The sequence below is a fragment of the Rhinolophus hipposideros genome, assembly GCF_964194185.1.
Source record: "Rhinolophus hipposideros genome assembly, chromosome: 1".
In the NCBI taxonomy this organism is placed as follows: domain Eukaryota; kingdom Metazoa; phylum Chordata; class Mammalia; order Chiroptera; family Rhinolophidae; genus Rhinolophus; species Rhinolophus hipposideros.
In genome coordinates, this window is record NC_138047.1 from 9,461,221 (window position 1) to 9,605,399 (window position 144,179).

General features: G+C 42.2%; 1 protein-coding gene and 1 pseudogene across 7 annotated transcripts in view; one reads left to right on the forward strand and one right to left on the reverse strand.

Annotated features, from left to right (window-relative positions):
- Positions 1–2,638: 2,638 nt before the first annotated feature.
- On the forward strand, positions 2,639–116,307 carry PRKCQ (protein kinase C theta; the record flags this gene model as incomplete). Of its 6 annotated transcripts, XM_081053970.1 has the most annotated exons (19): positions 2,639–2,885; positions 46,641–46,728; positions 48,390–48,516; positions 52,006–52,205; positions 55,403–55,463; positions 62,709–62,871; positions 63,954–63,985; positions 64,080–64,165; positions 68,404–68,533; positions 71,860–71,969; positions 72,713–72,830; positions 74,186–74,346; positions 77,520–77,693; positions 94,770–94,861; positions 96,428–96,490; positions 97,590–97,728; positions 102,744–102,932; positions 111,761–111,889; positions 112,878–116,307. In XM_081053970.1, 17 exons carry the CDS (start codon positions 48,399–48,401, stop codon positions 113,034–113,036), a joined length of 2,124 nt encoding a protein of 707 aa, XP_080910096.1. In that variant the 3' UTR covers positions 113,037–116,307. The 6 variants fall into 6 exon arrangements, with proteins under 6 accessions (XP_080910096.1, XP_080910095.1, XP_080910098.1 ...); XM_081053969.1 differs by lacking the exon at positions 46,641–46,728 and having other exon boundaries at positions 2,668–2,885; XM_081053972.1 differs by lacking the exon at positions 46,641–46,728 and having other exon boundaries at positions 2,762–2,885; positions 72,713–72,788.
- Positions 116,308–140,860: 24,553 nt separating this feature from the next.
- LOC308496047 (inhibitor of growth protein 3-like) overlaps positions 140,861–144,179 on the reverse strand; it is a 20,131-nt pseudogene continuing 16,812 nt past the window's right edge. Inside the window, exons 4-5 of the transcript in view lie at positions 142,112–142,298; positions 140,861–141,898 (exon numbers count right to left, since the gene is read on the reverse strand). The product of the transcript in view is annotated as an inhibitor of growth protein 3-like (transcript). The remainder of the gene's footprint in view (positions 141,899–142,111; positions 142,299–144,179) is intronic.

Below are 144,179 nucleotides of genomic sequence, written 5' to 3' on the forward strand. Positions count from 1 at the left end.
GCACGAGATGGTCTCTTTGGGAGATGGCATAATTTTCAACGAGGTCCAAAACAAAGGCCAAGTGATGTCCTAGGCTCCCTTTTGCAAATTCCAAGTTGAATGAAGATGGACCGTGGTACCTCTGGGGGTCAGATTCCTGGGAACTACTCTTTCGCTCTGGATCCAAAGCAGGAATCGTGTCTTCCCAGCCACAGTGAACTGATGCAGCTGCCCCATGGTCTGTGCTCAGCACAATTCCAGGAAACTTCGGGCCAGAAACCGAAGGAGGAAAAGAAATGAGTGACTGAAGGTGTGGGTGTGTTTCACGTAATGAGTGGAACCTCACCACCCACGCGCAGTCCTCTCCAGGAAATGCCATTTCCTCTTCCAGGAAACAAAGGTGTGGAGAACTTCTGAGCATCAGCCGTGTTTATAAAACAATGAGACAATACCTGACAGCAAACAGAATGCTTGTAGCCAGGCGAAGGAGAAGGCTGGTGAGACAAGATGCCGGGTACAAGGGTCCAGAGGTATCCCTAACACCTAGCACATATCAAGAACAAATGTGGACTTTTTCTTTTAAATGAGATCCAAGACCAAAAAAAAAAAAAAAATCCTGTTTAGACATAGGATGAATATTGTTTTAAAAGATCCAGTCTTCAGATGAATGCGTTTTTCAATTACAGGACTATGTGGTTATAAAATAGAGTAGCGTGGGTCTCTGAGACCAGTTGTCCAAAGAGAGAGCAGCATGAAATAGAAGGTACGGCTGTAGGCACGGGGGGGGGGGGGGGGGGGCAATATTCAACAATGCTTGATGGGGCTGCTTCACACTGGCCTGAGTTTGAATCCTGGTTGCAGTACTTTAACTGTGTGATCTTGGGCAAGCTGTATAATTCTTCTAGGCCTCCCTCTTCTCACCTCTAAAATAGAGATGGAGATGAAGACGGTGATGGTGATGGTGATGATGATGATATAACATCTACCTCATTAGACTGCAAGGATTAAATGACAGTGCATCAAAACTGGTCATCATGGTGACAAGTATATAAGTACTCAGTACATAATCACCACTACTTGAAACTTTTAAAAAAGCCACTGATTAGTATTGACCAAATGAAAAGGACATGTGAACTTCCCTTGAGCCCTATATGTACTTAGCCCTCTTCTCAGATAGTCAATGAACCCCCCAGCAATGAGGGATGAGTGGGTCTCCTATCTCCTAGGCACTGCAGCCATTGGCTGGCTGCCCCCTCTTCTTCATGTGACAGGCTCCGTGTAAGGATGGCTGGAGAAGAGCCAGGAGGGTGGCATCTTGAAGTAGGAGGTTTCTCTTTTACAATCTGCAGAGAAGCTGGGCCTCTCAAGAGACCAGGGGGGTTGGTCGTTGTTCTAGCTCTGCCAGTGTGTTAGCCATCATATGTTTTTCTGCCAAATCTCAATAGCAAATATAAAGTGAGTGCCTACTATGTGCCGGGCTCTGGCGACGCCTGGTGAGCTGGCACTTCTAAGGTTCTGTGCCCCCTCACACCTCCTGGCTGGAATCTTCCAAGAGGTGGCAGCATCTCTGTTGGACCATCCTGGCCTGAGGGTCAGTTCAGCGCTGTTAGATATTAACGATAGGGCAGACAGGCTCATTTTAATGGAATATCTTTTTATCCTTAAAAGGTGCGTGTGTTCCCTTTGCCGAGTTCATATAAGATGAAGGGAAAGAGTCACCCTCACATCTGGCTTCCCAGCACAGGCAGCAATGTGAATTAATCAAGTCACCAAACCCTGCTGGACCTCCGTTTTTCATCTTTAAATTAAACTAGCTGTACTCTGAGGTCCTTTTCAGCTGACACTCTATCCTTCAATGATCAGAAGCCTACTGGTCCAAAGCTTGGCTCTTTTCTACCTTTTTCATCCCTCTCTCCGTCTTCCTTTCTCTCTCTCTCAAAAAATAATTTTTTAAAAAAGGATTACTGTTTTGTTTCAGGCTAATCTGGTCTTAATTTGTATAGCAACAAAAGCCTTAACCAAATACATTTTAATAATTTAATGTCATAATTGAGAGGGAATGGCTCTGTAACAGTATTGGTAGCCAGACATATAATTTCTAACCTGAGTGGGAAAAAAATGAATTCTATGGAGCGCAGGAAAAACGCCCCAATTATCCCCATCATGGCCATCATTAGTATCACCAACAGGACATAAAAGTCTTCAAATGACAAGTGCACTCTAAAGACATTACATTGCAACTTCAAGGACCGTCAGGTTTAGAGCAGCGCACCTTTGGACATAGAAATAAAACGACAGTGTGTAGGTAGAAAAAATAAAAATCCTAGGTCAGATACAATCTAGGAAAGATTATCCATCGCACAGAATTGCACCCAAACCTCCTCCAGCAGGTAACTGTAAATGAACGATGTTTACATGTCCTTTCTAGTGTAAAAACCCAAAAAGCATGAAGTTCTTTTCACGGAGAGAGCTTCCCCACTGAACAATCGTTTTCGCTTTTCAGTTTGGCTAGCTGCAGAGTCATGTGGTCTCATGCCCCGTTTTCTCGCACTCAGCCTGTGGCCCCTGCTGAGCGCCCCTCCTGGGCCCGCCCTCAGCATCCCACCCCAGGGGTGTCCCCCTCGAGGCTTCTGGTCTCTGCAGCGGGGTGAGAAGGGCCAGTAAGGGGTGAGGCTGGAGGGAGGGGCGGGCGCCGCGGAGGAGGAGCCGCCGAGCGGCAGTGATCGCTGCTGGCTGGCTCCTGGGCGGGCGTCCGGGCGTCCGGGGACCTGCTCCAGCTGTCTGGGCGCGGGGTGACGAGCGCCCCCTGGCCGGCGCCGTCCGCGGGCGCCCCATCGCGCGGCCCCGCCAGTGCCTGTGCAACCACCCAGCAGCCGCGCGCTCGGACCAGGCAGCCCACCCAGCAGGTAGGTGCTCGCGTGCCGGCTCGCCGCAGGCCGGGGAAGGGAAGGCGGTGTGTCTGCGCGGGTCCACGACCGCGGGTCCAGCGGGTAAGGCCCCCGGCTCCGGCGGTGGTGAGATGTTCCAGGAAGAGGGTAGCAGGATGACAGCGAACTCTAAGATACCCCAGAGAAGCAAACTTTTGGTCTCTTCTTTCCCGTGGTTTCTTGCGTGCGGACTGCACAGGATGCTGTGGACCCTGGCCCGTGAGGAGGCCACCGAGCCTGGGGCGGGGGTCCTCCTTTTTTTTCTTCACCTCTCACGTGAACTAATTAGAGGTGGGAGGGAGGCAGGGAAGAAGGTGGAAAGTTTTATATTCTTGGCAAACATTAGTAAAGAGAGATGTTTGACACAGATGTCAATCTGTCCACAGAGAGTAACTTGTGTTCTTGGAATCTACTGCTAGCAGCTGAAGGAGCTGCCAACACTCTCACTTCCAAACAAACCGAGTTTCTTTTCAAGGGCCTGGGGTAGAGTGAAGTGGGTCTGAGATAGATAGCAAAAAAATAAAAGGAAAAGTAAAAAGTAAAAGTCTGGTGCTCAATCCTGTAACCTTAAGGGACAACTGTTTGTTTTTCAGCTTTGAGGGTCACGTATGTAGTAAGTGGAGTTAAATGTCTTTATTTCATTGAATTTTTAAGATGATCAGTGTGAAATGGACTATGCGTGCTAAAGGCTTGGGCATCCCCATGGGCATGAATAAAGAGAGACACAAAGGCTGGCTCAACTAGGAGGTTCTGGTTGTTTGTGCAGGGAGCTGCTCTGTCCTTGGGGTTGTCCTGCTCAAAGTTGCTAATAAAAGATGGTTCGGAAATGGCACAAGCTGACAAGGAGGGGTGGTGACATGGAGAGAAGAAGGAACACTCGCTGCGGCTCGCTGTCAGTGGTGAGAACCACCACCCCTGGCAGGGGGCAGGTCCCGCGTGTACCAGTGCCCTTTCTGAACTCATGTCCGGCAGCTCCAGTCGGCTGCTGGTCCCCCTTGCATTGTTCTCCAAAAGCTGTGATCACCACCGGCCCTTTCCTGGAGGGGATGTCTCATAGGCCAGCCTTATGTGCAAGGTCCTGGGTGCCTCCTCTCCCACCCCACACCGCAACCCTGTGATTCACCATTTTTCCCCTAACTAACTTATCTTTGGTAACTCTTATAAAATGGCAGGCTTACCGCGGACGCTTGATCTCTTTTAAAAATGCTGTGTCTAGTGGGAAGGAGGGTGACGTTTACTAATTTGGTTGCAAATTACTTTTGAAGTGTATGCACAGCTGTTTAAAATCCCTCCGCCATCAGTGCCATTGTTTGATGCAGGTGTCTGTCACAGAATGATCTTGTCATCTCTTTCTTCTGCTGATTGAATGTACATATATTTAAAGACACAGCATAGGAAGAGCTTCTAAAACCTTCAAAGCCTCAGCTGTGAAACTCCTCCAACTCCGCGATTAAGTCTACATTAAGTTTTGTTTGGGTTTTTGGGGTGGTTTTTTTTTTCTCATAAACTTTTATCTCTGATTTCAAGAGTAACCTGTTCCACATCACCAGTCTTTGTTTCAGCCTCCCGTGATTTTCCTGTAAACTTGTAAAACGTAAACGTCCAGGGAGGACTCTCTCGTCTTTGTCATGTGCATTTCCACCACTGTCTTGTGCTGTGGTAGATGGCTCAGGATGGCAAGGAGCTCTTGGGCCAATTTCTTGTCTTCTCTCCTACCAGCGCCGCGTCCCTACAACCCCTTATTGAGTCTGCTTTGAAAATGCAGTCAACTACTGGAACCTTGATTTCTTTAGCTGATGTCCCACTCCTCCTTCAGGTATGCCGGCATACTGCTCAATTCTTCACACCTCGGTCCTTCTTATAATCTCAGCGATCCCCTTCAACCCTAATATTTGATTTCTCTTCTTGGTAGCAGGTGCCTGGAGGCTCCCTTGTATAGCCCATGGGACTTTGGTCATTTCTATAAAGACCCCACATTCCACTGTAATATATTCTCTCTCTTCTGAAGAAAAGACGGAATTCTGCTGTATCATGAATTTGGTGGTTAATCTAAAACTGCCTGTGCACTGCGTCCAGGATTTTCTTTTGAGTGTGTGGGTTTATGGTACAAATCTGTGACTGGCATTCAGAAGTAAAGCTCCACAAATCTCTGCATAATGCACTAGGTAATGATAGGCCATTTGCCTACTTTAAAATAGGAATTAGAATGAGTGCTTCCCTTTTTAATAAATTTCATGTTTTAGAGTTGTTGATTATGTTGTTTGCCCCTGAAACGATTGCTGATAGGTTAATCTAATGTGACTGTTAATAGGATGTATTTGATGTCAGGTGATTTCCTCTTTATAGGGTTCAATCTTTTTTTTCAAGCAATCTCCCCAAATAGTCTAAAATAAAAAGTTGTGATATGATGGAAAAATCCCAGAGAACACAGATGTATCATGTGATTCCATATTTATAATATTTTTTTGCCCCATGTCACATCTGTCATTAAAAGGAGAGAAATTAGTCTCGTGGTGACACACATAGCCTTAAACTCACTCTTTCTGTTTACATCCAATACTTTGAAATTTTAAGCATCTCATTTTCATGCAGCAATGCATCTGACTTTGCTTTTTTGTAACTATTCTAGCTACTAAGGCAGAAATCATGAAAAACTCACAGAAAAACATGATGTTGAGCCAGAAAAGTGAATGAAAAGGTATTTCTTTGCAATCATGGAAACCTCTTTTATTACTTTAACATGTCAAGCATTTATACACAGATTCATATTGTCCTGTGATCTAAAAATATCCTTGGGGCAAAAATCAATCAATCTTTGGGGCAAAAGGACAATCAGAGGTTTGACAAACTAGGGAGCGCTCACCTAAGGCTGGGATTGGAGCCTTCCGCTCTGGGAACAAACTAGCAGATATTTAAAGGTACTCATTTGGGCAGCACATACTTCTGCAGGAGGTCACGGGTTTATGTTAACTTTTGAACTAAGCTAATAATATTGGTAATGATAATAACCAGGGCCATCAAAAATAATAAAACATAGCTTTATTGAGTCATTATTTAGGATTTATGTGCCAGACATTGTACTCAGAATTTTATTTCTATTTGACAAACATTACTATCTCATTTAACCTTGGCAAAGCTTTTATAAGTGAGATATCATCATCATCATCATCATCATCATCATCATCATCAAACTGACGTTCAGGGAGGTTAAGTCACTTCCCCAGCTCTTATAGCTGGTAAGTGGTAGGGCCAATTTATCTGACCACCCAGATATAACCATATCTGACATATGGTTTATGTCATTAAACCATAGAGCAGGACGACCTATCAATGAACTTTCTTTTTTTCCATATTTTTTAAAAATTAGTTTCAGGTGTACAAAACAATGTAATAGTTTGACAATTATACCCCTCACAAAGTGATAACCCCTCCTCCCCAATCAACTACCCCTAAGTTTTTTTGATTGTGGTAAAATATACATAAAGTAAAATTTATCATCTAATCTTTTTTAAGTATACAGTTCAGTAGCATTAAGTACATTCACATCATGCTACCATCACTACCATCCATCTCCAGAACACTTTTCATCTTGCAAAACTGAAACTGTGCCCATTAAACACTAACTCCCCATGCCCCACGACCCCCCCCCCAACTCTTGGGGACCTCCATTCTACTTTGTCACTATGAGTTTGACTTTCTTTCTTTTTTTTTTAATTGGAGAATATTGGGGAACAGTGTGTTTCTCCACGGCTCATCAGCTCCAAGTCATTGTCCTTCAATCTAGTTGTGGAGGGCACAGCTCAGCTCCAAGTCCAGTCGCCGTTTTCAATCTTAGTTGCAGGAGGTGCAGCCCACCATCCCATGCGGGAATTGAACCGACAACCTTGTTCTTGAGAGCTCAGCTCTAACCAACTGAGCCATCTGGCTGCCCCTGAGTCTGACTACTTTTAATACCTTATATGAGTGGAATCACACAGGTATTATCTTTTTGTGACTGGGTTATTTCGCTTTGCATAATGCCCTTAAGGTACATCCATATTGCAGTCTGTGTCAGGATTTCCTTCCTTTTCAGACTAAAATAATAATCCCCTATGTGTATAGACCACATTTTGCTGATCTATTCATCTGTTGATGGATATGTGGGTTATTTCTAAATTGTGGCTATTATGAATAGTGCTGCTATAAACGTGGGTGTACAAATACCTCTTCAGGTCCCTTGTTTAAACTCTTTTGGCTATATATCCAGAGATGGAATTGCTGGATTAAGTGGTAATTCTATGTTTAATTTTTTGAGGAAACACCGTACTGTTTTCCACAGCAGCTACACCATTGACGTCACGTCATTTGCTGCCCGATGTCAGGGGTCTAGAGGCTGATGCTACTCCTGAATCCACTGTGTTTTCCTATCTCACCCTGTGTTTATGTATCTTTCTCTAGTGCAGAATCATTGGGGTAACTACTACTCAAGCATCCCCTGATGGACTAGCGAAACCATGGACGGGGGCTCCTAAAAATAAACAAAGGTCCCTCTAGGTAGGGTGGACCCTGCCTACGTGATTTAGAATGATTGCTTAGGAAGAAATAGTACAGGGTACACAGACCAGGAATCATTCAACCAGGAGTTGACAAAGAAGAAAATGGCCACCCTTTCCTCCCCCAGGCTTTCCCCTCAATGCTGGGAGAAAACAAGCATTGATAGTACCACGTAAGATGATGGGCTTCCCTTTCTAAAGCTGGGGTCCCTGGCACCATAGCTGAATCTAACTGCCTACTTTCCCAAGGTCTGTGATGAGCTCCACAGGAAAAAAGTATACAACTATACAAATTCATGATGCTATAATTCCATGATTTCCACGTCCAGACAGGCTCTCAGACTTTTCAGCTCTCTTTCATTTTCTACAACAGCTATTTCAGACCTTCTCCCGCCACCAATATCCCCTCACTCTTAGCACACTGCCTTTACTTCCTGCTTCACTGAGAAAATGGAAGTTTTCCTCGTAAGAACAACCTCATCATTGACCACAGGGCTATACATCAAGCTTTATCTGGGTCCACCTTTCCTTCTTTTACAATGGAAAGAAAAAGAGCCTCACTTCCTGTCTAATGTTCATCTTCCATCAGTGCCTTGGAATTCATTTCTTTTTCATTGTTGAAAATCTCATTCTCTTGATTACCTCCTCTCTCACCTGTATTTTCCTTTCCTCCCTCATTACTGGTCCTATTCTCCCTGCATTAAACATGCTTAACCCCCATCCTCCTTTGAAGAAAAGGACCATCTCTCTATGCCTCCCACCAGCTACTTCCTTCTCTCTTTCCTCCTCTTCCCAGCCAAAGTCCTCACGTTGTCCTCTGCACCAGCTGCCCTGTCGTGGCCACAGCCATCTGGCCTTGCCTGTATTACTTTTGGGAAACTATGGCACTCACACTCCGTGTTGCTGATTCTTGCTAACTACTCCTCTCTTCCTTGAGTTCTCTGCAGCAGACCATGCACTGAGCACTCCCGCTTACTTGGAGAAATGTTTTCCTCCCTTCCCATTCTCCTTCCTTCCTCTCTTTTCCTCTGCAAGCTCCTCGTCTCCTTTCTGTCCCCTGGGAGGTTGATGTTCTTCAATTTTCTAACACCATGGACAATTACATCCCTCAGTGAGCTCACCAGCCATCTCCTCGCTGAGCACCACCCAACCGTGAGCTACCCAAGGCCCTACTGATCCTCTTCCACAGAGAGCTAATGAGGGCAGACCCAGCACTACAGTGCCCCGAACTACATGTAGCATCTTCCTCCTTCCTCTTTCCACAAACTTTCCCCTCTCATTTCCGTCTATATCTGGCTCTAGCATCATGTGGTCTCGCATAACCAGAAATCTGAACGTTTTGCCTTGACTCCCCACGTCCATAGCTCACCCCAAACCAAGTGCTATTAGTTCCACCCTGACTATCTCCTCGTTCCATCCACCCTTTTCTACCCCCATTGCCTCTGCTCTGTTTACCAGCCACCACTGTTTGTCTTCTAGGTTACTGCCAGAACCTCCTAACTGGTCTCGGTTACTGTGGACTGTTGTCCACACTGCAGCTGGAAGGGTCTTTCTGGATCCCAGCTCTGAGCATGTCACTCCCTTGCTTTCAATTCTCCAATGGCTACCCAACGCACTTGGAATGAAACTCAGACCCTGTAACATGAATTGGAAGGTTCTAGTTGGTCTTCACTCCCCTGTCGTCTCCAGCCTCGTCTCTCCAGTACCACACACATCACACTGCTCCAAGTCTGGCCTCTCTGGGTTCTTAGCAGTTCCATGTGTCCTCTGCCTCGTCAACTTTCTATCCAATCTTTAAACTTCTCCTTCCTTTGGCTAATTCCTACAGATCTTTTGTCCCCACCTTAGACATCTTCTTCTGGAAAGCTTTTCCTGATCCTCAAATTAGGGTTTAGTTTCCTCCCACATGTTCTTGAAGTACAAATGAAATCATCTATATAAAGTGCTTATAGTAACCAATCAATAACTGTTAACCACCACGGCACTTAAAATATGTCACCATTGTATGCTTATTTTAGACTTCCCCAGTAGGTTAGAAACTCCATGAGGGCAAAAGCCACATTCTCTCTTATTCTTTGTTGAATCCCTAGTATCTAGTATCTGACATATAGCAGGTGTTCAATAAATATTAGTGGAATAAATAAATAAGTCATAAATGTTAGAACCTGTAATAAATAAGGAACTGGGAGCTAAGTGATAGGAGAAAAGAATGCCAATCCAAACATTTAAATGTCTGTACAAGGAGAATCATTATCATCCTGGGCACTTTTTGCCTGTGGTTCTCTAGCGTCACATAGAGAAATTCTCCTAGAAAGTCAGACTTGAAGCTTATGGACAGCATTGTAAAATTCCAAGAGGTAACTTGCTACAAGGGATAAACAACATCTCCCTGTCTATGGTGTGATTTTTCTCCCTCTGTCATCCTCAGTTTCTCACTTTGCTGACCATTATTATGCCAATGATAAAAAGGAAAAAAGACTCAGCTCAGAATGATCAGGAAATAAAAGGTAATATTAAAATATTCTGAAATATCCTGCAAGCGAAAGGATAAGGCAATAGGTAGACATTAGATGTGGATATATTGAGAACTCAAAAATTATTTTAATAAGAAGAAAATATTAAAGGATAAAAGAGGTTTAAAAATTTTAATGAAACAACAAAAGACTGCAAGAATTCTTCAGAACAAAATCATAATTATCTTAAAACTCATTAAAGCAGGTAAGAGTAAAAAAGATACAAAGTAAAAGACTAGATTCAAGAATTTGGATGAAAAAAGCACGCCAAAGGTAAAATAATTAAAAGCATTCAAAGAAAAATGTTTTAGGTAGAATAACCACAGCTATGAAACCAACTGGGTAAAAACATAATCTTTTAAAAGAGATTAAAAACAAATCCCAGCAATAATAAAATAAAATGGGCACCAGTGTGAGTTCCTAACAATTAAGCCACAGCTAAAACACTGTGGAAACAGAAGCTTAGGTTTCCGGCTTGTACTGCACAAGCCCCCTTTACTTCTATAGATTTCAGAGTTTTCAGAGTGCATTTGGCTTCAAGAATGTCACCATGTTTCGGGAAAAATGCACGGTGAGTTCCACTGTGACATGTCCCTCCACGGCGAGTAACAGCACAAATTCAGGTAAGGGCAACCAAATAGTATGGTCACCTTTGCCTGCAAATAGGGGAGACGCTTCTTACTGTAAGATTCAATGTCCTCTGCATTCCAGCCTGAGTGGCTTCTCTATCCAAAGAATCCTGCTTTCCTTCAGCAAATAAGGTGGCCACCTAAATTCTAAGTGCATTCCTCCCTTTGTTCAATGCAACCAGAATCCCTTTTAGCAATTAGCAAAAAAAAAAAAAAAAAAAAAAAAGAAGTGTCTTTTTGTGTTATATCTTTTCTCATGTGTTTGCCCTCCCTCATGCTTTCTTACATCTCAGGGAACTTGAGGTTTCTATCCAGCTCCTAACCAGAGCTCAGTAATGATATTTTAATGCAATTATTATCTACTGAGTAAGCTGGCCTAAGGGCATGTGTCAGGTCTTCTATTTCCTTCTTCTTTAACTCTTGGCACAGAGCTCAGACTGCAGGCTCAGGGAAGCTCGCGAAGGCTCTCAGAGTCAGGGAGTGTATTTTATTTTCCTCCAGTCACCAACGTGACTGATTCTAAGATGGATTCTAAGTATGACCTACACTTTTCAGGCCTAATCATCAATATTAAGAGCCCTAAGCACTCCAATTTTTATCCATATTCTCAAGGTGAGTTTTAGGGATCTGACGGAGAGTGGTCTACAGGGCCATGTAAATAGCTCCTCTTTGGTGTGTTGACTTTATCATCTGCTGCTTGCTCCCCTCCCAGGTTCTAAGGTGCCAGTGTCTGTACCTCACTGCTCTCCAGTTTCTCTACAATAAACAGGGAAACATGTGAGCTGGCATACAAGGATATGAAGAATCCAAATCAGACTGTCCCTTTCAGTAGACTGCAGAGAGGCCATAGGATCTGGTGGCATCACGCCCCCTTCTTTGTCCTGCTCTTCCATGGCCCTGCCCGTTTTTCAGAGCCATCCACCATGAAGGCAGAATGAAAGGTCACAGGACTGGGAGCCAGGAGACCAAGGTTCTCATTCTAGTGCTGCCATACTGACCATGGGATGAGTGAGTTGGATCCCTCATGATCCTACTGTGTTGTAGCTGTTTGCAGATGTTCTTTTGGTTTCCACGTGTTGCTCGGTACCTGGAGCCAGTACAGTACTGGATACAGTTTAAGGACTCTAGGTGGTAGGCAGCCCTTCATGAGTGTTGGTGAATGGCCCGTGTAGATTAGAAAATATACCCAACAGTGGAATGCATAACCCTTCACCCGTAAACTAAAGGGCAGTCATCCACACCTTTAAAATAAATGCAGCTACAATCACTTCTGGTTTTCCAAAATCACATTTTCGTACGCTAACAACAAAACATCTTTCCTTCTACTGTGTTGTTGGTGATGGTAACACAAGGAATGTTATAACAACCAAGTCTTCTCAAAATGCTGGTTCTCCAAAAAAGAAGAACTTGATTTCCTCAGTGGACTTTGTTTCTGGAAGATAAGATGATGGTGAATAGGAGCCAGAGGGAATCTTCTCAACTCTAGGAAAGTTTCACTTCTTCTGCATTAGTCATTCAAAATGAAAAATAAATTGGCCTGGATTTTTTGGGGGGGACATAGTCAGGTACAGAAGGAGTGATATTAACAGTAGCCATTAAGTCTTTAAGAGGAATTCGAATTACTCTACCCCTTACATGCAACGAAGCCAATCCTAGAGAGTTTTATAAAATCCTCTCTTTTTTTATTAGTTTCAGGTACACAAGACAAAGTAATACTTAGACGTTTATCATTTATATCCCTCACACTGTGTGAACCCCCCTCCCCCCATCCACTACCCCTCTGACATCGCACAGAGCCACTACATTTCCACTGTCTCTATTCCTAATGCTATACTCCGCTTCTTGTAAGTACATATATATACATATACATATATATATATACATACAAACTTGTAGTTGACATTCATTATTGTTCAGCTTCAGGTGTACAATGCAGTGATCAGGCATCTACATCAAAATCCTTTAAAGTTGATGAAATAATCCAGTCAGAAATAACTTGCAGAATTTCAGGTTCCGCAGCAGAGGCAGCTTAAGTATTTGCTGAGGGTACAGCATGAGGCACTTTAACCATCCTCCCCCCATTCCAGTAAAAAGGAAGATTTTACTACTGGGACTCTCTCCTACTTCCAGGGCACTGAAATTAGTTAACATATGTAGTACACTTGAAATCTATGACTAAAAACACTTCAGGAAGGTATGTGAGCAACAGGAAAATGCTTCCTATTACTTATTAAAATAAAATAAATGCAACTTACTTGACAAAAAAAAAATTGCCAATATTTCTAAACATAAACTACCTCATAACTTAAGAAATGAATGAAATAAAACTCATCCATTAACAAATTCCCATAGGTAGAGCTGTTAGAGAGGAATGGCAACACATCACACACTTGAATCTCATCATTTCAATAGAAATGAGAGGGAGACGAGCCCCTTGGCTTTGGAGAACAGACTAGAAGTATTCAGGACAGAGAGAATGTATGTTGATTTAAACATGTAAAAATCTATTTTCTCCTGAAAAATACTGTAGGTCTAAACAGCTAGACCTAGAGAGATTATGATCTCTATTTATTTGAGAACTGTTGTTATCTCAAGACACTTAGCCATGCCACAAAGAAAGCAAATTATAAAGAATCAGCAGACATTCTGCAGCTCCAAAAAGTGAAACGTGTTTGTTCAGATATGTGTCTTAAAATTGCCACAATCGGAAAGGTCAGACTCAACTCCAGGGAATTTTAATCCACACACCACAGTTTCTTAGCCTTTTTCAAAACAGACTTAGAGGATTACATTTTCTAAGAACCCCTTTTTTTAAAATTTGAGCGCTAATCAGTGAAGTGTGACATAGTCTCAAAATGAGATTTGGTATAAAGTAATTAGGGATTGAAGTACAACTTGACACATATCGACAGTAAACGAATGCTATCACTCTGAAAGTGGCAATGTGGCAGTTTACTAATTATTTGACATGTATTTATTTGACCCAGAGTATTGCTTGGCATATGAATTGCTTGTATAACAAACTCCCCCGAAACCTAGTGGCTTACAATGACACCAATTTTATTTGGTCATGATTCTGTGGATCAGGAATTTGGGCTGACTCTGCTTCTCATGGCGTCCCTGGGGTCTCTCATGATGTTGAGGTCAGATCTGAGATGGGATCCCCCACATAGATGGTGCTTGGTGGGTATGGCTAGATGACAGGGACTGCCCCACATCTCCTCTTTCTCTCTGCAGCTACCTCGGGTTTCTTTTCGGAACACTCCTAAAAGTGAATGTTCCAAACACACAAAGGCAAAAGCTCAAGTGTCTTTAGGCCCAGTCTAGGAAGTCACAGAGCATCAGTTCCGTCATGTACTGGTCAGAACACGTCACAGGCCAGCCGAGCTCACGGGGAGGGCAGTAGGCAGGACATGGCCGAGTGGCCTTGCAAAACAGCTGGGGAATGGCAGGTGCTTGGCAGCCATCTTTGGAAACATGGTCTAGCCCAGATATTTAGGCTGTTGATATAACAGGTCACAGAGGTGACCTCAAGTTGATTTCCTGAGTGGGAGCCTCTAGTCACTCTTTTCACCCACTTTCACCCTGCTGACAGAAGGTTCTGACCAAAATGAAAATCTGCCCGCAACTCTCTGCTTTAAAAACTTCCTGGCTGCTCTCTATCACCTACAAAATAAAATCCAGATGCTTCATGTGGCTGCCGGGTCCTTCCCGGTCCGTCCCTCACTGCCTCTCCAGCCTCGTCTCACGACGCCCTGAGCGCCTGGCCGGGCTTTAACCGGACCACAGGCTAGGGACTCACTTTCCCTGTCTGAGTCCTCAGTCTGCTAACCCCTCAGACTTCACCTGCTCTGTGAAGGGCCCCCCAGCACTGTATTTAAACATCCTGCCCCTGGTGCCGTGGTGTCCTACACAGGAAGCCTCTCGGCAGTGACAACACCCCCCTTCTCACCCCGACCACACTGAGAGCTCCTGAGGGCAGGGCCTGTGTGTCTTTCTCTCCAGTCTGGCCCTGCCTTTCTCTCCAGAATGCCCCACACAAGTGCTCAAGACGTAATTCTTGAATGTCAGTGTAGTACAGGCAGGTGACAGAGCAGCGGAGTGCCTGGGGGAAAGACCACAGAACCCCAAACAGGAAGAAGGCGGGTGTGATGAAGAGGAGGGTCCCAGTGAGCTGTATGAGGAAACCAAAGTGGTCGGTGCCACACTTCTAAAGTGCAGGGAGAGCGCACACTAGATCAATGAATGACAAGAAACGAGCGCAGCAAGAAAAACAGACAATTCAATTGGATGAGAGAGAGAGCAAGTGTGTGTCATGGTTCAGAAGGAAAGAAACAGGGAGATGATAAGACTGCCTAATGTCAGACCTGGCCATGTGGCATCCACAGAGATATGAGGAAAGCACACCCTAAGGGCACCCCAAGAAATGACCAGTCAGGACACCCAGAATCCAAACAAGACAGCACCTCCCTCCTCCAGATACCATGTGGCTCTTAGCAGGTGACTGACTGCCCAACCTAAGAGGGCAGGAGAGAAGCTGGGCCAAGTGATGTAAAGGGAACTCGAGGCTTCTGGGAAAACCCACAGGGCTGTCACTCCTCAATTCGAGATGTTGCTTATTTCTCTTGGTTGGGTATCTTTATTCCTGAGCCAAATTGAATAACATGAAAGTGAAGCTGACTGTGATGAATTTGACTCTAGTGACAAGGTGCAGGGGAAATGGTGTGACTGGGGACAGGTGGGGTGGTAGCTGAGCCCCAGCCAGGAACACCCAGCTTGAAAGAACCCATAGCCTTCTTTTAACAACCCAACTCTAAAGGAAGTGATTGTCAGGAGAAAATCTTTTTTGTGCTAAGCAGTGGAAGAAGAAAACAGGACAATCATCCTTTTGACTGTACTGAGTACATAAAATTAGTACTAATAATTATAACTATCTGACATTGAGCTTTTTTCGTATACTAGGTACTGCTCTGATTCAGGCATTTTACGTCAGTCCTCTGATTGTCCTCACTGAACAAATGAGGAAACTGTAGTAGTGTGTTCCAAGTCACAGAGCTACTAAACAAAACGGCGGGGCTGGGATTTGAACACTGGCAGTTTGGGGCCATAGTCCATGTTCTCGACACTCTCCAGGACCAAGCCTGAATTTGGCAATATACTGTATCTACTGACTCATTTTTTAAAAATACCTGACCTTGGTATTAATTCTAAGAAGTGAATTTTGACACTTCCTTCCCTCTTTACATCTCAATTACTGTTTGGGGCATATTTCCTTGTTTTGCTGTGCAATATATTACTCATTTTAGTAACAGAGAACACTCATTCGGGCTCAGCTTCATACATCAAGCCAGGAGCCCTGCTGAGACCTACACTGCTCTTTTGGAGCCTTCCAAGGCATTTGAAATTGGCCCTGGAGGGTGGATCTCTGTACCCTAGGCAGCTTGCAAATTCTTCCAGGCATTTAGAGCGACTTTTAAAAAGCCTGGAAAAGTGCATGGAACTCTCGAAGTTTCTGCCTCTCGGGGTAACTGCTGAGGCAGAACTGGGGACCGCCGCAGTGCTTCACGTTGGCTCCAAGTGCCCTCGGAGGCAGAAATCCCTGAATGAAGCCCACAGACACGGCCCAGCTTCTCTCCCTGGTCCTCTCGTCCTCAACCTTGAAGGTCTACGTGGATTCCTACTTCTTTCCTGCCTGCGCGTTTCCTTTCCAGTAAAGCCAGACACCAGATTCACTGCTCTGTGTGTTTCCTTTCTGCCAGCTATTTTTCAAACCGACAATACTGTAAAGGAAAAACATATTTTAAGTCAACTTGAACAATGTATTTTAGAATCCCAATTCATTCTCCCGCCTTTTTATTAATCTCAAATTCTCATTACACCTTCTTTGAACTTTCCTCTTATATCTTTACTCTTTCATTAGTTCTTTCATGTTTTTAATGCTGTATTTAACAATAGAGTAAACAGATTAAAAATGGCAAATTCTATCATATATGGACACACACATACATACACATACACGGATTGCTGTAACTTGCAAAGAGCTGTTAAGAAGAAAGGTTTGTTTAATTAAAAATGAGTGAGAAATGCAGCCAGATTAACATTCTCGAGTAATAACTTTGAACTTCAGCTTCATGGGGTTGTTCTGGAAATTAGAAGACAAAGATATTGTTATTCTGTGAGATAGATTGTTTTTCAGTATATGCCTGACGTAACTTTGTAATTTGCTTTTTAGTCAGTCTGTCTTCATATCTATAAATCACTAACAAATTTCATAGTAAGTTTCTGAAACTTTTTATGTCTATTATTTAGTAATTATTATTATTATTGACAAGTTTCTATAGCACAAAATTCCAAAAAGTTCAAAGAGCTATCCTTATTCAAGAAAACATTTCTTTTGCCAGTATTGTCCAAAGAATAATTTTTAAAATTTCAAGAAATCTGTACTTTATTACTTTTTGGTTGGTTTGCAAAATAAAATCGGCAATACAATAGATGCTTCATATTTGAGCAAATGGACAATTTTCAAAGGTTGAGCAATTTCTTAAATATATAAAGATTAGCCCTGAAAATGAATAAATAGGAAAATAATAAGAATCACACAGAGTATCCACGATTTATTGTATGGGGGGGGGGGGCAGAACAGATTATCCACACTTGCATGGCTTCCATTTTAGCCTTATCCTCTGTTCCTCATGGACCCCTCATGGGCAGCCAGCACTTTTAGAAGAAGGGGAAGAAACTGTGAAAAACCAGAACAGTACAGAGGAATTCTCTCTTCTTGGAGTAGACTTCCTAGCAAATCAAAGGTTGACCGCCCCTGGAATGCTAACTTCTCACCTGATCTCGAAATACCCTCCACTACGCTGCCAGAAAATTGTCAGTACCTGAAATTCTGCCAATCACGAGTTCAAGAGCAAGATCCTCTTAAAAATGCAAGTATTGCTGAGATTTCCTTCACACATTAGCATGGATTAATCAGTAACTTAGAGAAAGTGGGAATTTTTATGGGGAAGGGGAAGGTTGTGATTGAGTCAGTCAATAAACATTTACCAATCAAGCCCTGAACGAATCCTTGATCAGTGATTGATCTGGGCGTTGCGAATACAGGAGAGAAAAGAGGGCCCAGGAAGCCTGCTTCTCTTTCAGAGGATGCAGATAAGAAAAAAGGAAACAGCACGTAAATGAGATTCTTTAGATGACGGCAAGGGCTCTGAAATAACTGCAAAGGGAGAGAGGAACTACAGGGACAGATTTCTGGAACCTGCCTTGCGCTTCCATTACTAAATGCTTTCTCTTTATAGAGAGTGAGGGAGAGGGGAAATATCTGATATGTACTCACTGCCACAAAAATTGTGCTTAAAAAAAAATGGAGGGTGCGGACAAGTCATCGATGATTTTTTAAAAAGGGCATAGTCTGTCCTTCCCTGGTCCCAGATAACGCATAATTTTTGTCTTATTCCTTCATGAGGAGAGGCCTTGTAGTACCTGTCTGGCACTTAGTAGGTGGTCAGTAAATATTTGTTACTAAAAATATGGAATCTATTGATGATTATGATTCCTACTAGTAGTGGGGATCTATCACTTTAAAAAAAAGTCCTTCACTTTGTTGCTGAGATGAGTAGAAGGAAACTGGGGCACAGAGGAGCTGAGCAGGCTCTCAGGGTGTAACAGCTGGTTGGGGTTAGAGTCAAGGTTACACCGAAAGCCTCCTGGCACCCACTGTTTAACAATGGCTCTAAAACAGCCTTAATGAACAACGGTGGTCTTCCATTTCAACCTCAAAAGTTCAACTTCAACCTAAAAATCTTATTTCTCCTCCTAGTATAGCAAGGTAATGGTATCCTCACAACTGAAAGGGACACATTCCCGTAGGTAACGACCTTCCAATAGGCAGGGATTCCCCTAAGAACATGCTGCTCCCAGGAGCTCCCGGAGCCCATCCATCAGCACCAAAGGTGCTTCCTAGGCCTTCAGACTCTACCAATGATGTTTGCTTGCTAAACCATCAGCTTAAGTTATTTACGCCATATCTTTTATCTCAGTTTTCTGGTTGTATTTTATCGAAGTCATCTTTACTTTAGTTGAGCTAAAGCTGTGGTTTTGCAAATTAAATCAGTTGTGGGTTTCTGCACACATCTCCGTGTGTTTACTAAGCTCTTTTTTTTTTCATTAGCATCACCTGCCTGTTTTCATCTTGATCACTGTGTGAGGGAAGATTTGTTTTGCTAAAGGTTCTTTTAACCAAATTCAAGACTATTGAGACAAGCACATTTAAGAAACCAGAACATTTTGTAAATGTCCTGTTTAACCGATATCTTTAGCCACAACTGAGTTTCTTTAAAGTTTTGAATTTTGTCCATAATGAAGAGATCACATGGATTTTGAGTCCAGACTTCAGGCAAAGAGAAGCTGTTTCATGTTTTTCAACATGGAAGAGATTTAAAAAGACAGCTCTGAGGGCTAATGTGCAAGAAGAGGCAGCATGCAGAGACCCAGGGGGGTTGGTACTAATTAGAAATTCAGTGCAATAATCTAGAGAAAATAGCTGAAGTTCTCAAGCTAAAAGACTGAAGATGAGGGATCAAGTGCAAAAGAAATAACCAGATAAAATCTGTAAGACTTGTTGCATAGTTGGATGTAAGGAATGAAAATGAAGGCGTACTCCCAGTTGGTTCCAATATTTCTAGCTCGGAAGACTCAGCAGATAGCAATCCCATTGTTCAAGACAGGAAGAGAAGAGAGGTAGAGGCATTGAGGAAAAGGCAAAACTCATATTTGTTTGGATTGTGCTTGAAGAGCTGGTGGAACACCACTTGGAGAGGTCTGATATGTAGCTGAAACGAGAGGACTGATGGAAGCATGAGAAAAATGTGCTTTTTGAAGTTATCACTAAGTAGAGGATCCTTGCAGCCATCAGTGTGGATGAGACTGGCCAGAAAGGAATCAAGTCACACTGGACATATTCCATATATATTTAGGTAAAGAAAGCTGAACCAAAACACTAGGCTGAAGATGACCAAAGTGATGGGAAAACAGCAGGAGGGAAGATGGGGAGCCAACAGTGTTACGTAAAATACCAAGGAAGAAGACCAAGAATGAGCCAGTGGATCTGCAAAGCGGTATCCCGGGTGCCCTCTGAGAAAGCAAGAGGTGGGCGGGGACACCAAAAGGCCGAGGAAGTAGAAGGGTAGAGCCACACCTGCAGAAGAAGCAATGAGCTATCGGTAGACTTGTCTGTTCTACGTATCTCATATTATCTGTTGTCTTTAAAACATGATCCATACAACATGAAAAAAGGGAATAACAACAAGGTAATAATTCTTACTATAATGGCCTATAGGTGAAGAGGTCATTTTTAACCATTCCTTATTTTTTTAACACCATATGGTAACTGCTTATAAAACATTACTCTAACATTATAAAATTGGTATATTGCATTACCCTACAGTAATTCAAATGTGCTGCAGCCTTTGAGACCCCTTAAATTCTACTTGGATGCTTATTTATAATATATATACATGACAATGGGGGTCTTTTCCCTCCATCCAAATGATAGCACAGAATTACAGTTTGGTAAATATCTTTCTGTTTAGCAGTCTGTTTCAGAGGATTGCTTTATTCATCTGAATTTGTATTGTCTGAAATAGAAGTTCCTAAAAATAGCTCGTATGTGCATCATTTAGAAAGACAAGAGGTTTCACAACTAAGCTACACAAACAAATAACAACTCTGCTTTAATGTCAGTTAAAGGTGACATGAACAGATCCTTACTTCTACATGAGGAGATTAAATTGAGTCACCCTAGCATTGCACAGGGTTATTTTTAATAGAAATCATTTTGATTCCCAGTAACAGTAAATTATAATAAGACACATATTGGAAGAAATGTCTGATATTACAATCATCTTCTAAATACAACTTCCATTTTCATTTTCTGTGACGAAATACAACTTTCATTTTCATTTTCTGGGGAAAGAGCTGACAAAATTTCGGCAGAGATGAGTGAGCTGTGCCTCTTTCTATAGCAATATATCTACAGTAGACCTGGTCTTACCAGATGCCTTCTAAATTTAGGTCTCTGGATACAAATGTCAGCAGCCATAGCATTTCCTAGGCCCTGAAGCTAGCTACTCCCCTCTACATATTGCTGACCAAACTATAAAAACGAGGGAACTGCCTTTCATATCGTTCCCCTTCCCCAACCTACCTCCCCCCTCTTCCAGTTCCAGGGCCCTTTCATTCCCCGCTCTGAGCCCCAGTTTTCCCCTAAAGCTACTGCTAGGAGTTTTCTCTCTTCAGAATTATGATTCCTTCAGAAATCTGTGTGGACTGTGGCACCAACTGTACTTTGTTGCTTTGTGTATAAGTCCTGTATCCTGAGGAGACTACAGTCTTCTTGAAGATGGTGTGTTTTAATCCACACAATCATGAAATATTAACATTTTATAGACGGGGACACTGGGCCCAGAGAGGTGAAGTAACTGCTTAAGGTCACAGAGCTGAATTCAGCAGACAGGTGGTTGAACTGGCATTGAAAAGGATGGGGTGGGAGACGGGGCTGTTTCTTCCCTAGAAACACTTGAATGAGCTCTGCCAGAGTCTGTCTCTGGGTCTCTGGTTTTTGCTGTTTCCATGGCTAACCAGTACCTTTTTGTTCAGGAGACCTTTCTCCACACAAGACAAGATTCTATACTATTAGTTATAGTTCAGTTTTTTAAATTATAATCACATTTCCTGCCTCCCAGAGATAACTTTGACTGAAGTCTTAGGTACTGAGAAACTGTTTAGTGACACATGTACAGATTTGAAATTTTAGAGTGCAATTTGGAAATAACCACAAAAGTTGAAGTTGTGTATTCACAAAAACCCTGTATTTCTACTACTTTGAACATATTCTAGAAAAACTCTCAAATATGTGCCTAAGGAGGTATCTATACAAATGTTCATAATAGCATGGTTTATAAAACAAACAAAATTGACCATCAGCAGAAAGCAGGAAAAAAAAAAGGTTATATTTATTTCAATGGAATACTAAGGAGCAGTTTTCTCAAAATGGGGTCCAGGGAACCCTGAAGGTACTTAAGACTCCAGGAGTTTTCATGTCAAAACTAAATTCATAGTACTACTAAGGTCTTCTTTACTTTTTCATTCTCATTCTGTACAGTGGAATTTTCCAGAGACTGCATGTTAAGATATCAACAGACTGAGTATAGAAATAGATAATAAGAAGCCAGTTGTCTTCTTACTAAGCCAGGCATTAAGGAGATTTACAAAAATTTTAAAAAGTGCCACTTTTCTCATTATTTTTTTGTTTTGAAAAATATCATTATTTACCATAAAATATGGTATTTCTGTTAACATATAACGGGTTTATTGTTATTTATAATAAATAAAGAATTGTTTCCGAATTTTCTCAGTGTTACTCTCTGACTTGGCAAATATTAATAGATTTAACCCCCATAAGCCAAAGCTCTTTGGCATCCTCAATAATTTTTAAGAAGGTAAAGGAACCCTAAGACCAAAAGGTTTGAGAACCATTGCTATAGAGCAATGAAAATGGATAAATTCAGACTACATGTATCAAGGAAAATGTATCTTACAAACATGGTAAATACAGTTGCAGAAGAATATAAACAATGATTTATACTGAGTTTTAAAGCCAATAAAGTATGTTATATATAAGATAGATAGATAGTGATAGATAGATAGATAGATAGATAGATAGATAGATAGATAGATAGATAAATTTCATGTGTAAAAATGGTGGGAATGATAAACTCCAGTCTGGATAGTAATTCAGTTAGTGGGTACTAGGAGTAGGAAAGAGAATGCAATCAGTGGGAGAACTGGCAACTTCAAATATATTCATTAGGTGTTCTTTTTCAGGGTGGATTATAAGCATAAGGACATCCATTAGGTTATTTTTTATATGTTTGTATGCCTGAGATGTTTTGTAAAACAATTTAAAAACTAATAGCTATATACAACTCAACAACAACCACAATTTAAAAAGTGGACAAAAGACTTACATAGACATTTCTCCAAAGATAATATACAAATGGCCAAGAAACATATAAAAAAGTGTTCAACATCACTAACCCTAAGAAAAATACAAATGAATACCAACTGAGATGCCACCTCATGCCCATCAGCATGGCTACTATCTAAAACAAAAACAAAAAACAGAATAAGTTTTGGTGAGGATGAGAAATCGGAACCCTTGTGTACTGTTGTTGGGAATGTAAAATGGTACAGTCACTATGGGAAACAATATAGCAGTTCATCAAAAAGTTTTTTAAAAGAATTACTGTATGATCCAGTAGTCCCACTAGTGGGTATATATCCAAAAGAATTGAAAACAGTGTCTCAAAGAGATACTTGCACACCCATGTTCATAGTGGCCAATAGGTGGAAACAATGCAAGTATCCACTAATGGATGAATGGATAAACAAAATGTGGTTTAAATATACAACAGAATATTATTCAGCCTTTAAAAGGAAAGAAATTCTGACATGATATAACACGGGTGAACTTTGAGGGTATTATGCTGTGAAATAAGTGAAATAAGCCAGTCACAAAAAAAGACAAATGAATACTGGCTGATTCCACTTACATGAAGTATCAAAAGTAGTCAAATTCATAAAAACAGAAAATAGAATGGTGGTGTGGGGAGGCAAAAATGGGGACTTGTTGTTTAATGGTATCAAGTTTCAGTTTTGCATAAGGAAAAGTTCTGGAGATTAGTTGCACAGCAACGTGAATATATTTAATACAACAGAACTCTACAAGACTTTTTCTGACCAAGAGATTTTCAGATTCCTTGCTGTCATGCCAGTGACCATAAAAATAATAAATTAGCCATATCTGAATTATCTAATTGCATCTCTTGCTCAGACTTCCTGCTTCGGTCCAGTGTTGGACATTGTCTCCTCCAGAACATCCTGCCCTTCCAGAATCCCCTCTATTTCTGCTCTCCTACCTAAATCCTACCTGAAGGAATTCTGATGAACCCCACTGGAGGATACCCAACCAAGGTCTGCTTTCTCCCTGGCCAGGAACCATCCTAAGCATTTGGATGTCTCCTGCCTTGAGGACCTAGTATACTTGTTTTGTATACAACCTATTATCCGTTACTCATCTGGTCCCAAGTCTTGCTGCTTAACTATTCAGAGGTTTTTTTCCTCACCCCAACTAGAATTTAGGCCTTTGGAAAACAGGAACCAATAACAGATAATTCTGCATGCCTGTAACTGAGCTTTGCATAGAGCTGCCACACAATAAGACTGGGGAATGAATGAATAATGGATGGATGGATGACATGGATGGATGGATAAGATTTTAAAGATGAAGCTTAACGGAATGTGATAAGAATTAAGTATAATGTCTTCCCAGAGCTGCTACAGCACTGGTTTCCCTTAACCTTGCTTACATTCCATGCACCAAACCCCAGCTTTCCATCTCAACAGCCCCACCTTGCTTTATCTGAAGAGGTACTTCTACCCCAACCCTGGATGGAGAGAGGGTGAGGCGGTCCTTACTCCCCTACCCACTCCCATTGCCACTCTATTTTATTGCCCTTTTGTTTTAAAGGGTTTACTCTTAATTGATACAGGAAAGCCGATATCAGGTAACAAAATAATATGTATCAGGTTTGTACAACATCGTAAGACTAACGCCGGGTATTTGACGTCAGACAACTCTGCCCTTCATTCCTCAATACTCCACATACTAGCTGTGACTTCTTGGACAATTTACTCTAACCTTTGTTTTTAATTGTGGCAAAACATACAGAACATAAAATTTACCATCTAAACCGTTTTTAAGTGTGCAGTTCAGCCGCATTAAGTATGTCCCCATGGTTGTGCTTAGGGTTTCCGGGCGGGAATACACGCCCATTCTCAGGAATATTTTTTGCTTTTCCATTCCCGAATCCCGAGAAAAGTTAGTTGGGAAATCGGGAAAATAGCCTCCTTGAACCCAGGTTGTTTGTAGTATCGGCCATCACTTTGTAGAAACACAATTCATCATGGTGAACAGAAAACAGTTTATATCTCGGGATTCGGGAACAGAAAAGTGAAAAAAATCCTGAGAATGGGCGGGAATTCCTGCCTGGAAACCCTACTTGTGCTACCATCACCACCCTCCATCTCCAGAACTTTTTCATCTTCCCAAACAGAAACACTGTCCCTTTCCCCTCCCCCAACCCCTGGTATCAGCTATTTATTCTAGAGACTTTCTGTCTCTATATATTTGACTATTCTAGGAACCATTCTAGGAACCTCATATAAGTGGAATTACATAATATTTGTCCTTTGGAGACTGGCTTGTTTCATTTGGCATAATGTCCTCAAGATTCATCCATGTTGTAGCCTGTATCAGAAATTCGTTTCTGTTGCGGGCTGAATACTTCTCAAATCTTTCTAGACCTCAGTTGCCTCCTCTGTTAAATGGGGTGCATAGCCCATTCTTCAAAGGTTGCTGTGAAGATTTAACGAGACCATGAGAAAGGACAAGTAGGGCTAGCACACTGCTCTGGCCCATGATAGAAACTCATTTAGTTTCCCTTCTCTTCCCTTTCTAAATCCTAAATTTCATGAGGACCAGGTGCATGAAATATGCCTTTCTCATTTCCTTAGTTCCTGATTCACAAATTACGGAATGTGCAGTAATTATTATGGTTAACTGAATTGAAGAATCTCCTTATTTAGTAAATTAGAGATCTGCTGCTCTCAGCATCCCAGCTTTATAAAAGCGGTCATTTGTTTCAAACTTCCTGATAATTCCTCCCCCCACAGATTAATAACATAAGGAAAATAATAGCAAACCCCTGTCACTCAGGAAGACAAAGCTGATGTTACCCACTATGCTATTGGATCTCTAATCGCTTAGGTAAGAAAAAAGGCTGAACAGTTATCTGAGAAATCCAAATACTGACAGACTAAATGAATCCAAACCACAAGCAAGATTCCAGTTTTCATTTACCTTAATTTGCAATTGTCCTTTGGCCGAAACCAATTAGAGGTAATCACTGTGGAATTATAGTACCTTGTGTTACCATTAATTACACTCTGTGGTCACTGCATCATTAAAATGGGCCAATCAGCACTTCAGCTGACAGTGGGAAGGTCCGTAAAGGGGCAAATCTGATGAAGAATCTTCAGTGGTGCTGATTTTAGTGGAAACATAAAGCCATCCATGAACTTTCCAGAATGGATGTAAAGTGGCAGGAACTAAACTCAAGACTAACTCTGTGACAGACAGTTTAACTTCCATCAGATTGGTTTTCCTCATTCATAAAACTTCTGTGAAAAAATTCCTTTCACATTCTCTTTTGATTCTTAAAGTATTGTTTTCCCCAAACTTTCTCTCTTGCGCTCCCCATGAGATGATAATTTAATACATAGTTGTTTGTCTTGAGAATTTCTTTTGTCTTTCATATAAAACAGTAGGAGCATACGCAGGGAGAAAAGTCAAGTTTTGTAAAATTCTACATTCTATTCAATGAAGCTTGACTATCTAAATTGAGAAAGCAAAGAGTTTACGTTTATTATGTAGAAAATAATGTCAAGCCTATTTTATCATCTCTTCGGAAAAATTGGACTGGTGAAAGTTGGTGAATATTTTATTAGGCACCGAAGATAATATAGCATTCCCAATTTACTGAAAGTAAATGTGTCATCGTCCCTAAAGAATAGGCTCCTGAAAGTGTTAGAAACTTATGCTCCGTATTTCAGAGCGGCCAAGCCCATAATCAACCGGAATATAAAGGAAGGCTTTATGTATACCATACTAAACCCGAAAAGCAAAATCATCTGTAGGTCTTGCACAGTTGGTGGTCTGTCTAAAACTAAAGAAAAGGCGAAACAGAACATTATACAGACACATATCATATCCTTCCTTTACTTCCTAGGATCTCATCCTTAAGGGTCACACAGGACTTTCCTGAAGAATAGAGTCACTTAGCAATTAGGCAACAGTTGCTTTTGGAGACAAACAGAGCAGCACTAGACCTCTTTGCAGGGGGAGGGGAGCGCAAAAGTGCCTCAGATCTTTGTATCAGTCCTGCACATAGTGATGAAATAGAAATTAACGTGGCACTGACATTTTGGCTGTCTTGCCTTTGTCCCAAAATAGACAGAATATTGTGACTTCTTTGTATTTCAGGCAAATTATAAGAGAAGTTAGTGAAGTTTTAGAGTAGTTGCATTGTTTTAATTACATTTTAGTAATTCAGAGGTCCGTAAAGCAACTTAAATAGTTAAAAATAGGTTGTCTAGGAGCACCCACCTTTAAAAATAGAAACTGCCTGCCGGTGTAGTGGAAAGGGCCTTAGATGCTGAATCCTTTCCTGTTTAGCTGGAAATCCTTGCTTCAATGTTTAACCACTTTGCCCAGTTTTTTCATCTGTAAAGTGAAGAAACCTTGCACAGCTACTGTGGGCATTTTTTTTTTTTAGATGGGTTTGAAGCAGTCCAGTAGATGCTCAATCAGTTTCCATTATGTATATCTAACTCCCATTTCCATTATGAATATCTGCAACTTACACACTTAAACACATCCCCTTAAGACTTAGAATAGTCTTGGTATGGTACTTAGCAAAACCTTCAATGAAGCATGCTTCCCAAAGGTAAATGTCAATCTGTCACTTCCTTGTGAAATTGAACACATATTCCAAAGAATCAGGGGTGAGGGGTGGACTCATTTAATAAGGTTTCCAATTTACTGTACTAAGACACATGATATAATCAATTTTACTTACCTGAAAGGACAGTGGGAATCTGCTCTGAAGCTACATGCAAACCATCTGAAAAATGCCTACACAAAGCCTGAGTCGAACAAGATCACTTTCATCTCAACCAGGAAGAATGAGCTTGAAGAATGTGTGACAGGAGAAGCGTCCATGGAAAGAGTATGGCCGACTCCCAGGTGTCCCCCAGCTGGTATTCATTCCAGCCCTGGGGTGGGTTTCTCTGGAGAACAGCTCCACCGGGCACAGAGCGGCCTTGTCAGGAATCTGCTTGCTTAGGTTTGGGTTTATTTCATCACAGATGACAGTGTTTAAGTGTCTGGAGGTGTGTTTGCTTTTCTGATGTAACCACAAAATAGCGGTTAGTTTCTCTCTAATAGATAAGGGTGACAGAAGTTACTGTGGGCTTTAAGATGATGTGTGAACTCATATTCTGAGAATGAACTAGGTGAGTTTAGTCATGACAGACCTAGTGTTTACTTTGTCCTCTGTCCACCTTTTCCCAACAGCGCCCTTCCCCTTTTCGTTTTTCTCTTCCATTTGGAGCTAGAAAGAAACCAGAGTGGGTTCAGCAGAAAGTGGTAGGAAGCACGTGCCATGCTGACAGTACTTTCAGATGCCTGGGCTCCACCTGTGTGGCTTTTTCTCCGTTTTAAAAGTAAACACAGCAGGACATGAGCACACCAAGTACCCAGCTCAAAGAAGTAGGGGAACTGTGGGCTGAGGAACAACTTCAAAGGATGGTGGCAGGAGCTGGCTGCCTCCCTGCCAGGCATTCAAAGGGCTGCGCTCTCCCCGGGAGGGAACACGTTGACTTCTTAGCCCCTGACCTTTCTTAGAGCCCCACAGAAGGAACATTCGCAGCGGGCTTTCCCTCTGGCTTTGAGACCTTCTGAACCCAAGCAGAAAAAGTAACCTTTATATTAGTTTATTTGGCAGGAACAATGAGAAGAATGTGAACTTGACTTTGAAATACCTTACCCCTTATGAATTATATATTTTTCCAGCATATTCCTAGGATTACCTAAGGAAACAACCATCTAGGTAGCCTTTATTACCTCCATTCTTTTTAGATAAGGAATTTGAAGCACAAAGCAGGCGAGTGAACTTGAACATCAAGTTCAACGTTATGCGGATCATCTCCTAACTTGCTGATATGTGCCCCTGTGCTACAATCGCACAACACAAGATGTTAGGCGGCAAAGCGCACCTGCCACTCCAGATGCTGAATTGCCCTCAAATTCTACGCGTCTTAGAGTGAGAACTGTTAACTCTGATTCTGGATGCTAGCTAGGTTACCACATCTCCATGGTTTCTGTCAACGCTGTTGTATTCGTGTTTTACTGCTTCCACTGAAATGTGAGTATTTCGAGGATGAAACACCTACAATCCATGCTAGAAGAATATTCATTGTGTGAACATCATCATTGAACAGACCATTGCTGTTATTGCCGTAATATCAGAATGCAAGGGTGTTTCTCCAAGACAGCAGGTTTCTGTCTGTAAACGCCATTAGCCTCAGAAGCCTGGAAGCCATCACCCACTATAGGGCATTGAGACTAAAACAGACTGGAAGGATTAATCTCTACACCCTCATTTTAGAGGCAAAGAAGCTGGCACTCGCAGAGGTGAAATAATTCCCCCAAGTTTACCGGTTCCTCCTTGAGCTCTGTATGGGTTTCCTCATTCTTTGTGAGAACACCAGAACTGGCCAGTCAGAACGGCGGTTCCTTTGCACAGCCCAGGCTCCTGCCTCTGACAGAGAATCGAGGAATGTGTTGAAAAGGGGTGCTTGCTTTCCTGGCCCAGGCAGTTAACAGTGCAGAAACGCCCATGGCTCTGTAACATTGGTTCATACAGAAATCAGACACTACCCAGAAAGTGGGGGAAAGTCATTTGAAATTTGAATATGAATACATTTTGGAGAAAAGAGTAAAGAGCAGATAGTACTTCCTATGGAAAAGAGAAGGCCTTGATGTGATTTCACCTCATAGCATCAATAGAAGAAGGATAATTGAAAAACGAATCCTAAGCCGCAATTTTCCAACCTTCACTTAAAGGAGAGAAACAAGCTTGTACTATAGCAGGAAATTTCCTATTTTAGTTATAAAAAATAAAAATAAAAAAGTGTTAATCAGCAGGACTCAGCGTGGACTTACTAAGCTTCATGCAAAACCCACCTTATTTCCATTTTGTAGAGTTACGAGTGAAATACTAAACCAGTGAGAGAGTATGTTGACTTCAATAAGATACCTAACACGATGTCTCGTAACACTCCTGTTAAAACCATGAAAAATACCTAGCTGGTACCTAAGGAGCAATAATTCATTTCAAATTCAAGAAAGAGAGGTCTTTAGTGGTAGGTCATAGGAGGCTATACCAGATTCTGTCCTGGTCATCAGCATTTGTAGAAATAAATGTCTTCAGTGAAGACTTAGAAGTCAGGCCAAATTAGTAGCTGACCACACAAAAAACTAGAAGTGTCGAGAGAATGCAGCGTCAAAACGATCACATGAACAGGAAAGCTAGGCAAACACCAAATAGAGACCTAACTTTGGTAAAAGCCTTCATTTAGACAACCTAACTGGTCAAGGGCAGGGCGGGGCAAATATGGCTTTAGAATATTCTGCTGATGAGGATTCAGGAATTTCTGTTAAGACTTTCTGTATGAGGTAACTACTAGAATACAGCTTCCACAAAAGTCAGTCTCTTCGGAGCCTGCCTTGATGGATTGTCAGTGGATCACAGAATACAACCGTTTGTTAATCTGACAATCTGTAAAGTACTGATTATTCCAGACATGTTTTTCTTTTTTGGAAGAGCACAGGGACCCACACAAAACGATGCCCACCATCACTAATCATTAGGAAAATGCCAATCAAAACAATAAGAAGACACACTTCATACCTATTAAGATGGCTATAGTCAGAAAAACAGAAAATGACTGTTGTGGAGAAACTGGGACCTTCAGGCATTACTGGTAGGAATGCAAAATGGTATAGTTGCTGTGGAAAACAGTATGATGGCTCCTCAAAAAGTTAAACATAGAGTTACCATGAGATCCAGCAATTCCACTCCTAGGGATATACCCCAAAGAACTGAAAGCAGAGACTCAAACACTTGTACACGCATGTTCACAGAAGCATTATTCACAAGAGCCAAGAGACAGAAACAACCCAAGAGCCCATCAATAGATGAATGGTAAACAAAATGTGGTCTATACGTACAATGGAATATTATTCAGCTATAAAAAGGAATGAAATTCTGATACATGGTACAGTATGGATGAATCTTGACGACATTATGCAAAATAAGCCAGACACAAACAGACAAATGTGTGATTCCACTGAAGTAAGATACCTAGAATAGTCAAATTCTTAGAAAAGGAAAGTCAGATGGTGGCTACCAAGGGCTAAGGGAAGAAAGGGCAGGGGACTGACCACTTAACAGGTAACAGAGTTTGTTAGGGAACATGAAAAAGTTCTGGAGGTGGATGGTGGTGATAGTTGGGGAACATTAGAAATATCTCTAATGTCACTGAACTGTAAATTTTAAAAATGGTAAATTTTAAATATTTTACCACATTAGAAATATTTTAAATATATTTTACCACAATAGAAATGCTATTAAACATGGGTTCATTATCCTGGCAACAACAACAACAAAAAGCATATTGACAAACGTCACTATGTACCTGCAAAGGTGATCGAGAAAAGGGGTCTAGAAACTCTGACAAAGAAAAGGTAATTAAAGGGACACGGGGTGGGGGTGATCTGTTTCAGAACAGATCCTGGGGATTTACTACTGAGAAGAAAAGGCAGAAGAGCGTGTCAGCTGTCCTTGGCTAGCTGAGAGGACCTTCTGAGGCAGAAGCCTCAGAAGTCACTTACTCAACTTACTGAGAGTAACCTTGGGGACAGAACCAGGGTCGAAGGGGGAAATGATATCCAGAGAGGTAAATTTCAGTACAGGAAAGAGTCTCTAAGCAGTCATAACTATACTTAGCATTTCCCAATGGAACAACCTCTACATGATGTTTCTTCTCTCTCTGCTAAGAGGTCCCTCCTGTTATTATAGAATGCCTCCTACCTCCAATCAGAAACCAGCTCTGCTTCCTTGGCTTACTGGAGGCCCAGCAAGGAAATGACTGGAATTGGTTGTGGTCACATCGGGCCAGACGTAAACAGCTATTGCCTGCTGCCCGCAGAGTCAGCCACCCGGGGCCCTGTTCCTGGCAGCCCAAAGGGTGGCTCCTGGAGCACAGTAGGTCTTCCCCCTAGAGCAGCGACTCCATCTCAGAGCCTTAGAGGAGGGGCGTTTAGCCAGAATCAGAAGGCAGGTCCTAGGGGAAGGTGGCAGCCACCTCGGGCCATTCTCACTGCCCCTGGAGACCCCCGTGCACACGCTTCCTGGACAGCGCTGGGTATGGAAGCAAAGCCCTCTCTCTTCCCTCTGATTTGCCTGAAGGCACTTGTTCTGTTTCTGTCACTTCTCTTTTATCCCCAACCCATCACCAGAGCGGAAGCACTGAACTACAGAGGGCCCAGAGGAGGAAGTGTGGGGAAGGGTGGCACCGCCGTGGAAGAAGAAGCAGAAAGAAGGGGTATTGATCCTGCTCTGCCTGACCCAGCTGTGCCGAGACAAGGGTGGATTCGTTTTTGATAGCCACTGAGCTGAATGTGTCTTTGGAGAGCACCGTCTGCAGTCAAGACCAGCTGCAGCCAACTCAGTGGGAACCCAAAGGTTTCTTGACAAAGATGTCAACATAAAACAGTCAGATGTAATTGAAAATAATCATCAACAGAACAGAACTTAGCTTACAGGAGATCAAAGTACTGTGTTGCTTTCAGAACAGATCCTGAGAAAGGAAGAAAACGTCTAGAGCAGAGAGCTCCCAAGTTAGCATCTGTGACACTTGAGCTCTGGTGGCTCTCTGCCATGATTAGCGGTGTGACCTTGGACAAATGTCCTCACTTCTCTGAGCCTGTTTTCTCTCCCTGTAAAATACGGGGAAGAGTATCGACTTGGATATGCCACAAAACTGTGGCAGTAAAATGGAGGAAATGTATGTGAAAGCACTTTGAATGTATGTCAGATTTTCCTGTTCTTCATTCTCATTTATTTCCCCAAGAGGTAAACTGAGGTACAGACTAACAAAATAGATTATTGCTTTCAATTCTTTTCACAACAAGGTGAAATGTTTGTTTTAAACACAAACAAAAGTAAGGAGGAGAAGAATCTCCCGCTTCTCTGCAGCCATTCACAAATGCCCTTTGTGAAGAGCCCGAAGATTCCATGGACGCTCCTCCCTGGCCATCAACCCACACCCTGCCCCACCGTGCACTCTGGTGCCTGCCTCTCTCTGTCCCGTAGCCTCTGAGCTGGTTCCAGCCTCATCAGTGTCTCCCCACTCTGAGTCCCTAGGTTGGGAGAGGTTGAGATTTAGGGGTGGGGTATTTCTAAGGTAGTATAGGTTTTTGTTTTGTCTCAAAGAGGAAGGGGCTGCATCCCCTGAGTTCAGCCTTCCTGCTCTTGCAGCCCAACAGTGTGACGGGGTGCTAGGTACCCACCATGCACCTTCTTCTGAATTCTCTCCCAAGTTCTTACTCGGGCAAACAAATTTGAATTTCAAATTTTTAAACCTCAGGAAAATATCTGTGCCCAGAAGATGGATCGGATTTGTTTGTGGTGTCAGTTGTGGGGAGGGCACAGGATATTGAGGCCGGATGCTCATTTGGTGACCACTGTGACATCCTCTTTTTTTTTCTGTGAGCAGGACAGGGCGAATAGGCTGGAGGAGGAGGAGGGGGATAAAAGGAGGAGGAGGACATTTTAGAGTATAATAATAAAATTATATTTTGTTTTATGGTAATACTCTATCATTCAGAAAACTCTTTCAGTTATATTATTTGTTTTGTACTCAAGTCCTGTGAAGTGTGGTATAGTCTGTATGTTTGGCTGCTGTCTCAGGGCTCTAAAATAACAGTGGCCTAAATAAGAGTCCCGGCTCAGGTGGTCTGGGGCATCACCAAGGTGATTGCCAAGGTGATTCAACGCCACAACCTCCAGGTTGTAGCCAGTGGTAGGCAAGTGAGCCCAGCCTGGAAGTTACGCATCCGCTTGGCTCTCCTGCCATTAGCTACATCCAGCTGCCAGAAAATGAAGCTACCAGCTCTCAGTCTCTGTGTGGGTGGTAAGGTTTGTGCCGTAGGCTGGCCCGACCTTCAAATGCCCTTTGTAGGAGACCACCAGTTGTACATGTTCCTTTTCTTCCCTTCATTCTCCTTTTTCTCACCATCCTAGTTCACCTTCCCTGAATCACTCCCCATTGTCCTGTGTCTTCATTCCCACCCCCACCTGGAGCCGTCCATCATCTTTCCCCACTTTAACTCTGCCCTCCCCACTCAGCATCACCTGAGGACGCATCTCCCTGACTCCTACCTACTTCCCTTTTCTTGGACCTTAATGTCTCACAGCCCTTGGCCATGGGAGGCCCTCAAGCCACCTGGAGCTGGGTGGAGGACCTGTTCCCACTACTGAGTAGGAAGGAAGAGGAAGCTTCCATTCCACTGCCACAGCTACCCTAGGATGTGTTCCTAAAACCCCAAATGGGAGCTTAGGAGGTATCTCCTCGTCTATCTATTGAAAATCCATTGTAAGTGATTTCATAGTACCATTTAATACTTGAAAAAAATGTGCATACGTGGTTTCAACATCATGGGGAACATTTCTATGGGGAAAAAATAGATTGGACAGGTTCCTTATCCAAACCATTCTGGCTGAAACAATTCTGTTTCAGAATTCATACTTTGTAAAGGTAATGAGTTACACATTGTATGTTACAAAATATTCCCAAAAAGCTGTATGTCACAGTGGAGGGTGTTAAGAATTCCGTCCAGTGCAATAAGTAGCCATAAAAAGCCCACTTCAGAGTTTGCTACAAAATGAGTTTGCACTACAGAATACATTTTTTTTCTATTTTCAGAGCTTTTTGGATTTTGGAATTGCAGAGAAGGGCTTATGGAACTGCTAATTTACATTTCTCTTATTTCTAGTGAAGTTGAACTTTTTCCTGTTTTATTGGCCTTTTATATTTCTCTTGCAAAATGCCTGCACCTAGACTTTGCCTATTTTTAATTAGGCAAATAATATTTCATTATTATATTTATCCCTTTTTATTGATATTTAACAGCTTTTCTCATATGTGTTAAATATTTTGCCACATATTTTATAGTTCTATCTCCCAGTTTATCATTTGTCTTATATTTTGTCGAACGCACATAACTTTTTAGATAAAATCGTGTAGAAATGTGTTCCTTCGTGCAGCTCGTCTCTGGCACCCTATTTGAGAAGGTCTTCCTAAGTTCCAAAAGGATATAATCATTAATCTACATATCAAGGACCTTTCTTGGTGTAGAGGTTTTATTTCTACGTGAGTATCATCAATCTGATTTCTATTTTGATGTCAGCCGTGGGTGGAGGTTTCACCCGATGGGCACAGTCTCATTTATTAAGCAATCCTTTCTTTTCCCACTGACTTTAAATACTGTCTCCATTGTATACAAAACTTTCATAAGTACTTGGATCTCTTTTGTTCTGATGGTCTATCCAACTCTCTGCCACTAACACCACACTATCTCTATTTTTTCATCTTTACTTTAAAATCTATTCGGGCTGGGGGGAGGGGAGGATGGATAGATGGAGCACAGAGATGTTTAGGGCAATGAAACTACTCTGTGTGACACTGTAATGGTGGGTACACATCATTACACAATTCGTCCAAGCTGATAGGATATACAATACCCAGAGTGACCCTAATGTCAACTGTGGACTCGGTGACGACATGTCAGTGTACGTTCATCCATTGTAACAAATGTCCCATCTGGTGGGGATGTTGACAGTGGGGGAGGCTGTGCATTGGGGGATGTGGTGGAACTGTCTATACCCCATTTCCCTGAAAATCAGACCTAGCCGGACCATCAGCTCTAATGCATCTTTTGGATCAAAATCTAATATAAGACCGGGTCTTGTATTATAGTATACTGTATTGTATTATATTATATTATATTATATTATATTATATTATATTATACCCGGTCTTATAATAAAATAAGACCAGGTCTTATATTAATTTTTGCTCTAAAAGATGCATTAGAACTGATGGTCCGGCTAGGTCTTATTTTTGGGGAAACACGGTACCTTCTGAATTTTGCTGTGAATCTACAACTTCTCTGAAAACTGAAGTCTATTAAGAAAAAAAGAACGATAGATTGCTTCTGAAATGACACAGCTTACACTCAAGGGGGAATATAGAAAGATAAATAGAAAATTAGAATAGATTGCGATTTAGCAACTATTGTGATACAACTCACAAATAGGTACCACTGATGCTTCTCAAACTCTGTGATGAAGGACTGATTAAAAAAAAAGAAAGAAAGAAAAGGAAGGAAGGAAGGAAGGAAGGAAGGAAGGAAGGAAGGAAGGAAGGAAGGAAGGAAGGAAGGAAGGAAGGAAAAGACAATGTCCATATCTATTGGGACACAACCTCTTTACCACCCCCATCTTGGAAAAGCTATTTGTAAACTGTCAAGTACTCTATGCATATTAGTTGTTTGCCTCTAATCTGTAATGGATTCCTTGTTGAAATGAAGATACTTATTCACACTGCCTGCCTTCAGCTCTGGAGAACAATGAAATTGCAGTTATAAATACTGTGATGGCCTCTTAAAAGAGTGTTGTCTTATAAGAACAGGCTGAAGTACATTTAAAACATGACTCTGATCACAAAATAACCTAATAGCTCACTAAAAATTCACCCAGTAAAATCAAAGCTTGGTATTTGCAAGAGACAGACCCCCAGGACCAAGTGCTTTTTCTTCTTTTCTCCATGTTGTCTTTCACGAAGCAAAGTTTTAAATTTCTTCACATTTTGTAAATACAGGAGGAATACAGAAAAGTCCCTTTTGGCATATAAATAATGAGAAATGAGTTAGGTTCACTCACTAACTAAATGCCTGCCTACATTTGAGGCTGGTACACTGCTCAAAATTAGCAAAACTAGTATACATCACAAATATTAAGTCTCAGTGAGCTAAGGGTCTGACATCTGCTTGTTTAAACCAGTATAAGGATTACTAATATTCTGTGCATTTGTTCAAATCATATTCCTCTCTGAGTGAAAGTAAAATAAAGTGCAAAGATGCATGAATAAGGATGAGGAAACCTGGGTCCTACTAATGTTCTGTCACTAATTAGATACGTAGGTAACTTTGACCATTTGTCATAATTTCTCTGAACCTCAGTTTCCTTCTCTGTTACATGAGAGGGCAGACCACTTGACGGCTAAGAGTCCTTCCAGCTTTCAAAAACAGCAAAAGAACAGATCAACTGATTTGTTCAGTGATTAATTCCTTCACAATTGATTTATCCATTTACTTATTCAAAAGACGCTGCTGGTGGGCATATTACGTGTCAGTTACTGTGCTACTCATAGCCCCACATGAGAAAGGAATACGGAAAAAAGAGAACAATGCCCCAAGTCACCGTATTCCCTTCTCGTTGTGGGGCTGGAATTCACTAAATGCGGGGAAGTGGTGAGAGGGGGTGAGGGCTGAATACGGGAAACGCTCTTGGCATCACCACATTTCACACATTTATTCAGAACAGGGTTTCTCAACCTCAGCACTCTTCACCTATTTGCTGCAGGGGGCTGTCCTGTGCGTTGTAGGTGGCTTAGCAGCATATCTGGCCACAACTACTACATGCCTGGGGGACCCTCTGCCCCCATTTGTGACAACCACAGATGTCTCCAGATGTTGGCAAGTGTCCCCTGGAGGCAAGAGCACCCTGGTTGAGAAGCCGTGGTGTAGAGCCAGCTAAGTGCCAGGTATGGTGCTAGATGTTGAGCAAATAAAGAAAAAAGGCACAGGCCTTGTGGCTTTCACGCCAGTGCTGTGCTTCTCGAATTTCAGTGTGCAGCGAGTCACGGGCAGGACCTGTGAAAACTCAGGTTGCGGCACAGGGAATACAGTCACTAGCACTGTACTAACTGCATATAGTGCCAGGGGGTACTAGGCTAGTCAGGGGGACCCCTCTGTAATTTGTATAAATGTTTAACTACTACGCTGTACACCTGAAACTAATATAATATTGTTTGTCAGCTATAATGGAAAAAAAAAACATTTTTTTTTAAACCTTCAGATTGCTGAGCCCTGCATCTCGGTTTCTAACTCTGGGTCTGGGTGGGGCTGGAGGATGTGCTTTCTAAGGAGTTCCCAGCCAAGGCTGCCCCTTCTCCAGGACCACTGAGAACCACTGAGCTAGTGCGGTCCATTCTGCGGGATGGTGTGTGTCCACTGCGAGAATATGGGTGGCCTCTCCTCACACGGTGAAACTAGCGTTCCACGAGAACCAGAGTAATTTGTGCTTTTTTAATTGAGAAATTAGACTGAAAATCGGCTACTGAATCCCAGTAAATCTGAAATGTCTTGGGAAGAAAAACAAGCAGAGGCTCTCATAAGCCAACATAACCACAGGGGGTGGTGAGTTTTATAAATGAATTTTTGTCTTCATTCTGAATGAACAGATTAAATTAATAGTTAGCGGGGCAGTCCAGGGACGTAAATCATCTCTAGTTTCACAGTTTCTGTGGATTCTAAGCTCCAGTTACAAACAGCCTTTTACAACCCACTCATTTCCAAGGTGGGGACATTTCTGTGTGCAATGAGACGACGTGGGCTACTCACCTCGACCTACACGCACACATTACCCTCAGCCGTCTTTTTCTTCCTTCTCCTGGTCCTCATCGCCGGTCACCCTGTCCCCTCACTCTTAGCACTCTGCATGTGACGGGACCCAGACCGGCACAGCCTGTCGTGGCAGCCTGCTCGACTCTGTGTATATTCTGTACAAAACTGTTAGCTCGTCAATGGACCAAACACTTGCTGCGGTGATAACTACCAATTAGTGTATTTTCTTTAAAAAGTATCACACACCCTCCGGAGAAAGTGGGGTGTGGTGTTAGAGCAGCGCCAAGAGGACAGGGATTTTGTGACTGGTGTAGTAGAAGTAACAGCCCACTCTGCCATTTTTTGGTCGCTCTAACACAAAGTCCGGGTTAACTGGCCAGGTCACTTATTCACAAAATAAAAGGAAAGAAAGTGTGGTCCAGGCTCTCAAAACCTCCCTCTCTATTCCCCTCCAGTCAGAGGTGGTCTATCCCATCGAGATCCCCAGGTTTATGTAGAACAGACACTATGTCGTTTTTGTATCCAGCACCGACCGTGCTTTATACATAGTACGCAGGTTTAGAAATGCTTATTGAGCAATGGCAAAAAGGAGACGTGTGTGTCACTTCATTTACTTAGCCATTACCTTACATGTATTCTAGGCCATGTCGGATAATCCACTGAGCAAGTTACCATCATCCGTAACTCATCTTCATCATGGAGAATTTCTAAGGATCCTTTGGAAAAGTCCTGTGTGATAATAATAGCTACCTTTTCACCAAACACTGTTGTAAGCATTCCCCATGAATTAATTCATTGAATTCTCATGCCAGCTCCATGAAGTGGGTCTACTCTTTTCCCCAGGTATGGATACACAGTCACAAAGAGATTAGGGCATTTGTCTGAGACTATGCAGTTGGTAAAAGCTGGCTTTTATAGCACAGCAGTTGTGTGTACACACCTGTGGGCTCGTCCGTGTACCCCCTCGTCCCTGGGTCCCCATGCCTCTTTGCAGACTGCCATGCGAAGGCCAGAGGGCAATGGATCGTGTATCCAGGGATGTCAGCTTTGCCTTCTTAGTCAAAGTGCCCTGGGACCAAGGTGCCCTGGGCCCTGGCTCCGATGTACCATTCCTGACTCCGATGTGTGCTTTTCCTCTCTGGGTCCCTCATGGGCAGGGAAAACAACTCTTCCTCTCGTGTGTTAGGAAGGTCACAATGCACCGCTTCTCATTAGAGCTACTGGGTTGATAAGACAGTAGAGTCACAAGAAAACTGTTTCTTTTCCCCCCAACTGTACGCTATAATTGCCAGTTAAAAATGGATATATTTAAGGTATACAACTTGATATTGAATATACGTATATCATAGTGTGAAATAATCACCAAGTCAAGCTAATTAACATATCCATCACTTCCTACAGTTACCTTTTTCTTTTCCTCTGTGTGTGTGTGTGTGTGTGTGTGTGTGTGTGTGTAGTGAAGACTGTCTTCTAAGAGTACGTTTTGACACAGTAAACAGCACTGTAAATTAAATGTGCTTCCTCTACGAGGCAGCATCTATCTTTGGACTCAGTAAGTGACTTCCCTAACTATGGCTGGAAAATGATGCCAAGGAGACGGATTTGCTCCAACTGTCCATGAAGCAGTTAGCTTTATTCGAGACTCTGCCCCAGCAGTCCTCACTGATGCCAAGCAGCCATCAGGAGTAGCATTAGAGCACAGACGTGAGATGACACAGGCTGATGACGTCCTGGGAAGATTACCCCCGGCAGCGGCACTGACCTCACCTCCAAAAGAGAGCTTAAGTTATTCCAAGAAACTTCAACTCCGTTTATATTACCCACTTTTTAACTCTTCAGATTATAGTCACAGGGTGGAAAGAAAGATTTTTAAGAAAGAGAGATCATTAAAGCACAGGTACTGACAAAGAGAAATGTCCAATGAGAACCTTAGATAATTAAGCAAGAAGTCAGCACATCTAACTATTACATTGTTTTGTACTCCTGAAACTCATACAATTGATTAATTAAATAATAATAATCTATGGTGAGATCTCCATGTTTTCACTTCCTCACTGATCTAATCTTAAAAGGCATTTTCTAACAAGAAATAATTGACTCATTTGGGCAGGGACACTTAGCAACCAAGCTGTGTGACCTAACCCACACTGCTTACCCACTCCATTCCTATCTGTGGAATGGAGTTAATTATGCCTACCTCGGGAGATGGGTGAGAAGACTGGACAATAATAGAAGCTCTGTAAAACTCTGCAGAGTTGTATGTATTGTAGGGGACCCCATAAATAACCCTTCTGGGCCTCACTTGTGCTTGGAACAAATGGCAAGGTAGATCAGGAGTTGGGGAGATGGAGAAGAACATATTCACTTGACTAGTAATGAGGCTGGATGGGTGGGTGGGAGCCGACGCGTTCCACCCAACGGGCTGGTCATCGTCCACAGAGTCCCAGGCAATGCAGGACAATGGCCACCCTCGCAGGACTGAGGCAGGCCGCCCCCACCCTGCTTATGTCATGGCAGAGAAGAGTGGAGAAACAGACTCTCCAAAGTCAGCTGATCCCCCCAAAAGAGAGGAGGGGGCTGAGCTGGGCAGGTACAGTTTATTCTGCTAAAACTCATCAATCAGATAAATCACTCCTTCCTGTGGGGAGCAGGAAAGAACTTCTGAATGAGGCAGTACATAGTGAGGTCCGTGAAAGATGAGAAAGACTGCAGGATGGCAGTTGTGCACGCGTGGAGACAGACCGTTCCCAGCAGAGGACGGGTGTAAACAGGGCGGTGGAGATGGAAAGCAGATGTGTTCAGCAAACAGAGAAGTTGAGAGGGGCTAAGAGTCCATCATGCTGCATAGGCAATGGAAACCAACACCTGGAGGCTTTTAAGTAACAGGTTAGGAAGTCACGATTTAACTCATTGAGGACTGGGACAGTTTTCTTGAGTACTTGTCTATTCGATCAGAGCCACGCTTTAGTGGAACTGTTATTCACGTGGCATTAAAATTAGTGTCAGAATATTAATAATGTCATTCCAGGAGCTTTATTTTCTATATTTCAATATTTGTTTTAGTTCTACACTGTTTTTTGATGAAGGAGGGGGGGTGTTTTATTAGTCTGCTTAGGCTGCCATACAGAATACCACAGATTGGTATTAAACAACAGGCTTGAACAGCAGACACTTATTTTCTCACAGTTCTAGAGGCTGGGAAGTCCAAGACCAAGGTGCCCTCAAGGTTCGCTTCTGATGTAGCTCTCTTCCTGGCTTGTTTATGGCACCTTCGAGCTGTGTCCTCACATGGCCAGGTGGGGAGGCGGGGGGGGGGGGGGGGGGAAGCAGGAGGGGGTGTCTTGTTTCTCTGCCTCTCCTCAAAAGGACACCCGTCTTATTTGATTAGGGCCCCACCCTACAACTTCACTGAACCTGAATTACTCCCTAAAGGCCCCATCTCCAAATACAGTCACATGGGGGCTTAGGGCCTCAACATATGAATTTGGGGGACACAGTTCATTCCCTAATGGGGGAGGGGCTTGTTAATGTTCCCAAGAAGGAGGGCAGTACTAGCTCTGTGGACAAACCCCCCTTCTTTACTAGTTCTAACAGCTGGTCGAAGGTTAGGCTTGTTCTTTTGTCATTACAGCATATTCTATAGCGGTTCTTTTAAAATACCATCTTCAATTCATACTTACTACGTTAATTCACTTTTGAGACCATATTTGTGGGTGAGAGACTAATATTTAACCTGACTGTTTTTATTATACTACTTGGTAGAAGTCCTAGCAACAGGATAATACACTTTTCGATCAGATGATTGTTCAGTGCTTACCATCTTTCTTTGTGCATGTTGCCAGGCAAGTTATTTTTATTATTATTATTATTATTATTATTATTATATTATTAGTTATTTTCTACAGCATTAAGTCATTTTATTCAGCAGTCACCTTTACCTAAGAAACCTTTCGATCTCACAAAGAAATGTAAACGCTATAGGTAGATCTTAATTTGCCAAAATTTGGCTGCTGTTTACTTTACCAAATTTTGGCTGAACTGACACATTTCGAAAGCACTGAATGCTTTTTTTTCCTCATTCCCAAGTTTACTGCCGATTCATTTGTGTTCTCTCTGGTACATGTTAGAGGTTCTGATAAGTCTGTAAGACTCTCCCTGAGACGTCACTGAGACGTCTCCAGGTAGATTACAGCAATACAAATGCTGTCCAGGTTTTAATTTTTTTTAAATAAAGAAGTATGCTCATTCTTATTTTATTTGCTGCAGAGGGTGAGAAGTCTGGATGTTTTTTAGCCGATGGGAGTATATAGCACTTTCATTGCTCTCTGTTTCTATGGAATTATCCCCCATCAGCTTTTGCTATGTGGTAGCAATCCTGAAAATCACTGTGAAAGCGTTTGGCAGGTTTGAATTGTGGCAGGTGAGTCAGTAAGTAGGAGAGTCAGTGCCCAGGGAGTCAAGAGACCAGAATTCTCCGTTCGGTACTTGATTATGTGTGACCTTAAACACACCGCCGAGCAATTACACTTGACCATCATAGCTACCTGCTAAAGATGAATGCGATCACAGTTAAAAGTGAAAACACTGAGCTGGAAAAGCACAGATTCTCGACACATTTAAAGTTCCTATTATAATGATATTTCACAGCTGGGATAGCAAAAGCACAGACGATTGCATGGATAGTCTGATCATTCATCCTAAGTGTCGGCATCGAGATGACTGTATTAGAGGGTAATACGTGCTCTAGGAGAGATGCATGTGGGGTTTATGGGAGCTCGGTGGCAGGGTACAGAGGGAGGTCACATAACTCAGCCCAGATATGCTTGACTCTCTCCTGTCCTTTTGTGGTACAACCAGTAAAGTCAATAAAGTCCACTAGAAAATATATCAGAGTTGTAATGATAATAATAAATAACGTTTTTGAATGTTTACTAGGTACCAGCCCCATTCTAAGATATCTCCATGCATTTGCTCATTTTGTCCTCATAGCACTTTGAGACGAGTAATGGTGTCATCACTATATTCCAATGCGGAAACAGGCTTAGCGAGGTAAACTCACTCCTGCCGCTGAGCGAGCATCCTTTCCCCACCTATAGCAATGCCTGGGACACTTCCTTTGTACTGACTTCCCGATACCTGTCTGCTGCCTAGCTGGACCACAGTGCACCCCCTGCAGGTAAATGAAAGGCATGCAGATTAAGAGATCATGTAAAATAAAATGTTGCTTTTGAAAATTAAGTTACTTAGCAACACGGCATTGAGCATCTGCTGTGTATGAGACAGAGGGATCAGCCCTGGAGCTTTATGGCTGATTGGGTCATGGTCCCCGTTCTCAGAGCCCCGTGGTCTTGTGGGAGGACCGACGTGAACCAATAAATCTAATAAGGGTTCCAGGCATATATGCTGTGTGAGCACCCCACCCCATGAAGCTGAGGGAAATATCCAGAGGAAAGTGATAACGGAGAAAATCCTTTATCACGGCTAGGATCCAGGCAGTCAGGCACCCACGTGCACCCACTCTGAGGGGAGGGGTTTGCTAGATGAAAAGCTGGTGAAACTAGAGGGACTTCTAAGTACAGGTGGTACCCTAAGGATTAAATAGGAGAAATCCAGGGGGAGGCTCTATGTCCCCCGAATTTGGGGACTGAGAAAAAGAGACAAAGACAGAGAATGGGAGTGACAAATTTACCATACTCAGACTTTTGAAATGGCATTGGAGAGGTAAATAAAGGTGACAGGTGCTGTTCTGCAACGTAGCAGGGACACGTTGCTACGGGAGCCTGAAAGGCCAAGTAAATCCCACCAAGATGTGTTGGAGGGAGGATGATAGAGGTGGGGGAAAGGAAGGCTTCAAAGAGGAGGTAGAAATGGAGCAGGAACTTGACAGATGAGGAAGTGGGGGTGGGGTAGATGGAGGATGGACCAGGCAGAGGCAGCCGTATTACTAAAAGCCTGGAGCTATAAAACAGCATGACAGTTGGAGAAATGGCAGCAGTTCTGCACAGTCCAAAGAACGGCCCTTCGGGCTGCAGCCTGGAAATCTGACTGGGAATGGAAAGTGACCAGGACCGCAGAGAGAGACACTGGCTAAGCTGCTGCAATGCGTCAAACAAGAGAGGTGCAGAACTGAGCTAAAGCAATGTGAAGGGAGCAGGAGGTAGAGAGGGAGAAAAGCAAGTTGGTGGTGGCGCCTGTGGGAAGGGGTGACGTGTAAGCAGAGTGCTCAGCTGAGTGTCATGGCACCAGTCATTGAGCTGGCAAAATAAAGGAAAGGCAGACTTGAAAGGCAGGACAATGAGTTCCGCTTGGTCCCGGCAGGTTGAGGGCCCCGGGAGCTGTCCAGGAGAGAATTTGTTGCTCAGATGAGAGGTGTGCACAGGGACCTGGCCCCTGCATGGTCAGGAACAGCCTGGCCAGTCAGTCTTATCCACGCATTGTTTGTTGTAAAGGGTGAGGCCATCACCAATAGCCAGTCAAGAGGAGATTTATGAAATTTCCGCTCCACAGAGAGACCGGGGGAGGACAGCCTTATAGATGCTATTCCCGTGCATATATTTTTGTACACAAACAATTCTCCTTTCTATTTTAGCACCCGGGAAATCCCCTTTCTCTCTTACCATCAGCTCTGAGCACAAAAAAGCCAGTCCGCGAAAAGCTTTCATGTTCATTTCTGCCTCTTGTGTTCATGGCACATACTCTTGGCTCTCAAGATATACATGTGCGCACACATGGGCTCTCAAAAGGAGTGCGGAAATCTACACTCCAAACCACATTGTATAAAGGGCATGAGTCCTGTGGTCCTTGCCAGTGTTAGTTAGGTAAGACCATTTCAAAACTATTTGCTAACTGCACAGGTAAAACACTATTATTGTTTTCTATTTTCTATTTTAAATATTTTAACTCTTGTCATTACAGTTTAAATTAAGCATTGAATGGTAGTAGTACCTCAAAAAAGGCATTATCAAATTCTAATGTTATTTTTTTCTCAGGTATTTGCATCAAAATGCAAAATTTCCAAAGAGCTTAAACACTACAGAGTAAAGGTTGTTTTGTTTTTTTAAGGCTCCATTTCCCTTTAGAAATTGAGGCTCCTCTTGACTACTTTACAGTCTAAATTTAATGCTTTATTAAATGACATCCCAGTTTCCTAATGTATATTCTTTGTTTATTATGTATATAACCTCTGGATCTATAATCCATGCCTTAAAATGCCAAAAGCATTTTTTTCAATTTAGTTTTAAATTATCATACAATAAAATTGACTTTTGTTTTTGGTGTCCAATTCTGTTGATTTAAGTTTAGATTTCTGTAACCACTGCCATCATCGGGCTATAGAACAGTTCAATCTCCCTCCCCACCCCTTTAGAGCCATACCCTGTCCCCTCCCCAAACTCCTGCTAACCACTGATATTTTTTCCCCACATCATTTTGTCTTTTCAAGAAGGTCATATAAATGCAAGGTTGAGCAATTTTCCACATAACTAATTGCAGCTATGTTTTCTGTGTTTTGTACAGTTTGTGTTATTACCACTTATTTACTTGGGTCATACGTAGTATTTATCTATTCAAATTTGCATATTCTCGCACTGTGGAATGGTGACGCTAACTCGTTGTGTGTTGCACTCACCGTCGATATTTCCTATTAGGTTTTTGCCTTTATGTTTTGTTATTTTCTTTTTTTTAATGTGTAAGACCATACAAATAGTAACATCATTTGACCTAGTAATGTTATAGTACTCTAGTGACCTAAGCTGATGCAATAGTCCTAATTTTTTAAAAAAAAAATTGTATAAAGATACTTATCGCAGCATTTCTAGTGTGGGAAACTTGGAAGTGGCCTACATGTGAAACTACAAGACTTGAGTACAGCAGATCCTGGAACTGTCCCTCTGTACAGTGTCATGCCAGAATTTAAAGGATGTAACAAAGATGATGTAGGAACTTGGACAATTTTATGGTAAAATGTTAAATTAGAAAGCTAAATATAATCCCGTACACACATATGAGCACAACATGTAAAACAAAAAATACAAAACCCGGTAGATGAAAAAGACTAAACACATCGAAATAGTACCAGCAATTTGCTTTTCCTGGTGGGACTGTGAGATGTTCCAATTTTGTGTGTTGTCTTCATTTTTCATAAGCATCACACTGCTGTTGGGGGGAACGGAGGGAGGGCAGGAATTCTGAGGAGCTCAAGGAGAAAATGCTACCTTTGACCTAAAAACACACCCCTGAGCTTGAGGCTTTATTACACGACGTGTGAGGTTAAGCACACAATTTCAGCTCTGCCTACTAGATGTCAAAATGACAGACTATGTCACCGTGACTAGACCGTTAGAAAGAGAAACGATGGCTCGGCTCTCAAACAGGTGCATGCAATAGGTTAACTGTCAAAGGCTCATGGGCAAGTGAATCTGGTGAAATGGCAAGGGAATCCGGACTGCTAATGAATGAGGAGGGCAGCTGATGTCTAAGAAGCCCTGTGGGGGAGGGAGTTTTGCTGCACTTCTCTTCCATACACAGAACCCCTGGGTACCCTAGAGGTTTCTTTCCATTCCCAGACAGATCGTCCCAGGTGCCTGTGGAGCTGCTGTCACCTAACTCTGAACCCAGCCTGGAAATAGCAGAGTGACACATCCCTCACTAAAGGTCAGAGCGCTTGTAACTCAGGCTTTATGAGTCAGCGATCCCTTCAAACTCAAATAAGAATGACTTGCTTACGTTTACTTGTATTGAGGAAATCTTCAAAAAGTCCACACATAGTAAATACTCCTATCAATGAGGATAGTTCTTGACAATTTTTCCTGATTACTGCAGAAATATAGATTTGTCCAAAAGACCTACGTGCTATGTCACCCAGGAAAGGGGGCGGTGGGGTCTCAAAGAAGTTCTCTCTGGAGAACTCGTAGTTATTAGCCCCACACTTGTGCTAGAATTCTAAGCTCAGAGGGTGAAGGGGGCCCCCTAAAGACACACCTGAAAGTCACCTAGCTGCTGATTCAACAGTGTGATTACAGAGAATGTGTTTCAGAGACTAAGAACAAGTCACGAGGACTCCCTAACCATCTCCTGCTAAACTCTGCAGGAAATTGGGACTTTCTTAAAATCTTTGAAAATAGCAGTTGTTAAGAGCCCCTAAGCTGTCTCTCTCTGGGTTCAGAAAACCCCCAAAGACTACCGGCATTCCCGAGGTCTGGTAAACTTTCATCACGCTGCTAGATTCGGGATTCTGGGCCCAAGGTTTCCAGCTACGTTACTCTCTCATCTAGAGTCCTAGTATCCTGAGCCGTTTTCTTTCTTTATAAAAGGTAGAAAAGTCAGCTAATGCTTTGTTCTTATGAACATACTTAAGAAAGTTTGGGGAAATTCAGGAGGAGAAAATGATTCAAAAAGACATTATAAGCAGGAAGTAACTTTTGCACTAAATATCAGATAATGATTTCAGAGTAATGGGACCTCATGGAAAAGTAGTTTAGAAAAAGAAAAAAAGGGGTGTGTAGTTGAGGTAAGTGGTGGCCAGAGCAAACAAGGAAAGGAAAGAATAGCAGTTGTAGGTTCAGACTGGAACCCCGGAATTTGTAGCCAACACCATGGTTTTCACCTATGTCTCTAGGAAAGCCTAATTATCAGTGAATTGGATTTTATGAAGTACTTTATTTATGCCGACACAAGAAAGCACTATTTTATCCTTCGATTTAAGGTTTTTTTAAGTAGTTCATGATGTTCAAAGGCTTATTTTATATATATGTATACATACATATACATATACACATATACGACTGTAAAGAAAGCAACCTTTTTGAAATGTCTCGAGTAAATAGGGATCAGCTGTTAAGTGCCCACAGCCAATTCCATCACACACATAAATAGCCCATGTAAGAATTTTCTGGTGTCATATTTAACTGGTGTGACTAAAATAGACTCACTCTTCATAAACTCATTTTTCTTATTATTGTGTGTGGGTTCCTAGGTACCTACTTGAATAACAGAATAAACTGTTGGAAAACGCTTGCCTCTCTCTGCTATTAAAGACTCCCTAAAATTAAGAATGGAATTACCGTTCTGGCAGACGAGGTTGAATCACACAGACTTCTAGAAAGACGCTTCCCTTGGCAAGTCAGTCTGTGTTTTGGGATGAGCCCACTAATGTATTTTGCAGAAGGGGAAGTCAAAGCATTTGTTTGAATGGATAGTTGAACCATTGGAAGCACTGGGCATCTGCGATAAAGCACTAGTTAAGTGGGGATGGGACACCAAAAGTAATACCGTTTATAGCCCCCAAATTGCATTTGTCTTTTGTCGCTTTACAGGGAACAACCATGTCACCGTTTCTTCGAATCGGTTTATCTCACTTTGACTGTGGGTCCTGCCAGCCATGTCAGGGAGAGGCTGTTAACCCTTACTGTGCTGTGCTTGTCAAAGAATATGTTGAATCAGGTAAGCCTGAGTGGGGGGTGGGGGGAGATCCTGCTATGAAATATGAAGCGAAGCCTCTCAGGGTTCTTCAAGGTCGTCTGCTTCAACCTAACGTCACAGTCCAGGAAACCGATGCCAGGGGAAACCAAGTACTTCCTAGAGCATATGGCTTTAGTGATGGTGCCTGAACGACAGCCAGCTCTGCTGCCTCATGTTCTGTTTCACTGCACTCTTTTTCCACATAAATGAAGGGAACAAAGGAAAGGAGACATGGGTTTGCAGACGTTGTGTGAGGAGTTAATGGGGGCGGAAACATAGTGAGCTAGAGCAGGACAGGGGACCTATATTGTTAAGCCTGCTTGTTTTCAGTGATTATAAAGTCTGCGTAATCTTAGAATTACCTCCAAAGTTGGCTTACTGCTTCCTTGACTAAGCTTTGACGAATGTTACAAAGAACATATATTAGCCATTAGAATCCAAATTTCAGAAAACTTACTTTTGCGTTTATTAAGACCCTGGATGAGTGAAAGAATAGTCACGTTCTGTTGAATTGAAATGTATATAGGCAGTTCATGGTAAGAGGGCAAGTGTGACAGTCTTCTAAGATTCCTTGTATAGGTTTATGTCCTTCAATTAAAATAACTGTTTTTTGTCTGGAATCTCTCCAGGATCACTTCAACTGGTTTCCATTCTCCTCCTCCCTGCCTCTGTATTTTAAGATTCTTACAGACTTTCTAAAGGAAAGGAAGGCTTTCCCAGCCTCATTACCTTCCCTATGTCCTGCCATACATTTCTCATTTTGGAAGACACTCTGGAGAGAAGTATGATTACCCCGTGCAGGTTTGCAAGAACAACAGGAGCCATTATGTTCATTTATACAGAAAGTATCTATGGGGCGCCCATGGCATACTGGCTCAGCAAAAGTGCCTTTCCTTTAGCGTTTCTACACTAGTGGAGAAAGACAGGCAATGAACCAAAATGGAATATGGTCCATCCTGTGAAGCAGAGTAAAGCGGGGAGAGAAGCATTGGGGACAGAGGGATGTGAGCTATTTCACACAGGATAGTCCTAAGAAGGGCTCTAGGGGTGCGACACTCACAGATTCCAGGGGACCCTGATCGCGCAGTTGAGAAACTCCAGCTAGGGGTTTCCAGCTGAGGATCCTGGCGTTCCAAACCCTCCTATGTTGGGCATTTCCTCCCTTAAAAGAATAGGTCTCATGGCCGACTTCATCCTTCCAGCCACTGAATCCTCCTGATTTCCCTTCTGCCCAGATTTCGCTCCTTTTTAGTTAAAAGTAAGAATGGCACTTGCTCCCAAGCTAAAACCTTTCAAATGTCACAGAAATCTTTGAAGTGTAAAATGTCTGAGTTTTTCAAAGCCACTCTGGACTTAATGGGTCTCCTGGATCCAGTTCTCTTTACAACCACAGGTCTCTCTGACATTTGCCTCCCGAGAGCCTTTTTAAAATTTCTTCTTCTTTTGGCCTTGCCTTTGAACTTGGTCTAATCAGCCATGTGGATCAAGACCTTGTCAGAAAAGAAGACTTTGTTTTTCCAAAAGGTTAGCCTGTGGAGTTTGGAGATTTTTGCTTTTGATTTTGTTTTTGTTTTGTTCTGAAAAGAAATCTCTCTCAACATTATAATTCAAGTATTACTTCTACAGAATTTAAACACGTTTCAACCTTGAGGGTGTGAGGCAACGTTTTCCGTGATGAGGCAACAGAACAGAGACAAACAGGACACAGTGCTGTGCGTTCCAGAGCCTTTGAAAATGTAAAACTCACAATAGACAGGCTCCTACATTCTGGTCCTCTTTTAGGTGATTACAAACCTAGTGAATGAAAGTATGAAAAATGCCTTGCTGTGGAAATTTCTGTCCTTTGCCTGGCGTGGAAAATGGTTATGTTGAAAAGAATTATGAGGAGAGGCTTCAAGTTCATGGAAGTAAAATGTTACTATGATCGTTAATATTGCCATTGTTTGTTTGTTTGTTTGTTTGTTTAACTTTTATTTTAAGTGTGTTTTTCCAGGACCCATCAACTCCAAGCAGTTGTTTCAATCTAGTTGTGGAGGGCGCAGCTCACAGTGGCCCATGTGGGGATCAAACCGGCAACTTTGTTGTTAAGAGCACCTCGCTCTAACCAACTGAGCTAATTTGCTGCCCCTATTTTTTTGTTTGTTTGTTTTTTTAAGTCCAATCTCCAGTTGAATTTTTTTTAAATGAGACATTAAAATCTTCCCCTTCCTATCCTACGCCTTCATATGATCAGAGTTTATACCTCTAGTAGCCAGCTTTACCTAAAATTTGAAGTTTTGGCTACTCAAATCCCGGCCTCCCCCCGAATAATAATTTAGCAAATGCTCACTGCCTGTTCCGTTTAGCATAGTGCACTGGGAAGAAAGGGCTATCAGGGGTCAGAACTGCTTTGTCTCCCTGCTTTAAATGGATTTTTCCCTTTTGCCTCATCAAAATCTGCCACTTAACCTACTCGTTATCATAAGAAACAAGCACTCAAATACAGCTGCAGTTCTCTGCTTCTGAAATGATTAAAGAACAAAGACTGTAGAAATCCAATCTGGATGAAAGATAGGATACCACCACTTAATCCCACTAGTGAACTCTTCCCGGTCTCCTGGTGGTCTGGGGATGCTCCCTTTAAACTCCATCATCTGGACCACGTTTCTTGTCAGAACCATTTCCAGGACCCCCGCGTACCTTCCCTTCCCCACCTGCAGGTCTGTGGCCTGCGCCACTGGCTCCAGGCAGGAAGACCACCACCTCTCTGAGTTAGTTACTTGTCAGTTTCTGTATGGGGTGCACAGTACATGTAAGATGTACCCTCCTTTGAGAATTCGAAAAGGAAATAATGGCTCACTATGTTTGAAAGGTTTTGCCTCTTAGTGTTTTCATGTCAAATGGAAAATTTTTACATATATCATTTTAAAGAAATACTCATTATAATCCTTAAATTATGCCTTTGTGTCTTTCAGATGAACACACGGTAGTTTTGTATCAACTATTTTTTACCAGATGTCAGTGAAATTAATCTGTCATGTACCCACACCTTAGAGATTAACAAAAGAGGATTCCTAAAAGGCATAAAAGTGTAAAATGTGTAAAAAATGGGGTCTGGGTCACTCTATCCTACCAAATATACCAGGCTTAGCCTGAGTTCTTTATATTGCTCAGGTGTTCACACTCAAAGTGAAGCAACTAACTATTGAATGAAAAATGAACACTGGTAGTCCAAGGCATGGTCATATTTTTGTTGCCTAAATTATCTATTAATAGATTGACTTTTCACATTTCAATACATTACCTTGCATGCAGACCTTGGAACTGTTTCATTCTATCCTATATTGTCTCTAATTGTTTTTTGTGTTATTTTTGTCTTCCCGACAGAATTATATACCCTACAGAGCAGAGGGAATGGGTGCCACTGCTGAGTTGAATTTTTCTCCCAGAGCTGGCTAAAGGAGTAACGAGAACATATCTTTCTGTTCGTAGAGAATGGGCAGATGTACATCCAGAAAAAGCCAACCATGTACCCACCCTGGGACAGCACTTTTGATGCCCATATCAACAAGGGAAGGGTAATGCAGATCATTGTGAAGGGCAAAAATGTGGACCTAATATCCGAAACTACTGTCGAGCTCTACTCCCTGGCCGAGAGATGCAGAAAGAACAATGGAAAGACAGAAATATGGGTAAATATCTGAGCTGAGAGCTTTACTTAACGAGTATATATCATGAGGTGGTAAGTACCAGATTAGCTAAAGACTAGCTTAAAACTGAAACGTCATCCTAAAATGATGATACACTAGCTTTGAGTAAATAGACTCCCTACCACTTACTTATTGGTGACCTGACAATGACAATGATTATTCATTGTGGAACATATTGACCTGTTCAAACCTCTGATTCCTGTGTAAGGTGAAGAAGATCCCTTAGGCTATGAAGTACTGTTACTGGTTTACAACTAATAGTAAGCTCAGAAATATCACAAATTTCCCCTAACTTGGGAATCTCACCCTTACTGTTGTCTATTTATCAAGATATCTTGATAAGATATCTTATGCTAAGATAAGGTAGATAAGATGATAGATCCATAAGTGAGAGGATAGAACAAAGATCCATTTAATGTTTGGTCTTCTTTCTCCAAAGTAGTTTGCTAATCCCTATAAATTGTTCTAACCATAATGTATTCACTTAGCTTCCTTTTACTAAAAAGTACATCGTGCAAATTCCATGTTACAATTACTACACCAAGTTTGGGAAAACTTAGGTTGTTACTGTTTTGGTAGCAAATGTTTAGAAGGGAAGAGTAAAATATGAAAACACAAAAAATTCTAATGAAAATTTCTGGGGCCCACAAAATGAAAAAAAAAAAAAAAAATATATATATATATATATATATATACACACACATATATACCAGTAAAAACTGCTTTTAAATGATCTGAGCCACAGAAAATGTTTTCAAACGTTTATATCATTTATGCAAAAAGGAGAGAATCTTACCTTTCTGTTTATTTCCAATAGTTCATATTTTTAATAACTCCACCCCAAAATTTTTCAAGATACAGGTTTCAAAATGAGAATAATATAAGCCAAAAAAACAGAATTTTGTGTCCATTTTGTATTTGTGACCTTAAAAAAATTCAATCCTTTTTAGGAAAGTGTGTATGTATGTAAATCTTTGTGTCACTAAAGTCATCTTTAACAATAAGCATATACCAAGGTTTTTAAAAAAAAAAGTTCCCATGCTTCGTTAGATGTGCGTAGATCACTCAGTTCAGCAGAATCTATTGAGTATTTCCATGTTCAACTTGGGGAAGGGGGACATGAAAACAGAATTCCTCCTGGATCACTGTTTAGGCAAGTAGGAAAACGTGAAAATGGATAATGTCCCAGGTGTGTAACTTAGTGTTAGAGTTTACACAGACCTGGTGAGTGAGGGGGTAAAGTGGCAGCTGGGCCTGAAACGGGAGCATCTACCTGAGAAAAAGAAGAAATTAACTAGAGAAAGTCTTCCCCAGTTTTCCCCCATTCCCATTTCTTTTCTGCCTTCTGCCTCGTTAAAAAAAAAAAAAAAATCCTGATTTTTTAAAGTGGTATGCTATTTGATTTCCTTCTCAATTAATGAAAAGATAACTAATTTTTTAATTCTTTTGTTAAGCGTCATTGATGATCAGGGTGCTTTTCTATTTATAACTCAAATGCATTTGATTTCCAGCCTAGGCTTTTTTTCTGATTTTATTCTTATCAGACTTTTCACTTTTTTTTATTATTCATGATTATTTAGTCATAACACTTGGTGGCCTTCAGACCCTCATTTAACTAGCAACCTTTTTACATTTTTCCATTTTTTTTAAGGTTATTCCTTAGTTTACATTTATTTGTAGTGTTTAAGGGCCAGCAGGTTGTTTTGGACTTATATTTGCCCTTGCTTCTATTGAAATCTGCTTTCCAAAAATTAATTTCTCTATTTAAAAAAAAATATTATTTTCTCAAAGTTGCCTTTCACCTCCACAGACACCATCATCCAGTTTCTAAACACCACATGGAGACTTGCCTCCTGCTTTCCCAAGGATTTCACTGTTTGTATCATTATCTCCTATTCACCCTCAAAAACATGATGGACCGTGGCTTTATATGGATATTGTTTTCCCAACAGCTAACTGGTGTAATTTTCTCCATCACCACTAAGTCCTGAATATTGATAACTTTGTGGTCACCTGGTACCAATTTTCCCCACTTTGTTTGGGAATGAGCCCTTTTCTAGCTCTACTAGTTACATCTTTGTGTCCATCTTTATTGTATATTCCACAAACCAGAGAACAACGGTGTATATACTTGACATCAAAAGCACTTCTCTTTTCATTAATCTATTTAAGCTTGCATGAGAATTTATAGTTGACCAAGAAGTACAGCTTATTTTATCATAAAATTCTAATAGTAGTGATGCTGTGACATAAGTACTGCTATGATAATAGCTTTTCAGTGATCTTTGAGGGTTTAGTGACTTGCATAAGGTCACACTGCCAGTCAATTATTTAGCCACGATTCACATTCAATCCTGGGCTCAACTGGACACTTCTTACTACTTCTCAGTTATTCTAGTTAATTCATGGATGTAATTATCAATAAGGACCTTCGATTCACCTTTGCATTCTTTTTGGCATAGTAACAATGCAGTCTATGACTTAATATATTAGCAAAGTTGTCAGGTTATCTTGGATTTGCCATTTTTTTCCCTTAAGTCACATCACAAGATATCCTGCATCATTTAAAATGTCACTTTGTTCTGGTCCCTTCTACATAATGATACTGGAATATATTATTTTATCCCTTCTCAAACCAATCAAATTAAAATTTCCCTTGGCATATTATCCAGCACTTTCCTAAGGAGAAAATCTCTCCTTGTGAAAGAAAAAGGCCACCCCCATTTCATATCCTGATTAGCCTAGAGGCCTGTGTGGAATCACCCTCAGTAAAGAATTCCTCTTTCCTTCTAGAGACCTCCTCGTTCCCCAAGTGAGCTAGTCCCAGTGTCGTCATTCTTTTGTGGGGATTCAGACCTGAATCTATCCTTTACAATGCTTCAGATAAGTAGCAGCCCTTATGGCCAAGTAAATTGGACAGAATCCATTTTGGAATTCTGTTTCTTCCTTCCAGAAGTTTTGATCTCCAAGGAAAAATAATGAGCTGCTGAGGTGTTTTAATAAAAGACTGTACACGCATGCTGTGCTATTTATGATAATGTGTATGAGTAAAATGTAAGGGAGTAATGCTTGTATTCTGCATTGGAAATCTGCCGTCACCAAACTCGGCAGTAATGACGTCATTAAACTCAGCTTTTGTTTCACATGCTGACTGATCTTTCTTTCCTTCTCTCAACCAGTTAGAGCTGAAACCTCAAGGCCGAATGCTAATGAACGCAAGATACTTTCTGGAAATGAGTGGCAAGTGACATTTCTTCTTCCTGTTGGGGGGTGAGGAGGACATGTCCCTTCTCCTTATGTGCAACTCAATGTACCTTCTACAACAGCAGAGAAAACAATTAGGAGAAAATGGAATCCCAAGGAATGGTCTTAAAATTCCCAGTGGTGCTCAAACATTAGTGGAAATGACACGTATCTGGGCTAGAGAAAGATAGAAATGTAAAACATTGATAGCATTAGTTTTTCAATTGTGTGGACGCATATGCCCAGTGCATTTATAGTCTGTATTTCAGTTTGAGAATTTAATGTAAATTCAAAACAGGCTCTGTTTATGTGCCACAATGTATCTACACACTGTGTGTAAATCCTGTGATATAACGAACCATCGCACATCAGTAGAATACAAAATAAATAAGAAACCAATAAATAGTTCCCATAATGCTAGTGCAAAATACCAGTGCCTTCAAGTTAGTCACCTCAAAATCCTTTTAGGAACAAGGAAGGAAAATGCATTGCTAAAGAGTTTCCGTTCCACATCACCCACAGACATTGGCCACAGAATTATATTCACGAGTGTGTGCCTGCTTGTGCCTGTGACAGCCTGTCAGTTCTTTCTGTTTAAATGAACCAAATGCTACTGTTTCAATGAATCAAATGCTACTACTCATAAAATCATAAGCCTCAGAATGGATATGTGAACTCACTGATGATCAACTGATTTTATTATTTTCTAAATTAGTTTTTTAGTAATTTTCTAAATTACTACCAAGAAACAAGTTTTAGTTTACAGATGTATGCTGCTTTCTGCGTTTTGCTTCACGTGACAATTCCTTTCAGTCCAGATTTAAATACACTAGAAAAAACTGATTATGAGATAATCAGGGAAAATTGAACACTCACCAGATAGTTGTTAATTTTTGAGGCATTGTTGTTAATTTTTTAAGTGTGATGATGATATGGTGGTTATATTTTTGAAATGGTCCTCATCCTTAAGATACATACTAAAATATTTACAGATAAAATAATATAACACCAGGGATTTGTTCGAAATAACCCATTAGCATGGGGTCAATAGGGTGGGGGGTGTGGATGGAGTATATTAGAAGAGTGGCCATGAACTCGTAATTGTCAAAGCTGCATGACAGCTACTGGGAAGTTGATCGTAGTATTTGCTCAATTTTGTATATATTTGAAATATTCCATAATAAACCTTTTTTAAAAAAGGAGAAAAAACTCCTAAAGAGGGGAACAATACAATCTGAACTTGTCTTCTTTTAGCTCTGTAGGCTCTAAATATATGGTACATGTCATTATACTATTTTTGAGTCTGCCAAATGATAGAGAGTGATTGTAGGACAGTTGAATAAATGAGTTTCCAAAAAAAGTGCAAATACTGGCCTAAATTATAATACGAATACTGTTTAATTCCTTGAATAAGAGAAAGTATACTTCTCCTATTCATTCAAAATATGGCCCAGTGTACAATGAAGAAAGTCCTCCATCGGAATGCAAGTATTTTTGGTAAGTGGTTTAAAGACCACTGCTTTGAAAAACAATTCCATGGATATTCATCCTACTATCATGAAACTTAAATTTTGTCTTAGAATGAGAGAGAAAATTCAGATAGCCAAAAAAACAATGATATTTTAAAAAACAATAATTATGCAAGCCCAGGAAATTTTTTTTAGGAATACAACTTTGTAGCATTTAAAAATTTGTATAACCCAAATAAATAAATAAATAAATAAAAGAAATAAAAGAAATGAACAATGACCAAAAAAAAAATTTTATATCTAAACCCCAATTGAAACTCCATCTCTAAATTTACACATATTAAAAAACCATAATTTTTTTAACAAGCAACATTATGGAATAACCCAACTAGAAAATTCCTTGTTGATGACAAGAAGTATAGGATATCCTTCACTTTTAAGAATGTTTACTACTACATATGAGTTCTTAGTTAGGGATCTTCAACCCAAATTGGAGACGTGGTGCAGATTGGACAGTTATAGACTTAAACCCTAAACCACATAAACACTAATTAACCAAGAGGTACTTATGGGTTACCGTCATTCCAGAAAATCGCACACTGCAGGCACTGAAGGATCGGCAAAACTGAGATCTGCAAAGAAGGGTAACATCTAGGAGGAAAAAAATGTAGGCTTGAGCAAAAATGTGAATTGACAAAGGACTATGAGAAGACCAGTGTAGGTAGATTAGTGGGCCCCTGCTAAAATCAGAATGAAGAATCAAAGCCAGATCCTGGCTTGGAAGGCAGGCAAGAAGAGTGTGTGGACATCAGGAAGTCACCATGAACAAGGAGTCGCAGTCACATTCTTGAGCAGGACTTGATATAATGAAAGCAGTGTTTGGGGGCAATTGCTTGTGACAGAATGTGGGATTGATTTGGGAAAAGAAGTAGCCTGCATATAAACTGTGATGAGAATCTGGTCTGGAGGTGTGGTTATAGGAATGAAATAAAAGAAAATAAGATACGAGTAAGATTTGGGGGCAGTGTAGGTGAAAGGGTATGCCCGTTGTAAGGACATAGTTGAGGTGCTTTTATAAGTCTTTAAAAATGAAAGTTGAGTCAAGGAAAAAATGTTGATGATATCTCTTAAAATTGCTAAGACTAGGAAAATGATAATATAAGTGGTAGAAATGAGAGAGATGGGAAGAGAAGGCAAATGAGGGGGGATGAGGAATTCAGTCTTGGATAACAATGAAGATGCGAGCCTGTCTTTTACACTCCTCTTTAATAGAAGTCTCAATTCCTTCCTACTCTCCAAGGAAGTAGATGGCTCATAGCTCTCCACACACAACTCACTCCATTCTTTCTCTTTTAAAACCCCTATTCCTTGATTTCTGTGCTGGAATCACTTTTTCAGTGTTCACTAACACCACCTGATACCCCACCTCGTATTTTCCCACCTCCCTACACTTTTCTTTATCCATTCAGTAACCGACAATCACCCTACAGATCATCAATCAGAACTCTCCAACCCGTCAAGACCTTCTCCCCTCAGAGCTCATCCTCCTCCCATGTCAATTCTGTCCTCTCTCACACAGTAAGTACCAGATTTTACCCTAATCTAGTTTCTCTTTCACACTCATCTGTTTGCCTACTTCTAACATTAACTTCCGACCTCACCTGGAGTCCATGATGAGCCCTTGCCATTACTCGGCTCTCACGAGCACCCTCTTCTTCCAGAGATGTTCCGATCTCCAAACCACATATATGCCCCTCTCTTTCTTCAAGCCTTTGCTCCATTTTTACCAGTAATCTATTCATTTTGTACTCGTCTTAATTAATTACTATTTCATCCGTGCAGAAACCTGGAAGTAATTTTATAGCCTTCTTTTCCTTCAACTTCCCACATTAATCCAACAGTGTCTGCCCATGTTGTTTACTTAGTCATTTTCAATTTTATCCCCTGCTTACATCAATCATCTTTACCTTATGCCAAATTCTCATCATTCTACTTGGCTGCCAGAATGAACTATGAAAAATTCCATTCTGAACATGCAATATATCTCTTCCTCCCTTTGCCCCTGTCCCTGCCTACAGCCTTCCAATGTTTATAAATTATCTGCAGGAAAATTTTCAAACTGATCTGATACCTATATGTCTTCTGGATGTGACCACTGATGTTTTCCGCTTCATATGCCACACTCTGGCAATATACACATCCTGAGGTAACTTACTCTGTACCCTTGCTTAGCCTCTTCCATCTAGAGAGAATACGTTTTGCTTTTCCCCACCATACTTTCTCCTACACATTAGTAAGTTATTTATCCTTCAGAACCCAGCTCAGAAATCATCTCTGCTAGTACCACCCATGTCCAACTTTCCTCTTTTTCTCACCTCCACTGACCTACACCTGCTGGTGTAGCTTCCTCACCTCCATGGACCATAGCATCCTGTGAATAGCCCTGTTTAGACAATTACTACATTAATTATCTTTCCTTCTGGACTCTAAATTCCTTTCAGCAATGGTTGAACCAATCTTACTTGTCTCTAACTCCAGCACCAGGTTGCATACTAGGTATGTAGGAGGTACTTAATGAATGTTTGTTGAACTTTTCGGTAGGACTCACCCTGGCATTTAAAAATTCCTTTTATTCTCTTTTGATTCCCATACAATGGCTATTCCAAACATCCCATGCTCCTTGGTTTCTGAGGGTATCCTACTCTTCTCACTCTTGGAGGTTGGCCTAGCCCCAATATAACTGGGAGAGAGTCCATCTTCTGTCTGCACTTAGAATATAGCTGCTTCTTCCTGCATTTTCTTCCCACTCTTCTGCCTCAGAGAAAGTCCCTCCCTTTCTTGGTCTCCTGCCTCCCATCCCTAGCAGCTCTGTGCCATCAACCATGTTTCCTCTCTAGCTGTTCCTTCTCTTTGATTTCCCACTCATTGCCAAGACGTACTGAATTAAACCATCTTCTCCAATCTTGAAAAAGATCTTTTTCTTTCACCTTTTTGCCTCCATCAGCTTTTCTTTCCTCTCCTTTCCTGACATATTTCTTGAAAAAGTAGTGCATATTTATTAATCCCTGTTTCTTCACTACTCCGTCAATTCTTAACCCTAGGAGTCTGGCTGATATTTCTACCAATCTGCTACATTGCTTTCTCCAAGAGTATGAATCCTCAAGACAAATTCCTGTTTCTTAGCCTTCAATTCCCTTGACATCTCTAGATCAGTCAATGCCAAAAAAAAACCCTGTCTTTCCCCTTGGCTTGCCCAAAGTGGTATTGTTCAAGTTTTCCTCTTAAATTTTCAGCGGCCTCCTTGTGGTCTCTTTTGTAATTCCTTCTCTACCTCCTAAAAAACATGGGTGTACACACCTCCAAGTCTAATTTCACACCATCGCATACTGTTCTTTGCTTGAGCGCCACGGCTCCCTGACTTAACTATTAGCCACTCAAAAGTTAGGGATAACGTTTCATATTTCTTTAGAATATTCCAGGTAGCAATTTGCTCATAGCTGCCCAGGAAACGTGTGTGGTTAGATTGACTACAAACAAGTGATAGATTAAACTAAATAAAGATATTAGGAGCCATTACTATACAAGTCACCAAACATATAAAAACCAATGAACTTCTTCAAGCTAAGAAACAGAGGAGGAAATTACTTCAGAAATAAACATAGTAAATACTGGACGAATTCAAGAAATTCTGAGTTTTCATAAATTTACTCTCTTGTAATGATTGAAATGGTTAGAGGATAAAGGATATCACAAGAAGCAGCAAGGGAATAAATTCATTTCTAGCACTTTCTGACATGTTTAAAAGAAATCACAGGATTACAGTCTCATGCACAGAATATACATATTATTTTTCATCATATATATTATATTCCATCCCTTAAATTTAAAGGTAATTTTATATTTTATCTATTTCATACTGTTTCATCTGGACCAAAATAGAAATGAGTCAAATCTTACTGACAAATGAGACCTACTACACCAGTCACAAGTTGTAAATAGATCTCCACACTTATTCCAGAACTTGCGGGCAAAGTGACCCTGAATTTCACCCCTTATTCACCAACCCTAATTTATTTCCAGCCTAGTTCCAAATAAAAAGACCTGAATTACCTAACCTTAAAGTATGAGGCAGTATTATGCCCCGTCTGTGGAACTATTTATGTGATTATGGAGATGCCTGTTATCTGGGGTCCAGAGTTGCCATTAGACAGACCCATGGATCACTGTAGAGAAGACTTTGGTCCTGAAATGTGTCCTGGGACTTGGCTGGATTCCTTGGGGAGAGGCATTCCTTTTCACACACCATTAGGGGTGTGAAAAAAAAGGTACCTTGGCAGGAATATGTGCCCCAAGTGTGTTGTCAAACCTCTGGCCTGCTTAGCCAGAATAGAAGTAATTTAAATATTGTTTATTTAAGAATCGTTAATTTTTGAGATTTGTGAAATATGATCCCATATTCTCGCCAAACCTTCATTTTTTGTATTTGTAAAGATAAAAGAAATAGAATAAGTAATCCAAGAATCTGCAAACGATTTAAAATCCTAAGCATCATCATCATTAAATTCATTATGCTTATTTTAGTGACGATGATGATTTTTATTCCTTTCTTGTTTATGGTGCCATTCATTCTCTCTCGCATGGCGCATTTTTCACCATGCTGTTTAACCGTAACCTCCTTGCGATGGTGTGTTGTCTCTGGACCTGGACTTCAGCCAGAATATCACTGGTATTCTCAGAATTCTACCAGCTTTGGGAGGATGTCAACAGGGCCCTGCGGACAGCAACTGCTTAAAACGCCTGCAACAAAACCCACACATTACAGTGAACTATCAGTTTCTGGCCCTTTCCACACTGACCAGTGTAGCCTGTAGCAGGTGCGTCTGATTACTTTGGGTATCAGGAAACAGAACATAAACAACTTCCCCAAGTTCTTTTGCCCTCACTCACAAATTGGCCAGCTCCCTCCAGTCTACTGCATTCTTTCTGTAACCAGATGTAAAGCATCTTGGAAACTTAAAAAAAAAAAAAGGTGTTTCCAAGTTGCTGTCAATAACCACATTGTTCTCTAGAATTACAGGCAGAAAAGTATTTGCCACTTCCTGCCTTTTCTGGCTGACTCATCACTGACAGTGAATAGGAGAGGCTGGTAAATACCTTGAAAGTTCTGGCGTCTGGTTCTAAATTGAAAGAGGCTAACTCAGCACAAAGAGTGAAGGACTGAGCCAATAATCCAAAATCACTGTTTCAACCCTACAATAATACACCTATGATGATTCTGCTTTAAAGAGTTAAAGAAAAAAGGCTTAGCACTGCACCAAACTTAATAAGTACTTGAAAAAAATATATATAAGTACTTGGGATTTTTTTTTTAATTAAAGTATATTGGGTGACAACTGTTAGCAAAGCTACATAGATCTCAGATATAGTTCTGTGACACATCATCTATATCACATTGTGTGCTCACCACCCAGAGTCAGTTCTCCTTCCATCACCATATATTTGATCCCCCTTACCCTCATCTACCACCTCCTTCCCCCCTTACCCTCTGGTAACCACTAAACTATTGTCTGTGTCTATGAGTTTTTGTTTATTTGTTTGTCTTGTTCTTTTGTTGTTCTCAGTTTTATATCCCACATATCAGTGAGTACTTGGGATTTTACTGATTTCAACACTTGTCTAATTCCTTCTCCATCTCTGTCCCTCCCCCAGCTCCCCACCCAGCTGTGACAGTCATATCACAGAATTTCGCTTTGTCCTTTATCCTCTTCTGCAGACACAAAGGACATGAGTGAATTTGAAGCTGAAGGTTTCTTTGCTCTGCATCACCGCCGAGGAGCTATCAAACAGGCCAAAGTCCATCACGTCAAGTGCCACGAGTTCACCGCCACCTTCTTCCCACAACCCACATTTTGCTCTGTCTGCCATGAGTTTGTCTGGTACGTAACTTGGCATTTCACTCCAAGCTTTAGGTTATGCATTTTGTTACATCCCCTTGACCCACCAGGCCCCACCTGAGGGGAGCGCGCCAGAATAAGTACTACAGGAGAGCTTTCCGTGGCCTCACCTGGATGGAGAAGGCTTAAAGGGTGTGATTCTAGAAAAGATTTTCATAACATGGCTGCTGTACAGCAAAGAAGCCAGCTCCATCAGGAAAGGGTTCCAAAGCCTTTAGTTTCTGATTAAAGGAGGCTGTGGGGTGAAGAGGGGAGGCACAGAGGAGGGACAATCCTTATTATAAGCACAGTTTCACAGTTGCAACTTCCACCTCATGGGTTTAGATGCTTATGGCACTCCTGGGTGTTTGAACAGCCCTCAAACAGAGATGGGTTCAAGCCTCAGTAACCAGTCAGCAAAGGCTCTGGTAGAGTGGACACTTGAAACAACTCCTATCTCTGGTCTCAGCCTCCTCGCCTCCTAATGAGGCATTCCATTTGGGCTACTGCAGAATCCATGAATGCATGACCCCGGGTATCCAAGCATAACCAGGGTATCCAAGGTAAAATACACTTTGGGTGGATTTCCATCAACCTGTTTTCATCTAATGACCTGATCCTCCTTCCTTTCTAATAGTGAGTGTTATTCAGGAATTGGACTTAAGCTTCTGAATTTGTTAGTTGCAAATAGTTTCAGATACTCAGAAACAGGAAATACAATGTTATATAAATGTCTTTGCTAATCATTAGTGAGCTTAGTGAGACAATGAATTGTTAAGTGTAGGACATGGAAATTTGCTACTAGGAGCCCATGAGGCATTTTAACCTCTACATGTTTGTTTGGAAAACACACAGATGAGAAGGAAATCAATAGCTCCTCATTTATTTCATCATCAGACTTTTAACAAAGCAATTTTGAATAAAAAACACCGGTTAACCCTCTTGGCAAATGATAAACCAGGTCTAGCTGATCATAAAATGCTGTGTGATAGCAGGAAGCGATGAGATCTCATCACCTTTCGGATGTTTGTGTTGCTGCTCCTGGTTCAAATACCCATATAATTCAAACATGTGTTTCATTCCAGGGGTCTGAACAAACAGGGCTATCAGTGTCGACGTAAGTAAGGAGTTCTGTTGTCTTATCATCATCCTTTTTTATTGAGTTGTTCCTCAACTTCTGCAGATCTGAAGCTGCCATTGTTTCCTTTCAGAATGTAACGCAGCAATTCACAAGAAGTGCATTGATAAAGTGATAGCCAAGTGCACAGGATCCGCTATCAACAGCCGAGAAACCATGGTATGTATTTAGAGTCTGCTCTTCGGCTGAAATCCCACTTTATCATTGGGCTGACATTAAATTGCACAGCCCACGCATTCTTTTTAATAATGCCTGAACTTGAATCCTTAGGCTTACTGATGATCTAAAGCCCCTCTCCTCTTCGGTAATTGTTATTGAAATCCAAAACTAGGGCATGAATAAGAAAAGCACAATAAGAATGTTTGTGCCTCTGCCTTTTCCAGAAAAACATATTAGAAAGTGGCCAGAAAGCACAGTTTGGATCAATTATATGAGGACAATTTCTGGGAGCTCTATAGCTGGAAGTGACAGTTAAAGAGTAGAAGCAAATGATAATACAGATATCAGCATGTACAAGGTCAGTAAGACATGATCACAGATGTAGTGTAATTCTTATATTAAGAGATAACCCTTTCTTTCAGAATGAACTCTAAAGTATAGGGTAGTTTAAGGACAAGTTAGATTTTACCCCATGGAGAAGGGGAGCTGAGCTAGAAAGACAAGCAGCCTTCCTTTTCCCACGCTTTCCATCTTCATTCAATAAATATTGTGTATCTAAATCACAGAAGATACTCTGCTATGTACAGTGTACAGCAAAGCACAAGACAGACATGTCCTGCCTTTATGGACAATACGGTAACGTTGGGGAAACAGACAATTAACAAATGATGTGTATAATTTCCACTTGTATTCGGTGCTGCGATGGAGACTAACTGAGTGGCCCACTTAGACTGGAGGTCAGGGACTCTCCAGGGGGAGGGAGCATTTAAGGTGAGAGATGAAGGTGAAGGGAGCCAGCTGTGTGAACAGCAGGAGCAATGAGTCCCCACATGGACTGAAAGGCTCCGAGGATGGAAAAAATGAGCATGTTCTAGGAAGTAAAATGAGACCACGTGGCTAAAACAACAAGGGCAAGACCAGGACAGGACGTTGGGGAACTTGGCAGGACCTAGATCAGGTGGGGCTCCTCTGGACCCTGGAAAAGTGGTTGGAGTTTATTTGACTGGCAATGGAAAGCCCACTCTGTGGCCGCTGTAGGGGAAATGGTGGGTTGCGATGTAAAAGTAAAAACCAGAGGCGATGGAGTCCCACCAGGGCAGAAGTGTGATGACAGTGGAGATGGAGCAGAGTGAGCAGATTTTCAGGTGATTTCGATACTCAGAATGACTGTATTTGCCAGTAGCCAAGATGCAGAGAATGAAAGAGAGGGAAATAAGGATGATGGCTGAGTTCCTGCCTTGAGCAGTGGGGTAGAGAGCAGGACCCTGAGAATAGGACCCTGAATAAGACTGGGAGGGGAGTCTGGGGGGAGACATTCATTACTTCAGTTGCAGACAAGGTCAGTCTGCGACGCCTATGGACATCCTAGTGTAGGTATCAAATAGACAATTTTATATGCGCTTTGAATTCACATGAGCCAATGGATTACATCTATAAATTTGGGAGTGACCATCATGTAGGTAGAAAGTGAAGCTGCCAAAGAATTACCTATTGAGGGAATATAAGCCAATCCTGACCCCCAAAGGAATCGAAATTAGATGTTAGGTAGAAGAGAAGGAGCTTGTGACAGAGACTAAGAACGGGGTTCAGAGAGGGCTCTTCATATACTGAGAGTGGATGAAAGGATCAATGGTGTTCAGTGCAGCTGAGGTGTTGAGAAAAACGAGGGCCACATAGAGATCTTTGAAGCCATGATCAGAGAAATTTCAGAGGATTTAAAGAGGTGATCCCCGCACTGGCCAGCACTGAAGGTTACTGGAAGATGATGACATGGAAACAACCTAAGTATTACCACTATCATGAAGATTAACCGTGAGGGAGATCACGGAAGTAGCACAATAGCTGGAAGGTGAGACACACGGGATGGAAATACTCTCATAGCTAGAGAGCAACGACAGATGAATGAAGTCGGAGAGAGGGGCAACCAAAGCAGTCAGTCTTGGCAAGAGGGGAAGAGGTCCAAAGCACGTGTGGAGATGGGTCTGTGATGGACAGGTGGACAGTCCATCAGTGGTAACAGGAAGGGAGAAGGAGAAGATGGTTGTCAATTTGGGGGCGGTCAGGTGAGGGAGCTTCTCTTGGACAACTGATGTCCTCAGTGAAGTCTGAGGGTTGAGAGAAGGAAGACGGGAAGGCAACACTGGCTTTGAGGAGAGAGGATCTATGAAATAATTATCTTAGAGATGAGAAAGCAAGGATTTAGAGAAAAGCAGTAGGACTGCCGGGCACAGTTGTAAGTCCTTTTGAGTTTGAGGGTGTCAACCTGCCCAGGTGTGTGATTTTCTCCAGCAAAAGGGCAGGTCCAGAGAGGCAGATTGGTTGAGTTTTTCCAAAGTAGAATGTCCTTTAAAATTTACAGCCAGAAGGGGATAATCTCATGTTATAAGTGATTGTGGAAATCAGCTATGGCTCAAAGAGATTAAAGTAGTTTGTCTATGGTCAACCACCTAGAAGAGGCAGAGCTGGGACTAAAATTCAGATGTCAATCTCCCCGACCAATATTTTTATCTGTTTAAAGCAAATTGCCACCTCCCAACCCACCCTCCTGCTCCCTTTACTTGATGCCTCAGAATCACAAATTATAAGCATGACTATTAACTTCAGTGGCTAAAGTCCAACAGAAATAGAATGAGCCACAAGTATAATTTTACATTTTTAGGTAGCCACATTGAAGAAAAAAGCAACAGGTGAAATATCTTAACATTGTATTTTATTTAATCCCATCTGCCCAAATTTTAACATTTCAATGTATAATCAGCATAAAAATTGAGATATTTTACATAATGTTTTTCATACAAAGTCTTCAAAATCCAGGGTGTGTTTTTACATTTACAGCCCATCTTGTCAACACGTTGCCCTTGTTTACTGGCCCATGTGACTCAGTGACTGTCACAGTGGAAAGTACAGATCTATAATCTTTCCCACATGTATCTTGAACCATTTGGGCTTGGGTGCAAGTGGACGCCTTCTAGCCTGGACCTTGACATTGGCTGTTCACATTCACACGGAAACGTTGATACGAAATGAGTTTTGAAAGTTATTTTGTTCGTGGTTGAAAATGGCTAGAGTAAGTGCTGGGCAACTTTGAAACAATTCTAAACAGCCATTCTAAGGACCAGCAGCCTCAGAGGGAAGGAACAAAGCCTGCATCATTTGCATGAATAAGTCGTCCTCATGAATAAGGCGTGTTCCCAAACGAATTGTTTCATTAAAAACATGCAGACATTATACTCATAAATCTTAAATAAACAGAACTTTTTCTATTGCACAAGAATATTGGTATTCTTGCCAGGATTCAAACTGCCTGATATCTTGTTGTTGTTCATGTGATAAGTTTAATGAAAGGAGAAGATTTAAACTCTGGAAAACTGTTTTTAAAAATCTGTAACATATCTACCACCGGCATCCCTCTCTCATCTCCCCTCTCCCCATCCCCTAAATCATACTTTTGTTCTGAGAGAGAGAAGAGTAACAGTGAAAGTGAGCGGGTTCTGATTCTGACAGCTAGGCTCATAGATATCCCAGCTTTCTTGATGGCTGTGTGACCTAGACAAGTGTCTCGCCCTCTCTGTGCTTAATCTCCTCTATCAAAGGAAGATACTGGTAGAGGCTGCTTCAAATGGGGTATTTTGAGGATTATATGAGATATCGCATGTGTAAAAGATTATAGATGTGACGTATGTGTCTACAACACCCAGCAGATCCGTTACCTACCTCTGGGCTCCTCAGCTCATGTACAATAGGTGTGAAATGCTTCCCACTTTAGGCTCTCATGCTAATAAACCCATGGCAATGTTTCCTCTAGAGGAGGCCTTATATAACATCTTTCAGAGGTTAAAGCACCAGTTCTGGGTGAAATATTTATATTAAAAGGAAATATTTATATTAAAATAGGAAGGGAAGTGCAATGTTTACTTAGCTCCCATTTCAATAAATCGCCCTAGTCCCCGCTTCCTGAAATGTGAGCCCATCTGTGGGGACTCCTCGGACTTCAGCTGTCTGCAGGTCACTTGGCTACTGGATAGCACGTGCTTGCCCCTCACCCAGAAAAGCTACATAGCTTTCTGGGTTCTTTGGACAGGACTCTAAAGCTTGACGAGTAAAAACTGTGGTTTAAAATACACATCGGCCCAATGGTTTCATCATTCTGCTAGTGATGCTAAAGGATCTGCTAAGATGTCAAAAGCTGGGAAGTCAGGGAGACACAGCATCACACCTGTTTTCTCCTTTCTTTTCAGTTCCACAAGGAGAGGTTCAAAATTGACATGCCGCACAGATTTAAAGTCTACAATTACAAAAGCCCAACCTTCTGTGAGCACTGTGGGACCCTGCTGTGGGGCCTGGCCAGGCAAGGACTGAAATGTGACGGTGAGTCTAGTGGGAAATGAGTGTGGCCCCAATAGAAGCCCCAGCCCTGGCAGTGGATTTGCAGCTTTAGAGGAGAGCAGGAGCGGGAGGGAGGGGTGATAGAGCTAAGTTAAAGGATAACCCCCTAACCCCCTCCCCCCACACTCACCACCACCACCACCATCAACACCCTAATCCTTGAAGCCAGGTAAGTGCAAAATCAGTCCATTAAATGATCAAGGCTCCTGGGCAGCTGCTTTCTGTAATGCCTGTTCCTGGGGAGCAATGAGAAAGCATTTCTCCTCTGACTGGTCCCTTCCCTCTGCCTGACCTGCTGTCTCCCTGAGCCTGGCCCCTGACTCTGGCAGCTCAGCTGTGTCCTGCCCCTGCCACTCCCCTTTGCACCAGCCGGTGACATTCTTTCTGTAGTCCCATCAAGGAGCAAACCCACCTGTCCCCCTGACTGATGGGTGGTCCTGCACAGAAGAATTCTGTGACTTAAGCTAGAGTGTCTGTCCCCAAACAGGCTGCCAGCTCAAATGCCCACGAAGGGGCTGAGCCCGGCTTCCACTCGGACCTTTCTTTACAGCAGGGGCTCGGCCTCTGCAGTCGTCCTCTGGTCAAGTTATTCAGACCGACCCTGAGAAAAAGCAAAAAGGGCTTTCTCGATCTAAAATTCCTAGTTGCTAAGGCAATAACCTTTAGAAACTGAGATGCCGCTAAGCCAGGATTAGGGGGTAGGAAGGCAGAAATTCCAACAAGAATGACAAAGCACTTCTGCCTGTTGAGTGGGGGTGAGGGTGGGGAGGGGGCTCAGATAACATGTTTACAAAGAAGGGTGTCCTGCCACAGAGAGACCTTTCTATTTTGAATTATTAAATATAAAAGCCATTTTTCATGGCAGCTCCCTTTTATTTTATGTCACTGGCTAATCGTCTTATCTCTTAAGTGACAGAAGGCAGCTGACTTAAGGTGAAAGATCACCTTCAGGAGGGGGGGGCCTTCCTCGTCCCATTTGCATCCCATCATTTCTGGGGAGCCAGCGGGAGTGACATCTTAATGGAGGCAGGCGGGGGCAGGTTTTCAAATCATTACAGAAAGCAAAACTCACATGTAATCAAAATTCACCTTACAGATCCCTCCATAGCCCACAAACACTGCTACATGCTTTCCTCTCCACGCCTGTCCAAAGGGCCTGGCATTGTACGGAATATATTTACCAGTGCATAGGCAACAAGTAATTTCAGACATCCGAATTGTACATACAAGACATGAATCATCAAAACCCCTCTGACAGCCTCCTTCCCTATGAGGGTCTCACAGTTGAGGGTTCCTGTCCCTGGAACCCCGGGTGCCCCACAGGCGGAGGCCCAGCCTGTCCCAACAGCATGATTTCGCTCTGAGCTTAGAACTTCCGCAAGGATTCTTGGCATTGTTTCACGGCTCATGGACCTGCTTTGTTCTGCTCTTTTCTAACATTCTTTCTTCTCCATTCCATTCTCTTCCCCACTCTCCCACCTCCTGCATGTCAAGTCGCCCCCTCCCTCTTTTCTCTCCTCCCCTCTCCTCTTCCCTCTCCTCCACTCCCTCTCCTCCCGTGTCATTCTCTACTGTCACTGTTAACACCCCCAAAGTCGAGTTTCCTCACCTCATGCCCTCATCTTTGTCACCTCCCACTCTCTTCCCCACTTTCTTTTTCCCTCATCCTTTACTGCAACTCTCTTTATCTTGCTCTCTTATAAGCCATCTTCCTAAGTAGGGCTTCCCTTCACCCTGACCTGTCTGCTTTTCTCTCTCCGCTATAATCCCCATGAAAATAGTCATCAAAAGGGACCACTGGCACTCACAGAGATCCGTGGATCACCTGATAGGTTAGTAACAAAGACTTTGACGTTGTCCAAGTGGGGAGGGGACCTTTCTTCAAGACCTCACGTCAGAGACAAGCTTAGTCCTGGCTACAATTTTAAGGAGCCAGTAAAATTCTCCAGCTGCTTGTGCTAAATCCTGGCGGCCTGCTGCCCTAAGCCTTCCACAATGAACCCCGCTAATGACCCAGGCTTCAGAAGGGCAGCGAGCCTTTACTGTATTCAAGATCACACTTCGAATGGATTCTCATGACTACATCGATGCACATACACTGGGACAAGTAATAGCTTCATGCTTATTCACGTACAAAATGCTGTTTTATTGTGTTTTGTTATGAACTACCTGGAGAAGAGCTAGCTAGCTAAACTTAGAAGATGAAGGCTGCTAAAATTTCACCTCAATATTTCAATATATATTCCACTGTAATAAATCATGAAGATGAAAGAGAAGTTGTATATGATTAGCAACTGTTTGATGCCAATCACTGTGCTAAGTTTTCTGCATGCAAATGGACTAATAAGCAAATAAGATTCAAACTGCATGACTGTAGGGCTTCTCGTGCCTAACTCCATTATAGTGTCTAAATCCCTATTGGTTTACCTTTACAGAGGTAAGTAGGACTGAGATCTGCTAAGCTGGAATTTGGAAATCTTTGTTAGCTTTTTTTTTTCACTGTAACAGTGATGTTTCATAAGCAGAATGTGAATTTACTAAAACTCACGACATGATGTAATAGTCGCCTTTACACAGACACACAAATGCACGCATGCCCCCACCCCGATCCAAGGGGGCTCACACAGTCACAGTGAGTGGAGGGCAGACCTCGATCGTGCTGTTTTCAGGACTAAGGAATCAGAACATTCCCACAGAATCGTGAGTGTCAGAGTGAGAAGCCTCCACCCATCACTGAGCTCAGCTGGTCCAACTCTCCCCATAGTGTGAGAAGGAGCTCTCTAGCCACGTTCCCTCCTTCCACTCCCAGGCCTGAGCACACACAGACCACCCCACCATCTCAATTTCAGTTCCACAGACTGAGGCTGCCCCTGGGCTGCAGCCTAAAGGGGAGAGCCGCTCCTTGCAGCCCACCCCGTGTGGGCCAGAGGACACTTGGGCTCTGGTCTAGAGTGGGCATGGTCCAGCATTGCACATTCCCACCAGTGACAGCCAACAGTCTTTTCCTCTCAGAAAAGATACAGTCTAAATGCATCCTGACAGCTAACTCCCCTCCCTGGTTTCATCTCTAGTGGGGATCACGTCCCAGCATCACACCAGAACCATCTGGCCTATGCATGTAGGTTTTGGGAAGGGGAAGTAGATGAGCGGTGTCATCATCAAAGCACTGCCCTGACTGGTTTGTATTCAGTGTCTCCCTCTGCTGGGAAGATGGCACGGGGATTTGCCAGTTGTTCCTTCAACATGTGCCAAGTCCATGGGAATTGGTTCTGGTGCTCTGGCTCACGGTGTCACTGTCTTCCTTTCAGCATGTGGCATGAACGTACATCACCGATGCCAAACAAAGGTGGCCAACCTTTGTGGCATCAACCAGAAGTTAATGGCTGAAGCACTGGCAATGATTGAGAGCACTCAACAGGTAGGAAAGGCTTTTAGGTGACAAGTTCCCACAATCTCATCTCCACAAGGACTACCCCAGTCCCTTTGCTCTTTGACCTGTAACAACTGAATGGGACGATATGGTGTCTATTTCTGAGCACTTGCCTTTCCCCTCTCACCTTCACAGCCAGATCCTCCTTCTGAGATATTTATTTAAGGCATTTACATTGTACAGATCTTTATAAGATCTTAAATTCTTTGTGGGATCAGCAGGGGCAGACACAAATAAATTCATTAAAATTATGGAAGATTCATCACCAGCTCTGTACATGTACACTAGGGCTATGTAATAGCCTGGGGAAAACACTTATTTGCTAAAATCATCCCTAGAATGCCCTCAGAACACTGCATCCAGGCCACCTGTTGCTTTGCCATTTACTAGCAGGCCAAATTCGTATATCCACATACAAACCGTCTTTAGGAACAGGTGATGCTATTTGTCCATCCAATGATCTTCTATTCTTATTTGTGACAGAAGTGGACGGCATGGGAGAAACCAGTTAGCCCCCAGGAAAAATATGAAGGAAGTGAAATACACTCTGCTTGAGCATAAAATACAATAGACAGATTCTCACGGGATATGGGATCCAAAGAGTCTTAAGGAAACGAAGACCTTTGGTTGTCCTATGTCTTTAGAAACCTTAAATGGTTTTTGTCCCCATGGAGAGCAGGCTGAGCTATTGTATCAGTGGTGAGTGGTCTGACTCTTTCTTTGTAATCTAGGCTCGCTGCTTAAGAGATTCTGAACACATCTTCAGAGAAGGTCCCGTTGAAATTGGTCCCCCATGCTCCATAAAAGGTGAAGCAAGTCTGCCCTATGTATCAGCACCGGGGAAACGAGGTAGCTATCCTGGCCCCTGTAGAAACCAATGGCAGTAATTAATCTTGATTACCCCAGTCCTCTGTACCTAGGTTCTCATTTACCTAGTCTGAGAGATTATTATTTGCCATTTAGAGGTTATAGACCTAGCTACCAACTAAGAGGCTCCTACTTCTTAGAAGTGAAACCAAATGCTCCCCAGTAGGAAACCTTATTTAAGAGGGTGGGAGGTTTGGGGTTGGGGGAGGAAATGGGATGGGTCCAGAGGAAACCACTGTAAATCTTTCCTTAGAATGTTAGAATGTAATTTCCTATCACTGTTAAACCATTATATAGAAATAAATCCACCATAAAGCTCAGTGATGGGAAGACCATCTTATGCTGCACCCTTGAGACTGTTCTGGGAAGTTTAAGAGTAGAGAGGGGAAGAACAGCAAGGCCCAAAGTCCTTCACATTTAGGACACAATGGAAGTTTATCCAGCCTACTGTGTGAAGGTCACTCATGATAAGATGTGACCACCTGATTCTGGAAACTGAATAGTTTCAGAATACATCATAAAACACTTATTTTCCTTAGATTTAGGGAGATTATGAACGAAAAATAAATGTCATTACTCTCTAACCACAAAAAAGAAATGGTAATTCTGTGATGTGATAGTGGCAATCATATCACAACACATAAATCTATCAGATTAACGTAGTGTGCACCTTAAATGAACACAAGGTGATAGAAACGTCAAATACGTTTCAATAAAAAAATAAAAATTATAGACGGGAGAGAAGGAAAGAATCCAAAAAATTTTCCCCACACCGCCTCCGGCATGGGTTGAGGAATAAATCAACTTAAAATTTTTAAAAGAAAGGTTGGGATTAGATTTGAGGAGGGTGTCCAGGCAGAGAAGTAGAGCGTGTCTCAGAGATGAGGCAAATAGGCAGCAGGTTGATTTGAAGACGGTGGCGAACGATGTAATTCGGATCTTGAACAATCTGCCGTCCATTTCCTCTCCCCTCCTCTGGTCAGTCAGATAAATTGACACAACTGTGCGTGTGAGCCACGTGAGCACCTGAGAACCATTCTCCTCACATTTGGTGGAAATCCCTATTCGGCCATGATTTGACATGACGAGAGGTGCTCATTTGTGTTATGCATATAGTCTTCTGCTGACTGGAATGTTTCCAAGCTTGAAATGTTCCCCAGTCTGGTGGGCAGATCAAGAGGCCCAATCCAGCCCCGTACGCCAGGCTCACAGGCAGCAGGACCCCCTTTTCCGCGTTATTACACTGGAGCCTAGAATGGAAAAGTGTGTTCTCCAAGCAGCTACAATGGCCCTCCATTGTGCCTCGTTTCCTTTTAACCACTGGTTACCCTTTACAGAGCCTCAGGGGATCTCCTGGGAGTCTCCCTTAGACGGGATTGAGAAAACGTGCCATCGTCCAGAACCTGAACTGAACACAGAAAGGCCATCTCTACAAATGAAATTAAACATCGAGGATTTTATCTTGCACAAAATGTTGGGGAAAGGCAGTTTTGGCAAGGTATGATACTGCACTGTAGAATTCTACGAACCAGCTTCCAAAAATGGAGGAGCCAAGCTCCTGGCCAGGAGGACTAAACTCGGGGGACGAGAACTGTGGGTGGGTGAGCAGGGAGCATGTCCCTGCACGTTTCGTGAGAGGGTAGAGATGGGGGAGTAAACAGGGGCCCGGGGACTCCGGCAGGCTCTGCTTCCTGGGAATGGTTGTTCCCAAGCCATTTCGCTTCAAAGGTGTCCATGCCACGAGCTTATTAGTTTGGAATCTTTGGCCGCCTGAGAAATGGGAAGGTGCTTCAGCAAGTTGCTATTTCACACAGGTTTTTTTGCTTGGTTGGTACAGTTTGGATTGTTGTTTTGCTCCCTTCTAACACCTAGAGTGTTGTTTTACTTCTTACATGATTCTTTTTCTCTATCAAAAATCCTCACCCTTCTATTAGTTTGCTAGGATGACAGCAACAAAATACCACAGACTGGTCAGCCTCCACAACCGAAATTTATTTCTCACAGTCAGGAGGCTGGAAGTCCCAGATGAAGGTGTCAGCAGCGTTGTTTCTTCTGCAGCCTCTCTCCTTGGCTTGTAAATGCCACCTTCCCCGTGTCCTCTCGTCATCGCCCCTCTGCATATCTGTGTCCTGATCCCCTCTTCTCAGAAGGACACCACTGAGGGCCTACCTCAGTGACCTCATTTTTACTTAAGCATCACTGTGATGACTCTGTCTCCAAATCCACTCACATTCTAAGGTCCTGGGGGTTAGGACTTCAACCTATAAGCTTTTGGGAAGGGACACAATTCAGCGCACAACATGGCTATAGCTTGAGAGTCCTAGGAAAAGCTCCCTGGAGAAAGTCCCTCCTCTAAATTCTTCCTGCCACACACTCATGTTATGGGCTATCTCTGCCAGTCACAGGGGACAAGGAGAGCAGGAGGAAGAAGAAGACATGATTTAGGAAATTATAATCAATTATCGGGACGGGATAATATTTACAAGTGATGGGAGAATATTTATAAGCCAATGCTTGTCAAGAGGGATGACATGGGAAATAGGATATCAGGTTATTTTAGCTAGGAAGGATATCTAATGTACTACATTTGTGGATGCGATGCCTTTGAAAATTGTAGCCAAGGCCTACTGTCCCATGAATTTGTGCATCCAAAACCAGCATTGTGCTTACCACCTCTTCACCAGACTTTGGCTGTAAAACTTACCCAGTTTATTTAATAATAAACAAACTAAAATGCAACTGATTGTTGTCACAGCTGAATGACATTGGGGTTTGGATTTAAACACCAGTGCCTCGCCTGTGGCAAAACCTATTCTGCCCTGCACATGGTAGCAGATAGCCACTAATTCCTTCAGTTCGTTTCCACAGGAATATGAACCACAAGAGGCCCATTTGGTGTTGACCTGAGTGTAACAGGCAATTTTGCCACCAGTCTTCATTATAACTGAGCATCAATGAATATGCCAGGATAACCTGTTACCAAAAATTGAAAACACATTACAGTGATAGGAATTACCTTTTCAGCTTCTTACTTTATGGATGGTTTTGGGATGTTTTATTGAAAGAAGCAATTACCAAAGCAGTATTTTTAATTGCTAATGCAATGTTTATCTTTCTCTGTTCCGGTGTGGATTTCTACACTCGAACATCCACACCTACAAACCTACAAGCCTTCGTGAGTATCTCAAGGGACAAGTGAGCAAGTGAGAGCTTCAGGTCTCCTCTGCTCTATGTCCCCGGAATCAGCGCCCTGGGTCTCTGCCCAGTGGGACCCAACGAGAGAAGGACAAAGCAGCAGAGCACCACGGGAACAGCCATCTTTCCTTTCCTCACACACAACACTGACAATCCTCCAACGCCTGTTTTTCTTCTTTCTTTTCTCTCTCTACAGGAAGTATGGCTCCCCACCCAAATGGTAGCCTCTATATTCTTGTTCTCTACCTACTTTGAGCCCCAGGAGAACAAACTGCATGTTTTGTGACGCTCTGCACATTATGCACGAATTCCCATCTAAGCTCTACCCAGCTCTATCAAGCCCTGCTACCCAAAAGCTGTATATCTGCGCTATAGCTTTTAAAACATAGACATATGCATTTCACTACTGGTTTAGCATCACTGACTTCAGTATTCCCAGAAAGACAATAAAAGATACAAATAGCAAGTGCTCTTAGTGACTGTCATTTACACAGCATTTCATAGTTCACAAGCCACCGTCCCATGGTATCCCATGGGATTTTCACCGGGGTCCTGTAAGTCAGAGAACATGCTGACAGCCAGCACTTTTCCACGTTAGGAAACTGAAGCCCAGAGAGGTTAACGACTTTGCCCACATTCCCACAGCTAGTAAACGTCTGTGAAATGAGGCCAAGCCGGAGTTTCCTGCCTCCAAACGCCAGTGTCCTGTCAGTCGTCTGTGGCTGTATTGTTTGCAAAGGCCAAAGTTGTAGAAACACTCCATCAAGTGCTGTCTGGTGTCCTTTCATGTGAGATTCATGACGTCATGTAAAAAAAGGACACTCTCAAGTTCAACTTTCCACCCCGTAGCTCCACGAATTGGAGAAGGTTAAGGCACTCTGTGAACCTAGTTGTTTCATTTTTCCTATCTGCCTTGCAGAGTGTTCTGAGCTACGAATTAAATAGATAATAAGACAGCACCTGCATAGTACAAAGCAGAATGTGTGACACATAGTAGGTCCTGAAAATGGGATTAAGTGTCTGTGCCCTCAGAGAAGCTGGTGTGTGGCCTTTACGTGCGGAAGAGAGCGCTAATCCTTTTTGGCCTTGAAAGACCAGCTAAAACTTGGAGTAGGGTTTGATGCTCATTTGCAGTGACGTTTCAAGTACAAATCAAATCCTACACCCCACTGCGAGCTGCCACTTCCCTCAGTACACATCTGTCTCGGTGCATTTTTCTTATGAACTCACTCAGGTCCCTGGGCAGACAGGCCATACCTTTTTAAACAGAATTCCTTTGAAAGGTACAAGGAGAGTAATAAAGTGTCAAGTGACACCCTACACCAGTGAAGCACTCTATTTTGTCTCCGTAAAGGGAACGGAGGGGGTTGGAGAAGGAATCCTCCTTTCTCACTCAACGCCTCGCCCTCACGATTTAGTCTCTTCTTTAATGAGCATGAATCCAAATTCTAAACTAACTTCTTCCATTCCTTCTAGGTCTTCCTCGCAGAGTTCAAGAAAACCAATCAATTTTTTGCAATAAAAGCCCTAAAGAAAGACGTGGTTTTGATGGACGACGATGTTGAGTGCACGATGGTAGAGAAGAGAGTTCTCTCGTTGGCCTGGGAGCATCCGTTCTTAACACACATGTTCTGTACATTCCAGACCAAGGTATGGCTTCTGCACAGAAAACCCTTCGTCCTCCTCCCCCCAGTAAATCCACCTGTCCAAGCACGGTGCCCCCCATGGCGGCCTCCCTGGGAGATATGGGCTAAGGTCTCCATTTTTTTCTTCTTTACCTCTCAGCCCACCTTCTAGCCACCCAAACAAGTTTCTTCTCCTCTCCACACCATTGAAACAATACTTAGAATTTTTCCATGTAGTGGATTGGGAAACGGCTTGACTTCTGGATTTGTCTGTTTGCTTTTTCAGAATTTGGTTTAACTTACATAACAACTAGGATCGTGGCACTTTATGACTTGCTTGACAAAGCAGTCCCTTTGTGGGGGTGGGAGGGGAACGTGACACCTGTTCATTCATCTACTTGAAGAGGCAGAAGCTGGGAAACAGATCAAAATGTATGTGCACTGATATTTCCCCTTAGAAGGCCAGGAGACGAGCAGCCCTTACCAGGGGCTGCGAGGCCCCAAGCAGTGAGGTAAGAGGGTGAGTTTTGTCAGAAGTGTCTCCTGCTCTGGGAGGGTGCTTGTCCTGATCTCTTACATCCTTAAAACAATTGTAATCACTTTTTCTGTTCCTGACTCAAAAGTTATCCAGGATCATTTTAGAAAATTTGGAAAATGCTTATACACTCAAAGAAGATCCTTTCTAATCCCACAACTTGGCTATATTCACTAATAACACTTTAAAGTTTATCCTTCTAGATTTTTCCCTCGAGTAGATTTTTTAAAAATAAAATAGCAACCTATTGTAAATATCAAGTGTTCTGTAAGCTGCATTTTTAACACACTAGTTATGCATTTCCTCACATCTGTGGATATTCTTCTAGAACGTGACTTATCAAGTTAGAACATGTATAACGTTTTGTTCTGGTTTAAATAACACTGAAGTGGACATCCTTGCAGGTCAATCTTTATGCACAAGCATTATGATTTCCTTGTGTCATTTTTCTACGCTCCTTCACCCCGTCTCCATCAGATGTAGCGTAGAATAATAAGCAGACCCATGTGGGATCGTGTGGTTATAATCCAAAGCGCATGAAGAGATTTTTCTCCATTTCAAGCCCTGATGCTAGCAGAAGTGTGAATGACAGAAGGCCGCTAAGCTGCCGGTAGCCACAGTGGGTATTTGTGGGGAAACTGTAGGAATTGGTCAGAAAATGTAGAGGGCACCTAGGGCTTTCATCCTCACTTCTCCAACTCCCAGTGGGTTCTCAACAAATGTGTAATGAAGGAGTGAATGAATAAATACACGTAGCAAAAATAGTGTGAACTAGACCACAAGAAAGCACGTGCTGAGCATATACTGCAATCAAAGCCCTGTGGAGGATACGGAAATGTAGAACACACTATTCTCCTGAACTCGAGAATTTCATACCCTAATAAAAGAGACCAGGTGCTACTTCAAATGGTGGTGAGCAATATTACACTGCAGAATGCAGACTCTAAGCACCAGGGCTGAGAAAACTTAGAAACTGGAGTTCTGGAATTGGGATAGGCAGAAAGGGTTTGGGGCAGTAGAGGTGTGGGGGTGATAATGATAAGCTGCTTATGAGAAAACGGGCTTATTTTCTGGGGCAGGGAGTACTTTGGAATTTCTGGTTATGAGTTTGATTTTCTACTAGAAATTTTGTCCTGGATATCACAAATATCTGTTGATCTGGGATGGTGTAGATATGCCACCGAAAGGCAAAGTGAGGGACTCTTCAAGTCTGTCTTCTGAATTTTCTGGGCACCCCGGCGTTGTTTACCATGTCACTATTCCTCCTGAAATACTGGGAAGCTTGTATAAATGTTAAATATACCTTAGACCAGACTTCTAGGGGCATAATGTAATCAAGCTCCACTTGGCACTTTTTCCCTGCTGGTTTTTTTGTTTTAATATTTGTACATATGATTGTCTTTGTGTCTTGGGGGGAAGGCTATTACGAATCCCACTCTGTAGAACATAGGTATAGTCCCTTCTCTGTTCGTGTGTCAGGGCTCCAGGCAGGACTCCCTTCTTTCCCTGCCCTGGGAGACACTCGTAAGGTTCCGTGCAGCCACAGTGCTTCACCCAAACAGGAAGGCAGTGCATGGGAGACGTGGCAGAGAATGTGCACACAGGTCTCAGTAGGACTGGCTTACCACATAAATTTCAAGGAAGTCAGTCCTTTTAGAAATAAGAAATGCAAAAAGTGTAAAAGCTTGCAGTACACTTTCTGAAGGACCCTGAGTTGCTTTTGAGATGTCCTAATTTATTATTCAGATCTTGCCCGTCAAAGAAAATAACCAATGAAATACCTCAGCTGAGTGTACAAAGCAACAATTGACATGAACGATGATTTGCTCTGGGAACATTCGGAAATGGCCTTTTTGAGGGGACAGTCCGTCATCTCTGCATACTAGTGAAGATGTGAGATAAGATCATGGCTATTTACTTTTCTAGGGAATTGTTGTCTTTTGGAGAAAGTTATTCATTTGCTTTCTGCCTCCAAAGAGCTCACCTGTTGAATGCCAGATATTTCGGCAGATTCTGAGGATGGTATTCCCTTGTTCTTGATCAGGGTGTGTGGGTTAAATCATTAGAGGCTTTTGAGTTTCGTTGGGAGGGGGGGGCCCTATGACCTGTTGAAGTGTGGAAATAAGGAAAAGTCAAGTCGGAAGCCACAAAGAGTGACAATAGCTGTGGACTGACCTTCTGAAGTTTAGTCCCAGCTCATTCACTGATCAGCAGGGCTCCGGGGCTGCCTCCTCCCCTCCCTGCACGGGACCAGTAGGAGTCAGCAGGCACCCTGTGTGACAGCTGTGCCCGGGCGTAGGTGTGCAGGGCAGTTTCTACGGGATCTGATGCTGCATCTCCATGAAGCTCAGGAGGAAAGAATCTCTGAAATTCATTCATTCTCTCCATGCTAGATCAAGGTGACTTTGTGCTTCATTCCAGCTGTGACACAAGTTACTGGCATCAGAGCCCAGTAGAAATCACCAGGATGAGAGGCTGGTGTCTTAGCAGGAGGAAGGAATGACTTGGTCCCCTTTCCTTTATTTTGTACTAACATTTCTTTATTACTTGTAATATTTGTATTTTGTGTCTCACATGGAAGTCCATATGTCTTGAATTGCACAGCCCCACTTCGTATCAAATTCAGCATGTACGCCGGCTAACTTTCTCACTACTGGATTTCAAGCCCATATATCCAGTACCTATTTTCTAAGAAATGTGAACTTTCCTAAGACAATTCAACTGGGAACTGGGAACAGTGTTCAGTCCGACCCTGTGTCTCTGTGTCCAGCTGTTGGCCTCTTACATGTTCAGACCATGTAAGTATCTTAGTGACATGACATCTCTGTAGTAACTAAATGCTCATCTTTGGGGAAGAAAACACACTGAGAAAAATAATTTTCCTCTCTTTTTAATTGTACTAGAGTAAAAAAAAAAAAAAAAAAAAAAACCAAAAAGTCAATAACTCAAGTATCCAAAGTTTCTCTGATCTATTTCTGGTAACACTATGTTAAAATAAGAGGGTTTAGTTCCAAAATGAGTTTGGAAAAAAAAGATGTGTCTCACACTGTGAGAGCACCATTTTGTTTTGTTTTTTAAGGGGGCAGTTTTCCTTAGAAACTGAAAGTGAACTACGGCCTACCTTTACTTGTGTCTTTGAATTCTGAAAGTTCTATCTCTATTCAAGTCTATCTGTACTCAAGTAATTTAAGAAGTGTTACCATTTCACACCTTAAGGTTTTAGGTCACATGAGAACACCCCTGAGCCCCTCCTCAGGTTGGGTGGGGTGAGGCGCTGTGGGGTGGCAGGTCTCCATACAGACGCACCCCCCCGCCCCCCGGCACCATGTCAGGAGTCACCACACGAGTGTTCATTCCCACGGACACCACTGTCCTGACTTCCACACTCCCCATCTGAACCAGCTCAACCTTCTCAATCAGTAGTACTTTGATGGAAAAGAAACCTGAGTTTCATTTTCCATTTACAGAACACACAAAGCTTGATTTCCCGACCAACTGCAGAAGGGTCATCCCTCTCTCTGTTTATGGTTTCAGGTTAGGAACTTATGCCTGACACTTTGTGTGACTTTCAACAAATCACTTAACATTTCTTTACCGTGTCCTCTTTTTGCCTCCAAAAAACACAAAACAAAAACAAATGTGTTTTGTTTTGTTTTGTTTTGTTTTTAAATTTAAAAAAAAAAAAAGCACCTGCAGAGGAGCTTGAATCCTTTGTGGAGAAAGTGCCATACTAACTGCAAGATTTTATTATTGTTTGAAATAAAAGAAAAACTCACAAGGCAGTTATTTTAAAAGTATGTCATTCTGGTAGTTTCCATGGTTTTGAAGGCAAAAATCTATCAAAGATTGCCAGAAGGGTTTTAATTTCAAGCATTTCATTCAGAAACCGCCTCATCTCAGGAACGCTTTAATCCATAAACCCTCCAGCTGAGTTAGGAGCTCTGACAATTATCACAATTTTAGCAAAGAAAAGAAAAAGCACAGGAACCACACATGCCAAAACACTTATCCGTGAACTAAAACGAGAATTAACTTTTTGTGTCCTCCCCATTCATAGTGACTGATAAGCGTCTTCAAAGTCCCCCGGCAGTTTTCTGATACTAAGAATGCTTGGAAAATGTTGTTTCAGAAACTGCGTTTCACTTTGATGCACAACTCAACTGTGATTCAGCAGATGTTCGATTTACAGTCAATTTGAAGATTTCTGGTAACTTTGTGTGGCACACTCTGCCCCCAAAGACATGAGAGATAATCACCGATTAAGGAGCAAACATTCAGGTGTTCGGTGATCACGAGTGCTGCCTGGGGAGTTGGAAGTGTCATGCCCTTTCTGCACACCTGCTTTGTAAGCTCGCAGCTACTTCCTCCGTTAGTTGTTCTCTCAACGTCCCCAAAGGATTGTCCCCAGCTTCCCACAAGACACGAGCCTCTTACATCTGCTTCTAGAGTATTATAGGAAAGCTTGCTCAAAACTCTCTCCTTCATAATGGCTTTCAGATCCACTAAATCCTACTTAATAACCATTCCCTTTGGCTCCCTTGGGTGTCTCAGCTTACAAGACCCAGAAAGGTGGTTTTGTTCCTGTGTCGCTTGGCCTTTTCTGGGACTGCCTTCAGAGGCACTTACTCTGTTTCTCCATGTAAGTAATACATTCCTTAATTATCAAGAAGCATGGTTTGTTCTTTTCCTTTTCTGCATTTTCCCACAGAATGCTAGGTAATGTTCCGGGGGGGTGGGAGTAGAAGAAAAAGAAATCATCCTATAGTAATTACCTTGGCTGACTATAACACATCTGCCAGAATCCTCAGGTGCCAGAGAGGCTGGTCCTGGACAAGCTCAGAGGAGAGGATGTCCACCTTCAGCATATCCGCTTCCAACTCTCATGCACTTCAATCCTGAGTTGTCCTTCACCCCGAGTTCCCAGCCTCTTGTGCCCACTACAGCTGCTTGACTCTCTGCGTTGGTCCCCAAATCATGCTTATCTCTTCATCTCTCCTCATTAAAGCTTCCATCACTACAATGTCCTTTTCTCAGCCAACAGTGTTAGAGAAAACATATGACAAGCAGCACACACTCTGAGCAGTAACTCCTGCTAAACTAGGGCACTTGGAAATGCAGTTCCATATTAAACCAAAACCACACAGCACCTGAGGGGTGACGGCACACAACGTGAGGAAGGGACAGATGTGGGACTCGGCAAACAGGCAGTGGTGGAAATGGTGGGAAGACGTGAGAGTTGGGATAAACCCACTGAAGAGGCTCAGGCACCAAACCAAAGAAAAGCCCCTTCTTCAGAAGCAGGAGGAGGAAGAGGGGGGAAGGCGACAGAAAGATCCCTCAGGGAGGTAAGGGGGAGACCTCGGAGTCGAGCCAGTGGAGAGGAAAGAATTTCAAGAAAGTGAGGACCGACAGTGTATTCAGAGTGGCAAAGAGGCCAACTGTTGACTTCGTTTAAGAGGAACAGACAGAAGAATCTTAGCAGGAGGATGTCGGCGTATGTCAGGTTGACAGAGACATAAGGAGTGAGCGGCAGGCAGGTGGAGGTGGTGGTTCTACAGAAGTCTTTCAGAAAGTGTGTTTCAGAAGATAGAAGCCTGCTATGATCACAGGGTTTAAAGGCTGAGAATAATGGAAACTGCTTGAGACAGAGAAAGAAACCAGACAATAGGGAGGAGTTTGTGGTGGAATATTCTGGAAGGAAAGGGGTTAGGAGGACTGTTGCTTCTGAGAGATGAAGTGAAAGGAGGAGGCAGGAGAGAACGACTCGGTTAACAGGAGAGGAAATTTGAGGATGCTCACAGTGAATGCAATCACCCCAACAAAGTAGGACATTGCCTCGGGCTAGAAATGAGAGCAACAGAACCAGGCCTGAGACGCTAGAGACACAGAAAAGACTGGAAATGTCAGTAGCGGGGGCACCAAGAAAGATACAGTAAGAGAGAGAAGAAATTTTGAGGTACTATCTAAGGACCAACGTTTAAAGGGAAAGCGTCTGATGGGAATTTCCAGGGATGGAAACTGTCAAGGTGAGATTAGCCTTCAAGACAAAGAAATAGAACTTACTGTGTGACTTTTACAACCATTTCATCATCTGCGTTTATCCAGAATGGGAATGAGCTCTTAAATCCTAAGTGCTTAATAGGATTTAAAAAAATAATAATAAGCAATAGTTCTCCAGGAAACGCTATGAAAAAAACTGTTTCTAGAAGAGCATTTACAAATATTTTAAGTGGACACTGTCAACGAAAATAAATTAAAACATGTTTCTAGAAGTCATCATTCAAGGGAGATTTTGAATAGAACCTACAACGCTACCTCCTTTGTGTAAATTTCTACCTTTATAGGGCAAATAAACATTATGAGAATTTAGTAGAACTTTATTAGTCTCCATATTCTTGTCATTATTTTATTGATATTTGTATAAATTCCATATGAAGAAGACTCTAAAGAATGTTTTTCTTCTAGTCAAATACATTAGCATTACTTGGAATGTACTGGCTGGTCTATGTCTACAAGTTTTTTTAATTAATAGACTTTATTCTTTAGAGCAGATTTAGGTTTATAGAAAACTTGAATGGAAAGTACAGAGAGTTCTCACATGTCCCCTCCTCCCGCCTAACCCCCATAGCTTCCTCTATTTTTAACATCTTGCTTTAATGTGGTTCATTTATTATAACCGCTAAGTCAATATTGATGCATTATTATTCACTAAAGTCTACATTATGGTTCACTTTTTATATTGAACATTCTACAGGTTTTGACAAATGTATGACATGCATCCACCATTATAGTGTTATATACAATTGTTTCAATGCCTGAAAATCGCAGGTGGGAAGGGAGCTGTTTTATTCTGAGGACTCTATTTGTTTTTTAAACTTTTATTTATTTAAGTGTGTTTTTCCAGGACCCATCAGCTCCAAGTCAAGTAGTTGTTTCAATCTAGTTGTGGAGGGCGCAGCTCACAGTGGCCCCTGTGGGGATCGAACCAGCAACCTTGTTGTTAAGAGCACCGCTCTCTAACCAATTGAGTTAACCAGCCGCCCCTGACCACTGATCTTTTTATACTATCTCCATAGTTTTACTTTTCCAGAATGTTATATACTTAGAACCATGTAGTCTTTTCAGATTGGCTTCTTTCACTTAGTAATATGCATGTAAGTTTCCTTCATATCTTTTCATGGCTTTAATAGCTCGTTTCTTTTTATTGCCAAGTAATATGCCATTGTCTGGATGGACCACAGTTTCTTTATCCATTCACCTACTGGGGTACATCTTGGTTGCTTATAGCTACTAATTTGATTAGTTATACTCATTTCATTTTCTTATGACAGACTCAAAAGACAAAGAATTTTTTCAATGTAAGAAGGAGGCAGATCCCCTTATTTTGACACCAAAGGAACAGAGATCCAAACATCAGCCTAGCTGACCACAGTCTAGTGCTCTTCTCTAGATAACACTCTCAACCCAAAATTGTTAATAACCTTGAGATTTCAAGGTACTTAAACCTCAAATCCAACTCACGGCTCAATTAACTGGAGAATTAGCCACGGCATGTCCTAAATTTAGACTCAAGCAAGAGGGTCTCTCCCCACCCTCTCACTTGAGAAGCCTCCTTTTGGCCTTCCGCCAGCCACTTCTCCCCACAGAGCAAGGAGTCATGCCTCTCTCTTTCCCCATCCCTGTTCCTAAGCCATGCTCTAGAACCCCAGAATTCCAGACCCAAATAGCTCAATGCATGTGTGAACATCTTCCTAGATTCTGCTGTAGGAAGTGGGAGCGGGCAGGAATTCTTTCCCCATGAGGCCACTTAACTGGGACAAGAACTGGGGGAGTTCTAAACTCGTCACTGGCTGTCTTGGTCATGATTGACATATATTTCATAGGAATATACTAGGACAAACATACTTAGTTTCATAGTTGATGAGCTTGATTTATAACATTTAAAATTTTAGACACATGATATGGGGCACCTGTTTGTATTCTTGCTCCAGACCTTGTAAATGGTGGGGCCCTTCCTGCTCTGACCGTAATACAACTCCATGCTTTCCTTTCCTGTGTGACAGAGTAACAACAATACATGTAACAAAGTTCAACACGGACTAAGGAGTCCTTACTATGTGCCAGGTCCAGGGCTACGTACTGTATGTGCATTATTTCATTTAATTTTAGATATGGATTGGCTCCCCATTGTTCTCAGGGTGCACTTTCCAGAAGTTTCTATTGGCTGTAACAGGATATGTTCCAAGGTAGAGCTGATTTCAGTATTATACCATAATCTTGGATGTCACAACATTTATTACATATGCTTACCATATGATATTCTTAAAGGGGTACCAGTAATGAATATTGTACTTCTAATTGCATTTCTTCTTCAGACATTGCAAATCTTCTCTTGTATAAAATGCATCACATTAATTTACTAGCCTTCAAAGGAAAAAAAATAGTAGGAAAAAATGACTACAACTATTCTTTTCCTCCTTTTCCCACTTTATTTTTTCTGGAGAGGGAGTCTATATTCCTGACCTCAATTGCACGACATTTGCCAAGTTCTCTGTGTATTTTCAAAATTAATTGTTATTGGTTTGATAAAATCATTAGCTAATTTCTTTAATGCTATAAACTTCTCCTGTATTCAACAAATACAGGCACATTTGGTAACCATCAGCTATACTGAATAGTCATCGTTACTAAATAATTTTCTGAGCTCCTTGTTTTCATTCTCTTCTTAAAAAGGAATGTAATCGTTCTAAGGAGAAAGCAGTGTAGAAGTTAGATCATATCAAAATAACTTCTGAGTCGATCTTTACATTTCCCCTTTACTAATTCTAGAATATCCATTCACAAAATGTTCTTTTAAAGAACTATCTTACATTATAAATATTGATATATTTTGACAGCCCTAGGACTTTTAACTTCTTTAAATGATATTTGTGTGTGCAAACACAGTCTTGTGAGAAATCTATCACTTTAATCTTGTATTTAGTCATATTTCTTTTATATTATGAACATAGATTTTTATTTTAATGATGCTTCCTTTTTTAAATCTTTCTGATATTTCTATTCTTCTTTGAAAGAATTATTCTATTTGCATTATTTTGATGAAATGTGATTTTAAAAGTATGTGATCAGATGACTCTACTACCCGATGCCTTGGATATACTTTATTTATGTTTAAAAACCTGCCAGTTTCAATTTAAGTGACCTGAGAAAGATGGCATCTGACTTGACATCCAACACTGAACGTAAATTTCCAGGCCAACACTACAAATAGGGCTACCATGTTTCCCGAAAATAAGACTTAGCTGGACCGTCAGCTCTAATGCGTCTTTTGGAGCAAAAATTAATATAAGACCCAGTCTTATAAAGACCGGTATAATATAATACAATACAATACAATACAATACAATACAATACAACATAATATAAAATATTGGGTGACTAATAATGAAATTGACTAGAGTACAAGGCCCTAACTATTCCTTATACTTTGGGGAATCTGCTCTTCATAGCCTAAATCTGAACAAGAATAATCTACTCCCTTGGCAAATAGTGAGAATCTACGCCATATAAACATAAAGGGGTAGAAAAATCACTCATCTAAAACTTTTAAGTAAAATTCATTAATACTTTCCCTCATTATAAAAGTAATTACACCAAAACATCCTTTCAACACTGGAAAGTACACAAAACTATTATAAAAGAAGAGAGTTGTTCCCAGTTATATTGTTCGAGGATACCCAGAGGTAGGATTTTGGAGCATTTTCTTTCTTTTCCTTCTTTTTGTACCTTTTTTCTTTATATCAATGATAATTTAGTAACTTTAAAATCTTCCACAGAGTAGGTCATTTTCCCCTCAAAATCACATTCCTTAAAACTTGCCCTTTATGTTGAAACTCAATCTGTTCCCGAGACCCTCCCGTACTGTGAACATACTTGTATATTTCTCAATATGCATGGCATGTGCATCACATGTAATAAGTGTTGTCATAAATATAATAACAGCTGATATTTATAGAGCATTTACTGTGTGTCAGTCCCAGTCCATGTTCTACGCACATTACACATTTTAGTGCATTTAATCTTCACAGAAACCTTATGAAGTAGACACTATCATTATCCCCATTTCACGGTTAAGGAAAATGAGGTGGCCCTAAGAGGGTCGGCAACACATTAAAGGTCAAGCAGCTAGCTACTAAGTAGGGGAGCCAGGATCCGAATTTGGGCAGCTTGGCGGCAAAGTCCATAGGCCTAACTGTTACATTGCCTCTCATTTGGAGACCTAATCATATCAAAGAAAACAGTTTTAAAATTCATGAAATAGGGTCCTGTTTGTACTTCTGTGATGAAGGAAAATAATTTGGGTGTTATTAATGCACGAAGACCCTGTGGGACAATTAAGCCAGTAAATACCAACAAAGGCTGAGTTCTCACTGGAAGGTACAAACCTCTAGAAACTGGAACATTATTTCTGACATATACTAACGAATCTATTGAAGGCAGTGAATTTTACTAATTAGAGTTTACAGTAGAAATATAAACAGGCCCTAATAAATGAGTTTGCTGGTCCACAGAGAGCCATTTCTCGCTCCCTCCCCTCTCCCTTCTCCTCCTCCCCCTCCATCTATCTGTCTCTCTCTCTCTGTCTCTCCATCTCTGTCTCTCTCTCTCTCTCTCTCTCTCTCTCTCTCTCACACACACACACACACACACACACACACACACTCTATCTCTACATTTTTATATAGAAAGTAAATATGTGATTATCTGTTAAGTTTGTTATACTATATTCTTTATGAAAAAGGCAATAAACCTGTTTTTCTAGAATGTTTTAATTTATAGCTCAATACAGAAGAAAGGAATAAAGTACTCCAAGTTCAGAATTGCTCCAGCCTTCTAAATTACAAGCATACCTAAGGAACTGAGTGTTGGTGTGACCACACCAATGCAGGACGTGTAAGTGTACCAGTGAGACGTCTGGGTGATCCCAGGATCCAGTGTGCCCAGCAGGTATGCCGGCCGGCTGCAAGCTCCGCCTCAACTGGGCGCTCCTCTGAGCGCACAGCTAGGGCAGCCCTGATCCCAGCTCCGTGGTCTATTTTGAGACAGGAAGTCCCTTCGTGTCCTCATGACCACAGAGCTCAGGATGTCAAAAAAGGCAGCACTCACAGGTTGTTATTCTCAACTAAAACCTTGCTTTGGAGGCACAGGAAGTAGAAGTAAAAATGCATATCTTCACTGAAGGGGACCCCCACCTCCATTTCTAATTCAGATTCAGTGCATCAACATTGTAAGTAAAAAGAGTCACAAAGGCAGAAAATCAAAGTCAATGTCTTGGTTAAATTTAAACCGGAATGATTTAAAGGATTTGGCCTCGAAAACCACTGAAATTAGTACATAATATATGTTATCCAAAATCTATTTTTTTCCAGCTCTTGGATTAGCAGACTATTTAAATATGTCCATTTTTTTATTAGTTTCAAGTGCACAAGACAAAGTAATACTTAGACGTTTATCATTTATATCCCTCACACTGTGTGAACCCCCCTCTCCCCCATCTACTACCCCTCTGATATCACACACAGCCATTATATTTCCACTGTCTCTATTCCTAATGCTGTACTCCACTTCTTGTAAACATATACATACATATATAAAATTATAGTTGGCATTCATTATTGTTCAGCTTCAGCTTCAGGTGTACAGTGCAGTGATCAGGCATCTACATCATCCCTGAGGTGGTCTCCCAAATGGGTAAATATGTCCATTTTTGTATACAGTCTTTACCTCCCTTCCTTTTTTTACCAGTATAAATTACTTTTACAGCTAAATTTCATATAGATATTTCACAAAGAAAATGAATACAAAGGAATTTAGAATCCTCCTAAAGCGAGCTCATGTTTTTATAAGAACATAGGGGAACCATCTATACAGTTCTTCCAACCAAGTAGTGAAAGATACTTGTAAAAACTGGAAAATTCAGTAGTTTGTACACAAACACACATAATTCTTTGCAAAAACCACAAGGCTATTTTGAATTTTTGAAAGTACTCAACATATATTTAAATGATTATGCAAGAATATAACAAATACCATTTTTAAAAGCACCCCAAAAAATAAACGAAAAGCCACAGAGCTTTGAATACCCATCTAGCAACAGAATATCAGCATTGATTATTGCCTTCAGTTGTCAGAAAATCACAGCAAAGCAATAACCGTTACTCTCTTGTTTTTATGGTCTGGCATACAGAGCAGCACGCGTATCACAGGAATATTTGTAAACTGGAGAGCTGATCGATAAATAAATGTTATTGAATGGTATATCAAATGCTTTCTTGTTAGTCAGAGGATGTGCAGCATTAGTCAATGAGCCACTTCTTCCAGTGGCCCTGATGCAATTATACTGTCAAACCCCAACTCAAACTCCCTTCACCCACAGGACCCAAACATGCCCAGTGTTTTATTGTTTCATTATAAGATCAGTGGATGAAGGAAGAACAGTCAGAGAACTTACCTTGAAGACCATGTACACGAAGATTTATGGGAACACTCACTTTACAAATCAGTCCACCTTGCAACCAACAGAGGTTGCAAGAACCTTAGTGTGTTTCCTCCTGCAGGAAACTTGGCCAAGTAAGGCAACCTTCCAAATTATAAAATTCACTTTTCCAAGGAGCCAGTAGGTAGGCAAAGTGAAAACAACTCACCGACTGCTTGGACCGGGGCGTGGGTTCTAGGGGTTGAGGTCCACTCCTTTGTTTTGATTCGTTTCCAAAGTCAGAGGTAATACACTTCTCCGGGCAGGCTTGCGGGAGTTCTTCCTAAAAGAATAAGATGCACGATTCAGAAACAAAATGCAAAGACTAATCCAGAAGTCATTCTCCTGCCATTCTTGTCTACTCAAAACATGGCTAAGCCACAGTCTGTTCTAACCCAGTCTGATTTTCAGCCCTGGGCCCATGGTGGGATTCATGCGTACGGTAAAGCAGCCAGGACGCGGACACAGAGATGCTGGCCCCAACAATAGCCAAGGTCTATTGGCAGAACCAGGAGACTATTAGATGGCAGGAGGCCCTCTGACTGGTGTTTTCGGACCTTCTTTGGGTAGCACAGTGGGCCATAATGAACCCAGCCATCATACTTACCGCCTTGGAGGTTCAAAGGAAAGGCTCATCTCTATTTCTTTCACTTGTCTTTAAATATGCGTTGCTTCTGGTCAAAGACTGCTGTTAAGAATTTTAGAAGCATACCATCTTCTTACTAATATTTATCATTTGGGAAGCACTATACAAGTCTTGCAATGTGCTCACTAGTCACAGTTTGTTCATTTCATCTTTCCCCCAAGAAAAGGGGAGGAAATTAAATGTACGGTGAAAATCAGAGAGTCTTTAGGCCAGTAAAGCGGGATGTAGTTAAGGGTCCTGCCAATCCTTCTCATTTCTCATAGGCTGAGACTGAAGCCCGGGGATGGTGAGGTTTATCTGATCTCAAGCCAGTTAGTGACAGCACAGGGACAGCATGTCCACGCCACAAACGCTGTGGATGACAAAAATCTAAGTCGCAGGCAGATGGAGCATCCAGTCCCCCACCACCCTCACGTGTCCGTTCTCACTCTCCTGAAAGAATCGTGGGCAACAGTTAACATGTGACCAGACCCAAAGAAGAGAGGTCTACACTGGCGAGTCCATATTCCCCCTCGGAAGCCTGCTTTGCATTTTCTGCCAGCTCGGGATCAGAACAGAAAGACCAGGCTGGAGGAGAGCCAGCTCCATTTCCCTCTTTGTTTCAAGAGCCACCAGACTGTGCTGGTCTTTTCTCTGAAAACGCTGCTGTGTTTATTTTTTGACTGGCTTTGAAATTGTTTCCTATAATGACAACAGCTAGCATATAGCAAGTGCATGCTGAGTGCCAACCGTGAGCCAGCTTTCTACGTATATCATCTCATTTAATATTCAGGACAACCCTAGGATGTGGGGATACCATTCCCTCCATTTCACACATGAACACTATGAGGCTCGATAGAAGCTGAGTTAAGACCTTGTTGTTTCTCCAAGGTCACAAATAGAGGAGATCTGAATTCAGGTCTGAGGAAGGGCGAAGTCCATGGCCATAACAATTACCCCTCGTCGCCGTGTTTCTCTGGGTGGGCCCTACGTGACCCAATCTGGAGTTTCCCCAGTGGGCAGACTTGCCTTTTCGATAGTGGTCCGGCCCCTGACCTGCAGGGTTCCAGGTCAGGGGCAGGTTACCCTCAGCTCTGAGCACTCCTTGCCAGATGTTTCCGAAAGTTTGAGGCTATTCTATTTGCATTTAATTTTTATGACTGGGATTTGGGATTCAACTTGGAAAAGGTTTACCCATCCTTCAAACTGCGATACTCAAAACGCAAACCCCGGGACTGTGTAGTTTGTATGTGCGTACGTGAATGCCAATTTCATCACAGAGCCATCTCACTGGGCCCAGAGTAGGCCCACGGGTTCCCCGGATGAGTGGATCCCAGAGACTTCCAAACAGCTATCAGAACCCCTAGGAGGTGGCAAAGATCTCAGCACAGCACCCTCCAGAGGAATAACAGGTCCCCCTTCCTGCCCACCCAAGCTGAGCTTTAAAAATTAAGCCATGTTTTAGCTGGTATTCACCCAAACCAAAGACTTAAAGCAAAATGCCATCATAAGTAACCAAAATCAATGGGCTTTTTTCAGTGCCCCCAGCTCAATATAAAGATGAGAAGTGTAACAGATCGTTTCAAAAGATTTACCGTGGAAGCATAAAGTCTTTTAGTGGAATTAAGTATGGCATCCAACATGCTGTAAATCGCCATTACTATTCAATTAGTAACCACTATGGCAGCATGGTCTTCTTGGAATGCCCATGGTAGTAAACAGTAGCCGAGTCCCATGGCTTCTTAGACTCTCTTTCGCGGCACAAATTCAATTCCCAATCCCTGCCACAGGTGCACAGTCTGATCTAGACACAAGAAGCGATGGGCCTGCTATGCCGGGCATGTGTAGGAGTAAGAGTTCACCTTTTGTCCCAAGTCGCCTTCCCCCGCTTTCAACAAGTCCAAATGGACAATTTGTAAATTCCGAAATGTCAGCCTTATAGGAATTTGGAAGCATCCTAACACTGGAAGGGAATCTTTCATCTGAGCACTGTTATAAATGGTGTCACTTTAAGCTTTTATACCTTTCGTTCTCCAGAATCTTTGGGCAATCCCACCACTGTGCGTATGGGCCATCATAGTTGTGGGTAAAAAGGTAAAGGTTAGAAAGTGTTCATATAATAGTTATGGCTACAAGAGCTCGAGGGCACAAGTGCTAATGAGAAAGGAGGTGTGTGCAAATGAGGCAAATGATTCATCTCAAAGTATGTGTGAAATATCAATGATATCATGTCAGCAGAGAATTTGGGCCTGTCCACAAGACCAAGAGTGGGCTCCACTGCCTCCCGTCTGAGGTCCATTTTGAAAAAGCAGAGTGACGCTTACATTTACCTGCATTTTTGAGAGAATGGCCACAATACATGGTTTCCCCTGTTCTGTGAAGACCTGACTTCCATTAAAATAACAGGCAATGTACTCATTGTCACAACAGGATGCCATTTCTACCAGCAGTTCCTATACTCTGGGGCCACAGTTAGTTTCACACCGAAACTTAAAGGTTAATTCTGTTAAAAAATCACCCAGGTGAGGTTTGCAGGTGCAAATTTATGCACAGACATGCCACAATGTCCCCACACTTTATGGATTACTAATTCTGTGGTTCATGGGGACTCTAAAAATCAGGGCGCTATGAGTCTAGTTACGGAGAACGTACTGACTCATGCAGGAGGAGGAGCTCAGGAGTCCTGGAATCATAGCCACCTCTGACAGTCTGACCACACCTTACAGACCACTCAGCCTTGCTTTTGACAGCTGTCACTCAAGGGCACCAGCTCCAATAACATGCATGGAGTCCTCTGAGAGGGGCAACATGCTTGCAAGGCAGGACTTGCCACAAGTGAAGCCTAGACTAGAGAGAGAGAGATGGCTATTGTTGACTGTAAGCTCCCTGAAGGCAGGATTGCATCTCACCATCTTTGATGGCTGAGGCAGCAGTGAGCATGTCCACACTCATCCCTCCCACAGGCCCATGCCTGTAGAACACGTTCAGAACTATTACTGAGTGTTGAGCGCAGGGATGCCTTCAGCCTGCCCCTGAAGTCAGATCCCCGATGTGGATTCTGTCTCCCATCCCACACTCTGGCAATTTCAGAAAGGAGACAATCAGCCCTCACTAAGTGCCCACGTCACCCCACTGCCAGGCAAACGAGTCCAGCTGGGCCCTCAGCCATGCTGTGCCCGTCTGTGGAATCCTAGCATACGAGCGTCCTAGTAAATGTCCTATAGGCTGCTGGCTTCTCAGGGCTCAGAAATGCTGTCGATCGGCCAAATGCATTGGACAGTCTTTTCATAAGTGATGTCAAGACAGAATTGGTTCCTGTGAAATAACCTAAACCCATTTAAAAAGTAATCCTTGTGTTCTTTTCTTCAAGGAAGCTAAAGGTTGGGACTGCTTTGTTTTTCCCTAGGAAAACCTCTTTTTCGTGATGGAGTATCTCAACGGAGGAGACTTAATGTACCACATCCAAAGCTGCCACAAGTTTGATCTTTCCAGAGCAACGTAAGATTCCTTGGGAGGGATTGGGGTATTTCCATCGTTGTTGGTAGTTTCTATGTCTCCCCACAATGCCCACGGAATACTTTTCCCCGATGGCATTTTTGTTTCCTCACTTGGCACACCTAACTCCCAGGATACGGTCATCCCAAGGAACAAATCACACAAGGCAACAGTTTTCCCAGTTTGTGATGCTCACATGCATGTCAGCTTTGTTTCCTTTCTCTGTGTTTTGAAATCAACTGTTTAGTTTCTCAGGGAGATGCCTAATTCATCCGGCTTCTATGATAAACGATCTGAGCAGAGAAGAAAATAGTCACCCCCTGCAAAGAAAGCAGTCAGGTATAGCACAGATCTTGCACGGGGCACAGGATGAAGCGTTAGCGGAGGCCCTCAGTGGGAAGCCCAGCGTGAAGCATGAAGCATGAGAACCAGGAAACAGGAAGAGGCACTTAGTGTGAAAATAAATCTTCACCTCCTTGGGCAGCAAGCAACCCTGGATACAAACGCCAACCAGCTGGCTGCGTTTATCCGCTGGGATGGCAGGTGAGTCCCACAGGACTCCCACCACTCTTCCTCCCGCGGGCCCTGTTTCCTGAGTGGTGGCGGAACCACGGTGACATCCAAAGCACAAACTGTGCCAGCAAGTCCCTTCACAAATGCTGGGTACACGTGAGCTTTATTTCTTCAATCATCTTTCACTCGCCCCTCAGGAACGCTTTGACTGAGGTTGACCTGGATTGAAAGATGGACCTGCCCACCAGCTCCTGCAGAAATCTTGATGAGATGGCTGTTTGGTGACCTCCAGCTACTGAGGAGCACGCCGCTGACCTCATAGCCTTCAGGGGCCGTCAGCCAAGTGCCCAGACATAACTGTCTGGGATTTTTTTTCGTGCCAGAAAGGATTCACTGGGTCCTGCGTCCTTCCCAGCTCTGCACGACACGCAAGCCGTCAGACACACGCTAGCTAGTGTGTCCTCGCCGGCGGTGTTTGCGTGCTTCTGTGAAATCCAGCAAACCGCATGACCAGGAAGCTCTCCTTAGGTCTAGCTGTAATCCCACCAGTGATGGTGTAAACTTGTTTCCTTTCAGTCTGTCCCTGAATGAAGAGCCCCGTATCACCCCCATCTTCTCATATCCTTTCCTCCCCATGTTAGGCTGCATTTCATGCACGTAAATAAGGCAGGTCTATTTGGAATGACCCTGCATACAGGTCTAAGGGCTCCACGCAGAGTTTTAAATAAAAGGGAAAATTATTTTCCTATTATGCTATACTATTACTATATATTTAATGTTCGTGTTATACTATTACTATATATTTAATGTTCGTGTATGTGTTATGAGGGGGGAAATGACAGTTTGAGCATTGTGGTTTAAAATATAAGCACCAGCTGCGGGGAGCAGGGAGTACACGCTTCTGATGCCAGCTCTGCTTCATCTGTCAGGGCTGACATCCGCCCTTTGCTAGGGTGAAGCAGATTGTGTGTGTGCACAGACCACTCGCTAGACAAAGTGGGGGGCTGCCTGGTTCCGTTAACGCTCTCATGTGAACCCTCATGTTCCTCCCCTCAGGTTTTATGCTGCTGAAATCATTCTCGGTCTGCAGTTCCTTCATTCCAAAGGCATTGTCTACAGGTAAATTTTACTCTTTGGAGAGAAACACTGGGATATCTGGATGACCTGGTCCCATTAATGTAATCATGGTATTTGAGTGAAGTGAAATGGCCCGGTGGCAGAAAGTTCCACACCCAGGCTTCCTGCCCGTAGGGATAACACAGACGATGATTCAGTAACAACCAAGGAAGAAATTCCAGTCTCAAACGCACTAAGGTCCTGAGCTTACTTTGTCCTTTTTCAGGTCCTTACTCTTCTTCTCCCTCTCACCTCCATTCATCTCCTTTCCTTCCACCATTCTTTGTCTTTGATACCTTGTTGCTTCCTCCCTCTCTTCTGTCCTCTTCGTGTCTCTTGTGTCTGCGTGGATTTGCTTTGGGCCACCCAGAAACGCCGGCTGAGTGTTCCTTTTGGGTGGAGGCAGAGGGGAGCTCCGCCTTGAACACTCAGACATACTCATGGAAAGCTGTGGGAGCCCACGAGATGCCACGCGCACCCTCTTTCCTGACTGGGTGTCTATCCCATTGGATACCCTCCTTCACATCCTCCTTAGACAAAAGCTACTGTACTTCACTCTCCTGACTTCTCTTCTCAATACAGCGTTGACATACAAATCTTCAAAAGCTGATTGTCCTGCTTTCTGACTCACTGCAGATTAAGGGGGAGAAATAAACATAAAAATGGAGCTAGACGGGAGTTTGGCTGAGTTGCTGGAGGCCAGCACCACGATGCAGTGAGAAGGGACAGTTGGGAACCTGACATACAAGGAAGACACACACCAGCTAGAAGGAGAGTGGGACAATGCTCTCCTGTGGCAAACGTTCACGGTCCCGACCCAAGGTCATCAATAAGGGGTAGGTGACGGCCCACACGGACTGCTGAAGACAGCAGCTGTGTGATCCAGTCCTGAAGTTTTCCATCAGGGATACTCAGTACCAGGTTGGGTGCTTACAGAGTAGGCTGACAGTTCACTTAGGGAAACCATTTCACAGGGTGTAGCCAAAGTGAGGGCTGCCCGGCTATGAGTGATGAGACAAGAGACCGCCCCCTCCTACGGCAATTCTATCTTAACAAAATTGTCATTATTAAAGTGAGGTTTTGCTTTGCTTGTGTTTTGCAGGGATCTGAAGCTAGATAACATCCTGTTAGACAAAGATGGACATATCAAAATAGCGGACTTCGGGATGTGCAAAGAGAACATGTTGGGAGATGCCAGAACGAACACCTTCTGTGGAACCCCTGATTATATAGCCCCTGAGGTAGGGACGTACAGTGCCCCTTCCCGACCCCACACACCTGCGCCAACCACTGCTTCTTCCTCCCCTGCTGATCAGAAGATCTGATGCATTCTCATTGGGGACTTGACCTTGTTTTCCCCAGTATTTCATACATGCGGCGCACACAGGGGCTGCTGTTACTCTTTCATGGAGCACAGTATTCATTCAACCCCCGGCCTTAAAATATATCCATTCTGCCCAGACCCACCAGAGGCAACAGCGGCGAAGACCCGGGTGGATGCTGAACAGGCTCATAAGTATCCACCTGAATAAGTCCAGTGGTGTCATCTGGGGACCAGAAAAACCTACACGGTGGTCCCCAAGTGCCACTGTGTGAGCACAGAGAGGATCCTGGAGTCCATGGACCTGCATTCCCTCCTTTATAAAATGAGGATAGTACTTACGTCACATTATTACAAGCATAAAGGGAGAACCTATGAAAGCTGATTTTATAAAGGCATCACTCTCATATTCTGAGCCCCCAGAAAAAGGTGATTTGCCCGGAAGGCTTCCTTCCATCCATCCATCCATCCATCCAACTCTCTCCTCCTTTCCCCTTGTTATGGAGTCCTCCCCAGCTATCACCTCAGGGAGATCAGACACCCCCGTACCACCTGATCCTCCCCACAGCATGACACTTGTCATCCTTGCTTTTTCATCTTTGAATCTCTCTGCATTACCAGCCAAGTCAGGGGCTATTTCTTATTCTACTTTTACTAACTTTCTATTTTGAAATAATTATAGATTCATAAGAAGTTGCAAAAATAGTACAGAAACATCACCCCTATGTACCTTTCACCCAGCTTCCCCCAGTGATCACATCTTACGTAACTCTGCTACAGTCTCAAAACCAGAACATTGATATAGACACACAGTGTGTATCGTTCTATAGCATTTTATCACATGCAATTTTGTCAAGAGAGAATCACATGTAGATTACTGTGATCTTATTCACTCTTATATCCAAGGACAGACTGCAGGGCTCGGTGCTAACAAATAGTCTTTCGGAAGAATGAATGAATATCAGTAAATGTGTGAATGGTGCTAGTTGTTTGATAGGCAGTGATGGACCTCAGATTTCCGGGTCAAACAAACTTAGCAGCAAATCTCTGTCATTGCCAAAGTAATTGTGCCATCCTGACTATCAAAAGTATGTGGTTTTGCCCTGGGCTGATGTGGTATTTAATTTTGATTTAACCTGGTCTAAATACAAGGTTGGCCTCTGGTCAACAAGAAATTACAGCTTTTAACTTCCCTGTCTACAAATGCCTTATGCCACATCTTTTCTCTGGCAATCCTTCCTTCCTGATTCTGTTTCCCTCGACATCTTCCAGAATTTAGCTTCAGTGACTTACTTCTCTCTTTGCAACTTTAGTCTTTTTTTCTCATCTTCAAGCATGCTTGTCTTCACATGATTCCATCATTGGTCCTCTTCTCTTCCTATCGACATTCTCCATGAGCAACTGTATTTATGATTATGATTTTAACTCCGAAGTCAATATGGCCAGCCCAAACCAACTACTTCTTCCTGCTGTGGACCCATATGTCCATTTTCTTGCTTGAAATCTCCAACTAAGTGTCACAGGCCATTCAAACATAACAGGTCCCAAACTCCTCTCTGTTGAGCTTGCTCCACTCCCACCCATCCTTCTCTTTTTCCCTTCTTGGTGAATTACACATCCATGTAGCCGGAACACTAGGACTTATCCAAGCTTCCTCCTTCTTCCTTACCCCTCCCGAGTCCAAACACACAGACCTTTTAAATTTAGACCACAGAGACCTCTCTGTCTATTCCCTCAGTCCTCAGAATGAATCCCTTTACTTGAATCCCTCATGCTTCTCCAGTTCCTTCCCCTCCTCACTGTTGGTACCTCACCCCAGGCCTTTGCCATCTGCTATCTGGACCCCAGTGAGGCCCTTTTACCTGGCTTTCCTCTTCATCACCGTCCAACTGCCAGTGCATCTTCCTTATATATTTGCAAACGTTTTGACCATGCTCCCTCATCAATTAAAAAAGCATCCCAAGTACATATATATTTATTATATATAAACCTCGTATATTATTGCCAATATAGTCTGTGTGTTATAAAATATGCATCAAAAGGAATATCATCAGGTTGAACTGAAGATGAAATAGTTTTTAAATAACTAAATTTCATTCCCTTTATTAATAGTACAAACATATTTATGCTTCATTAAAATAATGAGGTTAAATAACAAAAAAAACAGGTTTCAGAACATACTGTAGCTTTCAACTCACTAACTAGGAGACCTGAAGTAAGACTTGTAACCTCCCGAAGTCCAGTTACTGCCCTCGGTAGGTCCTGGGACCTACCTCAGGGGGTCTTATAAATGAAACACAATGTATGGGAAACCTTCACGCATACCAGCAAAGCATTTGCAGACATTCTAACAGCATATAATTGAATATGAATCTACATTTTTTTCTTCCTCCTGACTTAAGGCTGAAATTCTTTCTTAACATCACCTAGCTTTAGAAGGCTTCGTTTCCACCACAGCTGTCTCCCGTCCTCCAAATTTCTCTTCACTTGTCCTGCCAAATGAAGTTGTTTACAAAGATGTGATGATACTCCAGCAATTTCTGATTGCTTTGGGCTCCCCCTGGTGACACGTCCTGGGAATTGCCTGTGAACTGGGCCGCTCTTTAGTCAAATTTACCAGAACCAGTTGTGCACGTGTGTGCGTCTTCATTTCCTTTATTAGTTCTCCCTAGGTCTACTTTTAGATTATTCTTTAAGGCAAAGGTAACTTTTTCTAAACTTGAAAGTGAACTTTAGCGTTTAAATATTGAGTTAAGGCTAGTGGAGAGCGTTTTTATCCTGGAAATCCGTGGCAGATTGCAAAATTCTGTTGGCAACTAGCTCTTTATTTTCACAAATGGGTACCAGTTCATCGAGACAGATATTTATCACGTAACATCTAGTCATTTCCATGTGACAAAGCACTTTGTCTTTCCTACTTCTCACTGGATCCTCACAGCAACCCCAGGGAAAAGCTGGCCAGATATTATCACTCTTCACAAAAGACGCTTAGAGAGGCCGGGGATTCTGCCCGAAACTACACAACAAGGGACTAAGCCAGAAGGAGAATTGCAGCATTTTTGGCTGGCCATCATGGCTACTTCGTTGTTGCGGTTGTTTTTTTTCAGCGAGTCTTGTTAGAGACGCTTTCACAGTATGTCTAAACTTCACTTCAAGCTTCTCTCCTTTCCCAAGGACAATCCTGGGGTGGGGTCGGGGTCACAGACAGCTGCTCTGCACATTTCTCTACTGCATGAAAAGTCCAGCAGCATCAAGACATGCCGCTTTGCTAGAAAACACTGGAATGTCTAGAACTGTAGTGTCATTTTTCTTTTGTAATGCCATCAATGCTACAATTCCATCATTTATCCCAAAGGGGGGGGGGGGCGCGATTCCATTTCACATAAGGAACGCTCTCATAAAATGATCTCTGTATGTGTGTGTGTTTATGTGGATGTACTCACACACATGCACTGAGCTAAGACTTAAACTGCAGGGTGAAAAGGATGGCCACCCCTACAGGGTCCCAGTCTTGCTTTCTAAATTCTGTACTCAACACTTCATTTTGTTTTGGGCAATAAAGCAGCTGGCCCCAGCCCATCCTGGCAGCAGCCATCATGAAAGATAAGGATTTCCCCCTTCCATTTAACAATTGTTGTTGTGCTCCTATGTAAGGATTTTAATTGTGGTAAAATATACAGACCATAAAATACACCATTTTACCCATTTTTAAGAGCACACTTCAGTAGTATGAAGGATATTCACATTGTTGTATAACCGGCCCCCAGAACATTTTCATCTTACGAAATGGGAACTGTACACCCACTAAACAACAACTCCCCACTTCCCCCCAGCCCCTGGCAACCACCACTCCATTTTCTGTCTCTATGAAGCTGACTACTCTAGGTTCCTCATACAAGGGGAATCATATATTTGTCTTTTTTTGTGACTGACTTATTTCGCTCAGCATTCATCCATGTTGTATGTAGCCTGTGTCAGGATTTCCTTCCTTTTTCAGACTGAATAATATTCTACCATATGTATAGACCACATTGTGTTTATCCATTCATCCATTGGACCCTAAGTACTGTTTTAGAGAAGGTGACAGCACGGTTTGCTGGGATGACAAGCATTGAGCAGAGTGACATATACATTTTCTGTCTTCTGACCTTAAACACAGAAGTGGCTGAAAGTCCAACGTACCAGCCTTTTCTGCCAGGAAAGTGGCTTGGTGAAAGGGTAGAAATATTTTTAAAAATTAGTTGGGCTTCCAAACTTTAAATCCACTTCCCTAAAACATACATCAGACCAGCATTACTCAAAACACTGCTATCCAGCTATGCATAGCGCTTAAGAGATCTGCCGTCTGTGTCTGAACACATTGGTAACCTACTCTCTTGGCATAGTCACAATGTTTGATTGTCCATAATGGCAACCTCAAATAGCGATGAAAATGGTGAGCTGTTAGCTGTACAACCATGACCAGTTAGGCTTTAGGGAGTGGGCTTGGTCCGATGACCTCTCTGGGTGCTTGATTACTTCTGGAAACTTCATGCAAAGACTCAGGACAGTAGGAGAAAAACGCGTGGATTGGGTTTGGTCCCCTCATTGGCACTGGAGTATTTGGATATATACCTGCTCTTTTACATCTGAATCTACCAGTTCTCATATCACAGATGGGAAATGAAGGCTAATGGCACTGGTCAGTCATTTTGCTTAAGGCCAGAGGAAAAGGAGAATTGAAACTCAAAAACGTCTACTCAATTTTGGCATTGCCCACTCATTTCTATCCAAGTTTCTCAAAAGATGCAGTTGTCAGTGTGATCTTGGCTCAAATCATACCTACTGTCATCACCCTCCATGATTTACTGAGTGGCGCTGAGAAGTCCATGTGGGGTTTTCACTCCCCGACCTCGTTTTTGTTATTGATTACGTCTCTGCCTTTCGGTCACACAGATCTTGCTGGGTCAGAAGTATAACCATTCTGTTGACTGGTGGTCCTTTGGCGTTCTCCTCTATGAAATGCTGATTGGCCAGTCACCGTTCCATGGACAAGATGAGGAAGAGCTCTTCCACTCCATCCGTATGGACAGCCCCTTTTACCCACGGTGGCTTGAGAAGGAGGCTAAGGACCTTTTGGTGAAGGTAAGAAGTGAAGTCAAGGAGACTTTATCAGATTGGTTTTCTCATCAGTATTCCTACCCACTTCCAGGCTCTGATTTATACACAGTAAACAACAATTGTATCGAACCAAATTAAAATGGGATGCTTGGCATCTGTGTCTTAACTGATGCACTGACATTAGATAGCAAGATGGACGTTAGATAGCAAAATGAGGGTAACATAAACCCTTGTGCACATAATTTACCAAAGAAATGCACAGGAACCAGTTCCATGACTCTTGGATGCCCTCACTTTGAGATGTAATTAGTCCATTGAACAAGCACAGTCTGTGGTTTAAAACTCCACTTTTTGTTTCCCGTAGTCCCTGTTAAACCTATTCAGTCCCGTTAAACTTCCCTGTTTCTGGTTGAGAACTTGGAAAGGACGCATGACTTTTCTGCTCAGTCTGAGGCAAAAGACAATCACTCATCACTCTGAAGTCATAAACCACCACCTCCATTGACAAAACTGTTCAGTGCAAGATATGAGTCTCTACATCCATCTTAACTCTATAGCAAAGACTTCTCTGCTCCCTCTCCTCTTGTCAAGTTCATGGTGGGTAGCCGCTCACCTGTAGAGACGGGAGTGTGGTCATACTGTGTGTCCTGGTCATACTGTGTGTCCTTGTTCTCTTCCCCTGAGTTTCTATTTCAGATCACACCAGGGAGAGGATGGAGGAATAATAAGGAGAAAGAACTGTTTTTATATGGCTGGGTGGCTTCATGCTCTTTCAATCTGGTGGGTTGTTAAAGCCAAGGCTTTGGTGAGGCATTCTAGTAGGGTTTTTGGAAATACCCATCACTGGAGACATTTTTGGCTGAAGCCCTTGAAATACAGGCTACACAATGCATTCCCCAGCCCAGCTCCTGTACCAAATGCTAACTCATCAGCACTCCATCTCACTGACTCTCTCGCTGCCCGTTGCCTGCTGAGCAGAGTCTCTTAGGCAGACCAGCTTTCCTGCCACATCCTGTACTTGTGTCCACTGGAACTACTGATGCATTTTTCACCCTGAAATTCTAAGAATGCAGACTGTCACCATCTTAGCGGCAATCTCCAGAATTCACCATCAGAGCCACAGTCAGAGGCCCCATCCGTGATAGCCAGAATCAACAGAGAATCGGTGTGCAGTGCTACAGGTGTAAACTGAGCTCTGAGGGGTATCAGCCATGAATGGGCAGCCCCCAGAGCAAACCAACACAGACACATAAGAAGCACCTAAAAGCCATCATTCAAGATTTGGACTTCAGGGCCAGCCTGGTGACTCAGGCGGTTGGAGCTCCGTACCCCTAACGCCGAAGGCTGCCGGTTTGATTCCCACATGGGCCAGGGGGCTCTCAACCACAAGGTTGCTGGTTCAACTCCTCGAGTCCCGCAAGGGATGCTGGGCTGTGCCCCCTGGAACTAGCAACAGCAACTCAACCTGCAGCTGAGCTGAGCTGCATGCTCCACAACTACGACTGAAAGGACAACAACTTGACTTGGAAAAAATCCTGGAAGTACACACTGTTCCCCAATAAAGTCCTGTTCCCCTTCCCCAGTTAAAAAAAAAATTGGACTTCAGGAAGAGTCTCAGGTTACCCTTTCTGAGGATGCAAAATACCATCTACAGTACAGGAGTTATAAAAACTGAAAATAAATCATGGTACTACGATATGCCAGTTACGTATAATAATAATAATAACCTGCATTTGCTGAGCTGTCCCAGCAACTATCTGGATAAAAGAGACTTTCCAGTGTGATCAGGAAGCTGACAAATCGAAGAGAAGTGGACCAAGAATACAGGTGTTTTGAACAAAACTGTGTGTTTTGATTTCTGGTATCTCATATCTCAGCTGACTTAAACAAACAAAAAAAAATTTAGGGAAATAATTTTTAGCCTCATGCTTCCTGTATTGAAAAGGGACACAGGGTAAGAGCTTCTAACATTAGAAGTTATCAGTAGATTTTAAATGTAAACTCGGGAAAAGATTACCAGGCCCATCTTTTTCACTAGTCTACTATTTTTTCATGACGAATAACTGGAATTAAATTTAAAGGGCATACACTTCTACCTGGCTCATGCAACTGACCATTTGTCTAGGTATTTGAAATGTGGAGGCCACTTCAGAGCTCTCCCAGAGGCATCAAGATGGTGACTCTGAAGTGCTGACAAATCCCCATAAAATACCTCACCCAAGCCTGGTGGTATTTAAATCTCTGAGCCAGTTCAACTTAGCTTTCACTTTCTGACTGTTATCCAAACAAGCAATTAACTTAGCTCCCCAAACGACTCATTAAAAGGATTTCCAATGACAGAACAAAACACACATAAAATGAAAGCTGATTTCAAAATGAACCAATTAAAAAAAAGATGAAATTAAAAATGAGAGCAGGATTGTAATGTAAACAATTTTCTTTAGATCAAGGCAAGCTCAACATTATTACAGTTGTTACATTTATTTCACACTTGGCTTTTCCAAGGATTTAACATGAGGTATGTTAGTCGGCTCTGGCTGAGGTAACAAAATACCATAGGCTGGGCAGCTTAAACAATGAAAAAAATATTTGCTCACAGTTCTGGAGGCTGCAAGTCCAAGATCAAGGTCCGGCAGGGTTGGTTTCTAGTGAAGGCTTTCTTCCAGGCTTGTAGGCCACTCTCTAACAAGGCAGGAAGCTCTCTGCTGTCTCCTCTTACAAGAAAACGAATCCTATTGGAGCAGGGCCCACCCATAAGGACGTAACCTAATTAGGTCCCTACTTCAAGTACGCTCACATGGGATGGAGGGTTCAAAAAGTGAATTTTGAGTGGACACAATTCAATCCACAGCATGAGGGCTGCACTGAGAAGGCCCGAGCCAACAAAACCCACCAAAAAAAGGAAATAAGGAAGAGGCTTTGGGGCTGTCGGAGACCGGGGCACTACCGTAGCAATCCACCTTCAACTGTTGATTTTGCATAAAGCCGAACAGTTGTGCTTCCCAAACCCAGCTGCACCCGAGTCTGGAAGAGCTCCCAGCAAGGAGTGAGAGTGAAGGAGTAATTGAGGCTGAGTTAAGCAGAAATAACTCCCTGAAAAGATGCTGGGAGCACTGGTTTTAAAGGAGAGAAAGACTGGGTAAGAAGAAAGGATTGCTTCCAATTAGAGGAGAAAGATGAAAAGTCATGTGTACGGAATAGTACTCAGTATTAAAAAGGAATGAACCATTATTGATGTACAGAACACTTGCATTGATCTCAAGGGCATTATGTTGACTGAAAAAAGCCAATCCCTCAAAAGGTCACATACTGTATGAGTCTATGCATGCAACATTCTTGAAAGGACAACATTGTAGAGATGGAAGTCAGATTAGTGTCGCCAGGGGTTAGGGTTCGTGGAGGCAGGGGATTGATTATAAAGGGAGACCTTTGTGGTGGCGGCACAGTCCTGTATCTTGTTTGTTGTGGTGGTTACCCAGATCTACACACGTTATAAAACGACATAGGACCAGACACACACATTGCACCAATGCGTTTCCTGGTTTTGATAGTGTACTACAATTATATAAGACATAAGCATTAGGGGCAACGAGGTGAAGGGTTCACAGGACAGCTCTATACCATCTCTTAACATACCGTGACTCTGTATGTATAGACTGAATGTGACCCTCCCCAAAAAATTCATAGGTTGAAGCCCTAACCCCCCCAATGTGAAGGTTATAAGAGGTAAGGCCTTTAGGAGGTAATTAGGTATAGATGACCTAATGAGGGTGGGTCCCCCATAATAGGATTAGTGCCCTTTTAAAAGGAGGAAGAGACAGCTCTCTCTCCAAGTGCATCACCAAGGAAAGGCCACGTGATCACACAGTAAACAGGTGGCTAACCATGAGCCAAGAAGAGAGTCCTTACCTGAAACTGACCAGGCTGGCACCTTGATCTTGGATTTCCAGCCTCCAGAACTGTGAGAGATCAGTGTCTGTTGTTTAAGCCACCCAGTGTATGGCATTTTGTTATAGCAGCCCAAGCAGACTAAGACACTGTAATTCTTTCAAAATAAAAAAGTTAAAAAAACAAAACAAAATCTAAGGCGAAATGCCAGCAAATGCCAAAAAAATATCTTTTACCAAGTTCCAGAAGCAGGAAAAAGATTTGCTGCAAGAGTAGAAAATTAATGTGGTCGAAGAGAGCAGAAACCAAGACAATTAAGGATAAAGAAGGGGAGAAAAAGGACTGGTTAGTGAAAGGAGTTCCAAATCCACGGGGAAGAGTTTGGACTTATTCTTTCTCACGTGAGTTCGTAAAAATTCCATGTCCTTGCTCCGTGGGGAAGATAGTTCTCTCCCAGTTCTAGCAGCTGGGATGATAAAAATGAGTTTCTTTCATGCAATTTACTGACTGTAAGACCAGCTTCTGGCTTCATCTGTGCTCCTCGATTGTTCTATAACTTTTATCCAACAGCCCACATATCCTTGAGCTCACTTTTTTTTTTCTGCACACATCCAAGGTAATATCATTTCTGAGACACTCACGTGGTGAAACCCAGAATGAATGGGTCTTCTGGAAAAGCTGAACAAAGCAGCATTTAGTGGCATCTGTTACAGCAGTGGTGTCAGAGCCAGACTCTGTCCGTTTTAGCTCTCGTAGTGCAGGGGTGCATGGAGCACACTGAACAACTGTGCCTCTGGGGAGGCTGCCCTCCATCAACACTTACAGTGGGGACGCTGCTGTCCAGTTGACTCTTGCCAAAGGAACGCTTCTCTCTTCATTTATTCATCCAGGATGTCCTGTCCATTTGTTTGGGAAATGATGGAAAATTAATGACCTCAAACAGAAATACCTCTCCGTTTTGTAGAAAGATAATCTGAGGAGAGAACGAAGAAGGAGAGATGATTCCAATGACAGGTGCTAAGCACTGGGGACCATCCTCGGCAACTCAACATTGCTTGCTTTCCCAGACAGTCGAATAAATTTAAACAACTCCAGCTACATCCTGGCCATTCATGTAAGCAGTGGACTATTTCCTATAAATGTAAACCACCTTTCTGACAGCTTTTATGGACAAAAGCCAGTCTTTCTTCATGAACACTTATTCTCCCGATGCAACTTCCCTGCCACAGAGCCAATGACCTTCTGTGAGGTGACCAATCATCTTTGGGACTCAGGAGGGGGAGGGGCTGATTTGCTGCAGGCCAGGAAGCTGATAATTTACTCTTCGGTGCTAAACTAGAAAGAATTTTGAGTCTTGAAACTAAGGATCACATTATATTCTCCTTATACATTTTATCTTTTAAAATACTTTTTAAAAATTCCACAGGTACATATACCAGGTTCAGAAGGCTCTCTGTCATGATTCTCTTGGTACAAATGCCACATGTTACTGGAAAAATCTAATGGGGAATGTAGCATGGTGCACACTTGGCCTAGGGAAGTTACATCGAACTTAATACACTAAAGCATTTCATTGTAATAACGTACGCTAGTTTTTGGTGTGGTATTGAGACCCTCACATCTTCTCTCTTACCTTGTTTCATCACAATGTCCTTAAGAAGTGGAGGGCAGTAATTATTATGATCATTCCAAGGGAAGGGATATGGAGCAAGTCACTTACTTCCTCTGCTTCTAAAAAAATCACCCTGCTTTTCCATCTGGTGACACATACTGGTGTCTGAGTCTAAAAAAAATACGTTTTACTGTGAACTTTGTGCCTTTTCTATATGCTGTCCTTTTTGCTAAAAGCAAGAGGCTGACAGAAGATGAGGGCTGAAGACACGTAATCTGCAAATATAGAGTGGCAAGACAGCTTACTCATTTGGTCAACAAACATTCATTGAACATCTACTTTGTGTATGGCACTCTTCTAGACTCTGAAAGAAAGAGAAACATAAATGGTGCCTGCCCGCCACAGCTGGCCCTGCAGTGGGGAAGATGGTCACAGATACCTGCGTGCCAAAGAAAGGATGCACATGGCTTGTATTCATCTTTTGTTATTGGCATACATTGAGTAGTACAACTTTAATACAGTTTTTTCCTTTCTTAAAGTGTGTATACATTTTTTGGCACCCTCTGTCAGACAAATAAGTTCGCAAACTCATCCTAGAAAAAGTGCTACATACCTCATTGCTGAATATCACTACGGTCACCTTCAAAGTCCTCCCCTTGGGAAGCTATGCACCGATGCCAGCGCCTAGTCCACCTTCAAAGCAATTTTGGAACTCTTTTTCTGGAATGGCCATCAGAGCTGTCGTCCTATTACCTTGATGTCCTGACTGTCATCAAAATGTCTTCCTTTCAATATTTCCTTTATCTTCGGGTAAAGAAAGAAGTCACTGGGGGCCAGATCAGGTGGGTAGGGAGGGTGTTCCAATACAGTTATTTGTTTACAGGCTAAAAACTCCCTCACAGACAGTGCTCTGTGAGCTGGTGCATTGTCGTGATGCAAGAGCCATGAATTGTTGGAGAAAAGTTCAGGTTTTTTTGTCTAACCTTTTCACGCAGCCTTTTCAGTACTTCCAAATAGGAAACTTGGTTAACTGTTTGTCCAGTTGGTACAAATTCCTAATGAATAATCCCTCTCACATCAAAAAAGATTAGCAACATTGTTGCAACAAGTTCACGAACTTAATTGTGAGACCTCATATACATGGCTACTTCTCTAATGGAGGGAAGATGTCCCATGGAGCACAGAGAAGACTATCCAATACCAGAAGTAGGAAGGGGCTGCTTATAAATTAGGCTCCCCACAGACTGGACCTGTTTCCTTGAACAAGTTACTTAGCTACTGTGAGCCTCGGTTTCCTCAACTGACAAGTAGGATAACAACATCTGCTTTTTAAAAATCAGGATGATAATAGCTAAGGCATCTACCACAATGCCCAACTCAAATCAATCATGTGACAATAACTGTGACCTGAAAAGGAGGGAGAGCTCGCCATGAGTCAAGGTAATTAAAGAAACCTTCACAGGGAAGAGGGGCTGTGAGCTGAGCCCTGAAAGGCGGATCAGGATTTAAAGATGAGAAGGAAATGGGAGCAGAATGTGGGGAGAGGTATCCTCTTGCAAGATGGACATCTCATTAGCAAATGCCAGAGGTAGGAAAGACAGGTGACACATTCCATGAGTAGACACGGCTGAACAGCAGAGAGAGTTACAATAGGAATGGAAATGAGTGTTGGCATTTGGCTACATGGAGCCTGGAATGCCCCCCCCCTGGGCCTCAGAGAACCCTGGGGGCATAGGGATCACCTTCCCTCACCCTGCATTTTACAGGTGAGGAAACTGCACCTCAGACAACTTGCCCAACAACACATGGGTAGCAAGCCTCTTGGGTGACAGTCTCATGTTATTTCTGCTGTGCAGTGGTTTGGAACCCCAAGTTTCCATTGGGAGGTGGCAGCAGCCACCATATAATAACAGGAGAGGAAGTTAGGACCATCCAATGACTTTTAAAAAGATTCTCCTAATTCAAACAAGACAGAAAAACTCTTTCATTACAGTATGTTGTTTATTTGTTTATTTTGGTAGAATAGAGATTTTGAAGATATTCAAGTACTAAGGTAACATAAGTAAAGCAGTGTTTTAAATCACAGAGACAGGCTATTCCAATAAGAGGTAAAAACAAGAGATCCCTGCAATGTAGGTACGAATGGAGATCAAGTCCTGCCAAAACCTCCTGGAAGATCACTGTGTCTCACTGTGGTTTCTCTTTAAGACCCACAGCCTCATATGACACCCTGTAACTAGCAGTTACTTTATAAATAAACATCTAGCTGATATAGGAAAGAGGGGTGACTACTCCACACACTCAGGGGACCCATGACTTATCTAGGTTGCAAATTTGGACTCTCTTATTCCTTAATGTCTTTGACATGTTTTGTTTAAGTTTGACGAGTTTCCAAGTTTCTTTCCCGTCCTGGCCATTGTTCATTTTAACCTCATGGGGAAAAGTAACAGGAGAGGGGACAGTGCAAAGAAGAAAATGTAGCAGGTCAGAGATGACTAAAGATGATTTGAATGAAGTATTACTTGTTCAGCCAGTTTGCGGGAGTCACGAGTGATTCTCAATACTCAGCTGCTTATCCAAATCTGACTGTCAGGGCCCAGTTTACACTATACCTGACCTGAGCGTTTCCTGTGGTGAGACTAATCCTAAGAAGGCAGCTTTGTAACAGACCGAACTCGATTAACGGGCAATCAACCAAACAATAAATAAATTGATAACTTCCTCTATGTTGTTAGGTTTTACAGACCAGGAATTAGTACATGTGTGTGTGTGTGAGAGTGTGTGTGTGAGTGTGTGAGTGTGGGTGTGAGGGTGTGTGAGTCTGTGAGTGTGGGTGTGAGTATGTGTGTGAGTGTATGTGTATATAAGTGTGTGTGGGGGTGAGTGTGTGTGTGGGGGGGGTGTTGTTGTTTCATTTAGCCCTCAGAACAGCCCTGTGAGGAAGACACTGCACTCACTTTCCCCACGCAGACATTAATCTCAGCGAGCCCTGTAACTTGCCAGAGGTCCTATAAATAACACAGGGCCCAACTGGTTTCCGACCAGGCCTGTACAACTCAAAAGACAGCATTGCTAGGGCCACGCATAAGGAAGCAAAAGCTCAGACTCCACAATATTCGGAAGGCTTGTCGGAGGGAGAATGTGGCCACCACTAGACTAGAGTCAACAGTTTATCACGGTAAGTAGAAAAATAAAGTTTGAAAAGCAAGTGGCCATAAAACCAGGCCTTTATCTTTTAAAATCGAATTCCTGTGACTCCGAGCTCAGCTCCTACACTAAGAAATGCAACCTGCATCTGAGGCTGAATGTTTCTCCCTGGAGAAGTAACTGCTCCCTTCCTGCTCCTTTTCAGCTCTTTGTGAGGGAACCTGAAAAAAGGCTGGGAGTGAGGGGGGACATCCGCCAGCACCCTTTGTTTCGAGAGATCAACTGGGAAGAGCTTGAAAGGAAGGAGATTGACCCACCGTTCAGGCCTAAAGTGGTAAGAAGCCACCGGGGACCATTTGGTTCCAACCAGTCTCTGTTTGCTCCCAGGCAGCCTGCCTGGCCCCTGGAGGGTGGGAAGGGTCGAGTCTTAGTTATGCTGCCATATAAAAGTGACTTTTGATAATCTTAGAAAGCTGAGCTGTTCGCCATACTGAACAGTATTTATGAATAAGTGTTTGTTTTTTCATTCTCTCTCCTTTTTCTGTCATGAGCACCAAATGGACCAGGTGGCTTGAGGCGAGTTTGTCCCAATCGGTGTTGTGTACGGAAGAAACTGAGATGTTTAATAATGAAGTCAAAGTGGGGAGGGGAACCAATGGTAGTGAAGGAGGTGGATAAAAGAAGAGGAATATATTATCTGCAAAACCCCTTCTCTCTGCTCCCCTGTAGGTTAAAAGGACAGAGGTCAAATTTGGGCTCCCCGTTTTTTCAAAGGTTGCCAATCCTGCTTCCAATAAGCTAGAAACATTAGAGCCATGTGAATTTATACAACGGAATTCCTCTATATGCATTTAATTATACTATTCATAAACTGATGACTCGGGATCTTAGGGAGGTTCCATAAAAACCATAAAAGATCATCGGTAAGTACAGTGGTACCTTGGTTTTTGAACATAATCCATTCCGGAAGACTCTTCAAGTTCTGAAACGTTTGAAAACCGAGGCACAGTTTCCCCATAGAAAGTAACACAAAATGGATTCATCTGTTCCAGACCTTTAGAATCAACCCCTAAAACTGCAAATTTAGCATGAATTTTACTATCTAATGATAACATAGATGCATATAATTTACGGCGTTCGTAAACCGAAATGTTCGTCAACAGAGACGTTCGAAAACCGAAGTACCACTGTGTTGCTTTTGTCTAGTTAATCCACAGACACCGATATTGGCATGCACGGGTTATAGTCAAGCTCATAAAAGGAAAGGTAATTAACTCAGTGGCTGATTTTCTTCCCTTTTTCCCCCTTCAACTCTGATCAAGAAATCGCCGTATGACTGCAGCAATTTCGACAAGGAATTCTTGAATGAGAAGCCCCGGCTGTCATGCGCTGACAGGGCATTGATCAACAGTATGGACCAGAACATGTTCCGAAACTTTTCCTTCATTAACCCAGGGATGGAGAAGCTGATGTCCTCTTGAAGGGCCCTCCAGACACACGAAGCAACACGCCTCCGCGCTGGGAACTGGTTCCAGTGACACTCCCTGGGTTCCTTCCCCACTTGGAGAAGAAAAGAAACACTCAACAATATAAAGGCTCAGGCTTGTTAGCCCCTCACTGACTTTGAAGCTGCAGCAGAATCCAACTCAGAATCCAACTAATGACAATGGTTTCTCCCCTGTCATCTTTCACAGCCACTCTTGAAGTCAGGTCTTGAACTACTAATCATAGTTATTTACTTGAAAGATGGATCTCCACACTGTGAAAGATTTGAAAACTGAATCCTGCTCTAAATGATGGCTCTTCACTTGGGCACCAACTGCTGACCAATGAACTACTTGATGACTCAAGGAGCAAACATTGCAAGACTGAAACAGCACATTGCCTGGGGTAGTAATGGATTTCATTCAGCTGCAGACAAGTAACCACTAACCTACTGTATTCTGTGCACATCTGTGGAAGTGTAAATGGGGGGGAGGGGAGCAAAGCCCTGAATAGGTTTTCATAGGAATTCTTCACAATAAACACAGCTTGTAACTTGAGATGTACAAATCCATTCATTCTGATGAGCAATGAAATTCACGAGCAGAGGAAAATGGGAAGTGGGAAGAGCTTCTGTCACTAATATGAAAGGTTTGATAGAACACCTACTCTGGTTATCTTGTCAACATAGATACTGAATTGAGAGTCCAACAAAGATAGAATCGTGGTCCTCCTGCCAGGAAAACCTTTCCATCCATCCACTCTCAGTTGATTTCTGTATCAGTGGCAGTCCCTCATTGCCATCCTAACATTATAACAAGAATAGAAATAAAGTGCATAATTCTTCTGAGAGAAAAGAAAACCAATCCCTTATTGTATCATTACTGACGATCTGCTGACTCATAAGTCTCTCTGTAGGCATCACTCAAGATGAAAGACCCACGCATGCTACCTTGTAGCAGTCAGTCTTGTTTAATTAGAATTCTAGCTATACATTGTCAGTATCTGTGCTGTTTGTATATTTTGATAAAATGTTGTGACTCAATAACAAAGAGGTGGATATGTAAAGATGAAATAAAAGAAAGTGGCATTTTAACAGTTTAATTCCCTTCTTGTCACACCCCCCACCCCCCAAGAACTTAGTTCTGTTGTGGTTTATCATCAAAATGTAACTAGCACTGAGTTGATGTTTTAAATGTTGGGAATCATTAAAAATCCCAAAATGGGTGAGAAACTCCGATAACCCTTAAGTCATTGTATACTGTTCTCTTTTCCCTTCACAAGATTCCTTTAAGGAGTGGTCTCCATGTATTGTCTCTACTTCAACACCCGAATTCAGCTCTTCCCTCCGACCTCTCTCTTGCCACTGCTTCCTTAAAGGATTACCTTCCTTCTGGCCCTTGTGGAATGTTCTAGATCCTCATCTACCTTTTTATTCCAGGAAAGACCCTTTGTTTGATCTCGGCACCTCCTTCTTTCATCCCCTCCACCTTTGATTACCCTCTCGGCTGGCCCCTTTTCCTCCTCCTGCCCCAAATCACTTCCAAGGCCCCCTCCTCCTTTCCTTCCCTTTCCCTTGGTTCTCTCCTTCCACCTCCTGTCTTCAAGGATCACTCGACACAGTTCATCTGAAACCCATACCACCAGTTCTAACCTCTCTGCCAGGCTTCAAACAGGTTCCATTAACTCATTCTATTTTCTTACGATCTTTCTTTCTCGTGTATTTCCTATTTCTGTTAATAGCACCATCACAGGCCCTGTCCTCCAGACTCAGAATCTCAGTCATGGTTGAACAGTTGACCATCCCCTTCTCTCTTTCTAATTTTTTTTTTTTAACTAAGTTGTCATGATTCTGCTCTGCAGTCTCCAAAATACATAACCATCTCTCCTTTCTTTCCTATTAATCATGGCTGGATCAATCTCCCCATCTTAAGTCTCTCTCTCCATTTTATTTCATATATAATATACAACATATAAACTTTAGGGTAGGAATAACTGTTCGTCTACCCTCTTATATCAAGTGCCTGGGGCCTGCAAATTAAACTAACAAAAAGTAGAGACACAAGAGAAGCATGCTTTTATTTATACACGCAATGTGCATACACAGTGAAGTGCTCAGTGACGAATAACTCAAAGGGGTAGTTAGAACTTGGGGCTGAACTACCTAACATAGCATAAAAGGGAGGGGAGAGAAAGCAAAGGCTCCAATGGGAAGAACAAATAGGCTTCTTTAGGAAAGACAAATGGGGTTTCAGGAGAACAAACAGGAAATAAGAAAGTTTGTGATAATATTTGTTCATACAGGTATGAGTGGTCTTTCCATCTTCTTCAGGGCCATAAAACCCCCCAGAGAGGGAATTTATGGGAAGTAGGTTTACTCCTAGTCTCACTCATGCCCCAAAGAAGGAATTTACAGTGGCCCTTGTTTCTCTGCAGTTTCTGTTTTCAGTCCGATAAGAAAATTCCAAGGAAGCCTCTTTCTGCATCTGTTGCATCTTAAATATCTTTAGCTTAAAATAATCCTTATTATTTATGAACTATAAAAATATTTTCTTCACAAATCAAAGTTTTATCCCACCACACTCTGCTCAAAACCCTGTGTAACCCTCCCTGGCTAACACCCATTCAGGACCACTCACCCATTTGATCCCCAGACAGCCTCTCTGCCTTTACCTCTCATTTCTACATTTCACTCACCTGTGCTCCAGTCAGTCTGCATGTCTTAGCACTGCCTGTACACACCATCCTTTCCCAACTCTGTGCCTCCCTGATGATGCTAGTTTTTCATCCCCACGTGTTCGATGTCTTCCTGTCTCTCGAGATCCAGTTCCATTCGCAGGTCTACAGTGAGGCACCCTCCTCTCCTCGCCCACCTCCCACACAAGCCACTGCATCTCTCACTTCTCCAAGCTCCCGTCGCATTGCGTTTCTCTAAGCTTCTCTCAGGGCACTCAGCATTTTCTGCCAGGCTGTAAAGGGGTATGCTTTGCCTCCCTTTCTAGGCTGCAATCCCAAGGGGCAGGATCTCTCTCCAGTTCATCTTTATACTCCCCACAATTCCTTTGTATATTCGTGCTCAAAGGAGTTGTTGGGGAAATAAGTACATAAATGAATTCTCTGTTTAGTATTTGACTAGTGGCGCCTCAGAAGGTATGTCCACCTGGAGCCTGAGAATGTGACCTTATTTGGAAAAAGTGTCTTTGCAGAGGTCATGGAATTAATGTTTAGCCTAAAGACAACCTGAATAAATCCAATTCTAATACTGTATTTAAAATCACACTCTTGTGCTTCCTTCTAAAACATTGTAATACGAGATTAGAAAACCATGCAGTCAGTCTGTTACTCATTCGACATTTTTTTGCTTTCCAATCAGAAAATCATTCCAATATTTATTGTGCACCTACGATGTACCTGGAAATACCTGGCCTGTCTTCTGGATGCCCCCCAAAAAAAACTCTAAGAATGTTCCTCTCTATGCCCTAATCCATCTAAGACGTGTGCTACTCAAAACACCAGCCGAAGTTTGGTACCTGCAGCTGTCAGAAACGTGATTACTTTTATCCATGTATTTTTCTCCCACAGACTAAAAACTGTTTTCTTAAGCGGCGACAGTGTTCCTCGAGCAAGTCCCTAAAGTTGTCTTTAGGGCTCGTCTTGCGGTTTCCTGCCAGAGAGACCCCTTGGCTCGGAGTCCTGACTCTATTCTCTCCCAGGCCGGTGCTGGATTTCTCTGCAGTCGCGATCAGCTGCTTTGGGGCTGGTGACTACCTCCCACACTACGGCAAACACTGCACACGTGGGGCTTGGCCTTTGGGGAGTCATCCAACCGAGGGGCGAGTGGAAGCACACGGAGTAACAGAAGATTCAAGATAGAAGAGTACAGTAGAGCCAGGTTTCCAGCGCTGGAGAATTTGACGGTCATTCCATGGGCCAGGTGAAGCCACTGAAATTATGTCCAAAAGTGCCATGAAATCCTCAAACCATCAGCATCAGAAGCACAAACGGAAAAAAAATTTTTTTTTAATTAAGAAAAAAAGCTTCCTGTAAACCTGGAAGCAACTCTTCTGGAGCGAAGATCCACCCTGTTTTCTCCATGAGCTCATCAGCGAGGTGGGAGACTCAGCGCTCTCAGCCCTGGTACCTCGACAAAAACAATGACTTCACAACTACTCATGGAGGAAAGTGGCTCTGGGAGTGCTCCGGGGTACAGGTAAGAGGCTGCCACAACCCAGTGGAGGGAAAAACCTGAGGATCGTCACGCAGAAAAGTACAGGAAGTTGTTTACCTGCGACACCCCATCTTTCGGACTGGCACCACTCAGCCCTAAGAAGAGGCCCCTTGGCCCCAACTTCTCCATGCAGAGAGAAAAGGAGAACGGGAGGCCCCCAACAGCCACTCCACCGCTGCCGACACCCCTGGTATGGGGCTAATGTCCACGCTTTATAAGGAACTTGACCAACTCAACAGTGAAAAAACAAAACAAAATAAATCTCCGATCAGAAAACTGGTCATAGGGCTAAAATAGGTATTTCCCAAAAGTCATACAGATGGCCAACAGACGCATGAAAAGATGCTCAACATCACTAATCATCAGGAAAATGCAAATCAAAAGCACAATGGGGTATCAGCTCACACCCGTTAGAAAGGCCATTATCAAAAAGTTAAGAAATAACAAGTGTTGGTGAGGATGTGGAAAAGGGAACCCTTGTGCACTGATGGTGGGAATGTAAATTGGTGCAGCCACTATGGAACACTATGGAAAATAGATCCAAAGGAAACAAAATCAGTATCTAGAAGGCATTTGCACCGCCATGTTCATTGCAGCATTATTCACAATGGGTTAAATATGGACACACCCAAAAGTCCATAAATGGATGAATGGATGAAGAAAGTATTATATATATATATATATATATATATATATATATATATATATACACATATATATGTTTGATATATATTATATATAATTATATATTATATATTATATATATAATTATATGTATTATATATTATGTATATTATATGTATTATATTTATATATAATATATAAAATACATACATATAATTTATATATAATATATAATCATATATTATATAACATTTTATAATATATATAAAGTATATATAATATTTATAAAGTATTATATATATGTAAATATACATATAAGTATAGAATTCACCCTTAAAAAAGGAAATTCCGCCATTTGCAACAACATGGATAAACCTGGAGGACACCATGCTAAGGGAAATAAGCCAGATAAAGAAAGACAAATGCTACGTGATCTCATTTATATGTGGAATCTGAAATAACACCCTCCTAGAGGCAGACAGTAGAAGGTGGGTGCCCGGGACTGGGAGTAGGAGGAAGTGGGAAGATGGTCATCAAGGGGTACACAGTTGCAGTTCTGCGAGATGAGTAAGTTCTGGAGAGCTGAGGTAGAGTAATGTGGCTGTAGTGAACAGCACTGTATTGTAGACTTGAAATGTGCTAACAGAGTAGATCTTCAGTGTTCCTGCCACACAAGAAAAGCATAAGTATGTAAAGACATGGATTCATTAATTGGTTGGATTGTGGTGAAAATTTCACAATGTATATGTGTATCAAAGTATCGCTGTACACCTCATGTATACACAACTTCTTGTCAATCACATCTCAATAAAGCCGGGAAAATTTTCTTTTTAATTTAAAAACAACCCAAACTGTAAATACAATGAGGTAAATAATACCTCCATATTAAATTAGCTGTGTACGTGTTTCATATGGCTGCTTGTTTTGTGTGCATTTCTATTTAATGAATGAAGGAGCACATGCGTCTCCTAAAGCCCTTTGCACCAGTAGCTCCCTGAGACATCAATGCCAGAAGGACTGATTCAGTGTCTACAGCTAAGAGAAGAAAAGCACTGACCAAGAAACTGGAGTGACGGTAGCTGAGCTGGAATTAAAGTTCAAGCACGTGGTTCCCCATTGCTTGGCCACCCCTCCCCGTACCTGGGCTGAGACCCTGTGGTTCTGTCACTGTTCACCAAGAGCTTCCTCCTGTTTGTTTCTTGATGGGAAGACTACACCGGCCAGACCTCTGCCTGAGGAGAGCCCAGAAACCTCTCTGCCCCAGGAGAGGCCCCCACTTCCAGCGCTGGGGGAAACAGAAGAGCCACATCCACTCCTCTCACCAGAACAAAGATATGTGACTGCACCACATCATTCATTCCTCTTGGGCTGAGCAATTAGCAAAGGGGACCTCCAGTTACTTTTCAAACTCTTAGTATATTGGTTACACTGATTTTTAGAATGAATTTGAGGCCAGTTTTATTTTTGGCCAACGCAGCATTCTTGGCCTTTTTCAGAAGAACCAAGGTTCCTTCTGAAGCAGGAAAGTGACAAGACTTCTGCCCTCAGGCTCACAAACTCGTGGTCTCTGGGTCACAAGCCAACCATTTCTTAGCACGTGAGCTCTCCTTTTCCCCCAGCACCCACACTGCATGTTACTTACACATGTAAAACTCACACACCCAGATGTGTGCGGGAACTCAGAGAAGAAAGGTGTGTCTATATTGGTTTCTTTGTTCATTTCACATCATAGCTTTTGTGACAAAAATATATTTAAAACATTTGTATATACATATATAGTCTATTGATAGCGGTGTATGATGATCTGATTTTTTCAATGGGATGAAAATGTTTTGTTAACTTTGTACAGATTTCATTTCCAGAGATGGAATTTGTCTAGCTTTGATCACTGAGCTTTACTTCTTTCAATCTTCTATCATCCTCCCAGATAGGAGACGTGAAGGCACATAGCCATGGTCTTCTAAAGTAATAAAGGTAACGCTTCATTAAATTTCAGAACTGGGGATAGTCACCTATACAAAACCCTCAGTTTGCTTTTGAGGAATTAGAAGGTTCTAGAAGACAAGTGGCACCCCTAAAGTTACGGCTAGAGAGTGACTGAGGGAAAAGCTCGTTCTTGAGCTCCTTCTATGGGATCTTCATGTCCCATTTCACTCCTTCCTCAACAATTTAGAATGGGATAAGGGCTCCAAAATTCCCTAGCAGAGCTTTGGCCTACAGAAGGGAAGTTGAGTAAAGAACCAACACTTATTAAGCATCTTATGTGCCAGGAAGAGAGTAGATATTCACAATAACCCCATGAGTTAGGCATAATTATAGTCCCATTTTACAGCTCAAAGTCACAAAGCTAGTCATTAGCCAAGGCAGATTTGAACCTAGGTCTCTCTAATTACAAAGCTCCAGCTTTTATCCCAACAACGCACTTTTCCCAACTCTCTCTCTTTTGAAACTGAACTATACATATTCTTTGCATGGGGGACCATGTCTCCTCCGCCTCCATGCTATACCATCAACATTCCTTGACTGAACCTACATCCCACCTTCACTGCACACAGAAGGGCCATCATCACTGCCCCCAAGGGACTTACAATTTAAACAGGTCTCTCTCTCCAGCACCTGCTTTTGTGTTTCGTCACTGCGCAGTGGTAAAAGCAGGATGGGCGGGCTCATATCTGGAGCTGCAGTGCTACCCTCACTCCTCCCCCGCAGCTTCTCGACCCATCATCTTCACAAGTGAGTCCGTTTACAAAGGCTGCAGCAATGAGAAAACGTCTAGACCCCCCTGGCCCTCCCCTTCCTCCCAGGCCCGACAAGGGGCGCACATGCAAAGCCTTGCAGAGCAGAGCGAGTTACTAAATGAAGGTGACGGAGTCTTGTCTGAGAAGCATGGCTTGTCCGCCGTGTGTCACCCAGGGAATGACGGCTCTTACAACCCGGCTGCTGGTGATAACCTCCCCTTATTTAAAATCAGGTCCAGCATGTGGCACTTCTGTGTCAGACCAGTCCTAAGTAAGATGAAACACAAAACGGCAACCATCTTAAGGAGAGGTGAAATTAACTGGCCAAGACAAAGTCATAGGCCCTCTAGCGGGAGGAACCAGTGAAGTCTGTGTGGTAATAGATGACCTGTAGCTTCATTTTGGAATAGCAAAGGGGATGCGGGAAGAGTTGGTTTGTCCCTGGGCCGGGGAAGGTGATACAAGATGGGAAGCTGTGTGCAATCTGAGCTCAGGCTAGAATCAGTGGAGAAAGCTGGGTTCATTTTGCTGTGGGGTCGAAACCTGAAAAGGTGAGCAGAACGAAAGAACAATCAGGGCAAAGTTAGTGTCTCCAACTTCTAATTAAACGTGAGTCTAAAGCTACACTTTGGATGGACTGCTGTTTACTTGCCCTTTTTTGTTTCCCACTGTGCCACCAATGACCTATATGCAGAGTAATCTCCAAATGCATGTGAAACTGAGGTGGTTCCAGACATGAGAAGCCTGGGGAAGAAAATAAAATATTGCAGGAGGCCAAAGGACTGAGATGTCATGCTACCCTACGGCAGTAACGAAGGCAAGGTGACAGTCTGACAGACGTGCTATCAAATTATCATGGCTCAGTTGAGGCTACTGCGATTGTGAAAACTAGACATGCTGCAGAGAGGAACACAGAGGACCCCATCGAATGCAGTGGAAGCAGGTCCCTGACTTCAGAAGCATCGATTCAGATGCTGGGGTCCTTTGTTCTGAAAACAGTGTTTTCCTTCTTGTGACAGGAAGGCCATGCTTCTGCTTCCCCCCCTTCAGATGAAAGTGCTCGCAGATGTCAACCAAATGCACCCACTTGAAGGAGGACGAGAAGGGACAAGCGCCTTGAGGGGACAGCTGAGTTCTCAAACAGCTCTGTTTCTCGTTCACTGAAACCTGGACCAAGTCATTTAATCTTTTGGGGACTCCAAATAAGGGGGTCGGCGAAGATAATATCTCGGGGCCCTTCTAGCGCAGACATTTTCTGCTTCTAATCTAAGAAGCTGCAAAAGGTCGATGAGCAATACTTTCCACACACAGACAGACACTCACTGATTCCACCATCTGCAGCCCTGAGGCAGCCTGAGGCCCCTCCTGGCCTCTCAGCAGTCCTCTCCCTCGTCCTGGGTCCCCGCACACCCCTGCCTGTGGAGCCAGCGTTCTCATTGCCCGGAGACCCGCCCCCAGGACCCAGGACACATTTCTAAGAGTTGGCTCTTAAAAATAATAACATCCAAATTTATATCCCCCCGTCCACAGTACCCAAAATACCATTTAATTCCTAATTGACTTTTATTAAATGTTGCCTGTATAAATTTGCTGGATGACTCACAATATTAATATTCGCTTTGGCTATTAGAGTACACAAAGGACTTACACATATCATTCTGTCCTTACAGGAACCCTGTGAAATCATTCACATGCTTATTAATATACCTACTTAGTAGATGAGGAGGGTGAGGCTCAGGGAGATGGTGACTTATGGTCACAGGAAAAAGTTGCCCAGAGGAGATTTGAACCCAGGTGTCTGCACATGAGACCCTGCCTCCTCCAGGCAGCAGCATGTCTCCAACAGTGTTACACCCTGTAATTGACCAGGAAGAGGGGTAAGTTGACTTACCCAGTTCAGGTTCACACCTGGCCTTACCTGGCCCATTTCCAGGGAAATAAGCACTGGGAGACAGTGTCACGGACGCCTGGCCCTGTCACCGGCGACCCCCGGTTCTTTCCCACAGGGACTTCTGCCTAGACTCGGTCTTGCCGGGAGAAATGAGAACTTTTCCTTGGGGCCCAGTCAAAGGTATCAGAAAAGAACAATCAGTGCTTCTTTTAGGAAAATAAAGACTGAGCGTTTCACTGATTTAATGGACTCTTTACTACATATGCAGACAAATGAGGTGAGGCATGAGTGCTTCTGTGTACCAGATATGGGCCCCTGAGAGAGGCTGCCCAGGGTTTTCTCGGAGCCTGTTAGCCAGACCACCAGGAGCAGCCGCTCTGCTGGGGCTTCGCCCACCAGTGCCTACGTGCACGGGGAGAAGTCGCACAGCACCGGCCAGAACACAGATGGCTTTGCACATGTACGAAAAGTGCAAACAGAGGTGTCCGTATTCAGAACATCTGTCTGGGAGGGCCCAGCAAGGACCCTTGTGAGAGAAAGTGTCTGCTTTAATTACCTACCAGGCCCAGAAAATGCCAGAATCCATTCACCACAGTGCAAATCAAAAAAGACTTCTCCCACCACCCCTTCCTTACTCTTTACCTCTCCTCTCCCAACTTGGTGGGTGGGGGTTGGGGCGGGGGCAAAAACCATGGTTATCAAGCTGGAAAAGAAGAAGACTAAAGCCTGGAGAAGTGACAAAGCATAAAGAAGCCGACCAATTCCCTCCTGCCCATGGCGAGCAGCCCACATGCAGCCTACCTGACCTGGAGAAGGGGTGAAGATTTACTTTAAGTGGGTTTGGATTATTCCATGGTACCAAACATTTCAATTGCTGAAATGAGACTTGAGGGGAGACTGTAAGTGACTGAGGACATTGTCAATCACCTGAAAATAACCAGAAAAGTCTTGAGACTCATGAAAGTTCAGAGGTTGGAAGAATTAGCCCCACAGAGCAGGTTGGAATGGACAAAAATAATAAAGTAGGCAAAACTCACAAAGATTTTTTATTTTGTTTCACCCTACGAGTTCGGCTTGCTTGTACACATACGTGTAATGGAGCCAAGATCACGTTGTTCCCACTGCATGAGCGATTTCGGATGCATGTGTCACGTGTCCTTTGTCACCAGTCCTGTCACTCAGGCAGCTGCTCAGCCAATACCTGTTGAGAGAATGAACTGGACTGGAGGTGAACACGCAGCTGTGGCCGTCTCTCAGTGTACGGGACGGGCTGGTGACAAGGCCCAGGCATCAGTGCTCTCTGTCCAACAGTGATTCACGGAACTTTGGGATCAGATTCTCTCTCGGAGAATTTCTTGGTGACCAAGAGAGAAGTTATCAAAGCAGAAGCCGCAAGGCAGCAAAAGAGATGACTAGCAGAAGCCAGGAGGTAGAGAGCCATCACAGAAGCCGCCATAGAGAGTGTGGTCTGTCACCATAATGGTGAACTGCTAGAATAGTGAGCAAGAACCAATTCTGAGAACACCTACAGTTGCTTTCACATTCTGGAGTTACGGAAGGGTCCTCCAAGCTCTGGGAAGTTAGTTTTGAAGGCGACACTCAACTCCGTCCTGCGTCGATTCTCTAACTCACCGAGTTCACTCTAACTCACTCAGGGAGCCATCCTGACAGAGGTGGAAGCATCCCCCAAGCGGAAAGCCCGCCAGGGAACTCAAGCCACTGGATGCATTCAATTCCTCAGGGACACACGTCGGTCTCCATAAGGATTAGCAATGAGGCGGAGTCCTGACTGCTTTGTATCTCCACGTATCCTCATAAGCCCTGAGCCCAGAGTCCTGAGTGTGTCTCGTGTGTGTGTGTGTGTGTGTGTGTGTGTGTGTGTGAGAGAGAGAGAGAGAGAGAGAGAGAGAAAGAGAGAGAGAGAGAGAATTAACTAACCCATTACAAACACACCACCCAGTTACGAGCATCAGACTCTTGACTCATTGTTCCCTACATACCTGATGTGTAGTCCTATCCCAGAACTTTGACTCATTTTCTCCTCCCAGCCTGAGAGGCCCTCCCACATCTTTTGGAGTAAACAACTCAAACCGACCCACTCCCCAGGGCCCAGCTCATGCTTCAGCCTCCAGCCTGAGGCCTTTGCTGACCACGCCGCCTGACAGTGGTCAGGAATACTTCCCTGCTCGTGATGTCTTTTCAAATGACAGTGGTTAGAGGAGGCCCAAACAGCCCCAAGATATTCAGGGACGGAGCAGGCACCCCCAAGGTTGTTTCTGTATAAGGAGAACACCCTCAAAGGGGGGCCTGATCGGGAGGTGGGGTGACATCCCACGGGGGAGACATGGAATTTATTTCCTGCCCCTCCATTCTCTGCCTTCTCTATCACTTCTCTTGCTCATGAAGGTTTGGTAATAAAATACAGCAGCAGAGAAACAGGTTAGCTACAATAATATTCCCAAGAAGCCCACCTGTTACGTGTCTCCCAACAGCCATCATCCCCCAGGGTTCTGTTAACAGAACACTGATTTTGTTCCAGAATCATGCAGGCAGCAATATGACCCGGGCAAGGGACCTTTCCCCAAGGAATGAAAAGAGTCACCTAAGCCAGAGTGAGTACACTTCTGTAAATGGCCAGAGGGTAAATATTTTAGGCTTCGTGGGCTATGTGATTTCAGTCACAACCTCTCAACTCTGCCGTTGCAACAAGAAACAAATGATAGATGATGTGTCAATGAATGAATGGAACTGTGTTCCAATAAAACTGTATTTATGGACGCTGAAAAAAAATACATCATTAGAATGTATTCACTTCATTAACTGAAGTGCTTCCTGGTCCAGCCTCTAGCTAGCAAGTGGGGAGTAAAAGATTTCCTTATGGAAAAATTTTGCCAATTACCAGGTGTCGTGTGAGGTGCTTTGCGTACATTATATCCCTTACTCCTCAAAACAACCCTTTGAGGACAGCATGATTGCCCCATTTTATCCTAAGGACACTGACATTTGGAAAGGTGAGATATCTTACCCACAGTCTTAAAAAAGAGCTGTTTCATTACAACGCCCGTGCTCTTTATCACGGTGAAGGTGTGCAAATCATCACCATGGTGGAGCAGGTGGGTTCTGGAGTCAGAATGGCCATTTCACATCTCTGCTTCACCACTACATGTTGCGTTAACCTTGGAGAAGTCACTCAAGCACTCTGTGCCTCAGTCCCTTCATTCGTAGAATGAGGACGAAAATAGTACCATAACAGGGACTTGTTGTGAGAAGTGAATAAGATAACACATGCAAAGCACTTAGAAGACCACTTAATGTATAATAGGCACCCACTAACATATCAGTATTGTTGTTATACTAACGTATCCCACAGAAATAATTTAGAGACCACTATTATACGAAAAATAATTCTATCTGATCACCAAAGATGGGGATTAAATGTAAATATGAACAAGCAAGAAAAAAATTACATAAACTCTACCTTATTGTGTGTATGCAGCTATAAAACCAAAGTAACAGTATGATTTGTAAAAGTTAACATAAATAAAACTACAAAAATAATAACATTGAAATTAATAATATTAGCCTTATGTGATAGTGACGTTGGGAGGCTGAAATTAAACCACCACTCCTGATATAAATGTGTCCTGACCGCCACAGTGCAAATTCTTTTGAGTTTGAGCATTGTCAGGTGTGAGGACTCAATCCATCCATCGCTTTTCTCCACTGCAACTATCAAAGAAGAATCAGTTATGTGTCTTGATGCACATGACCATCATTTGTCATAAGTGCTTAAGGGCACCTCAGCTCTTTTCTTATGGTAGCACATGGCGATGTAATGCCAGGAGTGCCCACGCCACCGTGAACAAGTGCAGCACAAGCTCTGGCTTTCACACTCTCTAACAGAACTCTGTGCCGTGATGGAAACAGACTGTATGTACGCCGTACCAAACAGTGGCCAACAGCCACAGGCGGCTATCACACACTTGAAAGGTGGCTGCGACTGAGAAACTAAATTTAAATTTTCTTCATCTTAATCACTTTATTTTAAATTTAAACCATCACATGTGTCTAGTAGCTACCATGTTGGATAGCGCAGCTCTGACATCTCATGTAATACTTGGTTAAAAGGCAGTTATCTGTGATAGATAGATAGATAGATAGATAGATAGATAGATAGATAGATAGATAGATAGATAGAGATAGACATCAGACCAAAATAACATGCATACGTGTATATGCATATGTGTGTATATATATGCACACAAAACTTTCAAATGTGTACCACTACTTCAGACCACTACTACTCTCCTAATTTGAGGAATGCTATGTTACAGTATACTGTGTTCTTTCTTTTGGGAAGATTTATTTAGTTCCAGACTTGCACACTAAGGCTTCGGCTTCCCCACAGAAGACCTGGTAGTGGGTTAGAGGTAAAGTAGAGAATCTAGGAACAGTAATAATACCATATGTTGAAATTATCAGGCCATGCCAAGAGTTTAAGGGTTACAATTTAAGAGGGACCTCAAAGAATTGAAGTTCATTAAGAGGAAGGTTACCAAAAAGGTGGAAGGACACCAAATTATGTCACATCAGAACAGTCATGAAGTTAGAGAAAGCAGAACACTGGCACAAGTGAAAATGATAGCAACTGTAATTAACATAAGAAAGACACGTGAATTATATCTCAACTAAAATAAAACGACTCTTTTAGCTATCATGTTGTCTGAGGGAATAAAAACACAGTGCATTACTTAATAGAACAAAGTGAACAAGAAAAGAGGTAACAGAAATGAGAGATGTTAAAATTTTGGAAGCTAGAAAGCAGTTGAAAAAAACTTGGCCCAGTAAAGAGAAATCCTAAATCTGAGGCCTATTTATTCCATAGATTAGAAAGAAGCAGAAATTCGAAGTGCACAAAAGATCCTAGAAGGGAACAGCTGCGTGTGGTGAAGCCAAAGATGGGAGGATAGGCTGAAACTTTTTAAAGGCAACAGTTAACATCTTCTGGGGTTACCGTCTCCATTAGGCAAAGATAACACTGACTCTAGCAGCCAACAGAAGACGTAAGATTTGCTCCCTTGAAAAGATCTGAACTCAGGGACCCTCAGACTGGGGATAAGTCATTATGTCAAAAGGTGAGACACTAAGTTAAAGTCCATATATAGAATGGGGAGACCCCCACCAACCCAGTTACCTTTCCCTCACTTCATTTCCAGAACAATTATTTCTCCGATAGCTGGAGATTATGGGATTCCTTTCTGAGGAAACTGGTCTGCTCAAGAGGCAAGGCCAATAGACCCAGCCATTTAGGACTCCCATGGAAATGGCTGGGTTCCTGCCTCTTTAAACTTAAGTGAGTTCCAACAATGTAACAACCCATCACAGGCACTGAAAATTCCCAATCATCATTTTAGTCTCTTTCTCCAAAATGTGAATGATAAGTAAGAATCACCAAGCACTTGAAGAAAAGCTCTCACCTAAAAGACAGAAACCAAACTAACAGGAAAAAAAAAAACTGGGAGAAGATAAAGACAACAGAGAAAATAGGGGGAAGAGGAAAAAACTAAATGATAACAATTATTATTATCTTCAGAGATACAAAAGAAAGTACTGCTTCCATATTACATCCATGAAAAGATCTGGATGCTATAAAGAAAAAAGAATTTCAGAGAGCATTCAGAAGAAGAAAAATTATTTGGTAAATTTTAAAAATTAATAAAATAATTTTTTTTAAAAAAACCCAATAGTTTGGAAAATAAAGTTAAAGAAATCCCCCAGAAAACAGATCAAAAGAAGAGCTAGCAAATGTTAGAAAAAAAGATAAAGTTTCAGTCCTGACGTTCAATGTCCAAATAATAGAGGAGTTTCAAATAGAGAAACAAAAATATCAAAGGGGAGGAAGTCATGAAAGAAATAGTACAAGAAAACCACTCAAAACCGAAATACTGTTTTCAGTTTTAGCAGACTATTTTGATGACTAGTAAAATTAATGGTGAAAAGATCCCCATTAAAGCACATAATAAAGAAATTTTAGAACACTGGTGACTTGGGGAGAGAGAGAGAGACAGAGAGACAGAGAGAAAGAGAGAGAGACACATAGAGAGAGAGATCCAAAAACCTTCCATAGAGAAAAAAGAGGCCACATACAGTGGATCAGGGAACAGAATGACATGTGACTGTTCATAGTAACACTGAAAGCTATAAGACAATAGAATGATGTCAAAAACCCTGAGAGAAAACAAATTTAAACGTAAAATTCCATCACTAACTAAAACTGTTATTCAGGTGTTAGGATATAATAAAGACATTACCACAAGTTCCCCAAAAATTTATCTCTCCTGCACCCTTTATCAAGAGGATGTATTTTACATTAAAAAGGGGGGGGCGTTATAATACCAGAGAAGGGAACTTAAGCAAGAAAGACAAAGACAGAGGAACTTGGAAACAGAGGACCCAACTGAAGAGTGAATGGAGCAAAAGCAATTCCCAGAATAATTATAAAAAGAAGTTGCAAGGCAGTAGCTTTGCTGTAGTGGAGCCTTGGAGAGCAACCAGTTCAGACTATAGCAGGATGACAGAGGGCTATAAAAAGGTTCTCCCTTAGGGAAAAAAACCTAAACATACAGATGGGAATATCTGGTGTACATAAGCGCATTATAAGAGATTTCAGTTCTGTCTAAGATTTGAGGGTGAATTAGTGATAGAGACACCAAAAACCAAGCTTATTAATAAATGAGGTAATTCTTAATCCTAAATAAAATAAAAATTTGTTCAAAAATGCAAAGGTAACCATAATACATTAAATAGATCCACTGTAATAATCACATGCCAGTAATTCTATACATGCAAAATTAATCAAATTGAGAGTTATAACCTAACTGGGCGAATAGAGGGTGAGCAGAGGGTATATGTATGGGAGAGAAGGTACAATAAATTCTCATCTTCATCAGTAGGAAGCACAAAAATAACCTCAAAGTCTAAAAATCAGGACATAGCAGTACACATATCTGCTTGAGATATATTAAGGAGAAACAGCTAGAGATTTAAAATTATTTGCATTTATTACTTAAACTCAGACATTTAACATACACTGTGTGTGTGTGTGTGTGTGTGTGTGTGTGTGTGTGTGTGTGTAGAAAGAGAGAGAGAAAAAGGAAGAGAGGTAATAGATCAATGATAGACTGATGATAGATACCGTTTCCCCAAAAATAAGACCTAGCCAGACAATCAGCTCTAATGCGTCTTTTGGAGCAAAAATTAATATAAGACTCGGTCTTATTTTACTATATTTATTTATTTACTATATTTATTTATTACTATATTTATTTATATTTATATTTATTTTACTATAAGACCGGGTCTTATATAATTAATATAATATAATGTAAGACCGGGTCTTATATTAATTTTTTCTCCAAAAGACACATTAGAGATGATTGTCCAGCTAGGTCTTATGTTCAGGGAAACATGATAGATAGATCGATAGATCAATCGATCGATAGGTAGGTAGGTAGATAGTAGCTAGACAGGCAGGCAGACAGGCAGGCTCCTTGGGAGGTAGGGAGTTCCCTGGAGCTGAAACTAATCAAGCACAGACTATACAAGCACTTTGTCAGAGGCGTTTAGAGAGTTTTCAAACATTCGATTCTAGTTATCATGGAATCAGTCGCCAAGTCTCCCTTTAACCTCTATGAATCCTTAAGTAGCCATGAGAGTTTGGATAGAGAGGGGCACTCACAGCTCCTGAATTCAGTGCCAAGAGTGGGGTCAGGGTTGGAAAGCACCCCATACGGAACGGAACGGTAGAGAGGGTTTCCTTCCCCCTTACTGCAGTAGACCACCAAGGCTAGAGAGAGAAGAGAAGGAAACGATGGCAACAAGAAGGAACAACCAGGCTTAGCTTTGCTTCCTGTCTCCTTGAGGAAGTCAGAGACACCCTGACTGATTTCTGATGGGAGAGAGGACATGGGGATTTACACCCGACAGAATTCTAACCATTCCTGTCAGTTCTTAGTAGTTTGCCAGCGTCCTCTGGCAAGGACAACTACCAAGAAATGTTATCAATCTGAGAATTTTTCATATTCAAAGACTGATTAGACCTCACAGATTTTAGACGTGCATCTTTTCCTTTCTTCTTAATAAACCCAAAAGTTCTCTGAACTCACATGGGGTCCTTTCAACTGCAAACGGGGCATGCAATCAATTTAAAAACAGGGATGTTGTTATTTGGAAAAAGTCAGTTTAAATTCCAAAAAGGAAGAGACTTTCTCTGCAAATGCTTGTAATTATGACCGCGTGGTTATTGGTTTTTTCCAGTGTTTAAGAAGCTTTGGGTGTCCAACCAGAGATATAAATCTGAAAAACAAGTGGAAAATCTAAGTCCAGCAAAGCCTACTCAAATTTCAGTCAGTATTTCAAAACAGCAACAGATGACATCCCCTCAAGAAAAAGTAGAAACTACCTATTGAGCTGCCCCACGGTCACACAGATTACCCTCTCCTCAACCCCCTCCCATCATACCCCCCAGGGACAAGACACCTACTCGTTGTTACCGTGGAAATTGTTCTTTTAAGGTTTTCCTGAGATGTCATTTGTTGTATGGTAAGGTGGAGACCTCTAGTGCCCCAAAACTGTATTTCCTCCAAGAATAAATTACACCGTGGTCAATTTATTAAGAGGGAAGCTGATCCTACTGGCAGGGATTGGTCCTAAAATGGCTGAACCCCACAGGGGAACCAAAATAAGAATCTTGTATATTTTGCACTCATTATATGTCTGGTCGACCATATCAAGAATCCACACTGCTTTATCATGGTGTGGGGACAGAGCCCCAAAGAGCAGTTTCCAGGCTCTCGGCCTCACGTGGAGGGGAGCTGGCTCAGGTAGTAAATGGCCATCAACTGCGATTGCACGGCCATCAGCTGTAACCAGTGAGCCATTGGCCACTAATATAACTGCCGTGGCTACGCTAGCAGCAAATGGGAGCTAGCAAGAAGATGGTGGCTCAGCTAGCAAGCGCGGATTGCAGTTAGCATGGCGGATTGCAGCTAGCAAGGGGAGTCGGTCAGTTGGCAGAAAAGCGGACAGGCAGGTCGCACATCGTGTGAATCCAGCCTCCAGTGAGACTATAGTGGTGTGACTCCCCTACCTATGGCTCCGTGGGTGTTCCTTGTTGGCCTCACCATGTCCTGCGTTCTTATGTGGGGAGCAGGAGCAGAGACCCCGCAGGAGACCCTGCACGGCAGCACACCTGCCAAGTAGCCTATAAACTGGTCCAATCCTTTCTCAAAGGAGAAAAACATTAGACAATTGCCAACAAAGGAGCTCCATCCGTACCGTGACCCCACCAACCCCAGAATCACACAAACGTACGGCCCCAGGATTCTCATCATCAAGGGAATTTTATGGATGGAAGTAACTTGAACTGAAGCCTTGCAGTACGATTTGTCACGTCCCCCTCACTTTGTCCTCATGCCCTCACCTTCTTGAACTAAACGAGGGGGTTCTTACCTGAGATTTGTGAATGAGTCAATATTTCTTGCAAATTTTGAATGTGTGTGTGTCTGTATGTATTTTCTTGGGTTTAAGATTTCTTTTTCTCTCTCGTTTTAAGAAATTTAATCATATGATGTTCTGATGACCTGGTGCAGTTGATTTCATGGCTCCCTGTGTAGAGGACTCATTGAGCCTACTGACTCTGAAGTTTTCATCATATTTGTAAAATTGGGGGCTGTTATTTCTTTAAATATTGTTTTCTGCCTCCTCCCTTCCTTTGGGAACTCTAATTACATATATATACATACACCCATATTTGGCCATTTAAAGGTATCCAGTAGGTCACACTGATGTCCTGTCATTATTGGTTTTTTGTTTGGTTTGTTTTGGGTCACTTTTCTCTCACGGTTTATCTTGGATGATTTCTATTGCTACTCTCCAGGTTTACAGATATTTTCTACTGAGCTATCTAATCTGCCATTAATCTCAGTTAATGTACTGTTCATCTCAGACATTGTAGTTTCCATCTCTAGAAGTTTGATTTGATGTTTAAAATACCTTCCAGGTCTATACTTAACATGTTCAATATTTCTTCTACGTTTTTGAACTTATGGAATGCAGTTATAATAATACATTCAGTGTCCTTGCCTATTAATTTTCTCTATTTCATTTCTGAATCCATTTTGATTAAATAATTTTTTTCCTCCTCACTGTGAGATTTATGTTCCCTTCTCTTTGTATGCCTGGTAGATTTTTTATTGGCTATCAGACATTGAAAGTCTTCTTTTACGGGTCCTGGATATTTTTGAACTCCAGAAAATATTTTTGACCTTTGTCCCGTGCTGTGGTAAAGTTATCTGGAAACTGATCCTTTCAGATCTTGCTTGAAGCTAATAGACAAGACTAGAAAAATGTTTAGTCTAAGGCTAGTTTTCCCACAGTACTGAGGGGAGATCCTTATTTGTACTGTAGCCACTGTTCTGTGGAGTATGAGGTTTTGAACTCTGGTTGCTGTAAACGGGCACCATCTCGGAATCTTTGTGAGCTCTGGGCACTATTCCTTCTAGTCTTTTCTGGTGGTTTCTCCCCCGCCATGGGCAATTTCCTCATGCACAAATGCTAAACAGTACTCAGCTGACTCCTTGAGTGGGACCTTCTGAATGTCTCAGGAGATATTCTTTCCCCCTCTCTGTCTGTGTGTGTGTGTGTGTGTGTGTGTGTGTGTCTTCCCGCTCCTCTCTGATACACCATCCTCAGGGATCTGGCTGCCTTGGATTCTCTGCCCTTCTTGTTGCATCTACTCACCTCAAGGAAACTGCCAGTCTTCTTGGGTTCCCCCTCCATTCACCATGACCTGTAAACTTCTCCAGGCAGAAAGCTCGTACAATCCTAAGGCTCCCCTCATTTGCTTCCCATTCTTAGCTGGTGTGCAAGTCTTGAGAGCTGTTGTCATTTATTTTGTTGGTTTTCAGTTGTTTCAGTCAGGAGGGTAAATCTAGTCCTTCTTCCTCTATCTTGACCAGACGTGGAATGCTCAAACATTTTTAATACATTTTCAGACATTTAATGCAATGCTTCCTAACTCTGTGTGTGAGCGTGTGATAATTTTTGATCTTCCCATGTCGGTATCTACCTGAAGCCTTAAAATACTTAGGTTGAAGAACAGACTGTTAAAGAAGGGCCCGAGGAATGCAGAGTAGGTCGTTTTCTTATTCGTGACACTAATAAGTTTTAATATTTATAGTTCATTTGTTTTTGTCTTTGAAGGTATGCCTAACCTTTTTAGAGTTGTTGAAACTCATAACAAATTAAAATCTTTTCACAGACTACTAGGCTAGTAACAAGCCTAGGAATCCTGACACCACTAGTTGTGCCTAACTGTTGAAGGCATCAGTAACTCAAGCCACTTGTAACTGCACTGCTCTAGCAGTGCAGAAGCACACTGGTAGGAAGCCCTGATCTAATCAATTAAGAATTTCTTTAATTATGGGGTGATGTAGGGAGCTGGCCCTACTGATTTTTCAAATGGAAAACCGAGTCACTCAATACTGCTTATCAAATGGATACTTCATCCTTTCCCCACTGATTTAAAATTCTGTCTTTGTCATATATTATTTTACCATACAGATCATTGAATGTTCTCCATGTTGATCTATCAAGCTATTTCTCTATTCTTCTACCAAGAATCAACTGTTTTGATTACCATCATTTTATAAGATGATCTGATATCATGTAAGGTAATTGCTCTTTTTCAAAAACTTCTTGTCCATTCTTATATTTACCATTACAAATAAACTTTAAATGAGCTTAACTTTGACTTTTAAAATTCCCACTTGATATTTTTATTGGGATTGTATTGAATTTATACACCGATCTGAGGATAATGAATTTATTTTACATCTTAAAGCAAATTCCAAGATAATTAAACTCTCCTTTGCCCAATTATCGTTTCCTAGATTCTTCTTACCATAAATTGATCACATTTAAAAGTCTCTCCTCAACATCTGGCTATTGCCTGGGTTCACAGGCTGATTTTGCCAGCAGCTAACTGAATAAACTTGAGGGCGGTACTGACAAGCATTATTTTAGGTACTTATTTGAAAGGGGTTAAGACCTGTAAAATACTTAGAAGCGTGCCTGGCCATAGTAAGCAAATACACGTTAGCTGTTATCATCAGTATTATTATCCCTGTAGAAATGCTTTGTTTTTATCTTTTTGAACTATTTTTAGAAATGGCCACCAGGTAACAGTGGTAAATGGCCGTAGCATAAGGTAAATTATGTGCTAGACCACAGGTCAGCAAACTTTTTCTGTAAAGGACTAGACAGTAAATATTTTACCCTTCGAAGGCCATACCGTCTCTGTTGCAACAACTCAATTCGGCTATAGGAAAGCCGTCATAGCCAATATGTGAACAAACAGCTGTTCCAATGTAACTTTGTTTACAAAACAGACTTTCATCTAAGGACTAGAATTTGCCAACCCCTAGACAAAAATCAGAAAGTCAGCTATATTTATGATGTCCCTTTGTTGTTTTACAATGATCCCTTTTGTACTTTTTTTTTTTTTTCAGTGACTTGGCGTCACAGGAATTTGTCTCACCCTAGAGAAAATATTGTTGGACTCTTCCAGAGAGTTTCCACGTCAGAGTGATGTTTCTGCAATAATTGCCGGGCAATGGCAAGTGTTCCCAAGAAGAATGAGGGGGAAAATAACCATGGCCAGCATTTTTGAGTGCCTATTATGTGCTTTCAATGCATTCACTCATTTACTCTTAACTACTAAGATTATCCTCACTTAACTGATGAGGAATTGAAGTAGAGAGGCTAAGTAAGTAAGTAACTAGGCCGAGGTTACATACATCATTACGAGACAACTGAGTTGGGCTATGAACTCTAGACTCTTCTCTCATTATGAAGTAGAGACTTAAAAACCACTTATTGCCTAAAAGCTTTTGGGTTTTCTATAAAACCCAAAGGCCAAAGCACAGACTCCCCAGAATAAGTCTGCAATGTTTCTCAGCAGGGTGACTGGCATTTGGGGAAGAACCCTTATTTGCTGGGTGGAACTATTCAATTCACTGTTTGCTTCCCTGACCCCCCAAGCACTAACTGCCAACAATGCCCATTACCACCACCTTCGGGGCCATTTTTAAAAACCAAAAGTGCCGCTATGCATTTCCAAACACTTAACACCCTTCTCGCCCTTCTCATGAAGCTGTTTGGGATCAACCTTGGCAGCTGTTGACCTAGAAATAAAGCTCCACCCTCTGCCCTAGGTTTCCTCCCAAGAAGATGGCAGGCTTTGAAGAAAAAGGTATTTTTTTGTCAGCCTCTCTCATCCAGTGTGATGAAGAGTCCCAAACATAAAACCAGCTGTGATCTCTGGCATTTGAAATTCCAACTTCGGAGCTTTATTCATTTACTTAAAGATTTACATTAGTTTAAAAGCACATGTCCTGCCAAATTGGTAACACATTAAACAATCCCATAAATATCCCTCAATGAGAACAAATTGCAAATCTTCTCAAAATCAACCGACCAATAAATGAAGACATTTATTGAGAAGTGTGTGCCCAGTATTAAAGGACTGCCTTGCACTCTGTCCCACAACCTTTTCGTACACTGTTAATGAGCTACTACCAGATTTCTTCTAACGGAGGAGAGTCCAGAATTAAATGAGGTCTCTTAAATTTTGTGTTTGTCATGGTATCAACCGACCTTTTAACACACTTCACCAAAGGCATGATGAACAAAACCTTCTACATTACAAGATTTGTAATTTTGCCATTGGAATAATTGCATGAGCAAAAGAACTTCATCTTGGTTTGCTACCTTAATCCTATGTTTCCCGTTCCATGAAAATGATAGCTTCTCAGTATAACAACATTCTTGCTATAATGTGTCCTCCATGCTACAAAATGGGAGCTACCCATCTGTAGGTTTACTCAGTTCAACCCACATGGAGAATATACTGCTATTATCAAAACTGTGGGGTTTGAAAGTTCTTCTAGGAATAGTTGAAATGGAATTCCAATTCAAAATTCCAGAAGGCATACATAAAATGAAAAAGAAATATGTACTCCAACTTTGGGGGTGGACAGAGAACACCAGTATTAAGTCCTGTTTTATAAAGTTATAAAGAACAACAAACATCTGGATTTAATTCTTTCTTACATAAGTCCTATTAAAGCCAACTCAGATTGGATGGTGAGGAATGTCCTTGGTCACATAAAACTTTTACACTAAATTTCCTTTGACTTCTCTCCATTACTGTGAAAATGGAAACTGCCATGAAATACCATTACACATCCACCAGATGGAGAAAACAAGTTGGACAAGGAAGTGAAGCAGCAAAAATTCTCCACTGCTGCTGAAAGTATACATTAGCACAACAGCTTTGGAAAACCGGCATTAGCTAGTCAAGTTTAACTTGAATATACCCTACAACTCAGCCATCCCATTTCTGGAGAAATTCTTGTTCAAGTTATTAACCAGAAGGCAGCAGAAGAATTTGTGTAGCAACATTATTCACAACAGCAAAAACCTGAAAACAACCCAAATGCCCACCAACATTTGAGTGGTTAAATAGTAACATCTAACGAATTCATTGATCTAGGCATTAAGCATCAACAGCTTCTAACATCTCCAAAAGAAAGACAACCATGTTTTATTTGTCCCATGAAAGAACAGAACATTGTCTATAAAGTAATCTTGTCATACATACATACATACATACATACATACATACATACATATAAAATCTGCATCTGGCCAAATCTCTATATCCAAGTATCAATTTATAGAAAATACAGAACACAGAATAGTATGTCAAAGTACACTCTGGAGATGTAATCAAGCAAGATCCAAAGTGGACAATTGTATATTACATGTGGAGGCAGAAAAGAGAGGTGCTGAGAACAATTCCCAAGTTTCTGGCATGAGCAAGGTTTGGGTGGTGTTTACTTAAACAGGGAAGAAAGGTCTGGGGAGAAAAGCAAAAATGACCAGGTGGTGATATTAATCGATAGTTAGCACATGATCCTGGAGATTAAAGTTTTGGGGTGGAAATTCAAAAAGTCGGAGTCTTAGCCTATAGAAACTGTTTCAAGTCACCAGGGAGGATTATATTGGAGGAAATGTTAGAGAGAAGAAGACCCAAGATTCAAGGTTTACTGAATTGGGAGACGAAGAAAACCTGAGAAGGACCAAGCAGAGAGGAAAGTCAGGAGAACGTGGTGTCGCCAAAGTGAAACGAAAAGAACATTTCAAGCAGCAGGGTGTCGTCAATTGTCTCCTGCGTTGCTGAGAGATTAATAAGACAAGAACTAAAAAGTGACGATTAGATTTGGCACCTCTGAGGTCAGTGGAGACTGGCGGGAGCCATTTTCATGGAGGGAAGGAGCTGGAAACCAGATCAGATGAGAGGTAGAAGACTAAATAGGGACACAGGAGAATAAGACTTTCATGAACAGAAGCTTTAAGATGCTTGAGGTTTTCTCTGTTTTATAAAAATAAAATCATTATATACACTTTAATGTATGTGTTTCAACAGTTCTTCTTGGAAATCCCTCCAAGTCATCTGGTAAATTTCTAATTCCCTTATTTTATTGGCTGCATCATATTCTATGGTAAGTATTCATAATTCTGTCAACCATTTCCCCATCGATGGGCCTTTGGTTTGTTTCCAGTTAGTGGCCACTACCAACAATGTAGTGATAAATAGCCTTGTATATTTGCATTTATTTCCAAGAGACAGATATTCAGAGGAGGAAGTGCCTGTTTGAATGTCTATTGCCACTTTGCACTTAGCAATTCCAACAATGATGACGTGTGAGAACCTGTTCCCACAAGCAACAGCGGTCTTTTTCATTTTGCTCGTCTGATGGGTATAAAGTGCTACGTCACTGCTGCTGGCACTGACTGCACATAAACCACAACCTCTTCCTGCACTTCTTGCCCATTCAGATTTGATCTTGTATATTTTCTGTTCATATCATTTGTCCATTTTTCTACTGGGTTACATTACATTATTTGTTCTGTTTTGTTTTACTCAATTTATAAGGAGCTTTTTTCCTTTTGTCAAACTAAAGTTTTCATTTTATACATCAAATATGTCTCCTTTTTTTTTTTAATAAGTTCTAGGTTTCCAGTTTGGGTTAGAAAAATTACAATATACCTTTATTCATGTATAGGTCTATTTAGGATGATATGAGTATGGAAAATATGAGGATACAGATTAAATTGTTAACACAGGGAATGAGGGGTCCTGATATGAGGAGGAAAAGGATAGCCATGAAAAAAGTTTTAGGTTCTGCACTAAGAAAAAACAGTATATGCAACCTGATACATCTATACCTATTTTATTTGTGTGTGTGTGTGTGTGTGTGTGTGTGTGTGTGTGTGTGTGTGTAGAGAGAAAGAGAGTGAGAGAGAGAGAAGGAGAAATTTAAAGCCATTATGAAAATAAATGAAAAAATCGAAAACTCAAAGTTTATGCAATGCCTTTATTTTAACACAGGATGCATTTTTGTCCCATTGCCAGTAATGTTAACTGTGATTAGTTGGTTAAATTAATGATCTGGCCAGCTTTTCCTCTATGTATTTACTTTTCTTTCCCCTTTATTTGTTATATTTATCTGAGTATTTATTGATGCATTTATTTATATCGGTATGTACTTCCTGCATTATTTTATTTTATAGATTTTATATAATTAAGGATTTTATAATCCTTAATTATAATTATTTATACTAATGCTTAAATTGCCCCAGATGTGGTCAGTGAAAGCTTCTTTAAGCTGGCTTCTGTTTTCTTTTGACATGTCCCCATCATTCTCTGAACACTTCCTTACTTTCTGCTAAATGAGATGTTCCAGACTCATCGTAAACTCTCCCTGCTCTCATTGTATACTCTCCCTGCTCTCGACGAAATCAGCCATGTCACCAAAGAGCCCTGGTTCCTTTTAGTGGAAAACAGATTTAGAAACAAAGATCTAGGAACTGTGTACATTGTTACTGGGGTGTCCTTGCTTTTAGAATTTCTCAGAGGATAGGGCTAGGAAATATGTAAAAATAAAAGCATGTGCAAATAAATATTTCTATCTCTACCTGTCTATATATTTATGTCTACATCTAAAAAACATAAGTTTATAATGATACTTCCCTTTCCAACCCAACACCATAAAGACAGAGGAGAGAAAGAGGCTCCTAGTTACGGACAAAAAGAACTTTATCTCTAACTAGATCCCTATCTCACACCATACACAAAAATAATTGCAGGTGAATTAAACACTTAGATGAAAAAATTCTGAACTTTCAAAAGAACATTTTGTAGGATATTTCTATGTCTTAAGAGTGGAAAAAGATTGCTTAAACACAACATACCCAAGGTAAAACAAGCCATAAAGGAAAAAAATTATAAATTTGATTACATTAAAGTGTAAAACTTCTGTATGAAAAAAAGGCCATTTTAAAAGTTAAAAGATAAGTCGCACATTGGGGAGAAAAGTATACATCCACAGAAAATGTCTTATTCATCTGTAAAGAACTCATACAAATAAATAAGACAAAGACACTCAAACTAGTAGAAAAATAGAACAAGGATTTGAACAGACAATTCACAGAGAAACATCATTTGGCAAAAGTAGAAAATATGCTTAACGTGTTTTTTTTTTTAATTTTTAAAAAACTTTATTTGAACACCTAATACAATTCCAATTATAAGGATTACTCACACACAAAAATAAACACATTTGGTATAAAAACGTATCACATTAATATCCTTTGCCCTCAGCCCTTCCCAGTCCCACGCTCATGAACTGCACTGTCTGGATGCAGAAATATATAAAGATTGGCACAGATTAGTTTTTACCTACAGGCGTTTCTGTTTATGTACCTAAATACCAGCCCATTTTATCACATGAACCATTTCCTTCAGCCTGGTGAATTAGTTTCACAAGGAAACAAAGTTTATTATAAAGGCACTTATAAAACCATTGTCTTAAATTCTTTTTAGGAGCACTTTTTTTTTTTGGCCACCATTTACATACAGTGTTACAGAACATCTCTGGAGTGCAGCACATGCAACAGGATGTACCTGTTGAATATAAAATGTATTTCCTAAAATCTTCCTCGTTGGAATTCTCTGAAGTCTAATTATAGAACGCCCACAGAGAAAATGGTGACGGAATACAAATGTCTGCGTATGTTGGCTTCTGAAATAATCCAAGACTAACTGGAATAATATTCATGGCACACCAGAAGTGCATAAATAATTTCCTTACGTTATTAAAATACAGCCCATAAAATTCAAGTTCAAGATCCTACAGGATTGTCTTATGTACATTTTTAAGTGGTTGCCTGGAAATGCATTGTTTCTTCTTTCTCTTGTCTTCTTTTTTTAAAGTCCTCTATAAGATATGTAGTTGAAGCTGTTTTCTTCCTCAAATGAAGTGACCACGTTGGTTTGTGCCGACTGCCTCTGCGCTTCATTGCCACAGTGCATTGTGGGCAGTACCATTTCCCTTCGGGTCTTGTGTCAGTCGGCGCGGCCCTCCTGGAACCATTCCACAGGGTGACCTCGGTTATCACAGCCCATCCCACCATAGGATACCTGATGATCAGGGCAACACCGTGATGCCTCTGGGCCATCGGTCCAATCAACCTGATGGGGGGAATCAGATTCTGGTACCACAGCTGTTTGTTGAGAGAGTTCCAGGCCAATGTGGATGATGAGGGACATGATGAGGAGAAGTGGAGGAGGAAGATGATGACTGCTGGCTTGAAGTCCTGCTGGTTTTGCTCTTTCTCCCACTGCGCGAGTCCGCTGCTGAGGACCTGGCGATCTGTGCTAAAATCATCACGAGTACTGAAGATGGTGACCAGCCAGCCGTTTCCCTGGGCACTGGAAATTCTCCTCCCAGCTGAATGCTACATAACTGGAATTTACACTTGATGTTCTTTGCCCCTCTTTCATCTGAGCTGTAGCGTGAACTGTCGTCTGTTGCCACAGAACTTGCCCCTGCACAAGTTCCTCATGTAATGAGCCAATATGATAGGTTGCCAGAGGTGGAGAGGGGCTCACACTGTAAGCGCTGCTGGAAGAGGCCGTGGAATTGTTATGCCCCCAACCTAGTGGATTTTCCTTACAGGCATCTGATGTCAGGGTGGACAGAAGAGCTTCCGACATAAGCTTTTCAGGAACATGATCTGCTGCTGTATGGTGGGAAATCAGATTATATTTCCTTTTCCCGTGGGAGTACATGAGTGATCGTGGTGATTGTTCCCTGGCTGTGAAGAAGTATCTGATTCCAAAGAGTGCCTCGCTAATATTTCTGTAATTCCAGCATCATCAGCTTCCAGCTCCATGTGAAATTTAGTCCCGTCCTGACCCAGCTTTGTCACTTCACTGGCTCAAAGATCTCTTTGCCAGCTGCACCTTCTCCTCGGCCTCTCCCGAAGCCTTACAGTAATCTTTTATGATGATGCCATTCGTTCTTCTCCCCGTTTTTGGTTTGGTTTGGTGTGGTTTGGTTTGGATTTTACATTCATAAAGAATCCTCTGACTGTCTGTTCTAGCTGAGCCACTGTCTTCTGCACCTGTGGGTTCAGCTCATGTATCTCGGTGAAGTGGCCCCGTAGGCCACTGGGAGCTGCTCCATCATCTCCAGGTGGTCCTCTAGGGACAACATCCCGGCCTTTCGAGCGGCGGAAGGAAGGGGTCCACGGGTTTATCTGTGAACTTGCTGTGGCTGGAGTTTCGTCCACTCCCCCACATTTCACTTCTCTAGTAATGAGGCGAAAACTTATTTTAAAAGATAAAATAGAATTTCACATCAGATTGACAAAAAAAAATGAAATCAGACAATTCAAAGTATCAGGTGAACATGTGAGGAAATGGAACCTCTCGTACATGGCTATTAGGTTGGTGCACAAGTAATTGCAGTTTAAAAGGTTAAAAATAATTGTGAAAACAGCAATTATTTGTGCACCAACCTAATAGAGTTAATGGGTAAAACTGGGAGAGCAATTTGCATTCAAGATGCACTTACATTGTGACCTAACAGTTCCACTCACAGGTTGAGAGCTGTAACTCTAGGTAATTAATTTTCACTGCTGTACAGCATTTCAGTGTGCAAACATGCTACTATCCCATTGATAGACATTTGGGCTGTTTCTAATTTTTTGCTATTACAATACTGCAGTCAATACAAGGTTTCTTTTGACACTTACGTGAAAGTTCCTCTGAAGTACAGTGAGGACAAGTTTTCTGTGCACTAATTTGCACTGTTTACTGAGGGCCTGTGTGGCAATTGTGGTACCTGCAAGATTTCATTTAAAAAGGTAATTAATCTCTGTGCTACTGTAGAAGTTAGGTTTCTTCTTGCAACCAGAAATTCTGTGTTTGTGTAATCTGCAATTATAATTTTAGCCACTGGAGGACATCTAAAGCTAACATTATTTCAGAGCTAAATTCTGGAAGCATAGGTTAGAGCTCAAAAGAACATGGGGTTCCGCTGTGCAAATTTATCCTTTTAGAGATGCTCCCAAAAAATAACTTGATCAGTAGGTGGCAGAGACTGGGCTAGAACACAATCTGAGTTTTAAAAGAATAATCTTAGAATGATATTTAACGTAGGTATGCTCTCAGATATCTTCACTTCTAACATAAATTAATTCTAAGCCAAGAATTTTTTAATGTGCTGTACATTTGAAATCCACACCCTGCTTTGTACTTCGCTCCTTCACAAACCCATGTCAGTTGCTAAGGACATAGTTCTCATTGTGTTTTTTCTCCACTTTGATAAAATATGAAAAGCATTGGTCACTACAACGGCCCAACACAAATGGCCAAACTGCCCGCAAACACGGACACCGATGGTGCAAGCTCTAGGCAGCCAATGTGCCTGACCTGAAACGCCACCATGATAAAATCATCATTCCCACCAGAGGTGCCCACTGGTAGCAGATAGATGCCTTAGGTTTTGGAGCTGCCACTGTCCCCATGGCCACCATGGGAACCCGGGCAGTCTCCCAAAGTAGCCAGCACCCTGCATCCTCTGTTCAAAGCCAAGCGCCTCCAAGAGCAGCCATCAGCCTCCCCTATGTCCAGTCATGTGATGTCCTTTTGGAAAGAGCAGGATGAAGACCTGAGTCACCTACTGGGAGTGGTTTTGTTACCGGGAATGACATTGTACCTCAGTTCTTCGTCTCTTTGAAGAAAGAATTCAGTCAAGAGACAGAATTTTGTGCAGCATAAAACAGCCAGAAGTTTATCAGGAAAAGCGAGCACACACCGAGACCTGGAGGGGCTCGCCTCACATGGGTGAAGGCTTTTCTTTATCCCTGTGGGTAGAACTGCCTCCACTCTCCCTTCTCTTCTCCCTCCTCCTCCCCCTGAGGTGCCGAGTCCTCCCTCCTCTGGTATTTAACAATGCATTTCTTTGATTTAGCGGCATGTGAAAACACATCTTTTAGAGGTATGTGTAAACTGGAGTCCAGCTGAGCAGTTGCCAGGGGTTGACCCAGGTAGGAGCTGCAGTGAGGGGCTTTCTAACTGGGGCTAAGTCTCTCCTTCCTCTGCTCATTTCTATATGTCTACCTACCCTATCAGTTTAGAAAACACCCAATTTTCTCTTCCGAAATTTCTGCTTCCCACCAACCCAAT